This window comes from Salvia hispanica, chromosome 4, assembly GCF_023119035.1.
Source record: "Salvia hispanica cultivar TCC Black 2014 chromosome 4, UniMelb_Shisp_WGS_1.0, whole genome shotgun sequence".
NCBI lineage: Eukaryota > Viridiplantae > Streptophyta > Magnoliopsida > Lamiales > Lamiaceae > Salvia > Salvia hispanica.
Genome location: NC_062968.1, coordinates 25,305,309 through 25,406,308, shown reverse-complemented (window position 1 = coordinate 25,406,308; position 101,000 = coordinate 25,305,309). Strand labels below are relative to the sequence as shown.

The following is a 101,000-nucleotide window of genomic DNA, read 5'->3' as shown; positions in this document are numbered from 1 at the left end:
GTTCTTGCCGGAATCATGAAGGTTCGCATTATTTATCCTCTTCCACCAACACACACACACACTTTCATTTGTCTTTTCCAATTTTATGAATACATAGTAAAAACTTGACAACATGCAACACATTGCAGGATGCTCCAGAGTTCTGGATTAGCAGGCAAGACTATTTGGAAGAGGGAGTTGCTTGTCTGAGCAAACTAGGCCAGGCATGAGATTCACGCCATCAGTTTCCCGATTCGCTGTTTCGAATTTTCTAATGGAAGCCATAGATAGCCAAGAATCCATATATTCAGCTAGAAGTTGAGGTATTTTCATGTATGTATCCTTCACTGTGTTTTGGCTTCAACCAAATACTAGTACTATTAAAAATGAAAGATGTGCTTATTTTGGATGTCCATTTTACAACATTAATATTACTCTCTTCATCCCAAAAAATTGTCTAGTAATGTTTTGTTCCGCCTACCAAAATTAATCAATTTAAATTTTCTCACCACGCATCACAGTACTAATGATATAGGTCCCACTATAATATTCAACTATTTTTCTCTCCTAGCCAATTTTGCATTAAAATTCAGGTCGTCCTCAAAATCTCTATTTTTAGGGAAACAGAGTTTGTATCAAACTCTATCTTGTGTATTGGTGAACAAATTTGCGATGTACATTAGTTTAGTGCAAAATTGGACATCAAGAGAAACCCTTAAACAGATGTACATTTTACTGGATATCTAAACAAACCAAACACTACATATAAAGATTGCACCAAACAGGAAATTCTAAAAATCATCCCTTTATCACATTATAATGTTCAAGTAGAGATATAAATGATAACCAAATTATTGATTCATTTCCCACACAGAGCAGTGTCTCTCTTGGATGGCCTATAACTCAATGCATTGAGGCTGTAAATGCACATATTGGCTCGTTTCGATTTGATCGAGATCTGGTCGGAAGTCGACTGAAACCCTGGGATGGCGCAGGCCTTAGACGACGTGGAGAGCAGAGTTGCTCGGCAAGTGCTTTTCACAGCTTTATCTCTAGCGCATTGAACTCCATCAACAGAAGGCACCTCAAGCCTATAAATACCATATTTATTTGTTGTTCTGTTCACTGAAAATGATATTTGCTCAGCAGTTCTTGGAGCAATTGCATTGAACATGCAATCTATTCTAACCTCAACTCCTGTCACATAACAAAATCAAATGTGAGTTGATTTATCACAAATCTCGCAAGTTCTAACCTAAATAATTCACATTAAAACTAAATACAAAACCAAATGAATCCTAGATTCAAGAAAGGTAAGAAAATATTATACCTATAACTCAAAAGAAACAAGAAATTCAAAAGTTGAGGTTGCAAGAACTTGCAGTTCCTACTTCTTTTTACTTTCCAAACAAACCTAACTCATTCACATCAAAACTAAGGCAAAACCAAACACACCTAAAACTCAAAGAAGGTAGGCATATTATACAGGTCAAGAAAAACAAGTAAGAGTGTTCAAAGTCTCTCTCATCTATCAGAAAACTTGCTAAATCCAGCTTAACATCATAACTAGTACAAAACCAAATGTAAGCATATTATATAACTACACAAGAATAAAACACTTTCTTTCTCATCACCCAAAAATCGTTTTTCCTTTCCAGAAAACAGAACCTAACTCATTCACATCAAAACCAAACACCTATTCAATTGGAAAAAAGGGGGAAAATAAAGATGAAACCTGGTAAGAAGTAGCTATGTCTGGAGAAGGAGTTGTTGGAGCAGATGTCACAATAAACAATGCCCATCACAGTGATTTGGGGATTATTAATAGTATTTGAGTGAGATTTTGCAGCTTCGAGTTGCAGGAGGAATGAGAAGAAACAAAATGCAAAGACTAATGTTGAGGCCATTGCAGCAGTGTTAAGTGATGATTTGGTTTGAGGTTTTATTAGGAGCCTATGGCTACATTGTTATGAATTTCTCATGTTTGTGTGTGTAGATAATGAATGACAGATGTGTTGGAGTAGTAAGGTTGAGGAGTTGCAGCACCTTTTTTTTCTTTCCTCTATGCATATAAAACAAGTGCATGTGAACTTCCTTTGGCTTCTTATGGAGCAGTTGTGTAGGAGAGAGAGACAAGTGTGTGTTTTATTGCAAAATCATGATTCTTTTTTTATCAATAATTGTAATTACAATGCTTCTTCTTTCTTTTGTTTTATAAATTAAGAGCTCCAATCGATAAAAAATTGCTAAATCTGACTATTCTTTAGGGTAGAGAGGAGGGGGCAATTTATTTGGAACTAGACATTTGATGGATCTATTACTATTACATTCAAAGGTGATCATGATTGCGGCAAATTATCAAATTATAGTACTACTACATTACATGTATAGTATTTGTCTTATTTAGCTATACGCGGATATAAAAGTCGCCCCTATTATTATTTGATAATATTACACAAAATGTTACTATTATCTACAATAAAAATACTTTAACTGTGTAAAATCTATATTACACTATCACATTATAATTACTCCATAATCAAACAATTTTTTAAAACTAGAGGTTCCAAAAAGTAAGACGTGTAATTACGGGAAGGATATTATCATTCTATCTACCAAATAATGTGTGTGTATATGTATATGTATATGTATATGTATATGGCGTATATGCTTGGGTGTATCCGTGTATATCTATAGGTTGGTGCACACTGCAAATACTTATCTCAAAATTCAATGCTTCTTCTCAGAAAATTTATTACACTGAAATTAAGGAGCTTCATTCAGCATCACCTGTCCCTATTTATGTCTCCCACTCTCACCCACATACTACTGTTGTAAAACAGAGAGATTCATATTTTTCCATTACAGAGAGATTCATATTTTTCCATTACAGAGAGATTCATATTTTTCCATTACAACTATTCATTATGATCCTACAAATTAGTTCCCCTTTAATATTATCATACAAATTTAGAAAAATGCATTTAATATTATGGAGTATTTAACAATCATAATTGAAATTTAAATGTTATATTTTGTCATTTATTTAGAAACCATAATCATATGTAATTTTATTTTAGTAAAAAATATTGCTATGCAATTTTGATTATGAAACTAAGCTAAGTTATGGGACATCTCAAATAAATAAAGAATTAATTTCACATAAGTGGGGGATTATGATTGTAAATTGTTATACTTATATTTTAGAATGTGACAAAAATGGGAGCCCAACAGTTTCAATAAATAATGAATATCATCGAATATCATAAATAAAATGGATTATTGGTTGCATTGCGAATATCCATCGCAAAAGTCTTTTTCGAAATTATGAATATCTATACAAATGGACATTCAATGCAGTCCACCCAATAATTCCACTATCCAATTTACAAAAAAGTCATGAAACAGATAGTTGCTAGTAGTATAATTCTTTAGGTATTCAGATCAAACCAAATGTACAAAACAAAACAAATAGTGGTAACAATCAAATGTATAGTAACAACAAAAGAAATATTGAACCAAGTGGAGAAATTTCACTCTGATCAAGAACTTCAAGATCAAAATAAGTATTGGAGGGAAGAGCCCAAGGATGTTGTATTCTCATAGTATGTAAAAGTTCTGCACCTACACATGTACAAGCAGCAAATTTTTTATAGAAACAAGCATACATGACAAACAACTCTTACACATAAATGCTCTCAAACACACACACACTCAGTTATGGCATTGTACTGTTTACAAATTATTGTGTGGCTGAATCAAACTTCCACTCTCACAAGATGGAACACGAACATACATTCTTCTTTGAGGTCTCGTCGACCTTCTTCTCTGTTAACACAATGGGAACTTTCAGCAATTATTTTGGGGAAAGAGGATATTGAGGATTAAATGATAGTATCACTGAGAAATGAGATTAATTTGAAGCACAATCCAGAATTTTCACAGGAAAATAGTATAGGAAATCCAGACAATTCAGGAAATGATGATTTATAAAGAAACGCAGGTGGAAAATAGATGAATAAAAGGAGAAAATTCCCCGGCTTAATAGCATATTTTATGCACAAATATGCATAGAAGGGATATAAATGTTATATCATAAAAATGTACTCACTACTGTAATAGATTGGAATGGGTTGAGCACTGCAATTTGTGTAGCAACTAGCAATGATAATCACCATATGTGGCCGAATGAGGGTATGAGTTCGAGTTGGTTGGTCTTTTAAAATAGGAATAGTGTATTTTCATTGTAAGGATCCTTCAAATCCACCAGTTTCGCAAGATAAAAAATTTTGCTAAAATCTTTTCAGGTGATAAAAATAATTCAGGCTTTGAGGCATCCTTAGTTTTTATCCAACAAAGTAAACACTGGATCAGACTGGATTTTTTGTTCATTTTTTTTATCCAGGTTAATCACGCAAAGTAAACACAGGGCCTAATTGGCTAAATTCTTCTATACTAGTACACGGCATTATCTTTAATGACTTAACTTACACAATATTATCTATAACTATCATTATCCTACACCAAGACCAGGATATATTCATATTATTGAACCTTCAAACATGCCAAAAATTTCAAAATCCACATTGACCGTATGCTTCTTTTCTCAGGTGTCCAAGTATTCCCTAGATCCAACCATCCCCTGTCCTCAACTTCCATTTTTAGGAGTTTTAGTCAATGTCATAGCTATATTTGTAATGTGATCATCATAACATCATTCCAACTTGTGTGATAAGCAAAGTACTGAACGCATACAAATTTATGCTGAAACCATAGATTTACTTTCGAGCATAGTATCTTATTCAAGAAACCTATGTGCAAAAGTTAACAGCTCCACATGACTAAAAGCTCCAAATCTACAAGTTAAAACATTGTAGGCAAAATTAAGTATGCAGGAAATATGAAAACACAATTACAGCATCTGAACTTATGAATTATGACTAACAATCAGATTTGCATCATTACAAATAAGTAAAAAAGTTACCTGTCTTAGCTTTTGCTACCGATGGCTGTACAACAGCGTGCATGGTGATAACTCCATTAGGCAGCTCTCCGAATGGCGTCTTGCACTGTGCAACGGTCTTGTTATTCTCCAAAATTTTCCCGGCACTTATTAATTTCACATCATTTGCTGCTTTTGGGGTAACTTTCTTATCTGATAATAAGCAAAACTGCTCCAATTACATTACATTTATGGTTAACGTATGCATTAAACTAATACAAGTCTATGAAACCATGCGCTCGAAAACCACAACTTCATTCATTCACACAAATTCTGGAGCTACTAATACATTCTTACGATCACGTGAATCCTGGAGCTACTCCCTAATAACATTTCAAATATTTTTACCACATTTTAGCATAAAAATCAAAGGGCATTTACAATACTTAATCAAATGGCATAAACTTATACAAGTCTTTGAAAGTTGAAACTCAATTCCTCATGTGCTCGAAAACCACAACTTCATTTAAAATTTCCCTGCTTTAGATTCTTTATAATCACACGAATTCTTAACATTTCAATAATTTTTACCATTTACGCATAAAAATCACAGAGCGTTTAACCATAAGTTATTTAATCAATGGGCATAAACTCAAACATATTTTTTATAACTACTAAAATGATTAGAGATAAACTTTCTTAAACGTTTACTATGTTCCCTCAAAAAAACGCACAAAAGGAAAATTGAACATAGAAGACAACAAAATCAAATGAAAGAGGCTCATGTTCTAGCTCCAAAATCCAAAAAGAGCATAAAAATTGAAGATTTAAGCTAACCTTTAGGCCACTCTGCGACAACTCTTTCCTTCAGCATAGCAACAGTCGACGCCGGCGAATATCGGAACGGACCGATGTCTGATCCATCGTACAATCTGAATTTCAGCTCTACCAGATCCTCCTCCGGCATTTGCTTTCTCCAATATCCTCACAATTCTCGAAAACCAAACCCAATTCTTTCCCAAGCAAATCAAAACCCTCAAATTCCAAATCCTTCCCCCTCCAACCGCAAAAAAGGGGGAAAAAGAAAGCCTGTTCAAATTGGAGGTGGCAACCGAAAATGATCGAATTTTTCAAAGTTAATGCGTCAATTACACTTCGAAATTGAGGAACCCTAGAACAGATCTTGAGGAATTATGCAGTGGATTCTCCACTTCCTTTTTTTCGGTTTTTTAGTTCTATCCTGTAGGGCTTTATCAGTTTTCATTTCCTTTTTTCTTTTTAAGTTTTATTTTATTATATTATAATTTCCTTTTCCAATAATTAGATCATCGGCAACGTGCTCAAAACATGCATGTCGTCGTGTGCTTAGCTACAAAGCACGGTGCTACACTGAGCAAAATATGTGTCGCATCTGCAAAGATGCGTATGAAAAGATATGTTAATCATAACTTATCTCAAACTATCATAAAGATCTACCTACGATTTATAGTTTTTATATTTTTATTCCTTTTCTCCTATAAAGATACCATTCTACACACATTCATCCACACTTCTTTCATCATTTATCCGTACATTTTCTCCTTCAAATAGGAGTATACTTTGAATGAATTGATTTGTCTTCGGAGTCTTGAAAATATACAAAAGCTACGCTCATTCGATTTATTTTATTTTATTTTAATTTAATATTATGTGAGTGTATATAATAGTCCGCATAATGAATTGATGAAATCATACTCGGCCAAGATATATATGGATGGATACATGACGATTAATTCAAATACTAACGCAGACTCTAAATAGAAGCTTCCCTAACTCCTAAAAGTCCAAAAAAATTATAGTGGAAATTAAGTTACAAACAACCTAAATTACAATTTGCAAATCACTATACACCCAATCCAAATCTCTCCACATTGCTACTGTATAATAGAAACGAGGCTTAACTAGTTTATCTTAAACTCCATGGTCATATTCAGACACAAGCCACGGTCGGGGCCGTCGTTCTACTGCCGGCTCATCGGGGCCATCGGTAGAGACGACGGCTGGCCATAGAAACCCCCTTCCGGTGGAAAATTTTGATAGCCATTCGACGGAGGAGTAAATGGAGAAACTCCAGTTGCCGGAGGGGCGGCTGGGGTGTAACCAGGTGGAGGTAGCGGCGGCTGCAGGCTCGGGCTGTAGGTGTATTGGCAACTGAGCATTGGCATCGCGGTTTGCATGTATTGGGGCACCGGAAAAGACTGCATAGGTGGTGGTGGCAAAGGCGGCATGGGAGGCGGAGACGATGGCGGTGGTGGGGGCTCGTTGGAGTTCATCTCCTGGGAAGTGACCGGCAGATTTTGCTCAAAGGCTGGAGCAGGGGAGTTCTGAGGAACGTATGAAGGGTGTTCGTTCTCGAGCTTAGCCTTCTTCTCGGGGGGCTCGTTGATGGAGCTTCTGATCACTCCTTCTGACGCAAGAGACGAGAGCATAAAGGTCAGCATCTGGGCAGAAGACGACGATGCTGCGAGCTTTGCTGCCATTGCAGCTGCTGCGGATTTCGGTTCTTCTTTGATGTGGCTTGAATTTCCAGGAGCGGGCGCCTGCAGGGTGTAGGTCACTGAGGCTGTCTGCTCCCCGGCTGCAGGTATCAATTTCTGCGGCATCTGTGACACTGGCACTGCGTTTCTACTCTGCTCGACAATAATCTGTCCATTACCATTGCCGCCAAGAAGTTGCTTGCAGATGTTACCGGCCTGCTCTGAACGAGTCTGAGCTGCCTGAGAATGCAAGGGCTGTATGGTCAGAATCAGCTATCTATAATCGTGTGTACACGTAGATAACGAAATCAGTAATGATAACAGTCCGGAAGTTTCTTAATCACTCCAAAAAGTGGAATCATTGAGTAAAACGAGATTCAATTCAATAGTGATGATCCAGTTCTAAGCATCCTTAATAAGTACTCCATTAACTATGCAAAGTTCAGCAACAATAAATGAGCATCGTATACCTGAAGTTGATCTCGGACTTGATCCAGCTTATAGACCTATTAACAATATGAGCACAGTTCAAAGTTATGTAAGAAAAAATTAAAACAAGACAACCAATTCTTATTCCAAGAAATATACCTGTTCCTGCAGAGCCTCCCGTAAGAGAGATACGAGGTTTCCTCTAGCAGATTCAACAACAGCAAGTTGCGTGATGCAGTCCCTGAGAACGGCATGCTGCTCCTTGAGCTCATCACCTATACCACCCTTGACATGCCCTGCTCAATATTTGCCATAGATACAGGCTCAGTTGTCAACACCATTGCAAGATGATGATGATGATGATGATGATGGTTAATATTATTATTTTTATTATTATTATTTCAAACTCTAAAGTTGAGGCATAATCTTCCCCTTAAAAGGTGATTCCACTATATTTCTGGCTGGGGACAGCTCTGAAAAGACACAAGTTCCATATCTTTTCTTTCATCAATGGGAAGAAGCTAATTCAAACAAGATGGACAAAGTACATGCAAGGCAAGAAAAAGAAGATGATAAACTATATATATTAACGGTATCGTGTATATTATAACTGAAAGATGTTCGGGGTTTTGTCAGATATGATAAACAATGGCGCATGAGAATGAAAATATACGTACCTAATTGAGAATCACCCTCAACATCTTTCTCCACTTTTTCAACAAAGGTGATGGCATTTCTACATTTGGTAAAAATGGCATCCTCATCCACCCGACTGCTAGAGACAGCTTCAAAACCAGAAACTAGTTTTTCCAATGAATTACCACCAACCGGCTGCTGTATATAAAGGAAAGAACAAGCAATTATTGGAAACTAAAGTCGTGAAAGCATTTGCCATTTTAAGACGTACCAGTTTAGGTCCGGTAAGCTTCCGAGTTTTATTGCCATTGTCCAATTCCTTTTTTACAAACTCTTCCTTAAGAATTTGGCCTCTCGAGCCAAATACTTTTCTCTCGTCCCATATACTAATCTGCAGATGATAAGTAAATAGAGTTGGACTTTTCAAGTAAATTGTTGTAAATAATTCTGAGAAATGAATACCACCAAGAAAAAAAATTAAACCCATTTCTCCCTCTGTTTGCAACACGACGAACAGACATGCATAAAGATTTATAAACACTGGGCTTAAATTTATTTTCATAAAATTGAAATTGCATTTGAGTTATTGTAGGTAAGAGAATCATACATGAAATGAGTTCTAGAAGATAACAAGAGTAGAGAGTTCCAAAACGTTTGATAAAGATAAACTACTAAACTATCTCTTTTTTAGGTGATAACTAAAATTTTAAGTGAATAAACCTATGAAGCATAATAACTTCGAATTAAATATGAGATTATTCCAAAAATTATATGGAAGTAAATACTCCATTAAAGAGGAAGAATTTGGAAAGTGCCTTCAAATCATTTTTCGTTCATGCAATCAATGTACATCGCATGCATGATAACACCAACAAACAAGAATAGACACACCGAATAAGGAGATGCAAGAATACCCATGCAATTTTCTATAGGCCTTCCTGAACTTTTACTTGTACTGTTTGTTAGCAGAAATTATGCATTTAGTTTTACAATTTCTTTCTCTCAAAGATTCAATATATTGTGGTTAAACCTTCATAACTCACAATCATTTCATTTCTTGACACCCATAAATAGAAAACGGCATCCACAAAACAAGATATCTTCTCCCCTGATCCATATATGCGCGTATAAAATGGACAAAGATACACATACCAGGCGCAAAGCAGATCTCTTTGCGAATTCATCTCCATGTTCAATTACATCGCGAAGAGAATCTGGTAAAACCTTCCAAAACTCTGCAACAAACTCTGCACCCTTTCGTCTACTGTTCTGGAGAATGTCATTCGCAAGATATAGAAAAGCCAGGCGCTGCTCACGAGGAGCACTATGGAACTGTCTATCCCATGTTTCTACGACTTGTTTTGCTTTGTTCATGTGAAAAATGCACCAGTGTGACAGAGCTCGACAATGTCAAGGAAAAAGTTAGCAATCATTCACAACTTTACCATACATAACAAGACAGCACCAATGGGTATTTTTTGGAGGAGACGGAAACCATCATAGATAATAAGACATCAAAGCTACTAAAATGCCAATTAAAATCTATCAAAAGATCTCGAATAAGTAGTAATTAATAGCATTGCAGGATACTCTCAATACTTTGCTGTGAGCTGTTAAGCTTTGATAGCTTGTCAACCAGTATCTGAGGATTAAAAGTGCTTCCCATGGTGTCGTGCTCAAAGTTTGCCCGGCCAGTGAGTATCTAGCCGACCACTACACAAAGCAAATTGGGTACTGCAATTTTGAAAGGAATAAGAAACACATAAGCTACATAAGACAACTCACACACGCGCAAACATGGTGAGAAATTGAGAGAGAGGTGGTAACAAGTCAGCACCTTGGCGACAACCCCGCACAAAAACATGGAAAGATAGAGGTAGTAGGTGAAATAGTAACTACGCATTGATAGTTACAAGACCCACTTAAGTAAGGAAAATAGTTGGACGTTAATGCATGACGTAAGGAACATAATCCCACCTGAACTAAAAGTAAAATTTATAAAAATCAAGAACTCCTAAAGTTTTAAACGGAAAAATAATAGTACTGAGTTCTGCAGACATCGGTCATTCCACTATGCCAAGGTTTACAACGATACTAGTGAATCTTCGAAGATATTATCAGTATTGCATGCATTCGCACAAACACGTACATAGAAAAGCTTAGTCAGATATTCTGGATACAGAAACTTGTTCTTGAGTTATATCAAAGGCGAGCCTGCCTCATCTTAACCACCGCACGGTGTAAGGAGACATCCGACCCCAATTTGTATCGTACAAGACTGAATTTTTTTCATCGCGACTACATTGTCCATACTAGGATAACTTGACAAAATTGGAACACCCATCTAAACCCGCATATAGTAAATTCTAGCTGAAGAGTAAGGAGTGGTGTGAACAGCTATTTATACCAAAAAATTGTTCAATTCACCCCTCGAATTAACGGCCATGATTCTAAGGCGTAGCCACATAAGCAAAATGAGCTCAAATAATTACCAAAAACAGAGAATTCGGACATTAAAATCTCGCACATATTCTCCATTGATCAAATATGGATATAAAAACACGTGAAACGGCATGAATTTTGCCAAATAAAACCGAATAAGCAAGGTGCGAGCAGAAAATGGAAACATGAGCTTTAAAATACAAACCTTTAGAAGAAACACGAGCCTCTGATGGTAAAAGACTAATTTTCTTCAAACTTCATTCTCAATTTTCATGTTCAATGGAGGACTCGTCAAACTTTTGGGTTATCAGGCGGAATTTAGTACGCAGAAGCGATGATTTCGTAGTTAAGTGCGAATTGCAGGAATTTGAAGATGGAGAATTGAAATTAGGGTTCGCAATTACAAATTGGATTTGAGGATTGATATCATGCGGCAGTGGGAAAGAAGGAGACTTGACTTCATCTCTCCACCGTGTGATGATTTTATAATTTATAGATATGTGTTTTTTATTTAATTTTTGAGTGAATTTAATAGGATATCTATTCATTCTCTGTTTCACTTTCTTTTTTTGAGTGGTCTAAAAAAATATATTCAAATTTAGAGCATCCATCCTAATCCTATAGTTAATTTACTAGCTTATTTTGTCCAATACAATGCAAAAACTTGTAAGCATTAAAAAAAACTAATAAGAACACTATAGATCGTTACCCCTTAAAAAAGGGAATTTAATATCAATATCTTGTGCCCATCAAAGGGAATTTAGAGTATTTTTCAGTGTTCCATTTATTAAAATACTCCAATAAGTACGGTCCATTGCATATTTATTTTGTTTTTTTAATTGAAATATATATATAAACTTGTTCTTGATTTAAATGATCACGCACGTAAAAATCGAAATTCCCTTGCATGATTCAAGTCAATAAACGAATACAATAACACGTGTACAATAATTTTATATTAAAATACATTTAATATTAACGAAATGGTGTTGAAGCCATTTAAATTACTAGTAAATACTTGGAAAAGGCCAATTAATGTTATAAAATGAAAATTAATAACACAACATGTGTGATTTTTTATCCATCGTCGAGAGAGGCGAAGTAGGCGGAAAATTACATCAAGCATTAGTCTAATGATGTTAAAATCATTTAAACAATAAAGATTAAAAAGTCCATTTAATGCAACAAAATGGAAGCATATATCACAACGTGTGTGAGTTAGCGAGACAATCAGAAAAGTACCTCAAACATAAAGATAAAACATTTAAAATGGAATCAAATAATAAAGATAAAAGGAAAATTGGTCCCTAATATCATGAACTTTGTCCAGATTTTGATTTTTCCCATAAACTTTTAAATTAATACCATAAATCATGAACTTTCATATTAGTTTGGTGATTTCCACGGCAGATCAAGAGTAAAATCTGGCTAGCTTATATGACATTTTGAATCCTATTTAGCAGAATTCTTATAAGTGACATGTCATGTTGGTATATTTATTTGGAATATTAAGCACAATACTACTTTTATTTAACAAAATAAACCTCTAAAAATAAAGAAAACAAAATAAATTTAATAAAAACATAAAGAATTCAATTAGAAACACACACTTGTGAACTTGTGATGCTACGCTACAAAAATTAAAACATAAAACCTTGTTTCTCTCTTTCACAAACGCTAGGAAGACATTTTAGAGAATTTCTTAAATAAAATTTAAATTATTGAGAAAATATCAAACTAATCTAAAAGTTCATAATTTGTGGTACTAATTTAAAAGTTCACGGGAAAAACCAAAATCTTTGCAAAGTTCACGATATTGTGACCAATTTCCCAAGATAAAACATATTAAATGGAATCAAATAATATTATACATGTGATTTTCTATTTATAAGGACTTAAAAAACAAGTAAAATGAGAAGGTCCTACCGGGAGTCGAACCCAGGTCGCTGGATTCAAAGTCCAGAGTGCTAACCACTACACCATAGAACCGCTTTTGAAATTATTATTCACATGTATTTAGTATTATTAGGTGTACAAAATATAGACATGTCAAAAGTTTATTGGGCTTACGTCTTGGACTTTGAAATAGGAGTACACCTAATCATGACCATCTCCTTCTCTTCAAATCCACATCAACCATAAGGTCCAAAATCAATTTGAATATGTAAAATCTACCTAACATTTCTCATAAAAGAAATTGTCTATTTTGTTTAATCATGTAGGAGTATAATAAAGGAGAGACAGATGCAAAGAAAACTTGAGCTAAATAAGACGATTACATTACATACGTGATAAACCCACAAAGTGCGATCACCGAAAAGCTATGCAATGGTTTATGGAAAATGTTCCATCTAACTAGAAGGATCACAAGCACAAACACAAATGAAAATATACATTGATATGAAAATAGACGTTGAGATGTGAATTGTGATGCTCTTTAATTACGAGAGCTAACTTGTTACTACATGGGAGTAGTACGTATGATGTATTTATAGTTTGATAAAGATGTTTTTTTATATATGAAATCAATTTGTTCAGGTAACTTAGCTTTATAGCAGTATATATTACTACTATTATTTTTTAATGAGATTTTTTTAGTTGACGGTCTCCCTCACATTAACATTCTATCACAAGTTACACAAATCAAACTAAATTTCAACATGGAAAATAGTAACAACAAACTTCCAATAACTAATTAGCATAACACCAATTATTTTGGATAAATTACCAGAAAGCTACAAAATTTGGTCAATTCATATTCATTCGGTCATTCTTGCAACTTTTAAATATAATCAATGAGTATATTTGATATTTTTTCTGAATTTTCCCATCGATTTAGATTTGAAGAAAATTGTGTATGATTTGAATTTTGAAGTCAAAATACATTAGCCTATTTATTAGTCTTGATCATTTGCCCAATTATTTTTATTACTGAGGAACCTAAATTCAAAAGGTAGTGAAATTGGAGTTGAATTTCTAGCAATGAAGCACGCTGTATTTCAAGTGGGCATTTTAAATGCCCCCTCATAAAATCTGTCATTATAAGAATGCAGTATGGTAGATGAATACATTTACATGTCTTATCAAATTAATTTACAGAAAAAACATGTTCTTTATGGTCAACGATATACAACAGAATTCAAAATCGTTATAAATGTCTTAATTTAATACGGAGTAAGTACTTTTGAAATACTACTACATAAAATCAATCCGCCAAACCAAGGCAAAAAGGTGTAACAAACACCTCTTCGTTTACTAATAAGCCAAAAATGATTATAACGAGGGATAATTGGTCTAATAAATTAAAATTTTTGAGTGTGATTTTTAATTCTTCACAAATTATTTTATAAAAATTCAAAATATTTTCGATAAATGAGTATCATTTTAATCACCATTCATAATAAATGACGCTATTATTTATTACAAAAAAAATGTCGTTTTGTTACACCATTTTAACTTTTCGATTTTGACCATTATAGCACAACTGTGAAACATAAAAAATTACTAGTAGTAGTATTTTAGTTTCAGTTTAAAAAATTATTGAACCGATTAAAAGTGAATAAAAAATTACTACTCGTAACAGCAAACTGCTTTATAATAATTTTTTAGTAGTGTTATTTCATCATTTGATTAATCCATTTATATTTTAAAAATGATTTACACAAATAATAATGTGAGTATATGATATAGTAGTATTAACGCAATGAAGTTTTGTGAAACCGAAGATTTCCACATCAACAAACATTCACCTCCTCGTCTCAGTATGTATAGATAAAAGCCCCCTCAAATCGGTACTCCTAAAACTCAAAGAGAGAGAAATGAAGTGAAGTAGGTGAGATTAAATCTTGATTCCATCCAAATTCCACCACTATGCAATTGTTGTCTTAAAAAAACCAAAAAAAAAAATGTTCAAAAACCAACTTCAAGAACTAGCTCAAAGAAGCTGCTTCAACCTGCCGTCATACGCGTGCGTGAGAGAAGGACCCGATCACGCCCCCAGATTCAAAGCCTCCGTCAACTTTAACGGCGAGCTCTTCGAGGGCGCCACCTACTCCTCCACCCTCCGCCACGCTGAGCACGCCGCCGCCGAGGCCGCCCTCAACTCCCTCTCCGCCCGCGGCCCCTCCAAATCCCTCACGGCCCGCGTTCTCGTAAGTTATGTTTCGCCAATGTCTCAAATTAGTAGTACGACTACTAAAAAAGTTTTATTAATATTTTATGTTAACATAATCTTTCTCAATTTCTACTAGTAACTTCAAATATTGATCAACTTTTTTTACCAATTCAAAATGTTGTCGTTATTTTGTATTTGAATGTGTGTAGGATGAGACCGGAGTTTACAAGAATCTGCTTCAAGAAACGGCGCACAGAGCCGGTTTGAAGCTGCCGGTTTACACGACGGTCCGGTCGGGCCCCGGGCATGTGCCGGTCTTCACCAGCACGGTGGAGATCGCCGGAATGAGCTTCTCCGGCGACGCTGCCAAGAGCAAGAAGCAAGCGGAGAAGAATGCTGCGATTGCTGCTTGGTCCCAATTGAAACAAAGTATGCTTTTTTTGTTTTTACTATTCCATTGCTGTGTAAATTGAGAATGAACTTGAATTTGTTTTTTCTAGTGCCTTTGTCGGAACAAGAAAATGTGTCAAATTCCGGCAGAGTGATGAGACGAAGAGATAATCATCATCAACAGCAGCAAAGTAGAGCGAGAATGCAGAGGCCTAGTATTATCCAAAGAGACAACAACGACCTTAATAAACGGCTGTGGAAGTTTCCGGAAGCTTCGGCTCAGAAACAAAGCAGCTTTCTCTCTCTTCTCCCTCCGCCGCCGCCGCGGACGGCTTCCAAAATCCTGCCGCCGCCGTTCTTGGAGGAGGATCACGAATGGATTAACAAGATTTGCGCCGCCATCAAAAAAGAGCCCGGCAGCCCGAGTTCGATCGGAGGAATCTACAGTCAATTTGGGGCAGAAATTGAGAGAAGAACAAACTTGTCGATTCCATCAACATGCCATGATCTGGAAATTGGATCGATCCCCAAATTCTCCGGAGCTCACAGATTCGCGCCTGCGGTTCAAATTAGGTCTATGATTCCGGTGTGTGCGGCTCCACCGGTCAGCCTGCTGCCACTGAAACAAGCAGTTCCAGCTCCGCCGCCGCCATCAGTATTAGCTTCATCTTTGAGTAAGCTAGAGTTATGAAAAAAAAAAAAATACTCCATGATGAATTTTCAAATCAAGTCTTGTAAGTTGAAGTGATTAAGACTTTAATCCCTCCTCTTTTTCGTGTTAATCAAGTAGATCGATCCAGTGGTTGCAAAATACATACTCATAACAATGTGGCATCCGATTGGAAATGCTATGGCCATGTTAGAAATGTTAAAAGCTTATAAACCTAATTGCCTAGCTATCGATTACTCCTATATTTCAAAGAAGAGTTTGCGGATTTACTAGTATACGATTAAGGATGGACTAGTGATTAGTGATTAGGGAGAGGGAAAAGATGGAAACAATAAATGAGGGCAATAAATGGGGCAGATGAGAAATTGAAGGGGGGCTGGGACTGAGGCTCAGACAAATGCAGCGATAAACGCAACCCCATTAAATATTGCACGTCACCGCAATTAATATCAAAGCAGCCAGCATTTCAGTTAGCTCTCTCCTCTTTAAATGCTGCTGCAATATAGTTCTTGTCTCCTTTTTTTTACCTCACTTGTTTTTCTACAGAGTATGTTTTCATCTGATTTTTTTAGTGTTGACCTTTTTCTATACTTTAGTTGGTGGACCAACGGTTTACTCTAATTTCATTAAGTGATAGAGTCGATAAGGTAAAAGATCTTGAGTTTGAATCTATCTGAGTACTATGATTTTTATATTTTTATTTATTTGTCAATTGAAAAAAGGAGCCTCCCTCGTCCATGTCTCCTCCATCACCACCGTTGTCGCACTGCCCTCTCCACCATTGTTGCGGACGCCTCCTCACCCACACCCAAATGCTTTCCATGCAAGGGTGCCCAAAAGACTTGTTCACCAACAATTAAATATTTCCTCCGTTCACCGTTACTTGACACAAGTTGATTCAATGCGAGTTTTAATAAATATACTCCCTTCCCTTCTTCCCAATCAAGTTTGGTAAAAACTTTGGAACACGAAAATTAAGAAATACTGGAGTACTACTTACTAATGTTGAATGGATTAAATTCAAATAAAGTAAAATAAGAGAGATGAAAAAAGTAGGAGAGATAAAGTGAAAGTAAACTAGATGATTAAATAAAATAATAATGATTATATGTTTTAAATTATTGTTTATCAAAAAATTAGATGATTCAATTTTATTTGGACATTCCAAAAAGGAATATGACTCTACGTAATTGGAACGGATGAATAACATGAAGCGAGTTCAAAAAGTTAAAATGTTATTAGAACAGATGAACGAGTATTTTTTTCCCACTTATTGTACTAATTTTATATTCCCATTTATTTGTATTTGGAGTTTTAGTTACTAGCTATTTATGGAGGGAACTGCCATTATAAATAGACAGAGTACCTCAACTTTGAATGTCTCTCACTTTTATGATTAGTGTGCAGATTTTGTTTGCTGTGGATGCACACAGGCTATTACAATTTTTTATTTAGTACTAGGAGTATTAATTTTTGGAGATAAAAATTGTAAACTTTGAGATGGGTGCACGAGATAATGAATTGTTGGTAAAATAATATCTAAACACGTTCCATTTATAATACTGTATTTAATCTAATGTATTTAGTTTGTGAGATTGAATCTTATGACTCAATCCAAGATTGATAATTTTATGATAATTAATCATGGTCAATCTCTGATTAAAATAATCTACAATTTAATCTTAAATTATATCTTAATATTATTTTATCAGAAAAACGAACACCGTCTAAAGATATTAGTGATACGAATTTTTTCTTAGACATAGAATCCACAAATTCTTGACAAAAATTTTACATGAGATATTTCCGTGTGTTTATAAAACTTGCTAATATCTCAAAGTTGAACTTTGTATCAAAGTACTGGTTGCAAAGTTGTATTAAAAAAAGGCATGAAGGGGCCTTCAACATATTAAGGTCAAAATTCTTATTTTCAGGAAAAAAATTATCTTATCTGAATTTATCCATTAATTTTAACATGCATTTGATGATTGTTTAGAGCATTCATAATGGAGGGCCGATGGGAGGGCCTTCTCCATCAGCCTCTATAGCCTCACCATTGCGGCGGAAGGGCCTTCCGGCGGCCTCCCCCCCCCCCCCCCTCTCTCCAAATGGGCCGATGTATCGGCCTTGGCCGTTGATAAGGGCTCGTCGATCAGCCATCCATTGTGGAGCAAGGACCTATCGACGGCCCTTCCATTTTTTTTTTGTTTTTTTTAATATTTTTTTATTTCATTTTTTCTGCTATAAATACCATATCCCATTATTTATATTTTCCACACCAACATCTTATCTTCTCTCATTTTATCTCAATACACTTTCTCTCTCTAGTACATTATTAAATGTCTTCCGGTAGCGATTCCGACGACGAAGTCATAAACCGAGTGGTGCAGCGCGTGCTTGCCGGGGCGGCACGATGTAGTGAAGAAGCGAACCAATGAAGATTTGCGTATTAATATTTTTGGTTCTAATAAAAAATTAAAATAAAATAGTGATGATGTGGAAATGAAATGGAATGGGAGGGCCCTATGGGAGGGTTCTTCCATTGCAGGGAAATAAGCCCTTTGGCCAAATGCTGATGTGGAATGGTAGAGCCCTATGGGAAGGCATTCTATTTCCATCGTGAATGCTCTTAGTTACTATAAAAATTTCCCAAACACCATTGCCAAATTCTGTCACATCAAGATTAAACATAGCCTGAATGGAAAAGTCCAGCAAATAAATTCTCAATAAATAGGATTTAATAGCCCATCATCGGCCTAACTAGCGGAGTAATTGTAATATTTCAATTTCCTTTTACTCTTCCATTTATATATATCGTTAGCAAAGTAATCTTACTGTGTTTTTTACGAAGAAAACTTTGTCGGTTCTATTTATTGTTGTATTCAATTTTTTTTTAAAAAAAATACCATTTTGTGCAATAATATGCAAATTATGGACAAAAACCAAGCACTTTAATTTATTGAAATTAATACTACCTTGTTTATCATAAAATGACTTGTTTCACCAACTAAGATACTTTATCTAATCAAGCAAATCTCATTTTTATTGAATGAGATTATTCGAGAATCAAAAACTTGTGTTATTGCTTCAAGATGTTACTACTATTTGTAGAGATGTGTGAGAAATGAGATTTTGGTTTGGGCCTTTTTGGGCTGGGCCAACTCTTTAAACCTAATGGTTTTAAAGCATGGGATGTGCTTATAGGGTCAATTTTATTTCATTTGCTTTTGAATTCACGTGCAGTGTAAAACTACATAGTTTAAAGCTTGAAAATAAATTTATCTAATAAAATGACTTAACGTAACTACGCCCGTTGAAAATGAAACCTTTGGTGGTAGTCTCCTCAGTGATTTAAAGAATTATTTTGACTCCATGCAACATGTTTTAAGAAATTATTTGATATTATAAAAATATAATGAAAAGATAATAAAGTGTAAATTTTATTTTTATATATTAATATGAGTGTAATAATTTAATATAATGATAAAAACAAACAAATAGATTTTAAATTTTAGATACTTAACATAGCAAAATAAATCATTATTTTGTGGATGAATATTTCTTTACTCCGCAAAATAAAATACTAGTACTATCTTCGTCTTATAATAAAATTTCACTTTTTTTCATTTTAGTTCGTCCTATAACAAGAGTCCACATTAGCTTTTTTTCACATCCCACTACCTATTTTATTTATTATTTTATTATAAAATTAATATATAAAAATAAAACTAATAAGACTATACTAATTTTGCCTACCTATATATATATATTTTTTAAATGCATGGTAAGTCAAATATAGACTTGTATCATTTTTTCTGTTTTTAGTTACTAGAGATTCCGAATTCCAGTTGTGCCTATTCCACCCAAAATTTAAGGGTTGTGATTTACCTAACCAAACCTTCATTTTCTTTGGATATAATCTTTTCCAACTTTTTTTATTTTTTAAAATGCATGGTGAGTCAAATATAGACTTCTATTATAAGGAGGTAGCATCATTTTTTCTGTTTTTTATTACTAGAGATTCCGTATTCCAATTGTGCCTATTCCACCCAAAATTTAAAGGTGGTGATTTACTTAACCAAACCTTCATTTTCTTTGGATATAATCCTTTCAATTTTAAGAATAAACTTTACTTCACCTTTATCCAATAACCGCCAAAAAAAAAAAAACGTCATGATGCAATGTGGCTCGAGAAGATTGAACTTATTGATGACTCATTTATTTTCAACTCATAATTTTGCCAAACATACACTCCCTTCTCCCTCCGTTCAATAAATATAAAATATAGTATTTAATTTCTGGTATAAAATTTTTATATAGTATTATTTTAAAGTTAATAAAAACAGTAAAAATAAATAAAAAATAAAATTAAGTAGTGTTCGATTTCATACATAAATAGTACCAAGATATATCTAAGATTGAATTGCAAGATTAATTTAGTTGGAGAGGATTAGTTTTGACTAACTATCCCATAATTATTAATATGAGGTGTTCGGTTAGCAGATTGTATCCTTGGTATAAAAATGTTACAATTAGACCGAGGAAGTATTATATACAAATGCTTGTATTTTATGTATCTACTTGTCGCATGATATACTTGAAATTTCAGCATGATACTTAGAGAAAAATAAATGGAGTATATAATAAGTTGGAGAACAATTTAAAATAAATATAAACCTTTAATTAAGCAATGCGATTTCAAAGGAGCAGAGAGTTTTCTATAACTGGAAATTTGGTTTTAACAACGAGGGATGCCGGATGAGTATTAAAAAAGAATATCCAAATGCATAAAGCGGATTTTTAGGAATGAGAAATGGAATATTCGTGGAAGCCGACTCCCGCCTTAAATAGCCCTCGTTCAACCGCTTCCCCAACACAACAAATTCGACAATACCGATTGTGTCCTCTCCTCCTCTCTCGCTCTCCCTTTCTCTCTCTACATCCACAATGGCCCTCAAAGCCGTTCACGTCTCCGACGTTCCCAACCTCGATTGTGTCCACGACAATGCATCTCTCTCTCTCTGCACTTCGCGGTTCTCGAAAGGTATCGCCTCCAATTTCAATTTTGTTTTTCGTTTCACCTGGATTTTGATCGATGCGCTGTGTTTGGAATTGCAGGTGTGGACATTGAGAGGGCTAAGGTGCCGAAATTCCTCGTCATCGGGCACAGGGGGAACGGGATGAACATGTTGCAATCATCGGATTTGAGGATGAAGGCAGTGAAAGAGAATACGATCCTTTCCTTCAATACTGCCGGAAAACACGCCATTGATTTCATCGAGTTTGATGTTCAGGTACACATTCATCTCTCCGTTTTTTTTTTTTTTTTTTTTTCTGAATGAAGCTTGCGTTTGTGATTTTTTTTTCTTGTTTCCACCGCCGTCGCCGTTTAACGCGGTTATTTTAACACGTTTATTTGTTTATCTCCAAGCTGAATTCGTCGATTTGCGGTGTTGTTTACGTAATTTTCGCCATTTTCGTGAAAATTTGTCTTTCCCCCCCTTTTTCTATCCCTACTGTTCAAAGCGGTGGTGCGTTGTCGCCGCATAGGGACGACGTCGTTTTGCCTTCCATTTTTTTTTCTTGTTCAGCTCAATTTTATTTTCGGAAAACAAACAATATCACATTTGATCAATCTCATATTTAATCTCGAAAAGAGGCTTTAACCGTCAGCTCAATTTTTCGCCTATTAATTTGGTCAATTTGAGGTGCTAGATTTGATCAATTTGAAATTAACAATTTCGCCTATTAATTTGGTCAAGATACTGATTGGTTTGTTTTTGTGGTTTTTCCTTGATTTTCTTCGTTATGCGTGGATGGAATTCTATGTTTATGGTCTTTGCTCTTGAATAGAAAAAGTACTCGATTCTAGTACTTTTGAAGCAAGAGTGTTGGACAGGGGAGTAAAGAATACGACTCTGGTTTTTGTAGGTGACAAAGGATGGCTGCCCCATCGTTTTTCATGACAACTTCATCTACTCTGAGGAAAATGTAAGACCTTCTTCCCCCTTTTCTTGTTTCAGCCTAATTTTGGGTCATTTTAGATGTTATTCATAGCCTTGAATCATATCAGAAGTTGGTAATTGTTGTCAGTCTTTTCATAGCCTTGATTATATATGGTGAATCGTTTCAATGTAAGACCTTCGCCTTTTTCTTGTTTTCAACCTAATTTTGGGTCATTTTAGATGTTATGATTACATATTGTGAATCTTTTCCACCTAATATTGGTAATATTAGATGCTAGTAGCCCTGAATCATATAAGAAGTTGATAACTGTTCCCAATCTTTTGATAGCCATGATTGTAGTATATTGTGAATCTTGTCAATGTAAAAATGATTTGAAGAGACATTAATGTATGTTTCAGGGATCAATTTTTGAGAAGAGAGTCACAGAATTGTCACTCTCTGAGTTCCTTACCTACGGTCCTCAGAGGGAGCTTGGTTTGGATGGGAAAACATTGTTGAGGAAAACAAAAGAAGGAAATTTTATAAATTGGGCCGTTGAATCCGATGAACACGCATGCACTCTGCAGGAGGCATTCGAGAAAGTTAACCCTTCTTTGGGGTTCAACATTGAGTTAAAATTCGATGACTACATTGTATATCAGCAGCAGCAGATAACCGATGTGTTGCAAGCTATATTGCAAGTGGTTTTCAATCATGCAAACGAACGGCCAATTATATTTTCCACCTTCCAGCCAGATGCTGCTCTTGTTGTCAGGCAACTCCAGAACACCTACCCTGTAAGCTAGCTGAATGAACTCGATTCTTGAAAATTGTTGCAAGAATTGAACTCTGATTTGTAATGGTTGTCAATGTTTGTTGTGTGCAGGTGTTTTTCCTCACTAATGGAGGAAACGAGATCTATGGTGATGTAAGGAGAAATTCCTTGGAGGAAGCCCTCAAACTATGTTTGGAGGGTGACTTGCAAGGAATTGTTTCCGAGGTGAGGGGCGTCTTTAGACAACCGGGAGCAGTTAAGAAAATCAAAGATCTTCAACTCTCTTTGCTCACATACGGCAAACTGAAGTGAGTATATCGATTAATAGATGCATACATGCTGCATTCTGATTTACACCTCTGTAGTTTAACAACACGAATATATAGGGTCAGGATCGTATGAACTTAAACTCTCTTTGCTCACATACGGAAATATGAAGTGGATGCATACCCGCTACATTATGATTGACACTGTAGTTTAACAACACGAACGTATTGAGTCATAATCATGATTGTTTGGTGCTGTTGATTTCAGTAATATGACTGAGGCCGTGTATATGCAACATTTGATGGGGGTGGACGGGGTGATCGTGGATCTGGTGAGGGAGATATCGGAAGCCGTGTCAAAGATGGCGAGGCTGAGGGGCGACGTCGAGGAGAAGATTGTAATGGAGGGAGAGGAGCAAGTTATAGTAGAAGGGAGCAGGCCCCAGTTCTCACAAATGGAGCTGGAATTCTTGTTGAAGCTCATTCCTGAGTTAATACAGCAATAATGATGATACAATACACACCACAACTATTGTATAATTAGTTGAATTTGAGGGATTAATCTTGTGTGTGTGTGTGTGTGTGTGTTTAGGGGGTCTGTAGTTTCTTACACTGCACATATTTCTTTTTTCTTTCACTCCTTTTTCAAAACTTAGGATGATTAGCAATTGGAAATAGGTTAATGTCTAGTCATTTTCCAATTAGATGTCCTAAGTCTTACTCTCTTTATCGGAGGATTGTATGTCAAAGCACCTTTGTACTGTAATGTATGTAGGGGTGGTTAATTTTAATGACATTTTCACTCTAATTTGTCAATCCTGTATTTTTTAATAATTTTTTTGTTCCCATTACCCATAATAAACACATGCAAAACCAAATCTGTTAAAGAAAGTTCAAATTTTTATTAAATAGTAGTAGTAATGAACAATACTAATATACCATTTACAACACACTCATTTCTAGTAGAATTCATGGAAATACTACTAATGTACAAAGAAACGTCGTTATTGCCTTTAAACACATTTGTTTGAAGTCAAGAGATTGAAACCAAATTGAGGGTCGAGTCCGAGGAGGAATAGGATTTCCACGTGGACAATTAAAACTTTACTAATAAAAGTCAATATTTACAACTTTTACCTTTTTAATATTGGTTTACCAATTAAATAGTCAATGGAAACGTCGAATTCGAGAAGGATTAGGGTTGATTAGGATTAGTAGGAAATTAGGGTTTCTCAAATTAAATTCATAAAAACAGGACAAAAAGGCAACCCAAACCTCAATTTGGGTTGAAAACTTTCCATTTTTCTTTTCTAAAATATTAAAAAATTCTCTGAATTCTTCTTATATAAAGATGAACTCCCTTGTCTCAAGATATCCCACAAGAAAAATTCCCTCTCTCTCTCAAACCAACCTTCAAAATCTTCCCCTCTTTCTAGGCTGAAAATGGAGATTGCGAACCTTCCAATTGGCTTCAGATTCAACCCCACCGATGCAGAGCTTCTGTATTACTTAAAGAAAAAGGTTTTGTCTTTGCCATTGCCAGCAAATGTCATTCCTGAATTGGAAGCTTTCCAATTCAATCCATGGGATTTGCCTGGTTAGTTCTTGTTTTCTCTTTGCTGATTTCAAGAATATCTAAGATTGAACTGAAATGAAAAATGATAGAGCAGATTGTTTGTTGGGCTTGTTCAAAATTGCATCTTTTTTATTCCCTTTTTCTGAGTTTGGAAGAAATTTCATAATTAAGGTCTGATTTTTGGTGAAGGTGGGCTGAATGAGAATAGGTTTTTCTTCTGCAAAAGGAAGAAGAATTTGATGAGCAAATGCAGCAGTTTCAGCACTGATTGTGGGTACTGGAAATCAAGTGGCAAGGAAAAGCAGATTGTGGCTGGAGAGAGCAATCATGTGATTGGAATGATGAAAACATTTGTTTTTTATCAGGGTAGGAACATGAAGACTCAATGGATTATGCAAGAATTCACTATTGTTGGCCATCTCAAGACACCATTCTTGGATCAGGTAATTCACACTTTGTACTAACATTTGATTTGATTTTTTTTGAAAATGTTGTTGTCTGAATTGGACTAAGATTTTATGGTATTTATGTTTTGCAGAGGCTGATGATGAAAGTGGGGAATTGGGTTGTTTGCCGTTTGTACCAAAGGAGGATGAGAGCAAGAAATCATGGGGCAGCAGAGTTAGGACATTCCATTGCTCAAACGACGCCGTTTCTGCCTTCGTCTTCGTCATCATCTTCAAGTGACATCTCTTCTAGTGATTTAGATGAGTAGTAGTAGTAGTAGTAGAGGGCCTAATGACATGTAGTCTCATTTTGTAATGCAATTTCAATTTGGCAAATGGCAATTTCTTGTTTATTTCTTTCACAAATAAATCTAATTTTAATTCTTTAATTCGGTGCTTAATGTTGACTTAGTAATGAATGGAAAAAGAAGTACTATCATAAATAAGCAAAGGCATCATGATGTTGAAGCCAAAAGGTGTTGATTGACTTAGTAATGCATGGACAGAGAAGTACCACACCAAACGACGTAACTTGATAATACTAAACTCGAATTATAGTACGAATTGTTGGAATAATAGTTGAGAATGTTTTGGAAGATGTTGTTTTTTTCCTAGGGTGAAATTATGGCTTGTTAAGGTGATTGTCTTGCAATAAAAGGGATTGCTTACTTAGGCTGCAACCCACAATAAAACATTCGATTTTTTTGCAATTAATGATGGTTTAGTGGGCATGTGACCGAACATGTTGTGGGGACGCCTACGACCTCGTTTCTGCCACTATCTCGGGCTTTTGCACATCGATTTCATATAACGCCAGATCTATGGGGCAAGAGGGGTGGTTGACCCCCTAGACTTGAACAAGAGCCTATTTTTGCCATGATCTTTTTTTGAGCGGCAGAGATAACAAGATATAGAGAGTCATGCAAGAGAAATCGTGGTCTAGGAACCAATAAAGACCTAAGTGAATAGTATTGGGCTGTGATTAGTTAAATTGAGACCATAATTTATTTAAATTAAAATGGGCTTTAATTTCGAATCATTAGTTGGACCTATGTTAATGGTTTTAGTCTTTTTTTTCTGAAGTAGGCTTTGTATAGAGTTTGATTATTCAAATGTTGAAATTCAATTAGCACAAGGAGTTTAGGTACGCAAAGTAAGTACTATATTCTGACACTAATCAGTTTATAAATTTGTAGAGTTTTTTTTTGTTGATAAAAGAAGGATGATTTATACGGAGTATTAATTATTTAAAAAATTATTAATCACCCAACTTGTCAATGAGAAAACACTAAAGCGTCTAGATTTATTTCAAATTAAATTTAAACTTAGTGTCACAAGTCATTTGAATTTTTTTTCAATTCAAGTGTATCAATTGATCTAATATATATGTGATCTAATATAGTGTTGATATGGTGTAGTAGTCTTCCTCATTTTCAATTTGAATTTGAATAGTGGGCTCAAAGTAAACGCATTAATACGACATTGTATGAATTAATTTAATGACCTTAATTTCCCCTAATTGCCAGTCTTTCATCTCAGCTGCTTTTGTAGAATTCTTTACCTCATTTAATAATTAATATGTGCACTATACTTGTCTCCACATTGCTAAATCAAGGCGAAAATGCTTACAAATTGCGTTTCAAACTTATTAAGTCTAACCTTTTATATTTAGTGATTACTTAAATATAAGATGCATCATTAAACACTAATTTATTAATAATCACCATTGATTTTGAACGTTTGAATAGTATAGTTGGTCTTGATTATGTATCTTAAAATACTCTCTAAAACCTTGATACTCTAGAAAAGTAAAAAAAAAAGGTCTTGATTTATGAGTTTATCCAAATGTTTGATACTCCATATTAGAAAAACCAATAAATCTCTTCTTTAACTCCATTTGATTTTTCATCATTTTTTATTTAAGTATCAAACAGACCTAAAGATATTGATAAAATTCAAACTCAAATATCCAGTTATAGTTTTGATAATCACCACTGATTAAACCATATTGGTCGGATATGACAAATTTAAAATTCAATTACAAAAATGTTCTCTCTAAGTATGAGAGTGTAAATAAAAAAGACAGTCAATAAAATAGTACACATCTTTGACATTTGACTATTGAATCTAGACATCTAATTTTATTGCCCACTTCATTTTATGATCTTAGCTCATAATGTAATGACAAATGTATACAGTATACCTATGTATATTTTTTAATATTCTTATAACTTTTATGCTGGATATCTCATGATTTCCCTTTTTTTACACAAAAACACATTTTTTTCTATTTCATTATAATACGGTTTAAAAATATTTATTATGAATTTTAAAATTAAAAGAATATAAAATCATTGAATGATCTTTGATTATACATATAGTATTCAAAATATATACTCCATTTGTAGATAATTTAAAGATTGGTCGTATCGATTAAATTTGTGGAGTATATGTTAGTAGTTTTTTTCATTTCGTTCTTTTATTTTTCCCACATTTTACACAAAATATATACATCTATTAATTTTCATGTATTTGATATAAACAAGTTATGTTAATTTACAGTAAATGATTTAATTAATTATAATTTGTTTAGTGCCTAATTAACCACCACTAAATTGATAAGGAGTATTTTTTTTGATAACATGTAATTAAAATAACTTTTATTGTAAAATTTTCACAACGAACAAATTGTTATATTTTAAATTAAATGTAATGTGTCATATTCAAATTCAATGCTATTTAATTGACCATTAATAACATTTTACTCTAAAATTGTCTTTGAAATTAAAACTCCATCTTCAATAATGCTATAGATAAAATAGAGTAGTATCGAATTTCAAAGTCTCTCTCATACGTAAGATATAATCTAACGTTTGTGACAGGGGATGGTAAAATAAATATAGTCACTAGTCAGATTATGTTAATCACGTCATTATCATTTTAACTAAGCAACGACAGCGAATATTTGACTGAGAATGCACCATTTGATTCTAATAATTTTATCCTTATTTGTTTTCCCAAAACTATTATTATTATTATTGGAATGTGATAAAATGAAAACTCTAAATATTGTACAAACTCAATACTATAATCTGGACCATTGAAAAATGTCAAGAGATCACTAAAAAGCATCAATAGGAAAATGTCAACAGAATTTCAACGGTAGTCAATGATTGATGTTGTGTTGATATTATGTTGATACTATGTTGACATTAAAATCTTGAAATTTTACACTGTGTTGATATTGTATTGAAACAGTGTTGAAGCTGTGTTGAGGAGTTTTGAGTTTGTACCATATATAAGTTTGCATTTTATCACTACTCTATTATTATTATTTATCATCTTGATAATTATTATTATTTGGTAATTACCAAGAGTATATCCATCGGCACTGTAACTATTTCTCGCGCTGATTCATATGTATCTAAATGAGTGAGACAGCTGACCAAAGAGAGGAATCGATCCCTGATCATTTCATACGTATAAAGCTGCTCCATATCTAAAGGCAGGAATGGATCCCTGATCGTTTTATAATTATTAATTCAGCTTATTCAAATCAATTTGAGAAAGTTACAAAAAAACTAAGCACGTGTATTCACACGAATACTTTTTGAAATTTTATAAATACCACATTAATTTACATAACAAATACTCCATCACAGTCCTATGTTTTTTTTTGTTTTTTTAAAATCTTTATCCAATAATAATTGTAGTTATTGCACAGAAATAAATACATGTCCCGATTTTAATTACGTGTCGTTTTAGATTATCATTTTTCTGACTTGTAATATCATCTATATTGATAAACTCAATAAAGAAACAAATAGATTGTACATAAAAATAGGAGGAATTATGAAGTGAGAAATGAGGCCATATACCATGAGAGTTGGACGACGACTTAAAAGTCTAAATAATAAATTAAGATCATACAATACCCGCAAATCTTGATTAAATGTTAACTGAAATTTATAAAATTTTTTTATTAAGGTTCAACATTTTTTAAGTAGATTTATTAATAAGTAGTACTACATAAATCACAACCAACGTTAAACATAATAGTGTAAATTGACAAAAAAATCACCAAAATTCAATCAGTTCGTAGCTACTTAGGGCATCCACGATGGGACACCCTACGCGACGCCCTAAGCCCCGTCTTATGCACCGCCACATTAGCATTTTATCCTCCGCCCCTTCCACCTGCAGTGGGGCGGACTATACCCCGCCCTAAGCATTTTACTTCTATTTTGTATTTATATTTTTATGTTTGCAAATGTAAATAAAAATAAACAAATAAAAACAACACAATTAAAGGGAAATTCTAAATTTACTTAATTAAAAAAAAATTACAAAATTAGAAATAAAAAAAAAGCACTAAATACAATAAAAGGAGGCTAGTCTAGAGTAGTCCCAACTTGCGGCTGAGTCCATCGATCATCCGCTGGATGCCTTCGATTTGAGCCGGGTTGGTCGCCTGCATGAGGGCGGTGTGCGCGTCCAACAACGTCCTGTAGTCGGAGGAGGCCGCCAAATCCGCGTAGGCATGGGCCGCAGATCGAAGTCGCGTTTGTACCCGACCATCGTGCACCACCGAACACCGGACTATTCGGATAATCTCCGGAATCCATTTTGCTTGAAATGTAGAAAATGTAGTGTGAAGTGTAAATTTGAGAGTGAAGTGAGTGAACAATGAAGTGAAAAGGAATATATTGGTTTTGAAAATTTAATAAAATTAAGAAAAAATGGAAACACGTCGCATCGTCCGTTACCCATCGTCCGCGTCGTCCACAGTGGCGGACGATGCGACGGACGATGTATCGGGCGCGGAGGATGCATCGTACAGACGATGGGTAATCCATCGTCCGCGATGCTGTAGTGGCGGACGATGCATCGTCCGTCGCATCGTCTGCTCCATTGCGGATGCCCTTATAAAATGACTAATTATATACGCCATATAATTATAAGAATTTCTCAATTGTCCTATTGTGAAAATTCTAGCATGCTACATGTCTGAATTTATTGACGTGACGTGTACATGGGTGAAAATAAAAAACGTGATTGACTAAGGAATAAACAACAATAATCGAACATTTTTCGCATGCCACATCATACATAATTTCATCCAAATATCAAATTATGCGACAATTAAGAATATAATCGGTCATTTTTTAAAACGGTAGAATTGACTTAAAAAAAAGGATCAAACTTTATGATTTTTGGGCAATTTACCTTTCATTACTTTATAAGCGCGCTTTGTTGTTGAAATGCACGAAACCGGAGGAAACAGAATAAGCAGAGGAAATTTGACGAAATTACCTGGCAGTAAGAATTGATGGCCACAACAGTAGAGTTGCTTTCCAATTTCGGCTCACAACGTTAGAATTTTCTGTTCTACTGTTTCTTTCTCTCTCAATTCTTCTTCTTTCCCACACTTTTTTCCAACTGCTTTCTCATCTTTGCTTCAATTCTCAGAATAAATAGACTTGTGCGTGTTGATTTTCCGAGTCAATTGTATTTCCCCAATTTCTGGGAGGGCAGAGCTAATTTTGAGATGAAATCGTCGTTGCTAAGGATGCGGATTATCGGCCAGAAGAAGACCGACCCCAACGGAAAATGGGATCACAATTTTTCGCTGCCTATCAATGGATTAACGCAAGCAGCAGAGGTGGATCTTTTTTTTAGTTTTTTAATTTAATCTATTGTTGTGGTTTCTCGTTTTCATCGCAATTGAATATGCCAATGCTGAAAGCTCAGCAGTTTTGTGTGACTTGTTAGAGGTGAATTCTGACTTCTATTTGTGTTCCACAGTTCTAATTTTGGCACACAGTTTAGATATATATTTGTGGAGATCTTTAGGCCTAGTTTATGTCTGGTTGGATTACGGATTGTCAACAACAATTGATTTCTTGTTGATTTTTTTTGCCTTTTTATATTGTTATTGCTATAGTTATCTCTGCTTCTAATTTTGGTTGTTTTTGTATAATTTTCAGTAACTTGTTTGTATATTCCCTGATTTCATTAGTTACTTGGTTTTTGACACGTGTCATCGGATGCATTTGTTTGCAGGATATGAAAGACATGAGATCATGCTACGATAGTCTACTTTTGGCCGCTGCAGCTACATCAAATAGTGCTTATGGTACTCGTTGAGTTTGTTAAAACGGTTGATGTTACATTTCTAGAAGTGACATGGTTACAGAGGATAAGATTTGATTCTGTTTTGCCAAGCTAATACCAGTCTTCTTTGCTAGAAAGTGTTCTCTTTATCGATTTGATTTTGGTGGAAACATACCATGTTGCTTTGATCTATGGGTTTCTAAATTCTAATGCTAGCAATATCAGTTTAGAGAAGCAGTTTGAGATAACTCTCAATGATTTTAACTTGATTGGTCTGATTGCTATACATACAATTTAATATTTACAACTTCTTGTTATTCTTTCAGAGTTTTCAGAGTCGTTGCTGGAGATGGCAAATTCTCTACTAGAAAAAACTACCATGCATGATGGTGGAGAAAGTAGTAAGTCAGTCAGCTCTCTTGCTATATGTACTTGTTGGTTAGTGGCAGCATTGTTGCAGTACTTCTTCTTCTTATTATTTTTTTACTTTCATTTTTTAAGATCATTTTTGCCAAATTTAACATGTATCTCCTGTTGGTCTGCTTGTAATTGGAATGGTTTGTTTTTAATGCTAAATATTTTTATATGGCTGTTTAGGAGGAGCATTATCTATGCTTGGAAAAGTACAGCTTGAACTTCAGAAACTGGTTGATAGCTACGTGAGTAATTATAATCGGGCTAATATTAGTTTTAACATATACTCTATTACAAAATTTATACTAACTTCCTTTTACTTTCCAGCGGTCCCAAATTATCATGACAATTACAAACCCATCGGAGTGTCTCCTTAGCGAGCTACGGAAAGTGGAGGTTCGACTACTAAGTAATTGCCTATTGGTTATTTTGAGTGAAATCTGTATCTCAACCTCAAATTGTATAGTCTATTTTAATGAATTGCTGGGGTGGATTACTTTGTGAATTATATAAGGTGCACTGTTATGATACTATTTTTTTCACTGGTGCAGGAGATGAAGTTGCAATGTGATGAGAAAAGGTGTGCCTTTTTTTCTTTTTTTTGAACTGGAGTATTCTTTTATTGTTGTTACCCTTTTTATTGATTGAATAATTTGCATTCTAATTTTTAGGGAGATCTTTGAATACATGGTAGAACAAATTAAGGAAAAGGGTAAGTCAAGACATGGAAAAGGGGAGACATTTAGCTTGCAACAATTGAAAGTTGTTCGTGACGAATATGATGATGCTGCAAAGCTCTGCGCTTTCCGTGTGGAATCATTGAAGCAAGGGCAGAGCAGGAGCTTGTTTACCCAAGCAGCTCGTCACCATGCTGCACAGGTTTCTTTTCGACTCTATTATTCAAATTAATAAATTATACTACTATATATCATTCAAGTTTTCATGATTTTGCACTTATTTTCTCGAAGCAGTTGAACTTTTTTCGGAAAGGACTTCAGTCTCTCGAAGCGGTTGAACCATATATTAAAAATGTTGCAGAAAAGCAACATATTGACTATGAGCTATCTGAATTAAATGATGGGGAAAAAGACGATGGAGACAACGGTTCTGAGAGTAATGACTATGGAGAGTTAAGTTTTGACTACAGACCAAATGAACAGGAACTAGGTAGTGCCTACACATTGAGGAACTCAATGGAGGTGAGTTCTGTTTTGCTTGTTTTTTCTACTCAAACTACGAATTTTATATTGTATCTTCACAGCACGTCTGTAGTTGAAATAGGGATTTTAAAGATCATAGCTTTATCTTCGTCTAGTATCTTACTTTCTCCACACTTGCATCTGAGACCTCCCATTCAGATTCTGCTTGAAGTGTCCGTTTTTTTTTCTTCTTCTTTTCTCTGCAGTTGGACCATCATCTAGACAAATGTTTCAGCCTTACATGTCCTATAACTATGAACTTGCGCGCACAATTTTCCACATTATACTATCGTTTATTCGATTAGGCAATGCATCAGGCTCTTTCTCAGTTCCACAGAAGTTAACTTGTTCTATCTCATGGACTATGCAGTTAAATAAGTTGGATGCTCCGAGTGCACAAACATCTCAGGTAAAAGATGTTGAGTTGCAGAGAGGCAGCAGTAGAAACCAATGGGATCAATTACCAAGCCTAAGCCAACGGCCTCGAGCAGGCAGCCATTCTGCTCCACTCTATCCAGAGAAGTTTGATGCTGCTGAGAGACTTAGAGAGATCAGGCATACTCTCCCAGAGCTTACTACTACTACTACTACTACTACCTATGCGCTGCCCACTCCAGCTGATGCAAAAGTTCCAACGACAAGTACTTCCATACCGCTATCTAGCCCCAAACTACCTGCTGGGAGTTCCAAAAACTTGTGGCACTCATCGCCATTGGATATGGGGAGGCCAAAAAAAATCACCGATGACCAGTTTTCTGCACGCAAGCCTCAAACAGTTGGTGAAGAAAGCAGCATCTATAAGCACTCTCTTCCGCTGCCGCCTCTGGCTGAGGGATCTGCTATCCCACAGGTTGATTCACAGACAGGATTAGATGCTAAAAAACATACAAGACAAGCTTTCTCTGGTCCAATCACAAGCAAACCTTCTTTCAACATGCCCATTAGCTCCAATGACATGCCTCAATCATTTTCTGGATTGCTGTCCCGTCCATCTGGTTCTCAATCTCCCTTACTCGTAAATGTGACTCACAATGCCTCACCCGCCCTAGAAACTTCACCTAAAATTACTGAGCTACACGAACTCCCTAGGCCTCCTGATACGTTCGGTTCCAAACCAATTCAATCAATAGGGGCTCTTGGACACTCCGCTCCCCTAGTCAATAGAAAACAAGAAGTATCCCCAACGAATAGGAATCCCTTTAGACGACCGAGGGAAGGATCTCCACTTCCTCTCCCACAGTTGACAGTGTCTCGAAGTTTCTCCATACCTTCTAGTGGTCAGAGAGTTGCTTCTCCTCCGCTCACACCGATCTCCCTATTACATTTGAAGTCACCAAACTCTGGACAGATAAGAGGTAAGTCAAAACTATTGGCAGCTATTTTCCATTTACAAGTAAAATTTGATGAGATAATGATGGTATCAAACAATGAACTCACTTTCTTGTAAAGATACACAAGTTCTGATTATATATATCACATCTTCAGTGAATGCAGGTGGAAACTGACTGCTTTCGCCTTGATGTAAAGTCTGCATTCTTCAGCTGTGGAAACCTGCATCTAATATCATTCTGCCAGTGTCTTGCTGGGTAAATCTTTGTAAATATGTCTGTTTATTTGCATTTATTTGTATTTACTTAGTTAAGCTCAGTCAATTCTTCTTACTATATTTTGGGAGATGCATCACAATTTTGCCCTTCTGTTTGAGTTTGGTTAGTATACTTCTTTACAATGATTTTTTGTATGGTGGATTGTATCATTTGTATAGGAGTATGTATTATTTAGGGTTCAATAATACATAGTACTTTGTTATATTTCTCTTTATCGAGTTACGTGTTGCTCTCTCCGTTCCAACAAAGATTACCCGTTTTTTGGACGACATGAAACTTTATTTTTTGAATAAATAGAGGAATCCAATATAAAAGTATCAACAGCCATGAACTAGATTCATTGGAACAAAGATAATTCAAGAAAATAATATACTCCCCTCGGTAGAAATTTTGGTGTGACATATAAGCACATTTATTTGTCATCGTGTGGTTTTATCATAAAATTTCCTTGTTTGTGCCTAAATAATTGGAGCTTCATTCATTGACACCTCAGTTGGAACATATATCATTTTAAGTAAGTCTGGCTTATGCTTGCAGAGCTGCAGCTTCCTCACTCTGCTATAGACTGTAGTGCTGTGTGAGAGAGAGAGAGAGAGATGGGTCTGGCGTAGTAGTCTGACATAACAACCACTGCGGCAAAAGAGGAGCCGACATGGCAACATTACCATTTGCTGTCACAGACATATACACACACACACACACACACACACCTCTTCACAATTTTGACCATTTTGCCCCTCGTAGAAATACTTTTTTCAACAAAAAGAAAGAGGTATTGGCTTTCAAAAATTCCTAAAACTTTTTTTTTAATTTTGGTTTTGCATTGTCAATTCTGATTTTGCATGTAAGTTTCATAAATAAATTATTAAATCATTGATTTGTTCTTATATTGCAACCAATCTGGTTTCCACCGTAACATGGTTTGGTGATTTATTTATGCGGTACGATCAGACGTCACATTATAGGCAACGAAATGACTTCTTTTTATACCAAAAAAGTAAGTAACTAATTTCATTTGTTGTATTATCTTCCATCTCGTTTCTCATTTCTGTGTCTCGTTTTCTTTCCTCCATTTCGTTCTCTCTTTTTTGTAATCTTTAGTTCAACAAATTATATTATCTGATTTAATGTTATACAATGCCATTTTACTGATGTTTGAAAGTGTCAAGTAAATAAGTCAGCAATCTATGTATGTTGGTGTTGAAATTTTGGTTGAATTTAATTATAAAATCAGAATAAATGAATAGTTCAATAATCCGTTCAAGAATTTACAACGACCAAAATGATATTCCAAACACAAATCACTTTGCCTAGATCATTTTTGAGCCACCCTTCATGGTTGGTCAATAATACTTCTCCCAAAAGTATAAGTGCTCTATTTATTAAATTACCATATTGGGTCTGTGAATTGTTAGCACACTAGGTGACCTTACCTCGGCTATAAAGGCTGAGTCATTTATAGGGTTAGTTTTGGTTGAAATGCAAAAAAATGATGACAAATTTAATTTCCATCGGATTGGACAATCACCTCTTTCCTTTGTGTATCAAAATTCTCATCGTACACGTCTCCTCACATCACAAACAATATATATTCATTCATATTTTTGTACAAATGTATACTTTGGATGTGAAGCCCATACTGACAATGTCTTGTCAATTTCAGTATGCTTGTGTTTGTATATAGGCCCCTTTTATTTTCATGAAAGCTTTGCTATATTGTACCACCCATGCACCTATGATTCAAATTGAGATATTATTTTTGTTACCTGTCAAAAAAAATAGTCTTGATAATACTTGTCATGAGATTTAATGTAGATAGAGATGGAAAAAAAATTAAAATATTATCATTGAACAATCTCGCGGCATTAGAGAGAAAAATTTGTTATAGATAATTAGATACTTAGCCACTAATTTTAGACAACCAAAAAAAAAAAAAAGAAATATAGTAGTATAACTTTTTTTTCGTGGAGAGACAGTATTAGGGCATCCGCATCGCTGCGCAATGTTGTCTCGGTCTCGTCTCGACGAGACGAGACAGCGTTGCGATGCTCGTCTCGTCGCGCGACGCGTGCCGGCGAGGCTGGCCTCGAGATGGCTAGACGCGCGCGCGGGCCACGTGGTGCGCGCTGGCGGATGGCGTGACACCCACTCGCCGGCCCGCGAGTGGGCGTCGGAATTATGACGTAATAATTTTTTTTTAAATTCGAAAAAAATAAAAATAAAAATAAAAATAAAAATAAAAATTCAAACGGTCAAATGACCGTTGCCAAACGGTCGATTTTTCAAATTTTTTTCTTATTTTATTATTCTATAAATACTCTATTCCTCTTCCATTCTCTTCCTCTTCCATTCTCCATTTCACACACACACACTACATTCATCTATTATTTTCTCTCCAATTGTTGAAAAAATGTCCGTCGATGGAAACTCCAGCGGCGGCTCCGGCAGGCGGCGCTCCGACGGGCTCGACTTGAACTCGTTCGATGATTGGGCGAGCATGTACAACTTTTTGGGTACTCCCGGTTGGTCACCGGACACCCAAGCCTCGACGACTCCGCCGGCGTACCAAACACCACATTTTGATGTGGATGCATACTATCGTCCTCCCCCCCAGAGGTACGGGCAATCGCCGGGATTATCCCAAATTCCGGAGAATTTTTTGCCGCCTGAACGCACTTTGCCCGACTGGCCAATAGCAATAGGTGGAGGCTCCGGCAGGATCGGTGTCAATGCCGAGGAGGAAGAGGAGGAAGAGGGCGACCACGGGGTTGTGGGGGACGGCAGCCGTCATCCATACAGCCAAAAGGAGACGTTGGCTCTGTACGACGCTTGGATCAGCGTCTTGTACGATTCTGTCGTTGGGAATCAACAAACCCACAAGTGTTTTTGGAAAAAAGTCACCGAAGTTTACAACGCACGAAGGCCGAAGAACACCTTTGCCCGCAACGTGAAGATGCTCCGCGGTCATTGGGACCGATGCGACAAAGATGTCAAAATTTTTTGCGCGATATACAGGGTAGAAGAGGCGAATTATCAAAGCGGAGCCAGTGGAGCCGACATTCTGAGAGCGGCGTTGCGGGTCTTCAAAGACGACGTCGGTAAAGATTTCAAGCATGTCGATGTTTGGTCGCAAGTCCACCACCTTGAAAGGTGGGCTGGCGGTGTCGAGTTGGGCTCAAAACGCACGAAGCACACGGCGCGTGGCCACTACTCGTCTAGTGATGGCGGTGAAGACAACACCTCACGAGAGGGCACACCAACAGATGATGCAGGGAGGTCTTCCGGTTCACGACGTCGGCCCCAAGGGACCAAGGCGGCGAAGGCGGCTAGAGCGAGGGGGAAAGGGAAGGGGAGGGGCCGTGGCGAATCAAGCCAGGCGGGCTTGGGCTCGGGCTCCGGCACGGGTTCGAACACTCTAATGTCCATGTACCTGGTCGCCACAATGGCTGACACTTCAAAAATGAATCCTCGCTAATTTGAAGCCCATATGGACGGAATTGAGCATCTGAAAGCTCAACTTGGTATTCGGGATCGATCTAACTTGGGTGCACCGCCGACTTCGGGGGATGATTCGCCGGCGGAGTAGTTTTTATAGTTTAATTTAGAGTATTTTAATTATGTATTTTTTTTATTTTTTAGGATTTTAAATTATGTATTTTTTTTATTTTTTAGGCTTTTAAATTGTAATTTGTATTTTATTTAATGAAGTTTGTTTTTATTAATTGAATTTGTTGGAATTAAAAATAAAAAATGAAATTGAATGAATAGTTAAGGGATGAGATGGTTAAGAGATAGTTAAGAGATGGAGGGATGCGGATGCTGTCTCTTAGTTAAGAGATGAGCTGAAAAGTACAATGGGGTCCATGAATAATGAAGAGATAAGATGGTTAAGAGACGGATAAGAGACATGGATGTGGATGGCCTTAATTTGCAAGAAAATGAAAGGATGATTCTCATTGACAATCGAAAAAATATGACAAAATCAATCATGATTGGACAACAAAATAATGTTATTTTAGAAAATATGATGTCATTTTGTTTTGAAGATAACATCAATTTATAGGACGATTGTGAAATATTGAAAAGTTATGGAATTGATAAAAATTTCAATTAAAAGTTGTGTTTTAAACGATAATTTTATCAACTAAAAATAACCAAGTCCCAACATATGGCTGAAATAAAGATTGAATATTATTCAAAATTGGAGGATTCCATTAGCTAGGCCATTCTAAAATCAATTATCAATCTTGATGCAATATTTGTGTAAATTCATGTTGAAGTGTTAATATGTGACAAGTGAGTTCAAAGTGAAGCAATCACATAAAGTACAAGGTCTCATTTCTATGTTTGGAGAAACAAAAATATGCAATGGGGATAGTGGAATTATTCTTATTAAAAGTAAGACAATTCTTATGCTACTTGTTGTATAGAGACTTACTCATTTCGAGATGGATAAAAGAATTGGTTGTCAGTTGAGGATAATGAGAGATTTTGGGTACAATTCTTGTTTTTATGTCTCCTTTTTCTAATGCAAGCAAAAACTTACTCACCTGATTCTTTTCTAATTGCACCCTACAATGGAAAATATTTTATTGATTCACATATTTTTACTCTTAAATACTCCCTCAGTCTATCATTAGAAATTTCATTAATTGTAAAAAATGAAACTAGATTCTTATTGATGGCAAAATCAAAATGGAAAAATAAGATTATGTTATGACTTGATCAATTTCAAAAATATATACATCAATGCATGGACTGGGCTGTGAGGAAATGATAACAAAAGCTTGTCATAATTTAAAAGAAAAATACAAGAATTATTTATCTTGTTCGATAAGATGTATATTTATGCCTAAACAACATCAAACCAAAGATTTCACTGTATAATTGTTGAATATAATTACAGTAAGAGGACATATATACGTAGGCAAAAGCAGTAAATCGTAGACTAATTTACTATATACGAAGTCCATGCTCCTAGGCTTCATACTCCAACACAATCGAATGAGATATCATGATCGTGAACTAATTTACTTTCTTTGAAACTCCATACTCTGACATGTCCAAACCAAAGATTTCACTGTATAATTTTTGAATATAATTACAGTAAGAGGACATATATACGTAGGCAAAAGCAGTAAATCGTAGACTAATTTACTATATACGAAGTCCATGCTCCTAGGCTTCATACTCCAACACAATCGAATGAGATATCATGATCGTGAACTAATTTACTTTCTTTGAAACTCCATACTCTGACATGTCCAACTCGTGGCATCTTGCCAAAAATTTTTTACCTTCTTCGCCTAAAATAATTACCTCAATACTCCCTCCGTCCCATAAAAGTTGAGTCGTATTCCTTTTTAGTCCGTCCCAACAAAGTTGAGTCATTTCCTTTTTTAACTAAAGACAAAACATCTAATCACTCTTATTTTATTCTATCATTTACTTTACTCTCTCTTATCTTTCCTACTTTTTTTCATCTCTCCTATTTATTTAATATAAATTCTTAATCTCCATGCCCAAAAGTTTTGTCTCAACTTTTATGGGACGGAGGGAGTACAATTTTAGGTTATTAAATACTCCCTCCGTCCCGCTTTAGCAGTCCCATTGGTTTTTTTGCCCTTTTTTTTGTATAAATGATAAAAAATAGTTAAAGAGGAGAAATGTTAAATTAAGAGAGAATATAATATAGAGAATAGTCTTATCTACATTATTGTCTCTTTTACTTTACTATTTCTCCACTTTAACTATTTTTTATTATTTTTATAAAAAGATGGCACAAAAGTCAATGGGACTGCTAAAGCGGGATGGAGGCATGCTTACTGTATTTATCAAATGAATAGAATAAGTAATTTGAGAAACGAAGGTAAAAACAATATGATGGGGAGAAAGAGACAAAAACAAGGAGTAACAAACTTTAACTCAATCGCATATATAAAAAGCCTACAGCAGCTTTAGGTTCATTCCCACTACTTCTGCTTCTGCACTCTCTTCTTCGCAGAAACGCTCAAAATAACTAACTCTCTCTCTCTCTCAACAATGGCGGATCCTAGTACCTACGATTTCTTCAAGCTCAGCGCTCATTCCTCAAACAAGCTTAATTCTCCGTCAAATTCGTGCTCCAGTTCGCGATTGTTCTCCTGCCTCTACTGCAACCGCAAATTCTGCACTTCTCAGGCCCTAGGCGGCCATCAGAATGCGCACAAGCGCGAGAGAGCCGCCACTAGGCGAAATCTCGCCACCGGAGATGCGATCTCCCGCCTCCACAGCCATCAGCCCGGCGGCGTCGAGCTCAGCTCGCCTCCGGCCGCGGCGTTGTACAGTCACTGGTTGCAGCACGACGGATCGAGCACCGTCGCGCCTCTGGAGATGTTCGGCGGCGGTAGATCGGTTTCCGATCGGCTCTCGGTAGGTGATTCCGGCGAAAACGTAAACCTCGATCTCACGCTTCGCTTGTGATGATGATTCTGTTGTTGTTCAATTTTTTTTAAGTGGATCGGTTAATTAGGGTTTGAGCAAAAGGTTATGTGAGGGAGAAACTGGAGATGAACTGATTTTTAGGGGTGATTAATGGAAATATTAATGAGATTTATGTGCATGGTGTTAAAATATTTGATTTCACATTATATTTGAATCGTTGATCTGAGATAAGGAGGGCGTGGTGGTAGGGGTGGAGCCGCCGTTTAGATGGCGGCAGCCGGCGGTTTTAACAGAATCGTGACGTACGGTGATGAGCTCATCGCATTTGCATGCACACTTTTACTGTTAGCTTTCGTTTACAAATTTTAGACGTTTAATGTCCATTCATTATAGTATATTAAAATTACTACTCATAAGTCATAACACGCTTTTTAGTTGGATACATTTGTGTTTAAACTAACAGTAGTACTAAATGAAATTTGAGGTAGGAGTATAGTTTATAAGTGGAGACAAAGTGTAGAGGCGAGTCACTTGTTACAGTCAAATCTGCTCCTTTTCTTATGTTGATTTACATACATACTACTACATTCTATCTCATACAATACTATTCAATCTACTATTAGTATTTTATTGTTGGACAAATAGTGAAGTAAACAGTGTAATGTAATCAAATTTTCGTCTTTTCTCCACATTTTAAAAATAGAATTATATATTACTACCACAAATTTTGCAATTTTCGTAATTACCATATCTGTATCATTTCCGTCAAAATACACGATAATATGGCAGCCGATTTTAAATATATCATCCACCACATAAACATGTACTCCTATCTCTAAGAAAGAAAGTTAAGATTTCTAACATTGTCATAGCATTTTCACATACTTAAAAAATCAGTTGCTATCACATAAATGAGATAATTGTAAAATTGCAAATTTTGTTATTCGAAATCCAGTTTTAAGAAAGTGTAGAACGGCCGTGTTCAAAATTTTGTAGGAAGATGATATGTAAGAATCATTATTTTAGTTTTTATTAATTAACTTTTGCCACACTAAAATTAATTGGACCAGATCCTATGTTCATAGTAGTAGTAAGTGGAGTATTATTTAATTTATTTTTGTTCATATTGAGACTGCCACCAGCCTACTAATAAAGTCATAGTTTTATGATTTAAACTGTCACACTAATAATGTCTTTTGTGGTAAAATGAAAGGTAAAATCATCAATTATGGATTGATGAAATAGTTGTACTATTTATTTTGGTATGGTAAATTAGATCACTCAAGATACATTTATATAATACTTTGGCTTTTATAGTTTTGAAAAGGCAAAACAACATGCTATGATTGGAAAGCTGCGCACTAGTGTTAACTTATAGGTCCACGGAACAGTCTCCTTTCTAGAAAAAAAGAGAGCGAGCAAATTATAATGTACTCCTTCAAAGTAAGAGAATAAGAAATGTGATACTATGCAGATTAAATATTACTACTACTTATCATGTAGTAGTACAATATAATGTAGTAGGAGTATTTCTTTCTTAAGATAGCACAAATGGCAAAAGCCACTAAATAACTAAAACCATGGTATTATTTTGGTATACAGATACATCCAATAGCCTAAAAAAAGTATGTTAATGCCACTAGAAATGAATCAAATGATGTCATCTATATATAAAAAAAATGTAATGTTTGATTGAAATTCGTGGCTGATTATGATGAATTGTGTATAAAAAGTCATATTTATTAATCTTATAATGAATTGGGTATAAAATATTGTTTTTGTTATTCTCTTAAAAATGATTTTTCTCCAATATAGATCTAATTATTTTAATCTCTCGAATATTTGTATCAAGCGTTAAAGTCTAAAAAGTTTATTGAAAACAAAGTGTCACGCACCATATAGTAATAATTAGGAGTCAATATTGGTAAAATCGAATGTGGGTACCTCGGAATAAAATCCATGGATTGCTTGGTAAGATAGACGAGCAACAATGTGCCTATAAGGATCACTCTCTCTCTTCTTCTTCAAATAAGCAAGACATTCCTCCACTTCTCTCTTCACTTCCAAATACAATTCTTGAGCTTTTTCTCTGCCTTTCACTTCCTGCTTCCTTCCTACACAAACACACTCACACACACGACCATTCAACGATCATATCGAAACACGTTTTATCGCGCAGGAAACAGACCTTCGGTTTCTATAGGCTTCCCCAACAAGAAGTAGAAGCGGCCTGGGATTTTGGGTGCAATGACTGGAAGGTGAACATCTTCGTTCGAGACCTCTCCTGCAGCGTCCCTCCTGTGATCAGACACGTCCATGTGCATAAATAAGTGTTTCGTTTAAGGTAAGTAGTGACTAGTGCATGATGTAGAGATACAATGATACATACCTCAACTTCACCACCTCCTGTGTTAGCCCTTCTATAGCATTTTTTATGTATGGGATGTGCGTCAGATCGTTGTAATCCAAGAGTAACTGATAGAAAGATTCACAGAAAGTTAAAGAGTGTTCGTGTTTTCGGGTTGAAGAATGAGAAATCAGTGAAACAGGCTTACATGGCCTATATCATCTTCTCCGACAACACCAAATGGCACGATTTTGGCCCCAAACTTAGCTGCCACCCTAAAACTCAGGTTGTTCTGGCCAGAATAGTTTGAATTCCTCACCCTGACATTGAATGATAGCTGAGACAGATTTCATAATAAAATAGTACTGGTATGCATCGTAGGATATGTCAGGCCACTTAATATCACCTTGCGATGAAGGGACTCGCGCATTCCTCCAGGATAGAGTAGAACATGAGAATTTGAAGAGAGGAGCCTGTAGAAATTAGTTGCTGAGACCGGAACTGCTCCCATGATCCTCATATTATCGAAGGCCGAAAAAGGTGGTGGTATTCTTCCTTCTCTTAACTTGGTGAACACAGTCGGATGTGTCATTCCTCGTAAGGCAACGTCTCTTTCAATCCAAAAATGGGCCAAAAGTGGCACGACTTCAAGGCCAAACATCATATGATTACCGACATAAAGTACTGGTCCTTCAGAAGGAATTCCATCCAGACTTCTAACGATGTCTCCATTTTCCATTGTCGACAAGACCACAGGATTGAGGGCAGTTTCAGTCCATCTGATTGAAAAATAGATACAGTCAGTGATGACGCAAATACAATTATGTGCTGGAGATAGATAAGAGAGCTGAGATGGTGCATATTGTGAATGCAATTTCACCTATGTAAATCGTAGATTCTTTGAAATTCAGAACGGGTTGGTGGCAAGTAATCTGAGACATAATTGTGGTGTTCTCCACGTCTGTAGAAACTGGCACCAGTTAAAATCGAGACCAAACTGAAGCCATGCTCCTGCATCTCCTGAGATCAGCATGTGCAAAATGTACCATGAAGTGAGAGCATAATGTAATAGATCTATGTTCAAATAACCACTAAATAGTCTAATGATTCACAGGTAACAGAACTGTCTCATACAATAAAGCGGGGCATTTATGTACCAAGAAGAGGGTGTGGCCACTGCCTGCGAATACACGAACTTGACACTTTTGCAACACCTGACGAAGTCTATCAGCCTCTTCTCTACTTGGAAACAACTTATCTAGTCCGCTGCGTGATGAACAGTGAACCTCTGAATATAACATGGGTTTCCTTGATGAGGAAGAATAAAAACAAGAAACTGAATACTGACGACAAGATGAACTAATGAGTGGGAAGTAGAATATATCAATATAATGGATCTGTATTAAAATTAATATTCTAGAATTCTCTATAACTCTATTGATAGTTGATACTATCAAATCCAGAGAGATGGGAATAGGTTGACAAACCTTGCAAGTATCAACGTTTTAGCTTTCACTGCATGAAGTCGTGAATTGGAAAATGCAGCAGCTGATTTGAGCAAATTAAGCTTCCAGCGAAGTATTTCCACAGTGAATAGCTATGAAATAATAGTACATGAGAAAATACACAGCTTAGTCGGTGAGAACTAAGTTGACCAGATATAATTCTACAGAAACTTTCTCCAAATCGCCAGTTGTTTCAGAAAGGAAAATGACAAATTTGAAAAAGCAAAGTAATAGTTATATCAGCAAAACACTATTCTGTATGAGTGAACAACTACTCTAGGCAAATGACCCACCCGGCTACAGATAACACTGAATTTGTAGAATAAAACCGAGGCATGTTCATCACTGCTTTTATATGTTTATGCTACAAATAGGGATCTTACAGAAAGATATGAGGAGATTGCTATACTTTCCTGAGATAACACCTCAATCATTTGATCCAAGGGAAGACATTTACTCACTGCTGTTGTCACCATCTTTAAAGGGCTTCCTAATCAAGAAAAAACTCATGTGAATACAAATACTTATAGCTCACAAAACATAGTCATTTTCTTTACTTCAAAGTTCTTATCATCTAAAAGAATGTCGACCTAACAGTAAAGCTACGAAATAAGGCATGCTGAAACCGAGCTGCTCGGGCATCATCGTGGACAATGGCAACAGACTTAGTGGTTCCAACAGAGATTTTCCAAAAGAAGTGGCTGCACATAACAGATTGAGCAGACAAAAGATCCAGTTGCTTGGTTCTCCTCTCACAATGATCTGTACCAGTATCAGTACTACCTGGATTAGCCAAGATCAAGGCAAGATCAATCTCAGGATTACAAGCAGCAACAGCAAGCGCGATACATGCCCCCAAAGATTCTCCAACAAGATATATAGGTCTATTTGGAGCACGCAAATGCTCCGTCTTAACAGTACTTGCAACAAACCTCACCAGGTCTGAAAGATATACACCGTCTTTTAGTTACCATAAGGGGGCATTTCATTTTGTACATTGCTAATTATTTATAATGAATTTCATAGCCCTAAAAAGTAAATTAAATATGTAATCAGAAGTTTGTTGTCATCAGTCATGAGAAAACAAACAACCTGTCAATGGTGTTCTGTCTGCGAGGGGGATGTGCATACACCATATATCAAAAATCCTTTAGTGACACAAAAACAATCAAATTACATATATGGAATTCATTTATGATACTAGTACTCCATATAATGTAGAAGAGAACTCACTTTCCAAGCCTTTCATGCTCCATCATAAGCCCTAATCCCACTCCATCTACTCCTGCAAACTGGAACAAATTTAATCACAACTAATTCGATTTTTCAGTAATTTCCTTAACTGAAAATTCCAACCTCAGATAAAAAGCAGTCACAATTCGCAATAAAATAAGCTAACCAGGTAAATAGAGCAAATGAGGAGAATCCTTCAGCCTCGATCGGCACTCTAGAGGTGAAAACCACCTTGGAGGACCGTCGTCCGATCTACTAATCAACTCTCGACACTGATCAAAATAATTTCTCAAACTAGACGATCCTTCTTCCGTGTCCGTATCCGTCGCCGGATTCCTCCCCACAGCGTTGTTAACGGCTAGCTCTCGCGGCTGTTTCTCCTTCCGAACCGCTGAAGCATAAAGCGAGAGCTCAGACTTTGAAATTAGCCTAATATTTGCGGTGGCGGTGGATTCGTATCTTTGGCGGAGGATCGACGGCCATTTACCGGCGGCGATTGCTGCGGTTACGGCCATGAAGTATTTCAAAGTGGTGCGAAATTTTTCCGCATTGTGAAAGCGCGGGTGCGACTGTTTGAATATGATTTGATTATTTTGATAGAAAATGAAAATCATTTAACGAGTTAAATGAAATTCAAATTAAGAGCCTCCATCTTATAAGAATATGCACTTTTTTTTTTTAGTCTAAAATTTATTGATTGACATCATACGCAAGGTAACCTACGCCTTGCCACTCTTTTCTTTTTAGTCGTCCCACAAGGATATGCACTTTCCAATTTTGTAAACTTTTTTCTCTCTAAGAGCATCTCCAATGGGACGGATGTCCCGCCGCCCTTCCCGACGGACATCCCAAAAACACCTCCTGCCACGTCATAAGGACCTCCCACAACACTGCCACGTCATAAGGACATCCATTTGCACAGTGGCAGACATCCCCAAGGACATCCCGACGGATTTCCACAATAATAAAAATTCACAAATTTATCAAATTAAACAATTTATGGAATTAAACAATTTACACAATTAAAATTTCGACACAAATACGGGAAAAATGCAACGATTTTATTTAAAAAAAACATACATATGCGTTGAATCTATATAGTTTGCCGCTAGCCGAACGAAGGTCTCGCTGCCGGGGGTCCGGGGGCGCGGAGTGCCCCAGGCCCGACGGTATGATATGTTTTTTGTTTTAGTCCTTCATTTTCAATGATAATACACGCGTTAGAGTTTTTACAAAAATCATATATATAGAGTTTGCAACGAGCCGTATATATAGGGTTTGCAATGAGCCGTATATATAGAGTTTGAAAAAAAAAAAAAAACAATGAAAAATCGCATCGGGCGTCCCCCGCGGACGTCCGTCAGTATGTCACAATGGCGGACGTCCCGCGAACGCCGCGGATATCCCTTGTCCGCATCAGACATTCGTGTCCGTCTCCCTCACCCGTAATGGCGGACGTTGCCGACAGACGTCCGACACGCTGGTCCGACGCCCGCCGGGACGTCCGCCATTGACGATGCTCTAATATGGTAGAACTCATTTCCCACTAACAATACTTTAATCACTTGTTCTCTCCTACTTTAACGATTTTGATTAAAATTTGTGTCGAATCCAAAGTGCATATTCTTTGAGGACGGAAGGAGTATTTCTTAATTTTTCTTTGGTATTTTTACTTTTTTATTAGAATGCTTATCTACTTGGAGTTGCATGAGTAATTATCTGTTTACTTTATTAGTCATTGTGTTTGGGACTTATTCTACTTATATTAGTGGATTGTGGGGTCTACTTCATAAAATAAAAAGTTTAGAATGTTCATATTCAAGGGATGGACTAAAATGAAAAGAGTTTATAATTTTAAGGAATGAAGGTAGTTGTGTTTTAAGTTGGGATGTTCAGTGCCGCGACGATGGAAATCAAGTTTAGGAGCGGTTCGGTTAGACTCAAACGGGATGGGTGATATTTGTGATCGGGTTTAGAGATTTTGTGACAAGATTATGACTTCCATCCATGCATATCATTAGGAGTGAACAAAATATCCCAAAACCAAACATATACTCCACTCGTCTCTACATTATTTTCTCTCCTACTTTATCATTTTCTCACTTTAACTATTTATTACTACTATCGTTTTTACAAAACGAGTGTTCAAAAGTAACTGAGACTGCTAAAGTGGGACGGAGGGAGTATTATACTCCAACAGCGACGAAGCCACACTGCGGCCTGGGGGGCCACTGGGCCCCCCAGCCATCGTTCCTATTATTATATATATATGCTTTATTACAACACAAAATCAGTGCTAACGCAGTTGGTCATTGGGGACTTCTTTCATCTGTGTGGCGTGGTGTTCGAACTCCATGAACCACAATTGCTTTTTTTATTTGTGCAGAGCACTGATATACTTTCTTCACTTGTTATTTATACACACCACTTAAGTTAATTTCTATTCATGTTTTCAATTTATATATTCTTTTTTTTCTATTTATATATTCTATTCATTTTATAAATTTCCATGGTGATTGGTGGTCCCTTTGCAAAACCTTTTTACTTACAATTTTATCATCGTACAATTCTTACTTTCACACATCCACATCCTCTGATTAATTTTAATTTTAATTTTAATGCTTATTATTTGTGTCAGTTAACTTTGCAACATTTGATTATTTTAAACAGTAAATATTTGCATAGTTGATAAAATAAATAGTTTTAGACTTCAATAATACTCATTAAGTATGTAAATATTTTATAGTACTAATAAATTTTAAGTTTTAAAATCTACTGGTTAGTCTAAAAAAATACTATAATCTTTATTCATTTATTTATAATCATCATTGAATTTCATCTTAAAGAGTTCTTATTAAAGATTCATTGAAAACTAATCAAACTTCTCTTATTAAAGATTCATAGATAATTAACCAGTAAATATATATTGTAAAATATCATCATTAAATAAATGAAATAAATAATTTATTCTTGTGATATTTAGTCGCCGATAAAAAGTATTTGGACCCCCCAACAAAAGTTTTCTGGCTTCGTCACTGTACTCCAATGTATGATCCGAACCAAATCCAAATTAAAATTTGGTTCGGTTTTTTCAGATTCAGCTAATGTATTAAGATTGATATTTGGTGAGCCGTTGCAATATCTCAAAAAATGTCAGGATGAATACTGGGAAATTTGGAGAAAATGTGGCCATTTTTCCTACATAAGTTGATCATTATATTCATATGTTGCAGAATCAAGAATTACAGTTACATAAAGATTAAAGCAAGAAAAGAAGACATAATTTCCAGCATAGCTAGAAAACAGAAACCTTACTTACAAGCTGCATTGTTTTAAAATCAGTTTCCCTCCAACAGTGTTGAAGATTTCGTTTCTTTGTGGTCGTGGTTGAGGTGTTTCTTTAGCGTTTGTTGGGGAAACTCAAACTTTCCACAGCCCCAAACCGGATCAGCCTCTGGCAATTCATATTCATCAGGCTTCAGTGACAGCTGAAACTCTGGAAGCTCTGGCAAACTCTTGAGGCCTCTGCGTGTAAGATAACGAATATACATTAGTAACGTTTATTTGCCACATGAATATGAAGACGGAGAGGGTTAAAGTCGAGTACTTCTCTTGGTCTAGAAGGTAGGTGTACATCTGAGTCTTCTTGGCCGCGGTTTCTGGTATTTTCTTCTGCAAGTGCTTCATCGCGCCCCAAGGCGGAGGGCACCTAAACGAACACGAAAAATTTAATGTTTTTAGTTTTTATATTGTTGAGAGTGAAGGAAGAGTTTGTTATTGAATTGATGAATCAATCAAATCACCTTGTGATTGGTTCTGCAAGGCAGAAGGTCAAGCAGGCCTTCTTGCTCTCGACTAGCAGTTCCTCTGCGGCTAGAATGCAGCAGACAGCGCTGAGGTGGCAGGACGGCTCCGTGCCCTTGTCTAGGATCAGGCTGTGATAGTAGTAAGCTGCAGCCTGTGTGAGCATCAGAATGTGTTAGCCTCAAAAGGAAGGATGTGATTGGTTCAAGAAAAGGGACGGGGATTCGAGCACCTTAGCTTCTAGATGCTTCCACTTGAGGAAGAACAGTTGCTTCTTCAACACTGCGTTGCTCTCGTTCTTTTCGGATATGCAGCAGTGGGCCTAGCAAATTGCACGAACACACGCTTAGTCGTGCATTGCAAGAGTCTAACATCATTAATCAAATTTTGTCTCTTGGAATATAGCTAAAACTGATTCTAACATGTTTCAAACTGAGACGCGCCTTTACCTGAGCGTAGAAACTCAGCTGTTCGCAGGCTAGTCTCCGCTTCACAGACAAAGTTGCATTTTTGCTGTGGACAGCAAGTCCAAGCTGAAGCTCAGTTCCCTAACACAATAAAATGTGAGTTCAACTTCATCAAGATTATGATCATGTTTCAAGTTGTGATGAAACTAAATCCACCTGCGCCAAAGCTTGATGTGAAATCGCCTCTAGCACGTTGTCCTGCATATCCGAAGGCAGCTTGCTTCTACACATACAAGGATATCAAGAATCTGAGCAACACAGCAATCATACTATACAGCAACGATGATTTGTAGGATAAACGAACTCACTTTAAGTCATGTGGCAGCCGCGGGAGAACATCAAGAACACAGAAGTTCAAATATCCGGCTGCCTTGAGCAGCAAATCAACAGCATCTCTCATACAATCTAACACACAAATCACATTCATATAATCATCATTCATTACACAACACTCTGAAAAATTCTAAACATTCATAGATATAAACCTGCAGACACAAGCCTCTCAGACAGACTACTTTCTTTAGGAATCAGCTTCTCATTTGCCTCCATCAATGTCAGCATTGCCATCATGTGCACAACACACAGCAATTCGAACCACGAATTCGTCCCACAAATCTCCTGCTCACCATCATTATCATCAAAACAATTCAAGAATTTGACTAAATAAAATGCTTATCAATTTTTTACATTCTTGAAATCCTCACCTCTCTCTCCTCTCCCAATTCTCTCCATCTGAACTCCACCAGCTCTTGAAGCCCACATTCTATTCAAACACATCAAATCATCACACTTCCACAAAACCATGATTCAAACAGAAAACACAAAAATAAAGTAAAAAACCTTTCTTTGTAAGACCAAGAAGGAGAGGCAAGTATTCCTCCAATGCCCTTATTAGTTCACTGACAGCAGACCCTCCTGCACAAATCACTCAAATATTAGTATTTCACAAAATTACTAGTACTAAAAAAAGATTGGATCAAGAACAAGACCAGTATCCTCCCCAACTAAAGCAATCTGATTTCTGATAGCTGCAATTCTATCAGCAAGATCGTTGGGGACGAATCCTCGGAGAACTCTCTGCAAATCAGAGTGAACTGGGATTCGTAAAATCGGGGCAAAAATGGAGATTTCTGGGACGATCTTCTTCTTCTTCTTTTTGTAAACAGAATTGGTGCACCCCATTGCTATTTTCTTGATTCTTGCTCAAAATGTAGCTTCCTACACATTAATAGTAGCAAAAGTTGATAATGCGAAAGTCAAATGTTATAACATTGTATGTATACATGTGCAGACTATAATGTGCAAAAAAGACAACTAGTTTCTTACGAAGGGAAGATGGAAGGAGAGAAGGCAGAAGTTTCCTTGATGATTGTATAATTGTGCATGACTACTTTTATAGCATGAAAATTGGAAGTATGCATATTTAATAGTAATACTACTAAGCCAAGATAGAATCTTGAGATAGTTGCAAATAATATACTATGACGCAGAGGATCAGAGGAGTGAGAAAGCTCAGAGATCGAAAAATATGTCACATGGCGAGGGCGGAGGAGGAGAAATTAGTCAATACATTCAAAAACTAGAAAGAAGAGATGATGGTTGAGTTAGTTAAACTCAATAGTTCAAGACTCTTTTTTTGTGATACTATGCATGCACACAAAATCACACACATTTTTAATCTCAAACTTAAAATGTGTATTTATTTCATTTTCCTATGAAATTGTGAGTGTGTATATGATAAGAAATTATTAAACAATTAAGTGGGATTTTGCTAGTAGTCAGTCCTGACCTAGTGTCATGTTTTGGTCTAGTTCTTTTTTTGTTTTAAAGAACAATTTTGCCCATATGGAAATGTAGATAAGATATGTATATAAGTAGATTATGTTTTACTCGAAATGATATTTTTTTAACAAAACAAATAAGATAAAAATTGGTATGAAATTTGACTTTTGTAAAGGGAGAAAGAAGTGATGATTGAGTTCGTTACACTCAAAATGTCAAAATCCTTTTTTTGTGTGATATGCATGCACAAAAATCACACACGCAATTTCATCTGAAAATTGATGATCTAGATCTGATACCACTGGTGGGGATTTTGCTACTCATGTCAGTCATGTCCCAGTGTCATGTTTGTTGGTCTAATTCTTTTTTTTGTAAGAACAAATTTATCTACATGAAATTGTATGTGCACAAGACATATCGAAATAATGATTCACTATTAGTATTGGTAATTAATATACAAATGATAAAACAAGATATTTTCTGTAACTCAGAAAAAGTGATGAAGGTAATAAGAGTTTCGTGAGAAATACAAATAAAATAGTAGTACTCTCTACCGTCATTTAGGAGTCTAATTTCTTGACGCCACAAGTTTTAAGAAATATTAAGAAAAATTGGTGGAAAAAATTACTTGAATATGAGTCTCACTTATATATATCAGTTTTAAATAAAATATGAGTGGAGTGTGAGACTTCTATTCACGGACGAACTAAAATAGAAAAATGGAACTTTTATTCGCAGAAGGAGGAAGTACTAAAATTTTAATGCTTAATGACGCCGGTTCTGCTACACCCATGCCCATTGCTCCACCCGCCATAATGAGACAAAAAGACAAAATAAGAAATTTTACAAGTTATGGGACTATTTATGGGCCCATGCTTGACACATGGCATTATACTAATTTAGTTATAATATTTCACTAATTATCTGATAGAAAACAAACTTTTTAAATGCCGGTAATTTTGTTATTAAGTAATATGAATATACTCAATTAATCAATTAATGCCGTGTGTGATTACTGCTTAGTAAGTAATACTATACGAGTAGTAAGTTGGTGGACTATTCATATTTCATACTAACAATTAATGACCGCAAAACCCCAAAATTCATGGATTATTTTGTAATTCCTCTTTTTAAAGAGTCGTTTCCACAAGAAATCGCCATGTAATCATCTTTGTTACTTAGAAGGAAATCAACGCAACCTCAATCCTAAATCACACTAACTTTTTAAGCTGCACTCCACACATTATTATCAACTCCCTCGTTTCTCACATTATTATATGTCTATTTGTCAACACTTAAACATTTTACGAGGTCCAAAATTTGCTTGATTTTAAGTGTTAATCAAAGACTTTGAGCGTAAGATGGCACAGAGTCACATACTAATTGGATTTTGATATTATAAACACGGCACTGTTTATATTTTCCATATTACTACTCAAATTGCACTTACCAATTGGATTTCAATAAACACGGCACTATTTAAATTACACGATTAACTATGAAATATGCTCTTTTGTATTATTAGAGAAAAAGGGCAGGAGGGATTATCATTATATATTAATTTATTCATCGAAAATGGTAAACCAAGAAAGAAAACATGGTCTGAAATAGCGAATCTAATGAGATGAGATTTGAGCTACCAACATGCAATCTGGAGTGTAATAAATATTCACAGAAATCATCCAAATGTAGTATTATTTGATATGGATGTATTAACTAATGTTTATGTGTGCAGGTTTATTTCCAGAATTAGTATTAAATTATAATTTACCAGATGATGTAAGAAGGATAATGATCATTAATAGATATCATCGTCACCACTGAGATTATTTCTCAAAAATTTACCATTTTCTAGCTGGGATCTGAATCTTTGTTTGGAATCGTAAATTTTTGCCATAAAATACTCTAAAGTGGTAGCTGGAATATAATTTTGGTTGATATCTAAGAGCATTCTTAACCCCGTCCCGGATTTGGGCCACAAGTTCCCTCCACGTCATCATTCCCTCAAATTAGGGGTTCCAGGCCACAACTCCATTAACCCCGCGGGCCACAACTCGTGCCACAACTCAGGCCACAACTATTCATTTGCACTATTCACAACATATTTTAATCGTAAAATAGAATACGTTGAACAATTAAAACCGGAAAAATTCATTGTTCAGTCAGAAAATAGGAAAAGAAAATTACAAATCCTAGAAAAAGAAAATTACAAATCCTAGAAAAAAGAACTACTTTTTCTTCATTTGTGCGCGAAGGTATTCGATCATCTCACGGTGCAATTCGAGCTCGTACTCCGACATTCTCGAGGTATCCCTCGATGTCAACTCCATCAGTTGGCCCATCCGCAACATAATACTCATATCCGACATAGAGTCTGATATCTTGTCCAAGGAAGGATTGGGTGGCGGCGGCGGCATAGCGGAGTAGCTCGCAGTTGCCTTCCCCTTTGCTTTCCTCTTTGCCGCCTTTGTGCCCATCGGACGGCTTTCAGTACCAGGAGATGAGAGGAAGAAGTCCTCGTCTGTCACGTTGAGGTCGATTGGCGGACCTCCTTCGCTCGAAGTGTAGTGTCCGGCGGCGACTTTGGTTCTCTTCGCCGCCGCTTCAGCCCCACCGGTGTACTTCGGGCTCTTCTCGACAAGCTTCCAAACGTCGAAATACTTGAAGTGCTTCTTCCCGTCAGCGAAGTAATCTGCCTTGGCCTTGTCCACAAGGTCCATCTCGTTGTGCCCGCTCGGCCACATCCGGACTACGTTAGTCCACTTGCTATTCCACTTGTTAATCTCCTTCTGCACCCGACCCCAATGCTTGCGTAGCTTCACATAGGTACACTCGAACGAGCCTTCGGGTTGACCAGCGTTGTACTTGTCTGCAATCCGCTGCCATAACACTTTGCCGCTTTGCTGGTTGCCGACCATAGCGTCCTCGGAGACGTCGACATAGTTCTTGGCCGGCCACATTGTCTCCTGCGGACTATACTTCTTCGGCCCATCCTCATCGGCAACCTTGCCCTTGCCCTTGCCCCTCCGTTGAGCGGGCTCCATATCGCTGATATCGTACTCATCAGTGCTAACTGGCGATTCCATGTCCATATTGGTAGGCAGCCCGGGACTAGGCGTTGCATCTGGATCGGGTGTCGGCGGCACTTGCCAGTTCTGGGAGTTCACGAAATCGTCCATCTGGCGTTGGTCGCTGTTAAACCAATCCATAGAACTCAAAAAGTGTTGAAATGCTAGAGGATTGAGAGTGAGAATTTGTGTGTAAGAGTATTAACAATGGAGCAAATATAGTGTATAAATAGAAAAATAAAAAAAAACAAAAAAAAAATGAAAATTCGTGGGGACTTGCGGCCCGATCCGAACGCAATTAACGCCGTGATGGGCCGCATGGGCTGCGGCACGGGCACGCATAACGCCGACCGGGACCGGACTCGGGAGCGGCCCCGGGCCGGGGCACAAGTGGCTCGAACGTTGATTTCGGGCCAGGACTCGCGAGTTGCGGCCCGGCCCCGTCGCGTTAAGGATGGCCTAACACAGTTCACAATAAAAGATTCCGAACTTTCTAGATGTGAATTAATTATGGGCTTTTGGGTCCATTTATACGGCAGTTCTTGAACTTCAGATTCTGGGCCTTGGCCCATAGAAAAACAAGGATGAGAATTTCTCTTTTTCTATAATTTCTTCCTTTTTATAACATTTTATTTTATACCATTAGGATAAATTACATAAAAAACTAATCTATTAAGAGAGAGAACTCATTTGGTCTGTAAATACCCATATAATTGATGTGGAGCATGTATCGTACGACAATGATAATTGTTCGTTACATGCAGTTATGACCGATAATTCAATCTAAAATCCATGAGGTAGGCTGAGTAAACCGGAAAATAGAGTTAGGATATTATTTTGTAACCCGAATCATATTCCGACAATTTGGGTCAGTAATGAAGAAAGATTAGGGCTGTTTAAAATTTATTTATATAAATTACTTGTTTTTTTAATTGTTAATGTTTAAATTAATTAATATGGAGTATATGTTTATCTATTTATTTATTTCAGTTTTCTATTTGGAGATCGTTTGAGTGCCCTAAGTTTCAATACCAATACTATAATTAATTTAACATCTTCATCCACGTATAAATATATTACTCTTTAATTATATTAACAATTATAGTGTAAGGATATAAATACATCCCTATATATATAATACGAAAAATTATTGTGGATAAACTAAAATTTCATAAGTGGAAAGAGCCATTGGTTGAAAAAATTAAGTGGGGATCAGAGAATTAATTCCAATACATTAGAATGAGACACGAGTTGCGACTTTTGGCACACAATCAAATTGATTCTATAGGATCAAATAATTGTAGTCAAATTTGAATGCTACTTTACAATAGATGTTATTCTATATATACGTTCCAAATAAAATGTCAACCCAATTCCACGAGTTAGTTTAATAAGAAAATTACGAATTGAAGTGGTCAATGGAATTACTATGCAGTCCACATAACAAAAAAATGATGTGACCACTCAAGGTCAAATCTAAAATCCGGAAAATATAAGTATTTTGTATTTTTGTATCATTAATTAAGTATTAAAGTATTCACACTGACGATTGTTGTAATTTACAATAGACAATATCAACTTGTTATAAAATAAAATAATATAAGCTAGTATAAAATAAAATACTGTTGTTTTGGCAACTTCAAAAATTACATATTATAATAATGTATTCCTGTTGAAGTATCATGACAAGTTGCATGGATTGTTGGCTAAGAATGCTCTTACTTCAAGTATCAATATTTTCTATTTGACATCTTTTTTCAAAACCAAATTATGAAAGTGCAAATTAAACTAATACTTAGTACTTATTATTATAATGATTCACAATTACAGTTTTTAGTCATAAAATGACCCTATAACTCAAGAAGTAATGCTAATTCACGTTTGAAGTAAAGGAAAAATAATATTTTAAGCCAAATGATTAATTTTTTAGTAGTGTTTGTTAATCTTTGTGACTATTTTTAAACCAATCTTTACAATAGCAAAATAAATACTTTGAGTTTGATATAATAATTAACTCTTTATAAAATTTGACTAATAGACATGTAACCATCTTTGAACTTATAAAATTTGAAGGATTAGTTTATATGATCGATATGCATAATATATAAGGTCTATAAACTAGTATATGTATATGGTATTTTTTATTTTCTTGAAAATAAATAAATTGGTGAGCAATAATTTCAGGTAATCATATACATGCATGGTGCAGAAAGAGGAGACACTGGGGCCATGCAGAATATATTCTTTATATGGGCAGTGGGATAATGTTGCAGAAAGGAATGGACAAAAATAGAATAAATTTGAGACAGTTACAAAAAAAGAAAAAGGTAGTCAATCATGCATGGGTGTCACCCCTCAGCTATAAATAGGAATGCAGAGTAATGATCATAAGCAGGAAAATCAATGGAGTGTGTGTGTATCTCAGTATGTGAGGAGAGGGAGTTCTTGCATGAGGGCAAGAGTTGAAGTTTGATAGCCAAGGATGACTTGCCTGTGCTAAATTCATCAAATGTTGAATTTAATTAATCTTTGATGGTTGGGATTTAGGCAGTCTTCTTGGCTAATCTCACTTGCTCTTCTCATTTCATGCTAGGCCTACTTTTCTATCAATACGACTTTAAATGAGGAAATGAGTTCTTGCATGATGATAAGAGTTGAAGTTTGATAGCCAAGGATGACTTGCCTGCGCCAAATTACTCATCAAAAATTAAATTAATTTGTTTTTGATGTGTTTGGAAGTAGGGAGTCTCCTTGGCTAGTCTCACTTGCTCTTTTCATTCATGCTAGGCCTCTTTTTCCATCAATGGAACTTCTCCACCTAGAGAGAGAGAGAGATGGAGAGGGTAGTATATGAGGAAATGAGTTCTTGCATGAAGATAAGAGTTAGAGTTTGATAGCCAAGGATGACTTGCCTGTGCCAAATTACTCATCAAAAAGTAGGTTTAATTAGTTTTTGATGTAGTAATTGGATAGGCAGTCTCCTTGGCTAATCTCACTTGCTCTTTTTCATCATGCTAGGCCTACTTTTCCATCTACACAGCTTCTTCACCTAGAGAGAGAGATGTGAGGAAATGCATGGGTTCTGTTTAATTGGTTTTGATGTTGTTGAGTATATTTGGCTAATCTCACTTGCTCTTCTCCTTCAGTAAGGCCTCATTTTCCCATCAATGCAACTAAAAGTACCTTAACAGTTGGCGTGCGAATAAATGGAGACTCCTGTGGACTGGATTTCCGAGATGGGATGCTTGTTTACATCGGTGGGATGGCTGGAAAGATATCACGAGCAACAAATAACACTGGAGCGGCTTCTTCAGGCAGCAGCTGGAAAGGTCGCGCACAGAAATTGAGGTGAATGATATAAGTCGATAAACTGTTTTTTTTTTCGTATAAGCATTATGCTACGAGTAATCAAAATAGGAAATTAAAGATACTGAAATTTTAATTAGATTGAACCAAATATAATAACTTTACACTTCAATGCAATATTCTTATATTTGCTCAAGGATTTAGATAATACTAGCATTCTAATTGGACGAAATCCAATAATATGCGTATGTTGGCATAGTAGCGCTAGCTGTGGGAGTAGTTGATATAGTGGTCGAAGGAAAAACATGCTTCGACACGCATCATGGGCGGAGCTAAGAATTTTTGGAAAATTGTGACAAATTTACATATGAAGGAATTTTAAAATTTTTGAGTAAGGCATATAATAGAAGATTAAAAGAAATAAATTTTAAAATAGGTATATATATACATGGAATCGCTAACTTTAGAGGATGAGCAGTCTACAGTGTCAAATCGCTAACTTTGGGAAATTTAGCAAAGAGAAACGGGAAGTAACGAGAAAAGAAATTCGAGTAAAGGTGGGAAACGGGGCACAAGCGAGATTCTGGGTGGACTTTTGGGTCGGGGAAGATAGTCTTATGGTCATGTTTCCTAGACTATTTGGTTTATCTACCCTTAAGGAGGAGGTTATCGCGAACTTTGGAGATGGGAGCGAGGAGAATGGACATGAAAGTTCCAATGGAGAGAAAAGTTTTTTACCTGGGAAGAGGACTTAGTTAGAGATCTTTTGTATGTCGTGAATTGTTGGAGGATGAGAGAATGCTCAAGGGATGTGAAGGTGTACGTAGGCTTTTGACAATGCACTTTCCTTTATGGTCTCTAAATTATTTTGCGGGTTAATCACCAAATAGAGTCAAGAGACCTTTCTTTGGAAGATGGAAAATTGGTTTGGAGGAAAATTGCTCTGTCACGAGCGCAACTGCATATGTGGTTTTTGCTCCATGGAAGAATCAACACAAAGGAAAGATTATTCAGGCATGGAGCACAATGGATTAGTGATGACAGGTGTGCGATATGCAAGGATGAAAGTGAAATCATCGATCATCTTTTTTTTTTTAATGTAGATTCTCCAGCTACTTGTGGTACTACTGCTCTCATTAATGGAACTTTTCTTACTACCCCCCAAACAAAGCAACTGCAAGTCTTATCTCTTGGAATGGGGCGTCTTTTGTAAAGTTTGGCAAGCAGATTTTTGGTTGTCTCTGTTCTTTGTCATTACATGGTCTATTTGAAATATCCGGAATAAGGTGGTCTTTCAAGGCTTGAATCTGAATTGGAATTTTGAAAAAAAGATAACTTTTATGTCAGATTGGATTGTGGGCTACGGGGTTGGTGCCATGATTTTCTATTCTGAACAATAAAAAACCTTTCTAAATTGAAAAACAGAAATAACATTAATATAACCAAAAATTTGAAATTAAAACATATAGAATAATTTCCCAATAATAACTAATAATATATCATATCCAAATTCAAACATTAAATTAATATATTTTTGCAATAATTTCAGATCTTTTGCTCATCCTGGCATCGAGTTGAAATGAGCTCAATCAAGACGAAATTTGTCAATTAAAATACTGTACATTTGTCGCGAGGAAGAAATAAGGCTTAGACGTGGCACTCAAATTATTGAATAGTGGTCGGAAATTACGATAAAGGTAAACCCTAGCTCTGAAATTGAATCCCAATTCTCTTCTGATCTCCAGCTCCACTCCTCTCCTTCAAAGCAGTGATGGCGAATTCGAATTTCGGCTTCCCGATCTTCATTCTCGCCGCTCTGTTGCTGGCCGCCTCGACGATCGCCACCTCCCAAGCTCCATTCATCGTCGCCCACAAGAAGGCCTCTCTCACTAGGCTCAAATCCGGCTCTGAACGCGTCTCCGTCTCCATCGATGTCTACAATCAAGGATCCGCGTATGTTATACTTCGTTTTACTTCCCCTTTCCTTTCAGATCTGTGTTTATTGATGGTAATTTTGTTAGATTGCTGTGATCTGGTTTTTGGGTTCTGTTTTTGTTAGTACAATTTTCACACTTGTAGCATTAGACACTAGACGTGAGATAGCATGATAGTACGTCGGCCTCTCTTGATATTTAACTATCCATAAAAAGTCTCATATTGATGTTTTGCTTTTGTTGAGAGCTCTCTAAAGTTAAAAGGTGGAATGCATCTGCGTCATGTCCTAATTTACACGAGTTTCATGTTTGAATTGTGCAAAATTATTATTTTTTTTAGTGTAGTTAATTATGCAGTGGTGACTTTATAAGTTCATTGCAATGATTTTAGTGATTTTAGTTTTCACGATTTAATAAAAAAATGTAGGAATTATTTTCAGTCCTTAGATCATGAAGATTAGCAGTGAATTTACAGTTGTGTTGTAGTGTGAATTTGTGATCATTAGCTCATTCACATGGTTTATAGTTTGTTGTTTAGTAAAAATAGCTACCATAATTAAGGGGAATGTATGAATCTTTCATTCATTTAATACTCCATTATGTATTTCTTATGTGTGTTGCATTTTCTATAACATAAGTAGATGAACAGTCTGTAAGGCATATATTTTTTCTTATGTAAATCCCAAATCATTAATATTGTCACACATCAATAGTATATATGATGTTATATTATAAGAAAATAGAGTAGCCAATAGAAACGAAAGTAATGAAAATCAAAGGAATGATAATCTGAAACTGTAAAAATGAAGTAACAAATGTTGTATGGAACTCAATGTTCAATACAGGCCATATAAGGCGTTGCTCTAACCATACTTTGGCCCACTGGCCGGAGGAGGTTGAGACACAGGAACTCCGGCTGCTGCGAATTTAGAAATGCCATCGAAGAGATGATTGGTGGCTTTTTCGTAGTTGACAAATCCCATAAACCAGAAATCGTGGCCGTCCGTTGACACCAACTGTATGTATCTCTCCGTTGGATTCTCCCTCATCTCCACTGGATTCACGCTCCCTATCTTTGCTAATGCTATCAAAATCTGCACCATTTTTATCACTTACTCATTGCTTAATTATGAAAATTCCTATGCATATCCATTTTGAAAATTCACCCCAACTAAAATTCCTATGAAAATTTGCAAGACAGACTAGAAGTCGATTACATTTTCAAAATTTACCCCAACTAAAATTTTGTACCTTGTAATAACTCCAAGTCTCTTGACCGGAGGGTGCGGTGAAGGACAAGGGGCGGTCGCTGCAAAATGCCACGTGGATGTCGGAGAGATAGAGGGTTCCGGCGACCGGACCGGTGGAAGTGGACAGGTAACATGCAAAGGTCTTTTTGAGCGTCTCGTTTGGATAAGTAGCAAAAGATTGTTTGTAAAGACTCTCAAATCCACCCCCTGTGATTGCTTTGGCGCCCAAGTTCATCTTCCCCCACGCTGCTCCCGACACAGATGATCCCGTCTTCACTACACACGTGCCAAACATATAAATGTCATCCACACATGAAAATGTAACGAAGAAATGGAAACACCGATCTCTCTACTTCATGGCTTTCTTCGGTTTTAGGAGCATTATCTTTTCCTTAATGCACAAAATAATATACTAACTCCGTACCATAAAAGTAAGAACTTTTGAGGGAACACGTGTTTAAATGCATAATTGATAAAGTAATATAGAGATAAAAAGCAAAAAAAAATAATTGAAATATTATTAATGGAAAATTAGTCTCCTATCGAAAGTAGTAAGTACTGTTTAAAATCCCATGTCGAAAAAGAAAAGTTCCTTACGGTTTTTCCAAATGTTGTTAGCCGTGACCTCAGCCTTGGTGCTCCACGCGTTGAATTTGTGGAGAACTGAATTGAATGGAGTTGAGTTGTTTTTGTCAATAGGGGTATATTGGATATAGGGTTGATGATGGTTTTGGTAGTCCTTTTGATCGGCTACACCCCACATAGCTGCCTTTTGGTTGTTTGGATGACACGTCGGCACTGCCGGAGTGCCCATCACGTGGGTCCCCCATTTCTCTGCGTCAGGCAGAGCAGGGGAGGACGGCTCCGGAGCCATCTCAGGTTGGAATTCTTGATTTACCCACTTCTCGGCATCGGCAGGAGCAGGGGAAGATGGCCCCGGAGCTGAGAAAGACGGTTCCGGAGCCGTGTTGGAGGGAGAGATGTGAGGGTAATGGATGGGTTGGGATTCTTGATTTTTGCCGCTCATTGTTGGTTGAGTTTGGTTTGGAAGTTGGATTAGTGTTGATTTTTTGAATGATGATGAATAAGGTGGATGAATTGTGGAAGATTTGAAGAGGATATTGGTATTTATATAGGTTGATGGAGTGAATTAAATGAGAAGCTACGACGCATTTGCTGACCTTTGAATATTCATATCATAGCTATTTACTTGTTGCTTAGCCGTGTGATTTTTGGGGGGGTCACATATTTCTTGATTTAATCAATCTTCTAGATGAAAGATTGAGACGTCAATGCTTCACATTAAACAAGTCACATGATGTGGATTCGATAAACGAGCAACTTCCTTGGTACTGGACTACTAGGTAAAAAATTAGGATTAATTTATTGATGAGATATATTTTTAAATATTCCTAATTTTACAAAATTTATTACTTTAACACTTGATCATGATTTGATAAACAATTAGCAATACTTTAATGGCGAGATATATTGTTTGAAGATTTTTTGAGGTGTGTGCACACCTGAGAACGATCTTTGCTTAGTAATCAATTTACAATTTAGAGACATTTTGTTGGGATAATTGCATTATACGCAAAATATATCACTAACATTTTAAATTAACATTCAAAAACTTTAATTTACATAAATCTTAGCAAATATTCCATTTTTATTAATACAAAAATTGTCAAGTGGGGACTAAGAAATTGAGATGGAATGACCAACTTAAATTTTGTGAATACTTGTTAGAGCATCTCCAAGAGGAGAGATAAATGGAGAGATAAACTAATTATAATTATTATATTTTTTGTTTTCATGAAAAATCATTCTCCAAGGAGAGAGGTATTTGAGAAGATATTATTAGGGCTGACAATTTTTGACACGACACGATAACACGACACAAACCGACACGAAATTAATGGGTTTGGGTCAGAGCTTATTGGGTTCGTGTCCTTATCGGGTCGACCCATTAAGGACACGAAAATTTCGTGTCGGGTTCGTGTTATCCGTTAACAATGCGTATCCGTGTCGTGTTCGTGTTATCCGTTAACAAATAATATTTTAATATTATTAATTCTTATTATTTTCATTTTTCAATACTTATTAAATGACTCTTAAAATCTCATTTTTCAATACGTGTTGTTATCGTGTCGTGTTGACCCGAAGTGCTTCGTGTCATTAATGAGTTCGTGTCGTGTTCGTATCTGAGGATAGCGGATCGTGTTCGTGTTCGTGTTTGAGGTTTTCTTAACGGGTCGTGTTCGTGTTTGTTATTATCGTGTTCGTGTCATTATCGTGTCGACACGATAACGACCCGACACGCACGATTTGCCAGCCCTAGATATTATACTTTTTTTCCATTTTAAAGAGGTATCTTTACCTCTCCATCAATGGAAAGATAAAATCTTATAATTACCATATTTGTCTTCTTTTCATGAAAACCCCTTCTCCAAGGGGAAAGGTAAATACATAATATACCTTTTTTATATACCTTCTCCCCTTGAAGATGCTCGTAGAGCAATGCTGCACATAGTGAGTGCAGGACAAACCTGACCCAAGTTTGACTCAGGTCAGAAAGTGTTCTCTATGTTGCATTTTCTACGCTCGTTTTAAAAATATGATAATAAATAGTTAAATGAATAGAGGGTAAAGTAAGAGAGAAAATAATGTAGATAAGACTTTTATTTATATTTTTTTTTCTTTACTCTTTATTGACTTTAAATATTTATTACTCTCTCCGTATCTGAATAGAGTCATATTTAGTTATGACACGAATTTTAAGAAATATAAAGAAAAAGTGAGTTGAATATATGTCTCATTTATATATATTAGTTTTAAAATAAAATGTGAGTGGAATGAGTTGGTAGAATGTGGCTATTTATAATTTATGCTAAAAGTGAAATAAGACTTTTATTGTTGGACGGACCGAAATGGTAAAATAAGATTTATTATGGAACGAAGGGAGTATTATTTTTTTTAAAATTAATAAAAATATTATATGTTAATCTCACTACATAGTATATTCAGGTTTGGCCCATATTTATAGCCAAGGTGGGCCCAAATTTTCAGCCCAGAGACATTTTACACAGATTCTTTTAATATTAAAATTTATTTGATTGAATTTCACTTACTAGAAGTATCCAATGCTGTAAATTTACGTCTTCATCAGCTGTTGATCGAAGTCGACTGGAGAGAATTAGGCGTTTGGATCGGAGATGAGTTATCAGAAAGTGCCGCACGAAGATTACCCTCCTCCAGGTCAATTTTCTTCAATTCCATAAAAAATTGATGTTTTGATTTCAATTTCTGTTTCAATTTCAATTTTAATTTCAACCAACAATGCGTTTCGCTCGAAATTGATTGATTGAAAGTTGCACAATTGATCGAAATTGTGTTGCTCGATTATTCAGGGTACGGGACGGTGTACCCTCCGCCGTCGGCGTATCCGTCCGCGCCACCCCAGCCACCGCCAGCGGGGTATCCGTATCCTCCTCCGTCACCGCACGAGGGTTATCCATATCCGCCTCCGTCACCGCACGAGGGATTTCCGTACCCGCCTCCGCCTCCGCCGCACCAGCACGGTGGTGGATATCAAGGATATTTCAATCATGGATCTCCGCCTCCTCCGCCTTCCTACCACGTTCACCATTGTGATCACGATGATGGTTCCTCCTTTTTCCGAGGCTGGTATGTTGATTCTGAATTTTCTATCTACTTTTGTGTCTAAGATTTAGGGTTGGATCAATTTGTGATTGTGATTGTATGTTCATGTTGTATGAGTGAACTGTTCCAGCTAAGTTAATCTAGGTTATTGGAATTTATTTGAGCCTCAGAATGTGCAAAAAAAAGATGAAAGGTAGTGTTATACAGTGTACAATATTTGGTTGAGGGACTCTTGATATTTTCAGATGAACTTAGTATGACCTTGGGATAATTGTTTAATGGCCTTTGAAATACTTTTAAACTCATCGAGCATTGTGATTCTTTCCTGTATAGTTTAGTATGAACTAGCTTTCTGAGCTTTGTTTGATGGCCATTATCTAGTAGATAACTAAGTGAACTGATTTTGGTTGGATACAATTCATTGATAATAATCTGGTTCATGGTTTAATGCTGGTGGTACTAAATTCTCTGAGTATTTATTCTTGAGGATGATGTGGCACTATAGAGAACTAGTAATAATCTGGTTCATGGTTTAATGCTTGATGTACTAAATTCTTCAAGTATTTATTCTTGGGGATGATGGGGCTGTAGAGAACTGATAATCTGGTTCATGAGTCAATGCTGGTAGTACTAATTCTTAGGGATGATGGGGTACTCTAGAGAACTAATGCGAGTGGCTTGTGAAGGATTCAATCATGAGGATATACCGATATAGTGTGTTTTATGAACCGTTTGATCACATTGTCTTGGAGAAGAGTAAACCTCATCGAGATTCAAACTGTTACTTTCATCACATTGCCTTTTGTGCTCAAATGTTTTCAAGAATATAATTCTGTTCAGCCATGCTACTCTTTAATACAATCCTTGCTTGGAAATTAATCAAATAAGGTTATGAATATTGCTTGATATGTGAAATGTTGCTACCACCAGTTTACAATCTTAGTCATCTGACTAGTTACTAGTAGCTTTTTTTTAATCTTTATTTTGTGTAATTAGTCTACCCTTTCTTAGCCACTCAAAAGCACCTTAAGCAAATCTTAATTGTGAAGGTGATTCGTTTAATGTGCAGTCTTGCTGCCCTTTGTTGCTGTTGCGTACTGGAAGAATGCTGCTTCTGAGTGATGGACTTAACTGTGCAAGACGAGGACCTCATGAAAATACTATTATTTGTTTTATGACAATGTCTACTCGTATAATTCTTGTCATTAAGTTAACTAAGCTGTATTTGTAATCTTGGCAATATGCAAGTACTGTTGAATTGGATTCTGGACGTATAGAACCTCGTGGAATTACAATTGGATTGTCTTCTCGTGTAGTTCTTGGTTTGTGGATGTTTCACTTACCATTTTTTCTTACCACTTTTTCTGTTTATTCATCCATAAAAAAGATAAGAAATTAAGAGTTAGAAAAAAATTAGGCGTGCTTATAATTGCAGTGCACTAGGCACATCAGGATACAAGCAAGTGTATAAATAGAGAGAGAGATATTGAGGTGAGAAGTAGTGGATATAAGCGAAAGCAAGATACATAGTTTGAAGTCAAATGAATATCCCCCTCCATATATAACAACAATAAGCCATCAGTGAACTAGCAAATGCATAAACAGGTGGGGTCTAAATTAACAACCTAGAGCTAAATAATACATACGAGCCAACAGCTCCGGCTGCTGCATTTACAACGTCCAAACAAAATCCGGGGCATCCTTCCGAGGCCCGACAAGCGTCCGGTACAAGTACATCTTCTCGACTCTATGCCTATCATCATAGGTGGCCTCACCGTCCCCCTCACCAGCCTCGTTGATTATCTCAACATTGAGCCGCGGCATCTTCTCAGCCAGAGTCTTGCATCCTCCGAGGGTCACTTCGCATGAGGACATCCAAAGGGATCGCATTGTTTCATACTTCCCCATGTCCGATAAAAGTGCCATGTTACCAAACGGGCTGTCTCTGATCTCTAGCTTCTTCAGTTTCTTGCACCCGTTGAGCACGTAGAGCATCCCTTTATCGCTGTCACCAGCAAACGCGATAGAGAGCATTTCAAGCTGCTCAGCATACATGCCTATGTAAAGAAAGACTTGATCCGTCAGAAGGCCTGAGACTGATAGCCGTGTCAGGCGCTTGCATGACTGGACAATCGCCCCAAAACCTTCATCGAGTGGTTGGTTGGTTGCAGCATCTGGTACAATTGGGTTAAGGGTGCACAACCGGAAACGTATGAAGTTAGGGCAGTTTTTGGCTACTGTGATGAGGGCAGCATTGGTCATCTGCTGACAGAAGTACAAGATTGAGTTCAGTTTCGGGCATCCAGCTGATATAGCAACGAGCCCTTCTTCCGTTACAGCTGTATTTCCCACGCCATAGAGGTCAGATGGGAAGACTCTCAACTCCTGTAGCTCCTTGCATGTGTTGGCCACGACACCAAGTCCTTTATCTCCAATGGTATCTAAAATCTGTGTAGTTAAAGTCCAACCTCAATTAATCACAGGGAAAGAAAAGAGAAACAAGTAGCTACAACGAAACAAGCTCAACAGGAATTGGAAAACAAACCCAGAGCCGCTCTATTTTCTTGCAGTGACAGATTAGCTTTATAAGCTCATTACTGAAGATTCCAGGGGCGTAACTCAAGTTCAACGAGGTCAAATTGGTGCAGATTGGGTAGATGGCAGGCAAGCAGCGTCCATTAACATCCAGAAACCCTGACAAGCTTCTAATTGAATGACAATTCTTCATAGCATTTGTCAGTTTGACATAAGTCTCCGAGTCCGGATCATGGGTGAAGGAGCCAGTGCCCAAATCACTCAACTGAGGAGCTCGCACCAAAATCTTCGGCAGAACCTCCAGAGGCACTGTGTGGTTCAGTCTTAGACTCCTAAGGTTGGGACATCTTGCAACCAGTCTCTCGAGAGCAGCAACGTTAACCTCTCCCTTGAGGCATGCAAAATTTAACGAGACCAAAGAGGTACAGCTCTCGGGAAAACACTTGAGCCACTGGCCCTTGCGATCATCAACTTCATTTTCCTGCAGATCGAGCTCCCTGAGAAACCTGTCGTGAAAGATTGAGTCATCAACAACCGAGAAGCAATATCCTCGAACTAACAGAGGAACAACTTGAGTGTATAAACAACTAAAAACCTGACTCCACATATTACACGAGGTGTTAGTTTAGTGTGATAAGATCGAGTTTTTGAAGGATTAAACAAGTCCAAAACTAACCATACCATAAATGTAAATGGACATTACGATTTTATGGATTGGACCACTCAAAGCAAACACTCCTATGACCACAAATCTAATCCACCACAAACCTTCAATTGACAAAATTGTGATTCTTATTAAGAAAGAGATTCAAACTCGTACCATCCACAATCGTCACAAAATTTATTCCATGCCAAAATCACCAACAGCATAACAGATCAACTACAAAGTTCAGCATAAAAAAACTCAGGCCCACAAATTCCAATTGCTCAAAGCAGCAAGAAAAATACTCCAGAGCATAAAAACCAAGAACTTGATTGAAATCATACTAACTATCCACAATCATGACCATATTTATATTCCACACTAAACAAGTACAGTAACTTATACCATAAAAGCCAAGAACTTGATTGTAATTATACTAGTACCATGATCATGACCATATTCATATTCCACACCAAACCAAAATCACCATAAGCATAACAGAACAACTAACTACAAGTTCAGCATGAAAAGAAATAACTCAAGCCCAGCTTGTTCCAATTGCTCAAACCAGCAAGAAAACAACTGTATACCATGAAAGCTCACAATTTAATTTAATCCAAAAAATACCAAATTTCCCCCGATAGCACAAAATAGCAAGTCAACTACCACACAGCCGAAAGGGAATAAAGAAGTTAATCGAATTCATGAAAACCAAAAATCACACCTGCAATTAGATGCAATGGCAGCAAGACCATCGGTAGTGAACCCTTCACAGCTGACCAAAACCAAAGACTTGAAATTGGGGAAAGATTTCGCAAGCAGCTCGAGGCTCTCATCCGACACCACCATCCTCTTCAACCTCAGCTCCTCTAGATTGATTCCGCTCTTGGCCATCGCCTCGATCCAAGGGTACACGTGGCCGCCCCAGCCCTCAGGCACCAGATTGAAATCCGCGAAATGAGGCTTCCCTTTCAGTGTCAACGATCGGAGCCGCGGAAACCTAGCAATCAACCGCTCCGGATTCACGGCGTAGCAGTTGCCGATGAACACCTTCTCGCGGCTGAATCGCTCCACGCTGTACCACGATTTGCACACCAGCGACACCGCATTCCGGTCGCGGTGGGAGGTCAGGAAATCGAACACGTGTTCGAGCACTTCCTCCGGGAAGTAATTCATCACGCTCTGAAACTGAAACAGACACATCCTCTGATTTTTTCGATGAAGAACCCTAATTTTTCGGATCTGAAATTGGCGGTGATTCGGCGGATAGGAAGGTGGAATCTCACAGCAACAAACAGATCTGAGAAGCTGAGAAAGAGGAAATTGAAGAAATCAACTGTTTTGGGAGGTTGAAAAGGGGAATAGAGTTGAAAAACTATAAGATAATGGAAAGAGAGATTATTCTGAGCTCACTTATCACCATCATCATCCAAAAATCAAAAGGTGATGATTACTAAGTTGAACAGAGAGAAAAAAAAAAATCAAAAGGTAAAAAATCTCGATAGAGCAAGATCTTCAACACCAAATCCAACTGCCGATTGGAAAAAAAACTTCCCCAATTAATCGATTTATGTAACAAAAGGATCCAAAATGAATTGGAACTGAAAAAAGGAAAACCTAGATCCAGCAATTAATTGAGTTTGTAGAGCAAAAAAAATCTATCCTCATCTCCATCTCTCTCTCTCTAACCCCATTCAGTCATGTTGAAGGGGTAAAGCTGAAACAACACTCTCTCAGCTCATCATCAGACAAAAGAAAGGGAGAAGGGGGGAGCTTAACTATGGTTAGGTAGATGAACGGCTGGCATGGAAGGAAGATGGAATCTTGACCGTAGAAAGGGCATGTGTCTTCTTTTCTCTGGTTTCGATGTGCAATCCCCTCTGCCAAAACGTCCTCATGGAATTGGGAACTCCATTTTCCACTTTGGCGATAACGTTGTTGTTTCGCACGCGCCCAGACACTCCCATGTGGGGGATCTCCTTCAATCGCCGCGCGAGTGCCGATATTTTTCGTACGCGAGCGCGTGTCGTGTGGTGTATGCTTTTTTCTTCTGATTTTTTTTTTGTGTGTCACCCATTTTTTCCGAGGTCTCAGTATTGTTTTGTTTGTTTAATACTCCCTCCGTCCCACATTAGGAGTCATTTATTATTATGGCTCGGATTTTAAGAAAGAGTTGAAGTGTGTAATAAATAAAGTGAGATGGTAGAGTGTATAATAAATGAAGTGGGATGGTAGAGTGGATTGAAGGTGGGTCTCTTTTGACTTTTGATTTTTATTTTGATTTATTTTAATGTAGATAATGACATTTTTATGTAATTTTGATGAAGAATGGGGTAAAATTCTATGACCAAATATGTAAAATTCTAAAAGTGACTCTTAAACTGGGACGGACTTTTATAACAAAAAGTGACTATTAATCTGGAACGGAGGGAGTATTTTTTTTTGGGCAGGGTCGAAATATTGAATGATTGAATAAGCATTTATTATTGATTTGAAGGATTTTGAGATCTATTATTCGAAATAAAAATCAATTATTGGCAAAAATTTTAAGTTTTGATCAATATTAGAATTTTTAAAAATATTAGTTACTCCATATTATAATTTTAATTGTAGTATATTTAATTGCCTCAGTGGCATAAAATTCTAGCTAGATACATATATAAAAACAAACGATTTGACTAAGTAGATGTATTAAAATTATCTAAATGTTTTGTTTCTATCAGTCACATCAGCACAATTTTTTCTAAATTTGAGATTATGCGACAATTGAAAAAAAATGTAATTGGCAAATAACTAATTTAACTATGTAATGCGGCAAGATAATTAAGTAGCTGCCATGTTGGAAATAATAAAGGTGCTGGACGTTGGAATCATATGAATTTTACAACCTAATCGTAGTAATGCTTTATTTAATTTAATTGGGACGAAATATGGTGCGAAAATTGTCAAACAAAATGAAATTTAGGAGTTATTTAAGCATAATTATACACGTGTATGCAACAAATAAGAGTTTGAAGTCTACACGAAATACAATTATGGGGCCATTATTTTAAACGAACAAAGAAACTGGGGAGGTGCATGACACTTTTCATACAAAATACGAGTATATTATTAGCAGTACTTGATTTAAAATAGAGAAAAAAGGTGAGTGGGAGGTTTATGGGCTGGCAAAACTTGTCTAGCATGGGAATTAAAAATAAGAAAATCATTAATCCATAATTTGATGTATTTGACTTGGATTAGTTGGTTTAAGTTTCCATCAATGTTTTTTTAGTTATTACCTAATATTTATTTTATAATCTATTTCTATTGTGTGATTTTACCAACAGTGACCATGGATCTTTTTCACATTATCAATTCATATTGTGAATGACACTAATGAGGGTAAAAGTTTAAATCCGTACTTTTAATGCGTAATTGTATACAGTTCAAAAAATATGAAATACAACTAGTAAGTATTAGACTATACTTAAATCCAAATCAATAAGACAAATGAAAAAAACACCAAAATTAGGAGTAACTAAATTAACTATAAATCGACCAAACTTTGAATTATTTTGGCAATTTATTCAAAATAAAAGACTAAATTAGTGGTGCATGTGATTACAAGAAGAAAATAATTGAGAAAAGAAAGGCATCTAAAAATAATGATGATAAATAGAGGCCATCATTTGCGAGAATTGCTCCCCACATGTGACCAACCAACCGTATAGTGTCGCAATCTGAGCTCACAGCCAAGAACCTAAATGCCAAACCATTTCGATGTAGTACGTTCATTCTACTAGGCTACATATTCAAATCATTTATCTAAATTTTCAATTTGTATTTCTTATAAAATCATCTTCATATTTTTGCGATGAGGAACATGACAAATTCATATATATAGCATTACTCACCAGGACCAAAAGGAGAATTCAGCCGAGGTTAATTTGACGCATTCAATTTAGGGACTGGTTGCATTATAGCATCCTCATCTGTGCTCTTAGCTAAGAGCACGGAGGTAGACTCGGACCCACTTTTACTCCTTGTCCTTAGCTAAGAGCACAACACCCACATCCGTGCTTTTAGCTAAGGACAAGCTCAAGGGTCTCACCATTCTATTATTCAATTTAAATACTCCAATTACTAAAAACATTTTTACATTATAAAAAATACACTAAAAAAAATTACATAATTAAAATCCTAAAAAATAAAATTTACGAAAAAAAATTGAAAAATAAATTAAAAGTGGGTAGAAAACGGATATAATTTTTTGGGAAGTGGGAAAATATTTTTTTATTATTTAAAAATATTTTTTTAATTAATTTTGATTTTTTTAAAAATAAAAAATAAAAAAATTGAATATAAGCCATTGGCCAATCAGAGAGCGTCACGTAAGGGTGCTCAGCGGCATGGACGGACAGCTCCCATCAGCGGACAACCTCGTCCTTGCCGCTGGCCAGGACGGACGGACGAGTTTTTTTCAACCGCTGCGGATGCTCTTAGAACTGTGTGGCCTGAAACCGGGCTCACGGGCTGAGCTGAAATCAGCATACTGGCTCTACTGGTTCGGTTCTGGAATTGACGGCTTCCCTGCTCCAATTTTGAGCATAGAATGTCACATAAACAACTGCATATATAATCTTTAGGATCACAAACTACAATAATTCCAACCGTTACTCCCCCTAATACTAGAAAATCAAACTCTATATAATTCAAATAAATCCTATCCTCACTGCAATTCATGCCCTCCTAGCGAATGATCAAGAAAGAGCATCACATTGAACAACAAAGTTCGATATAATTGGCATAAAACGATTATAGCCTGTGCGCTGCAACATGTCCAAGACACTAAAGCCACATAGGTTGAGGACCATCCAACCATGGATTTTGTGCAATGGTCCATCCGTAGCAGCCACCCCCAACCTACGTATCTAACGCACAGCCTCAACTAAAACTACATATAGAGTTGCGCGCAAGAAAAACTCCATGTCGAGGTGATGGAGAAAACACATAGACATAAAAAAAATGGAATATTACCAAATAGCACTAGAAACACAATACAAGCTGAAGATATGATATGTAGTTTGTTCCTGCGATTATCAGCAGCTAATGAGTAATGAGTAAATTTAAGGATTCAATTTTTGCCTCCATCACCAAGAAGAGTTCTGCAGAGGTAAAGCAGTAGCAATTAGTGTTCAAAGATAGTTTGCAGGCAAATAAATGCAGAACTATTGCAATAGCACAGCCCATATGGGTAATCAAGTGTCAACATAATGGGAAATTGCTCCTATACTGTCTACATCCATGCTGCAAAGAAATTTAATTTTGTCAAAGAGAGCTTTCATCCAATCTATTGGAAAAACATGATCTTAACGCAATAGTTACAAAGAACAACAGATCATGTCATGTCAATTGCATTAGAAACATCATGTTTTATGAAGAAAACCCATCCTAAAGTAATTAGCTCAAAAACTACTTTATATCTATGGCTCAACATAAGGAACCCACCCTTATATCATACTGATGAGGCCACACCTAAACAAAACTTCTGATTTAATATAAATATTGATACCACAACATACTTGAGCATCGTGAGAACCCCCTTAAGTAGCTAATGCATGGCCAGACACAAGCGCGCTGCGGCCCCCCAAAATTAAGCTGTGTGGCCAGGCGATGACAAATGAATTACAATTTGCACTGCAAAACCTACACATCTTCATTTAAATCCATGATATCAATAATCCCTGCAAACAATAACATCAAGTTCCATTTCGCTGCCAACCCACTTTTGACAACATTTAAAAACTAATCATCTTGGCCTTCATATTCAAGTATTCTGGATGCCTCAAACAAGAAGTCAAAGCTGATCTTGTAAGTGAACTGGAAGAAGAAGTAGTGTATTGGCACACCATAGAGTTGTTGGAGCCATTTCTGGGCATGGGCAATCAGCCATCAATTATCATAAAAGCTCACTCCAAAGACGCATAACATCAAAACTGGAGCGTGACAGATACCCCTGTGCAGCTTGCTTAATTGCTTGGCCAACTGCAGGGTGTCTAAAATATTTGAAGCATTGTTGAAACAAATATGCACATGAATATCATCACACAACCCATTAAAAAACAAACCTTAGCATCAGGCACCTGTAATATCAAATACCAACAAAATTCATCAACACAGTCATCAAATGGTTGCATCCAGCAAGACACCACCACCAACTCAAAACAGGTTGGAGATGTTGTCACTCCCACCCCCTCTCCCAATATTTTCTTTGTAAGACAAATTTGAACCATGTTATAGCATCAAGGACAACTCAACCATGGTAAAATTCAAGGCAATTCTAACAGAGGGATTAACAAAACGACAGAGGAAAGGATGAAATGCAATGCTAGTAATGAAGGAGGAAAGTAGATTTGATAGTGATTGGCAGACTCAATAGCCATCATCATTGAGTGTGTTCTTCTTTGGTCAAGAGACATACCAATAACCCAATCACAATTCACTAGAGCATAAAGGATTCCAGAAACTATTACTGAATAGAAAAAAAGGAGTTGATACAAGAACACTACATCTGTTTACTTTCCACAAAGAGCTAGCAGCCACAGCAAAAGAGCAGGTGTGTGAAGTTACTGTAAACTACTGCCCTATGATCTTCTAGTACTAGTATCCTATAATTCCATTTCCCATAACTTCATCTCAAAGTCTTATAAGGTCACCAGAATTTGATCTCTTCTTAAGATATCAAATGACACCATTATATTTCCAACATAAAATAAGAAAAGTAAAACTACTACTACTACTACTACTACTTTTCATTCTAATCAGCACACCACATACGATTTTAGGGTGATTTCTTTCATGTTTACTATACTAGCATTTAATGTAGTGGAGTATCTCATAACCTTCATAGACTGCATCATAAAACTAGGATATATCCTCAACCTGATGCCTTCAATCTATTAACACATGCCACAGCATTGCAAGGTATCAAAAGATAATATGAAGTAGCGCACAAAATAATCAACTTAACCGGAAAATTGCTAAAATTCTGAACAAATTATATACAGCTAAATAACGAGTGATACGAATCCTGCAAATAACGACTGAAAATTGAGCATTTACGAATAACTTCCATGAAATTGAGCGAATCTCATAGTAAATTACAAATACACAAATCACGAGTGATACGAATCCTGCAAATGATAGCATTTACTGATGGAAGCTAACGATCATAAGCTCCAAACTCAGAGCCTATCATCATTCATCACACGCAACACAAATGGTTTCATAAATCGTAATACAGACTCAAATCAATACAACATTACCTCGAATTCCCGCTCGTGAGCACAGCAACTCCAACAGTAGCTCAACAAATATAGCGGATTGAATGCGAGAGTGTTAGCTTGTTTCGCAATAATCGAATGAAAAAAGTAGTACTAACAGAAATTTATGGGCTTAGATTAGTTCTCAGCTCATCAATTGAGTTGGGCCTATTGTATTGCGCAGCCCAACAATTCACATATTCAGACTCTAACTTTCTTCTACTATACTCATAACTATGGAAATGCTATACTCATTTTTACTTTAATATTCCTATATAATAACCATGATTACGACAGATTAAAATATAACATCAACCTACAGTAATTCTTATAAAATCATCGTTTATATCGTTATAGTATGAATTTATAATTTCGTGCAAATCATGTAATGTACGGGCATAGTAGTTAAAATTAATTACTACTATTTCCACATTTTTATATAAAAAGTGCAATTTCGTGCAAATCATAGGAGTAGTAATTAAAAGTGGACCAATATTAACCCTACACATCATTCTAAATGTGGATTTCATAATCCATTAACACTCATTTTACTACATTTTCCTTCACTCTCTCTTACTTTTCCCATCTCTTACTTTACCAATTATACATTAAAATAAAATCTGTATCATTCACAATCTTATCTATTTTTTGTGGACGGAGAGAGTATAAGAAAGGTGTCATACTTAAAAATGCCTATTTTCCACATTTTTTTATATAGTATTTCCATAGCTATACCAAAATGCTAAAATGGAGAATTAACTATTAAATCTAAATAAACCCTGTCCTGCACTGTGCAGTAGCTCACTACCACTAGTAACTGTCAAGATTATGAATCACTCCATTAGAATAAAGTAATGTACACACATGTTTGTTGAATACTTTGGGTGACATCACTTTCTTAGTACTTTGACTTTAGAGTTGTAGCAGTACTAAGTAGTAGTATTTTAATAATTTGTGTAAGAAGATGTGAGTGAAAAAAGAATAAAATAATATTCAGGTGATGTATGGTGTAGAGGTGTTGTGGACGTGGCAACCACACAGCTGACGGTGGTGCATGCCCGAGAGAAATGCAGTGATGATGCTATATCAACAAGAGAGAAAGAGCTCTAATGTCTAATCTTCAATCTTTTTGTGTCTCAATTATAACCAGAGAGAAGCAAAGTAACGCCATTGAATTCATCAGAGCTTTATCAACACCTGGACCTCCTCCTCTCCCCCCACCCCATTTCCATTCGTCACTCTCTTTAATAACTCCAACTCTCAACTGTGGTTAAAAATCAAATCTTGAAATTTCACCATGAATGAAGCTTGCACAAGTGTCATCCTTGCTAAATTTAGAACATTTCCTGCCTTTATAAGATCCCCACCTCCCCAACTCTCCTTCACCATTCCCTCTCTCTCTCTCTCTCTCTCTCTACAAAGGCAAAAAAGGAGATTTTCATGGAGAGAAACGGCAATGCGGCTGAGGGAGGAAGCAGGAGGGGCCGGGGCCGAGGCCGAGGCCGCCGGGCTGATCTTTTGGCGGGCCCGGTGCAGAGAGGGCCCAGAATGGTGCGGGCCAGGCGGGCCAGCCTCCAGGGCCTCGCCATGCCCGGAGTGCACGTGCCGCCTCTGCCTGTCGCACGTGTGAGTTTTTTTAAACCCTTTTTTTTTTTTTTTACCATTATGGGGTGATTTTTTCTTGGTTTACTAATGTTCATCTTTACAGACTCAATTCTCCATAACAGGAAATGAAAAACAAAACGCAGCCAATTTTCTCCCGTATTTTTATGTGATTTAAACAATAACAATAACATCAACATGGATCGTTGAAACCACAATTTTGCACCCAAATTTTAACAACTGTTTTAAAAAAATATAAAGAATGAATAAGGGATGATTTTCAATTGATCTACAAATTTACCCGTCGCGTTCAACTTTGGAATAAATTAGCTTTGAATTAAATTATGAGACAAAAAAGTGAATTTAATTTTTCAAAATTTACAAATTTTGGATCTATTTTGGTTGGGAGCACAGAAATTTGTAAATGTTTTCGTTTGTTAGCTAACCACTTTTTTTGCACTTTGTCTACACAAGACGGTGAAGGCTGGACTTTTCCTAATTTATTTATGGCTGATTTTGTAACTGAAAAATTATAAAACAAATGGATTAAAAGTTATTGGTTTTGAAAATTTAAATTATGTATAGACTATAGTACATGTGTATACTATTTTAAAATTATATATTACATCGATGTCCTGCCTTGATAAAAACATGTTAATTTGAATAGCTGAGTCATTTTATTTAATGCAGGTATAGATAAAAACAAATGGCCAGCTAGTCAAGAACAAAGCATGCTATGTAATTCAGTAGACACATAAAATTACTATGTTTATGTGTATGTTTCTAATTAATGTGTTAATCTGAGTTACTATTAGTGCATGTTAATTCAAGCATGAAGGGTAAAGTTTCCAGATATTGATTAGCTTAAGAAGAACGTGATAATTTATGTAGAATGTTAATAGCATGCCATGGATGTGATAATAGTCGGGTGTTTTAATTATGTCTTTATTGTGTATGTGTGTCTAAACATAATTTTTATTATAACGAACTCTGGTGGTTAATAACGAACGACCGTTGGAGTAACTGGATTCATGCTACAATGGACATTATCCAATTATGTACGCCTCTAGCTAGGTCTAGTCAATGTTTGCGGATTTGCCAGCCTTGTAGTTTGTGTATGACACATCAACAGATAAAATGCACTATATGTTTGTAGAATAACAATATGTAAACTTATATATGCATCCCTAAATCTAGTAGAAGTTCGAATATTTGGTGGCTCACGTCATCAAATCTAGCATATGATTGTTTGGTCTCTGAAAGCAAATCTATATATGCATCACTAGATCTAATAAAAAAGTGTTCAAATGTGTCGGCATTGACATTCGTGCGCGAAACGGCAGTAGATCTAGCGTATGATTGTATTTGTACATTAGTTAAAAGTTGACTGTATATATGTCACTAGATGTAGTAAATGTTCGTTAGTGTTTTGGCCTTGTTGTTTGTGGATCACATGACTTAAGAAAATCTAGGGTATGCTTGTACATTAGTTTAGAATTACTTATATCAACGTCATGTTTTTGTAAATGATTGTGGATTTGTCGGCCTGGTTGTTTGTGCATCACATGTCGGTGGATCTAGATCTAATCATCCTATGCGTTTACATAGTTAACCAGTATATACGTCAATACACGTAATAAATTTTTGTAGATTTGTCGGTCTTGTTGTTTGTAGATCACAAGTCAGTAGATCTTATGTACGCTCGTACATTAGCTATATATACACCAATAGATATAGTAAATTTTCTAGATTTGTCGGCCTTGTTTGTAGATCACACGTCAATAGATCTTATTTGCGTGTACAATATTATCCTAGATCTTATATATGTGTACAATATTATCCTTTATATCCCTACACCTAGTAGGCGCTTGCAGATTCATTTGCCTTGATGACATGTTAATAGATTTAACGTATGCGTGTACATTAATTAAAGGTGAACCTACATATGCATTGCTAAATATCTATTCTAATTATTATCATGAAAATGTGTATATTTCAATTTTTTTTATAGGTCTAAAATATCATTACTTATAATTTAATAATTTGATACTATATATATATTCATATTTAGATACTATCTAGACATGTTTGTTTTGGTAAAAAAAAATAAGAATCCTTTGTATCTAAAGTTCCTTAAAATTATGATTTCTTTTATCAATTATTGACATATATTATTGAACATGCGCCATACGTACCATTTATCTAGTTTATAAAAGTCGAATATTCGCCGGTCTATATATTCAAGCATAACATCTCAGCATACCTAACATACACTTGTACATTAGTTAAAATTTATGTGTATATATGCCACTAAAATACATGTAAATTTTAACTGACGGTTCGAACTAATGCTTATATATATGCGTCACTAGAACTAGTAAATGCTTGCGGGAAGGTCTCACATGGTCTGGACTGGTTTTTGTCGAGTTTTCCATGATTTTATAGGCCTATTTCTATGCCTCTTTGTCCAATATCTTTACTATATATGGTATAACTTAGGTTAACAAGATCTTGATTAATACAATAATATGTTTGTATGTGTATATATGCAATCATCGAATCTTTCTGTTAACAAGTAATAGATGCATCTATTTTCCGATCCTGGAGTAATGATGCATCTGTTTTTCGATCCTCATTACAACGGTTGTTAACCTATCTATACGCACTTAATTATATGTAGTTAGTTAATTCTTGTAGATTTGTTACATTAAGACAGTTTGGATTGTTTTCTAATGTTTTCAGGAAATTGATGTCTCAAAACTTGCGTATCTTTTCAATAAGCAGCTAAGGAACAGCGACGTAGGCGTCCTGAGAAGGATGATCCTTCCAAAGGTCCGTAGCTTTAATCTTGCTCGTTGTTACGTTATGCGCACTAATCGATTAAATCCTAGTCGTCTCACAGTGTAACGGCTTCATGCATTGTTTCTCCTCTAATTTGTATTGTTACATTATCCAAGTAAATGTTATTCGACATTTGATTAACTAGTTCACAAATTTCAGAAAGAAGCTGAGAAATATCTTCCTATCCTTCAATCCAAAGAAGGAATTGCGATTAGCATGCTTGACATGGATGGAATTCACGAGTGGTGGTTCAAGTACAGGTTAGAATCGAACATATTCTCGTAAACAACTTATTTTCTCATCCAACATATATACTTGTAAGGCTGTAGTTCTTTAAATTCTTGTTGAGATCCTAGATGTTTGAAGAACATAGGAAAAGAAAATGAATCAAACAGGAAACTGGTGTTTTCATGGTTTGTATAAGTAGGCTGCCAAAATTGCCTAATTATTCCACTGTATTTGCTTTCTCTCAAGAAAAAGATCCCTATTAGCTTAAAGCATAGTCATTAAATCTTACACAATATCTTAACTTGTCATATCAAGTCAAGCAAACCATTTTCGCGTGATTTATGGCATTGAAACACAAAGGATTGTCTCATTTTCAAGTTTATTTGCGTCTTTTTTTCACTTGGTTTATGACATCATCCGACACAGATTCTGGCCGAACAACAGCAGTCGGATGTATGTGCTCGAGTACACCGGTATGAACACCTCTAACCAACTTGCATCATTTGCTTCCTTCAAGTTTGTTTGCTCCTTAAATCTATATAATGTGGTGGCAAATCTTCTTAGGGGAATTTGTGCACGCGCATGGTTTGGTAACCAACGACTTCATTCTCGTCTACCAGAACGTCGAAGACGGAAGATATGTAAGCAAAGATTTGCATATGCATGGATGATTCACATTCATGTTCGATATAAAAAATGGTAACTTTGCATAATATTGCAGATCATTGAGGCAAGAAAGAAAGGGCAAGATCTTGCACCGAGGATGTCCGACAATCTCGCGATGACTGGAGCAGCACCCGAGCTGGACCTCCTCGAACTCCCTGATCTAGATTACACCGAGATGGTGTATGCGTATGACAACGAGTTCTTGGACGACTCTCCCCTCGACTACACGGGGGACTCTATCAACTTACCAAACCTCGGATCGGACTCCTCTTCCGAAGCCAAAAATGATGAAGACTTCGACTCCGACTTCGGATTGTGAAAGATATTGAAACTTTTGGTTTGGAAAGAAGTATGTGGGATGGGGTAAGTATTGGTTACGTACACATAAATAAATACATAAAGGTAGAAGGAAAAGTAAGGTACCATCATATTCCTGTGTTTTCTATTGAATGAACTTAAATTGTCTTTATACATATCTATCTGAACTTTGTTGTTACTTGGCCTTCTAGTCGAATTTAGGAAAAAAGTTTGCCAATGGGAATCACGCAAAATCAAATGGCATGTTCAATAGATTGATCACGCCAATCCAATTGGGTGTTTCAAACACGGAACGTCTTAATCCATCCCAAAAATCAACAATCAATCCATCTCTGATTCATGCCATTTTCGAAGGCGCTGTTGCACGCCAATCCAATTGGCATTGCCATTATTCATTTTTCCTTGTAAAGGAATGAAAAAGGAAAAAAAAAAAAAGGATTTTTCAAATTGAAATTTTACTATTGATCCTCACTATTATGTGAGTAGGCGGTTTAGCCAACAGCTTTAATCATTTTTAAATAATGACTTGAAATTCGCAAATCGTTTTAAATGAGAACTACCGTAAAAAATGCCCAATAATCAAATAAAAAGGCTGTAACTATGATAACTATAAAATGCCCAAAAATGCCCACCAATTATGAAATCACAAATAACAAACAAAATAAAACAATCAAAAACTCGTATTCTCAGTGATGAGGATCATCTTATAGTTATTTGTCTCAGGAAAAAATATAAGGTTGCAGTGGCTAAGTTTGAACCCTCCATACATTTTGCCGATTATTTTAAATTTTGCAGGGAGGCACTTTCACAAATCCTATTGCGGCATCTAGTTCTACAAGTTTGCAAATATGCAAAGTACTCCAATCAGCCAAAAGCATTAGAAAAAAAAAAACCGTCGAAAGTTCAATAAACCCGAAAGAATACTCCCGATGTCTTGATGGCGAGCAAAGTTCAATTTTATGATGAATTTATGTAACTTGTTCTACGCCTTAATAGGCTCGGCTGCAGGAGCAGCCCCACCGGTCGTTGGCCTGAAAGTTTTGAAAAACAAATGTCAGCGACGAATGTGGGGAGTTAGTTGGGTCATAATGTAACAGCACCGAAAATATACTTACAGGCCAACAAAAACTTTGAAAGCATCATAGATACCCCACTGGGCTCCGGTGAGAGTTCCAATCATGACAATACGAAGAGGAAGTCCTCGGGTGAATAGACCCACGACCCCTATCTTCTTTACAGCCTTTAGAAACAAAATAACAAACAAGAATATAAGGGAATGAAACACATAAATGACAGCTTAAATGTTTTGTTGAGTGGAAAAATCACAGGAAACAAGAACACTTACATCACCAACAGTTGCACCCTTGGCATTGTTGAGGAAAGAGACGAGGTTGTCAGCTGGATGTGATACAATGGCACATAACACACCAGCAATGTATCCACCACCGAAACTCACACCAAGCTGGAGGGGCTTGCTGCATTCGTTTTTAGGTGTGGGGATAGCATGCTTGTAGATCATCTCCACAATAGTCTCGAAGGACGCAAACTTCATCATTGTGTCTGCAGGTTAAAACATTAGCTGTCAGGTGAGATGAAATTTCTTACACGAAGCAGAATAGGGATGAAGATGACACGAACTGGTATATGTATAGACCAAATCAGTTGACAGGCAACAAATCCAGTCTATGATGGTCAACAAGAACATGTTTTTTTCCTTCAATTTAAGGACATCCAGCCTGGGATGCACAAAGTGAGTGTGTCACCCTAATACCAATCACCACTTACACACAAAGCACATAATAAAGGGTGAATGATCACACTGTTCTTGTAGAAAGCAGTTTACCATCTTTACGAAAGACTTACTTATTCCTAGTAGCACCCTATCAAACAATGTTTATAATAACAGATAAAGTACCAGCAGAAGAAATAAATAAGAGGTCCAGAACTTACATGGAATTTGACGCCCCCAGAGAGGAACCAGGCCCTTGTACAGTCTGCAAGGGTTGACAAATTATGACTAACATAACTTCATATCAAGCTATAGGTCAAAACAAAAGCATAAGTTATCTAACATACCCTAGAGCTCCTTCGGATCTCACAAACTTGGGAAATCCATCAGACAGACCTCTAGCAAATCCAGGCTGAGTCTGAACCCGAACCTTCACAGCTTCCATAGGGCAAAGGGCAACATCGGCAATCAACTCAGCAGATGCAGAGCCAGCAAGATAGATGAGAGTCTTGTACTTAGCTGCATTTTCTGGTCCAGCAAGGTCGGAATAGTACTTCTTAAAGAATTCATAGAATCCAAACTTGCATGCACCCTGAGCGCTGTAACCTAGGAGAGTAGGTACCCAGCCCCTGAAGAAACCTTTAACTCCCTGCTCCTTTAGTAGCACTCCAAAACCTGATGAGATGCTCTTGTACTTGGCGGGATCAATCTGGCAACATAAACAACATAGACTTAGTTTAGACTTGAGTTCGGGCTGCCTAATGCCCCATCACCAACCTATCAGCAGACACTTTTCCTGTTATTTATTTTGCAAGATCAATCACTTTCCTTCCATCATACTCAAACACAAAATTCTGTATGATATATCTTCATCAAAATATCAGAGAATATTCTTCATTAAATAAAATGATGAAAAACAAATGAGCTACTCGTGTTTCTGATTTCAGAATTCATCATATTTGGTAAACATCCACAAAATTCCGGAGTGTCTGACACTCAAATCTTCACGAAGATACCATAGAATGTGGTTTGCTATAAATGGATCAGAAATCAAATGAGTTATTAACATGTCTGATTTCAATAAACATCACATGTTTCTGATCTAACAAAATCAACTTATATAGTTCAATTATCATCATGATTCAGATGAGAAAACACAGAGTCGAACATAGTAACATCAATAGATAAGAAGCGGGTTCTAGATCATGAAACTAGGCGTGGTTGATTCATCAACAGTTTCAACAAACCTTGAATTTAGATTACAACAACAGCAACGATCATAAATAAAAACAGAGAGCACATAGATCTAATCAACAAACTAGTCAACACAAGTAAATGGCAAAAGGATTCGTCAGCAACGAGAATACACATAGTCAAATACATCTTCTGCAAGATATACGACACAATCGGAACAACAATGAAGTAAAACGAAGCTAGGAAGAACAGATCTATACCTGCATATTACATTTGACGAGATCGAGAGGAGTGACAGCCATGTGAGTAAGGCCGCAGCTGAGAATTCCACCAACCGTACAGGCGGCGTAGAACTGAGAAGAATACATCTCGATCTTCCCTGGCTCGCTCGGCGCCTGAATCATGAATCCGCCGCTGGGAGAGGAAGCCGCCGCCGCCGGCGTAGAGGAAGGCGATGCCATTTTATGGAGATTTAGGGGTTTGGAGGTGAAAGAGGAGCTGTAGAGATAGGACGGGATGAGAGACTGGCGGTCGGAGGAGAAAGCCATGGGCGGCGGTTCTAAGGCGGCTCCTCCGGGAAGGGTAGTAGAGTTTTTTCCGATTGAAGAAAACCAAAAGCAGAAAGCGCAGCAGTGTTATTGGGAAAAGGAAATCATGCGTAATTTATATACGAGCTAGGAATGTGAGATTTGCCCTATATCCGCGTTTACTATAATGCACCGGTCGTTTTGACTTGCCTAAAGCTAAATACGGAGATTATGATGGGTAGTATAGTCATTATACCTTGTCCATACACTTTTAATTTTAAATCATAATTTTTAGTTATATTTAGCCTATCAAATAAGTTTTGATACTCCCCCCATGATGGAGGAGTTTCTTTTCAGCACGGGAATTAAGAAAAATTGTATTAGGTGAATTAAGCAAAGGGAGAATAAAGTGAAAAATGAAAAAGGTAGAAGGATGAAGATAGAAAAAAGTAGAAGAGCATCCACTATAGGAGAGTCGCGGCTCGTGGCTCGGGCGTGGCCCGGCCGCGGCTCCCTATTAGTGCGAAACATGGGCGTTTGTGGCGGGGGGGGGGGTGCCCACGAGAGCGCCACTCGCGTGGCCCGGCCGCGGCTCTCCTATTGCAGCGGCCACGAGCTGCGGCTCTCCCTATTTTCAATTTTTTTTTCTTAATTCTCTAAATATACTCATTTTTTTACCCCATTCCTACACAAATTCTTTAAATATGCCTATTTTTAATTAAAATATACACAAATAAAAAAATAAATTATTTGATGGCTTAGGCATGTCCACCATAGTGTAAAACATGGGCGTTGGTGACCCCGCCACGATTTTGTGGCTTGGCCCGGCCAACTATAGTGGACACCCTAAAGTAGGTGTGGAAAAATGTGTTGACTTTTACTAAAAAGAGAAATGACTCTATTACTATGGAACGTACCAAAATGATAAAATGACTTTATTACTACGTATGGAGGGAATATTTAATAACATCACAATTTTTCTTATAATGTTAACATCGAAATTAATATAATATGACAACAAAATCATATATTGACATATATAACAACAAATATGATACTATATTGTATTGTTATTATGTCATGTGATTTTGTCATATTAGTTTCAGTTTTGATCCGCACGGGACGAAATATTAACTAAATTTTTATGATTCAAATGGTAAGTATCTCCAATTAATAATCTATATTTTCAATAGTATTTTTTTCTTTCAGTAAGTGAATATTATTAAAATTTTAAGTAAATGTCCTCTATTTGAAATTGCATTAACAATAACAAAATTTGCCAAAACACATTCCCTCAAAAAATACCAGAACACATGTAAATATAGCTTAATTAATTTGCCAAGAAATACTTTCATTAAATTAGTAAAATAGAAAAAGGTCAAACTAATTGGTTTATTATCAGTTAAAGATGAATAAATACGAGAGACAGATAAAAGAATGACATTTGACGAGTGCATTAAAAACAAACCTGGATAAATCCTCCGAAACACGAAAAAATTTACTCATGATTGATGTTTCAATTCCAATATCAACTTACATTGACTAGAAATGCAACCACTAACAATGGAAAATCAATTTAATGAATACATCCACGTGTTACCAACAATACAAATAGGGAAACAGCCAACATTCTTGGTGTTATTACCATCAAAGAAGCTGAAAATGCAATGTATCGTTGAATCTCAGTCGGTTTTTCACTAGCGTTGCAGCACCGTGATTGAAGAATCTTCGACACAAAACTTTTGTGCAATCGTAGAGCTGCACCCCAGAAGGCCCGTCAGGAGGCATATGATAGGCATGGAATGGCTGAACACTCCAACAAACGAAGAAGACACGAGAGAAGTGGGGGTGATTCTCGCATTCATGTCTCGTGTCACGCCTTGACTATCGGGTGCTACTACTACTACTCGGAGATACATCTCATCATTGGCCTCATTGTCTCCCGTCGTCACTATCTGGAGCCTGCTCCTACCGGACTTCTTCCTGTGAAGGCCTTGTCGGTGTCTGCGTGGTGCCAGAGAAGACACATCTCGTTCAGGGCTTCGGGCATCATGTTTAACTAGACTGCTACGCACGAACAAGCACAGCGGACCGTTGGGAAAGTTTTCGAGCTCTCCTCCAACTTCCAGATTTCGACATTTTTCTGTCCTTTTTGGGCTATATTTTGCACATTTCTCACTGAACACGTCAAAATATCAAAATAAATAACATATGCAAAAAATGGACATGCAATGCAACTTTGATACTCAAAACGGACCAAACAATGATATTAAAACAGTGCAAATTTCGAGCGTATCACTTATCTTAGAAGGTAATTATATAATTAAAAAAAAAAAAAAACTAATGAACTCTAAGAGAAGAAGATAAATTTAAAAGGACAAATAAAATAACTAACTCTCTATTTTCTTAGAAAATGATGAATAAAAGTCTTGAACAACAATATATATTAATAGAATAAATCAAAGTCTAAGTCAATTTTAACTATATATTTTAATAATTTAAACATTTTATATAGCTTGAATATCAAATATAATTAAAAATTTATATTAAATATAATCTAAAAATAATTGCAATAAACTAAAGAGGAATAAAAAAATATTTAATAAATTAATATATTTAATTTATTGAATTAAAAGTATTTAATTATTAAAATATATACTACAAATACCAATAAATTAGAAGGATTAGTATATGAGCCATATGACCCTCTTTCATTTTTAGCCCAAATAATTAAATAAATTTTTATTGGGCCTTCCTTTTAATTATTTACTGCAGCCCGTATAATTTAAAATGGAGTTGGGTAAAAATAATGCTTCTGCTTTTTAGCCCAAAAGAATTAATACTGAGTATTATTATAGCCCAAACCAGAACTTGACCCAATTATAAATATTTCTCATCTTCTTCTTCTCCATTCTAACCTACTCTCTCCGTTCCACAGTAATCGAGTCATTCTATTTTCTACACTCATTTTACAAAAATGATAATAAATAGTTAAAGTAGGGAAAAAGTAAAATAAGGGAGTGAATAATGTAGATAAGATTTTTATCTACCTTATTCTGCCACTTACTTTACTATTTTATTGAGACATTTCTTTTCGCCATAAAATTTAAGAATAGTGTGTTAAATGAATGGTGAATAAAGTAAGAAAATGTAGAGAGAATAATGTAAATGAGAGAGTTACTATTTATCAAAAATATAAATGACTCAATTATTTTAGAACTTTCTAACATAAAAAAAATATTAAATTAATATTCTTCATAGAATTTGTAATGGTATTTATAGAGATTTCAATCTTGATTTGGGAAGCTATTGTCTCTTAGTAGACAGCCATCTTGTCCTAAAATTTTGTCTTCGTTTTCTTTCGCCCAATAGACATATTTACCATATACTTTCAAGTTTTCTGCCTAAACCACTTCGGATGGTACTCCTAAAAATTTCCCATTCTTTTTATATATATATATGTGTGGATATAGATTATGATTGATATTCCGTGGGTAGTAGGCAAACTTAACTGCGAACATTGATATGCTCAAGTTGAGAGTAACTAAATCGAAATTGATTTGGCCTACAAGAGAGAGAGGTTCTGAATCAGTTCCCTAACCATCACTACATATCTTATTTTATGTTTACTATATAAGGACCTAAAAATATACCTTTACGTATTTTATTTAATACGCACTAAATATGTCTTAAAGAGTACTTCACTCGTTTAATTAAATTCACATATAAAATTAGAATCCACAATTTACTAAAGTTTTGCACTCACGTAGGTGATTAATAGAGAGAGGAGTCACGAGGAACTTGAGGTTTCAATTCAACAAATTTATTCCACTCAACTAGCTTGCTACTCATTTCATTTGAATTTAAATTTGGTTTCAAATTGGCTGGAATTTGGACTTCTTCCATCATCACACTAAAGAAACATCAAAATTAAAAATTTACATTTGAATTCAAACTTTTTTACCCGAAGCTACCGTATGTTACATAAACAATAGCATTAAATGTTAAGATCGAGGTAAATGAAAACTGAAATCAAAGAGTCAAAAAGAATTCCAATTTACATTTTCAGAGACATTTTTATGTGACATAATAATTTGATTTTAGAAAATACCCATCGATTAAAAATGTCAAGTGTTAAACTTCGTGTATATGATTTATTTTATTTTTTGAAATGTAATTTGTTTTATCGGCTGGTTTTTAATTAATCACCGGAACAAATCATGGTCATTTGCTCTCTAGAGTTTTCTTCGTCTTCTTCTTCTTTTTAAGTAAGGTACGTGATTTTTCACCAAGCGTACACCATGGTAAAAATGGACTTGGTGGGCAACCTAATTATTATGATTTTGACAAGAATGGATTATAGTGAAATAATAAAACAATGAAAAAGTATTAATCGTCCTACTCTTAGACATTATAGGGAGCCTATTACATGCAATAAAAAGGTAGAGTAATACTAGGTTTGGTACTATGTAATTTTCCTACTAAACCTCCATAGTAACATATTTGTTCCTCTTTCCTAGGATAAATGTTACCCAAATTCAGTATAGCTATGATACGTACTTCATAGATTATCTTGAATCTTAAAATAAAATCAACCCAAATATAGTATGTGTGTCAAATGAAGGTTACAAGAAGTATGAATCGGAAGAGGTGAGGGTATTGGCATACACCAACATCAATGTTGGCCAGTTTTTCGAGAAAAGGGGCTAGAAAATATATAAAAAATAAACGCAAAGTGCAGAAATATGACCAATTTGTAGAAGGTGAATGAGAGACATAAAATTCTTTGATGGTTCATAATCCGGTGCATGAAATGAATCTTCTACCACCAATACTCAAATAGTGTGAAATATGAGATTGATTTGAATTCCAGTACTCCCCCATTTGCATGAACTATTTTTCTATTAGTTTATTTATGAAATTTATTAACTTTTTAATTTAAGCATGTTATTCTATACATCATTTTATTTATAATTTATATTAATATTATGCTATTAATACTGTATAATTCACTCTTCACTAACATTACTTACACTATCATTTATCTCTTTCTTTTTTACTTTACCAATTACTCCCTTCGTTCCATTGTAATAGAGGCGTTTCGTTTTGAGAACTCATTTTGGAAAAATAATAATAAATAGTTAAAGTGGAGAAGGAGTAAAGTGAGAGAAAGACTATTGTAGATAAGACTCTTCACTACATTATTCTCTTTCTTATTTTACTCTCTCTCCACTTTAACCATTTATTATCATTTTTTCAAAACGAGAGCTTAAAACGAAACGCCTCTATTACTGTGGAACGGAGGGAGTATATATTAAAATCTATACAACTATTTATACTTTTTAAGAGCATCCCCAGTGGGGGCGGACATCCCATAGCCTTTCCGACGGACTTCCCAAAAACACCTCCTGCCACGTCATAATGAACTCCCATAGTCTTCCCAGCACTGCCACGTCATAAGGACTTCCCACTGTACAGTGGCAGACATCCCATAGCCTTCCCGCGCGGACTTCCCCCAATAAAAAAAATTCACAAATTCACCAAATTAAACAATTTACGGAATTAAAATTTCACCACGAATACGGGGAAAATATGAGCCTATATATAGATTTAAAATAATAAAAAATAAAAAAATGGGAAGTCCGCGCGTCGCCGCAATGGCGGACGTCCGCACGCCCTTCCCGTGTCCGCACGGGACATCCGTATCCGCCCTCCGTCGCCCCAATGCTAGACTTCCCGCACGCCCTTCTCCGAAGGCTCTCCGAAGTTCGCCAGGGACATCCAGCGTTGAGGATGCTCCAATTAGGGACGGAGTATCCATTCTTTCACTTTTAAAATACAAACCCATTTTAAGTACTACTACTATTAATTTCTCTTATTGTTGGGCTTTTCTTTCAAGTACAATAAAAACACATACACAATAGTCAATAGCAATGAAGATTGAAGACGATAACTAATGCAATATCCCAAGCCCACGACAATATCTAGAATTTTCTAACCGTTAATGTGTTTTAGGTAAATTTTGGTGGATTCGATTGATGATTATACTCATTTATGGTTGTTTATACAAAATATTTTTTTAGTAGATATACATGAATTATTGTCTACACAAATTGAGTTGTATTCAATACACATTTTTCTATTTCTAGAGTGCCATTTTTTCTTTTAGCAAAATTATCTAGTATCCTATAATTTCTTTATTTTATCTACCCTTCAGTTTTATTATGTATATTTTATTTAATATATGTAATTATCCACTCTATACTCGTTTGATTGACTCACTTATATTTTATCTTTTGTTTTATTTGCTATCTATTTAATAATTAAACACTAATAATTTAAAGAGTGAACTACGTAAATGGTACCTGATATTTCAATTATGCGCATAAACAGTACCTGATCTTTGTTTTATATCGTTTTTGGTACTCCATGACAAAAATAACACTAGGTACTAAACATGTGATTTTTTTGTCATGGAGGATATTTCTGAAAATTTCAATTAAATAGAACCAAATATGTAATTTTTTTTTTAGTTTCTTATTTCTTTTTTTCTTCTTTACTTTATTCTTTTCTCTTCATTTTCTTCTTTCTTTTTTCTTCTTAGTTTATGTTTCATCTTTTGTTTTTCTCTTCTTTTTCTTCTTTCTTTTTATGTTTTATACATACATCTAATTGCATTCATAATATAGATCAATAACAAAATATCTAATTAAATTAATTATTTAAAGTAATTAAATTAATTGAATATTTTTAATTAAATTATTTATACTCATTTTAGGATAGAAACACCTAACTAAAAATATTCAACTCTTTATCATTATGAATACAATTCATAATTTTAAATTTTGATTAAGAATATATTAATTAGTTATTAATTTAATATAAAATATTAATTATTATTTATTAATCACTGCTGGTTTTTACTATTATAACAATAATATTATTATAATAATTAAATATAATTATAACTATAATTATGATTAAGTATATTTAAATAATATTAAAAATAAATTAATTATTAATTTATAACATCAAAATAATAATATTAATATTGATTAATAATAATAATGAGAAAATATATTATAATATCACTTTTGGTACTAATTTTGTCAATACCCATTATATTCTTTATGACACAAATGGAAAAATAAATTTGTTTAGAGGGCATTTTGGGATGAAAATTGCATCAGGTACCAAAAATGTGATTTATAGATACTAAAAATGATATAAAACAAAGATTAGGTATCATTTATGTGCGAAAGCGAAAGATCAGATACCATTTATATAGTTCACTCTAATTTAAATATTATGATAAAACTTGTCTTAGTTAACTTCAAAAGAAATGAGTCATTAAATAAATGACTTTATGATAAAATTTTAATTTATTCCCCCTCTCTCATAAATTACTGAAAGCTAGTTACCTTTTCTGCATACGTCTGTGCATTCTGCAGCTCTCTTTTACAGATAAAACACACACACACCACAATGCCGAGGTCGAACGGCGGCGTTTGGATGGACGGAGAAGAAGACGAAGCCATCTCATGGCCCCACAACGACAACGCCGCCGATTGCTTCATCAACAATGCCATGTACGCCCCCAATCCATTCCACCACCCTCAATTCACCTCCCTCTTGTTCAACCCTCTGGATTCCTCTCCCTCCCAACTCGACCCCTTTTTACCCCCAAAATCTATGCTGCCCTCTCTCTTCGATTTGAGTTTCGACCAGACCTACTCCCCCGCTCCCGACGCGCCTATGTTTAATGGATTTAATCCCCAATTTCAATTTTCCGACGATTGCGTCGCCGCCATTGGAGGTGCTGCTTTCGAGGGTTTCGACAGGTCTAAGCTGCTGAGGCCGCTCGAAGTCCAGCCGTCGGTGGGAGCGCAGCCGACTCTGTTTCAGAAGAGGGCGGCGCTGCGGCAGAATTTGAGCGACGAGGGTTTGACAAGCGTTGATGATACAGGGGGAATGAGTATGGGGAGGAAGAGGAAGGCGGAATTTGAGGATGAAATGGAGAATTACGATTCCGATGACGCCGCGGAGAAATTCGGCAATAATTCCAACGCCAACAGCGGCGTGACCCACAAGGGGAAGAAGAAGGGGATGCCGGCGAAGAATTTGATGGCGGAGCGGCGGCGGAGGAAGAAGCTCAACGACAGACTTTACATGCTCAGATCCATTGTGCCTAAAATCAGCAAGGTAGGTCTCGATTCCCCCAATCCACTAACAATTTTGTGCAATTTGTTTGGGGGTTTCTCGGATTTCAGTACTACTACTAAAATTTATGCTACTGAGTTTTTGTAAATGTAAATTCTCTCCTGCATTTAATGAATCAGAAATATAAGAGTGCATGTTTCTGTGCTGTTAATATTGGGAGTAAATGCTCCATTTCTGGTTTTGATTTATCATTTTCTGTTTTCTTTTCGGTGAAATGATTGATTTGCAGATGGATAGAGCTTCAATTCTCGGCGATGCAATAGATTATTTGAAGGAGCTTTTACAACGGATTAATGAAATTCACAGTGAACTTGAAGCTACCCCAGCTGGATCTTCTCTTATGCATCCATCACCGAGCTTCCATCCTTTGACGGCCACCGCGCCTCTCGCCCTCCCTTATCGCGTCAAGGAGGAAATCTGCGCAAGCTCAGCTCCCAGCCCCAAAAATCAACCTGCAAGGGTACATTTATATGCATATTTTCTCGTGTTTGATTGTTCGATTGCATGTTTATTCGGATAATAAGCTTTAGAAGATCAAAACTCTTATGGTGTACAACTCAAATTTCATACGTGCGAAATGGTTTGACATGCTTCTGAGCGTTGTGTGCTTAAATTTTCTTATAGGTCGAAGTAAGGTTGAGAGAAGGGAGGGCTGTGAATATACACATGTTCTGCGCCCGTAGACCAGGTCTCCTGTTGTCGGCTATGAGGGCTATGGACAACCTTGGTCTGGACATTCAGCAAGCTGTGATAAGCTGTTTCAACGGCTTTTCCTTGGATGTGTTCCGAGCAGAGGTAGATTTCTAAAGTAAATGTAGTTTTCTTGGTGGTATGCATCTCATGACATATAGATTTACCCTACAGATTACCAGCATGCAGTAATCTACGTGTTTTGATTTGTTTATGGTTTCTGGAAGTAATGAAATGAAGCACTTGTTCAAGAGGCTCTTGGAATGAAGCCAGAAAGATAATAAAGTAAAATGACACTCTGATGAATTGATAGGCAGTACAAATTTGAAAGAAGAAAATAGCAAAGTATGTAAAACTAGAAAAGATTTTTGTTGAACATCAAGAACATGGATAGCTAAAAGGCTGACTGACACTGTCTGAATCTTACTAGTTGAATAAGATGTAGAAGTAGTAACAATGTGATACTACTATGAGAAATTGATAATTTATCGTCTTGTTAGTTTCAATTTCTCACCTTGCACTGCATCATCCTTCCCTTTTATGGGAGTGTCTTTCTCGATGATCTGTAGGCGTTCGTTGTTCATGCATCTAAATGACATCCTTTGCTCACTCTCGGTTGATGTGTCCTAAACTAAGCTAGTACACTGTCTCTCCTCTCTATATCAGCAATTCAGGGAAGGGCAGGACGTGTTGCCGGAGCAGATCAAAGCGGTGCTCTTGAATTCTGCTGGATTTCATGGTGTTATGTAGGTTTGAATCTGTCTTAGCAAGCAGAGTCTAATTGCTGGATTATGAGTAGGTATGACTGCATCTGTTAACAATGAATTCAAGAATCAAGCTAGTGTTGTTAGATACAATCTGATTTGTATTGAAAATTTCCAATCTATTTAATCATAAATTTTGTGATTTACATTCCAAAGCAAATACAAATAATGTTATTATGCTTGTTTGTATGAAGTTAGATCATTCATAATTTTTTTTTATCTGAATCTTTAAAAATTAAGCAAACGGTTTGGACTTTGGAGAGAGATGCAGTTTAATTTGTCTACTAGTACATGTTAGTGGGACCATCAATTCACATGTGTTGCTCTATCTATTAATTGACCAAATTGTGTAGTCCCTTTCTCAATAAACAAGAGAGTTCCCAATCTATTAAGTTTGCTTCCCATATATTTCTTCAATAATTTTAAGCGGAATATTCCTAAATAATGAGTAATTATTTTTTAATACTACTAATTTAACAGCTCCACTTTTAAACCTTTAAGACAGATACACTTTTTTTGGTACTAATATTTATAGATATTTTTTAGATTTACGGAATCTGTTGGTATCCTTAATTAATCATAACTTCAAAAAAAATATTAAAACTAGATACTATATTAATTCAGTTTAACTTGAATATTAGTATTGGGCTCGTTAAATATAATAATTAATTACAATAAAAATATATCCAAATATTTAACTGTAAAATCTATTGGACCTCATGAACAAGCCCAAAAATAACGTATTTGTATCGTTTTTAATTGGGCCCGCGCTCACTACAATTCCTTACGAGTTTATATTTCTTGGTCCATTTCACACAAAAGATGGAGTACCATAATTTGCAATATTTTATAGTAGTAAATAATACTATTACTATAAAATTTGAAAATCTTAGATCATTCAAATATTTTATATAAAAATCTCATATCATACAATATTTATTGAAATCTATACAATAAATCTTATTCAGATTAATATTTTAAAATTTAAATTGGATAAAACTTGCCTTATGGAATTTTACTACCACTTCCAATGTTATGATGATTACTTTATTTACCAAAAATATCCGTTTTCCTTTTCATCTTCAACACAATTCCAGTTTTATTTTCCGATTTCTAAGTTTTTGTTAATAATGTATTGATAAATACGACCAAGCGAATCCATACTTGATAGTTGTATTTAATAAAATGGCTATTTTTGAAACAATATATATAGTAGTAGTAGTATCTAAATGGATATGACGATATTCAAATCACGAAATTATGATGTCAGCCACTAAACCATGATATGAAAAAAAATGAGGCATTATACAATTTTATAATGTAGCGCGTGACAGATCTGGACCCCAATCTACTTAGGTTGGTCCACCATCACTACAATAAATCGGTATATATGCTACTTCCATTTCATTTCCTACCTAATTAATACTTATGTATATATATATCGTTTCTTCACACATATAAACACAATCGTAAACCAAACGTTATAGGAGTAGTATAGAGAGAGAGAGAGAGAGAGAGGGGTCGAAATGCTAAGATCACTAACAAGGTATGGCTCTCTAAAAATAAAGCGTGTTTCATTTTCTAATTATTTATTCCCTTTGCCTTTTCATCATTATCCCGAAAAAAGCAGATTGCTAATGTCGTTTTTGTTTGCATGCGCCACTCAGATCACACCCTAAAACGCAGATTGCTGATGTCGTTTCGGCTTCGATTACAACGAGGTTTTCCTCCGCCGCCGCCGCTGCTGCTTCTGCTTCTGCGCATGGACGCCGGTAATTACTTCCTTCTCTCTCTTTCTACATGTATATATGTGTGTTTAATTAATAGAGGGAAAAAAACGATGCGGTCCCTTGTTTGGTGCCGGCTTTTAAGGCTTTGATGCCGACGCTTTGCATTTCTTTTTTTCTCAGTGTTTAATGTTTTTTCTTTTGCATGCTGCCTTCATGAATCATCAATCGCCATCTTTTTTTTTGTTTTTTTCTATTAAATTAATTTGGTTTCCAATTTCGTTAAGAATAAATATTGGTCAACGCTTGGCAGCCTGGCGATGCCTCTTTTTACCTGTTAATTTATTAGTAACTCTTTTTGTTTTGTTTTGTTTTGTTTTATTTTGTTAATAGTTAATTAATCCCCAGTAAAGTGATATAAAACGTAGTTCTACTAGTAATAATCTTTTCTGCACAGGGATCACCACTCAGCAGGAATCATTGTATTTAATCTTGTTGCTGGGTGATAATTATTAAAGTCAACGGGTGATTGCATTAAAATTAATCTGCGGCTGAAGTTTGAAAATCCTAGATTAATTTAATGCGTTCATGTCCTACTTATTTATAAATAGTTATATTTAGATATAGATCTTGATCCTTCTCGTATATTTTGAGACTACCTAAAAATTAACATATACTGTATACTTTATTTTGACCAAACTGTCAACATATATACAAAGAGTGTAGTTTTGTAGTATAATATGCCAAATAATTAATTCCTAAAACTTAGTATAACTGGCAAAAACAATACTATTAAAGTGTGGTCGACAAACTACACTTCAAGAAAGTGATACATCACTAGCTCAAAATTAGTACTCCAACATATGAATAGACACTAGTAATGCATTATTGAAAGACATTCTAAAACATACATGATGAGCATTTGTCCAATAATTCCACCCATATGCACACTTGTTACATCAATTTTTGTTTTGTTTGTAATTTACAAGGCTCAAGCTCATCTCGTTTACTAATCTCGTCACATGCAGTCTCGAAGGCAAGGTAGCCCTCGTAACTGGTGGTGCTAGAGGCCTCGGGAAGGCCACCGCACGTGCATTCATCCAACAAGGAGCTCGTGTCGTGATTGCTGATGTCAATACCCAATTGGGCCCACAGGCGTCCCTAGAGTTGGGCCCACATGCCCAATTCTTACAATGTGATGTCTCGGTGGAGGCCCAGGTCTCGGATGCAGTCGACCTTGCCGTGGCCAGCCATGGCAAGCTCGACATCATGTGCAACATAGCCGGGATTGCGGGGTCGCCCTTCCCGCCAAGTATCGTCGATCTCGACCTGGACGAGTTTGACCGGGTCATGGCGGTCAATGTGCGAGGCACCATGGCCGGGATCAAGCACGCGGCCAGGGTGATGATCCCCGTGGGGTCGGGCTCGATCCTATGCACCGCAAGTATAAGCGGGCTGATGGGTGGGCTGGGCCCGCATCCGTACACCGTGTCAAAGTTTGCTATACCAGGGATAGTGAAGTCCCTGGCAAGTGAACTGTGTGGACACGGGGTTCGGATAAACTGTATTTCACCGTCTCCGATTCCGACACCATTGGTTATCGAACAATTTAATAAAATAATGCCGAATGCGAGGAGGGAGGAGATAGTAGGGTTGATCAATGGGTTAGGGGAACTAAAGGGTGCGATTTGTGAAGAGGAGGATGTGGCTAAGGCCGCATTGTATTTGGCTTCGGATGAGGCCAAATTTGTGTCGGGCCATAACCTTGTTGTGGATGGAGGATTCACTAGCTTCAAGAATCTTAATTTTCCTAAATTAAGTTGATTCATGTTTCCTACTTAAAAAGTTGTTTTTTTTTTCACATTGTCGTAGAGACAAAGTATATTTTGATGTTTGTTTGAATGTTTTAATATATTATTTTATAGGGATGTGATTCGTTGCTAATTTTTTAAGTTGGTAACTCATCATGCGGTGTATTAAGTTGGTAACTCACAAGATGGCATTGAGATGTGAACATAAACTTAGTTGACATATTAATACATTGTGTTGACATTGATATTTAAAATGTCCACATAGTATATTAAAATATTAATACAAATTTATATTGACATTTTAATAGTAATTTAAAAAGAGTGAGCGTCATAATGAACCTCTTTTTTTATATATTACTCATTTGTTTCAAATTAATCGATTCGCATTCATATTCTTTTTTTGACAGTTGTAACTTGCAAGCTAAATGAGTTAATTCCACTTGGTTCTCGGCACCTCTTTTAAAGTGGAGATAGAAAACATTCGATATTCGTCGGCACCTCTTTTAAAGTGGAAATAGAAAACATTCGATATTCGTGCGTTTAGGTTTGAAATTCGCAACTCAATTTTTAATCCAAAGCCCACGGTTCGAGGAGGCCTACACCGTCAAAATCGACCAAAATTGAATGTATTGTGGTCCAATGGGCTTAGAAGGTAGTAGTTGACAATAAGATTTTTTTTCTATGAAATCTTTAGACTTTAGATTAAAATAAATTTATAAAATTAATCACCAATGACATTAGCAAATTGTATTTATGAGAATGAATTTTATTTAATTTTATGAGGTTATTAGAAATGGCGGGAAAAAAATAATATCCAAACGAATGTAATACTCTATCAAAAGAAATTTGGTTTGTCCATATTGGAGAATAAGCTTGAGATTACGTGAAAGTGATCACTTAAGAGGATGAGCGTGGAGTTAACTTGTTGAAAAAAATCATGAAAAAATGGCAACCGTTGCCCACGTTGCCGAAAAGAGATCATGGTGTGATATGGTGAAAGGAAAAGGATAGAGCAGTGCTATTTGATTTCATCATAATCGTTGTATAATTGAAAAGGATATTACAAAATCAGGCATTGTCGATTGTACACATTGTTGGGTTACAAACCCATCCCACATCGGATGAAGAAGAGAAGTTGAAAGGTGTATATAATTCATGTCCAACCTCAATTAGCTTGAGGCCTTTTGAGAGTGATCCAAAAACAAATCCGGTCAGATTTGACCCAAAGCGTTCTGAATCCATCAATTACCGCAATCTACTCTCTTGCTTTCATTCTCTTAATATCTTTCAACATTTTATTTTAGTTTAAATACTATAGATATATACTTTTCTGTCTCTAAAAATATTCTACTTTTAATATTTTTATTAGTCTTATTATTTTTTAATAATATTTTAATTATATTTTTTAACATTTTTTTATTAATTTGTATTTAAACATGCATCATTTTTAACTTACGATTTCTCGTAAATGAAGTAAAAAAATGCTACTAGTATGTTTCGGAAGTCGGCTATGAATGTACATGAATAGTTTTTGGTGAGGTGGCCCAAAATAAATGGTGCCGACATATATATAAATATTCAAACGGCCTAACTGCGAGTACAGTCACACTATTAATAAAATTAAATACTACCTCCGTCCCTAAAATTTGTCCTATTTTTCTATTTCCGTCCGTCCTCCAAAATATGTCTCATTTCACTTTTTACCATTTTTGATAGTGAACCTTTTATTCCACTAATTTATTTGTATTTATATTTTATTATAAAATTAATAAATAAAAATAGGATTCACGCTCTACTAAAATTTTCAACTTATTTTTTATCCACTAAAATTTTCAATTCTTTTTTGTTATCTTTCTTAAAGGTGGTGTGGGGTTAGAGTGAGACAAATTTAGGGGAGGGAGGCAGTATATAAATTTATTAATACTATATGCATATGATTATCAGTTATCATACAGTCACAGTGTTGGTTACGAGAGTGGCACCAATTTCAAATGCAAAATGAGCTTCCAAGATGTTGGCATTGGCAGCAAGCCTACATCTGGCGCCAAAAATCAATCGGAATCCGCCTTGTTTCAGGCCAACACCGCCCTCGCCGCTTTCCGTCGCCTTGTTGATGCCATCGGAACCTCCAAGGACACCCCCGATCACCGTCTCAAATTGTTCGTTTTCCCTAATTTCATTTCCCCCCCTTTTCTTCTCTTATCCTACTACTATCACTATGCAGGCGAAGTACAAGGCAACGTATACTGGACTTGCTCAGGGACGCCTCTGCTAAGCTCAACTCCCTCACTGAATCCGATCTCCCACACGACCTCGATGTATGCTGCTCTACTCTCTCGCTAACTATTTCAACCATCGAATTTTACCCTAGACCTGTTCTAATTCAATTCCAGCTTCGATCATGATTTTAGGTTGACTTTTGGTACTAGTTAGTTGGTATTGTTCAATTACGACCTGAAACTATGCTCACAGCAGCAAATTTCATTTGTGGGCAAATTATTAGTGGAGTAGTTGAATGACTGTTTTTTTATTCAGCCAAATAGGAAAGTTCAACATTCCAAGCTTGCTAAAGACTTGCAAATTACTTTGCAAGAATTTCAAAAACTGCAGCACCTAGCTTCTGAACGTGAGTCTAAATTCTCTCCTGTACTTCCTCTTCCATCCTCTATAACTATGTAAGAAGCTCAACTTTCTATTCACATGCGTTGCTCGTTATATACTCTTATCATTGACATTCTAAATCCCCCGTTTGCTGCAAGTTCTACCCCTGATGACCAATATGCAGAATCCAGCTTTGAAAGGGAAAATGATGACTCGTTTCTCATGGAACAAAAGAGGTGATCATGATCCTTTCATTCCTAAAACTACATTCTTCTTGTATATTGTTTTCAGTGCTAAATTATGTGTTCGAAGAACTTAAAAATCTCTATTGCCAGCAATAATGTTCAACTAGCAAAC

The 101,000-nt window shown here is 36.1% G+C and overlaps 18 protein-coding genes, 1 long non-coding RNA gene, 1 other non-coding gene and 1 pseudogene across 27 annotated transcripts; 10 read left to right on the top strand and 11 right to left on the bottom strand.

The window, feature by feature from the left end:
• Positions 1-689: 689 nt before the first annotated feature.
• On the bottom strand, positions 690-2,055 carry LOC125223811. The gene is made up of 2 exons (XM_048127106.1): positions 1,715-2,055; positions 690-1,176 (listed from the first exon to the last, which is right to left on the bottom strand). Exons 1-2 carry the CDS (start codon positions 1,884-1,886, stop codon positions 839-841), a joined length of 510 nt encoding a protein of 169 aa, XP_047983063.1. The 5' UTR covers positions 1,887-2,055; the 3' UTR covers positions 690-838.
• Positions 2,056-3,395: 1,340 nt separating this feature from the next.
• Positions 3,396-6,173, bottom strand: LOC125219178 (membrane-anchored ubiquitin-fold protein 3-like). 3 transcript variants are annotated; one of them, XM_048121083.1, is made up of 3 exons: positions 5,759-6,173; positions 4,964-5,134; positions 3,396-3,603 (listed from the first exon to the last, which is right to left on the bottom strand). In XM_048121083.1, the coding sequence occupies exons 1-3, from the start codon at positions 5,886-5,888 to the stop codon at positions 3,464-3,466; spliced, it is 441 nt and encodes a 146-aa protein (XP_047977040.1). In that variant the 5' UTR covers positions 5,889-6,173; the 3' UTR covers positions 3,396-3,463. The 3 variants fall into 3 exon arrangements, with proteins under 3 accessions (XP_047977040.1, XP_047977041.1, XP_047977042.1); XM_048121084.1 differs by having other exon boundaries at positions 3,549-3,807; positions 5,759-6,166; XM_048121085.1 differs by lacking the exon at positions 3,396-3,603 and adding an exon at positions 4,517-4,835 and having other exon boundaries at positions 5,759-6,170.
• Positions 6,174-6,689: 516 nt separating this feature from the next.
• Positions 6,690-11,405, bottom strand: LOC125219177 (regulation of nuclear pre-mRNA domain-containing protein 1B-like). 2 transcript variants are annotated; one of them, XM_048121081.1, is made up of 8 exons: positions 11,150-11,405; positions 10,093-10,236; positions 9,655-9,902; positions 8,774-8,893; positions 8,544-8,700; positions 8,026-8,162; positions 7,908-7,943; positions 6,690-7,677 (listed from the first exon to the last, which is right to left on the bottom strand). In XM_048121081.1, the coding sequence occupies exons 2-8, from the start codon at positions 10,166-10,168 to the stop codon at positions 6,922-6,924; spliced, it is 1,530 nt and encodes a 509-aa protein (XP_047977038.1). In that variant the 5' UTR covers positions 10,169-10,236; positions 11,150-11,405; the 3' UTR covers positions 6,690-6,921. The 2 variants fall into 2 exon arrangements, with proteins under 2 accessions (XP_047977038.1, XP_047977039.1); XM_048121082.1 differs by having other exon boundaries at positions 8,544-8,697.
• Positions 11,406-12,861: 1,456 nt separating this feature from the next.
• TRNAQ-UUG lies at positions 12,862-12,933 on the bottom strand. Its single transcript has one exon. It is a non-coding gene; the product is annotated as a tRNA-Gln (tRNA).
• A 1,743-nt stretch (positions 12,934-14,676) lies between these two features.
• On the top strand, positions 14,677-16,230 carry LOC125218862 (double-stranded RNA-binding protein 5-like). Its single transcript, XM_048120641.1, has 3 exons — positions 14,677-15,095; positions 15,268-15,487; positions 15,559-16,230. The coding sequence occupies exons 1-3, from the start codon at positions 14,850-14,852 to the stop codon at positions 16,137-16,139; spliced, it is 1,047 nt and encodes a 348-aa protein (XP_047976598.1). The 5' UTR covers positions 14,677-14,849; the 3' UTR covers positions 16,140-16,230.
• A 4,758-nt stretch (positions 16,231-20,988) lies between these two features.
• On the top strand, positions 20,989-23,921 carry LOC125222714 (glycerophosphodiester phosphodiesterase GDPD1, chloroplastic-like). Its single transcript, XM_048125479.1, has 6 exons — positions 20,989-21,162; positions 21,237-21,412; positions 22,050-22,109; positions 22,484-22,861; positions 22,951-23,147; positions 23,374-23,921. Exons 1-6 carry the CDS (start codon positions 21,066-21,068, stop codon positions 23,609-23,611), a joined length of 1,146 nt encoding a protein of 381 aa, XP_047981436.1. The 5' UTR covers positions 20,989-21,065; the 3' UTR covers positions 23,612-23,921.
• A 468-nt stretch (positions 23,922-24,389) lies between these two features.
• LOC125222715 (NAC domain-containing protein 83) lies at positions 24,390-25,516 on the top strand. The gene is made up of 3 exons (XM_048125480.1): positions 24,390-24,702; positions 24,871-25,124; positions 25,220-25,516. The coding sequence occupies exons 1-3, from the start codon at positions 24,549-24,551 to the stop codon at positions 25,394-25,396; spliced, it is 585 nt and encodes a 194-aa protein (XP_047981437.1). The 5' UTR covers positions 24,390-24,548; the 3' UTR covers positions 25,397-25,516.
• A 4,886-nt stretch (positions 25,517-30,402) lies between these two features.
• LOC125217772 (uncharacterized protein At2g33490-like) lies at positions 30,403-34,665 on the top strand. 3 transcript variants are annotated; one of them, XM_048119304.1, is made up of 11 exons: positions 30,403-30,499; positions 30,597-30,789; positions 31,191-31,263; positions 31,568-31,642; positions 31,839-31,900; positions 31,983-32,051; positions 32,207-32,235; positions 32,327-32,534; positions 32,627-32,854; positions 33,225-34,209; positions 34,340-34,665. In XM_048119304.1, the coding sequence occupies exons 2-11, from the start codon at positions 30,676-30,678 to the stop codon at positions 34,357-34,359; spliced, it is 1,863 nt and encodes a 620-aa protein (XP_047975261.1). In that variant the 5' UTR covers positions 30,403-30,499; positions 30,597-30,675; the 3' UTR covers positions 34,360-34,665. The 3 variants fall into 3 exon arrangements, with proteins under 3 accessions (XP_047975261.1, XP_047975262.1, XP_047975260.1); XM_048119305.1 differs by lacking the exon at positions 30,403-30,499 and having other exon boundaries at positions 30,506-30,789; positions 34,349-34,665; XM_048119303.1 differs by lacking the exon at positions 30,403-30,499 and having other exon boundaries at positions 30,506-30,789.
• Positions 34,666-40,458: 5,793 nt separating this feature from the next.
• On the top strand, positions 40,459-41,024 carry LOC125218707 (protein LATE FLOWERING). Its single transcript, XM_048120446.1, has one exon. The coding sequence runs from the start codon at positions 40,504-40,506 to the stop codon at positions 40,921-40,923; it is 420 nt and encodes a 139-aa protein (XP_047976403.1). The 5' UTR covers positions 40,459-40,503; the 3' UTR covers positions 40,924-41,024.
• A 1,768-nt stretch (positions 41,025-42,792) lies between these two features.
• Positions 42,793-46,484, bottom strand: LOC125220769 (annotated as a pseudogene).
• Positions 46,485-49,150: 2,666 nt separating this feature from the next.
• Positions 49,151-51,673, bottom strand: LOC125224416. Its single transcript, XM_048127816.1, has 12 exons — positions 51,567-51,673; positions 51,230-51,458; positions 51,081-51,155; positions 50,945-51,003; positions 50,726-50,858; positions 50,549-50,645; positions 50,397-50,463; positions 50,223-50,321; positions 50,006-50,095; positions 49,773-49,927; positions 49,577-49,678; positions 49,151-49,494 (listed from the first exon to the last, which is right to left on the bottom strand). Exons 2-12 carry the CDS (start codon positions 51,420-51,422, stop codon positions 49,308-49,310), a joined length of 1,257 nt encoding a protein of 418 aa, XP_047983773.1. The 5' UTR covers positions 51,423-51,458; positions 51,567-51,673; the 3' UTR covers positions 49,151-49,307.
• Positions 51,674-54,250: 2,577 nt separating this feature from the next.
• On the bottom strand, positions 54,251-55,231 carry LOC125220768. Its single transcript, XM_048122911.1, has one exon. It carries the CDS (start codon positions 55,229-55,231, stop codon positions 54,251-54,253), a length of 981 nt encoding a protein of 326 aa, XP_047978868.1.
• A 5,866-nt stretch (positions 55,232-61,097) lies between these two features.
• On the bottom strand, positions 61,098-62,695 carry LOC125223252 (GEM-like protein 5). Its single transcript, XM_048126312.1, has 3 exons — positions 62,178-62,695; positions 61,582-61,856; positions 61,098-61,424 (listed from the first exon to the last, which is right to left on the bottom strand). Exons 1-3 carry the CDS (start codon positions 62,605-62,607, stop codon positions 61,194-61,196), a joined length of 936 nt encoding a protein of 311 aa, XP_047982269.1. The 5' UTR covers positions 62,608-62,695; the 3' UTR covers positions 61,098-61,193.
• A 1,986-nt stretch (positions 62,696-64,681) lies between these two features.
• Positions 64,682-66,558, top strand: LOC125218228 (protein CYSTEINE-RICH TRANSMEMBRANE MODULE 10). The gene is made up of 3 exons (XM_048119862.1): positions 64,682-64,838; positions 64,991-65,267; positions 66,313-66,558. Exons 1-3 carry the CDS (start codon positions 64,796-64,798, stop codon positions 66,359-66,361), a joined length of 369 nt encoding a protein of 122 aa, XP_047975819.1. The 5' UTR covers positions 64,682-64,795; the 3' UTR covers positions 66,362-66,558.
• Positions 66,559-66,729: 171 nt separating this feature from the next.
• On the bottom strand, positions 66,730-70,275 carry LOC125218227 (protein AUXIN SIGNALING F-BOX 2-like). The gene is made up of 3 exons (XM_048119861.1): positions 69,146-70,275; positions 67,789-68,284; positions 66,730-67,691 (listed from the first exon to the last, which is right to left on the bottom strand). Exons 1-3 carry the CDS (start codon positions 69,622-69,624, stop codon positions 66,915-66,917), a joined length of 1,752 nt encoding a protein of 583 aa, XP_047975818.1. The 5' UTR covers positions 69,625-70,275; the 3' UTR covers positions 66,730-66,914.
• Positions 70,276-72,737: 2,462 nt separating this feature from the next.
• On the bottom strand, positions 72,738-75,819 carry LOC125185420. 2 transcript variants are annotated; one of them, XR_007170131.1, is made up of 3 exons: positions 75,729-75,819; positions 73,441-74,546; positions 72,738-72,993 (listed from the first exon to the last, which is right to left on the bottom strand). It is a non-coding gene; the product is annotated as an uncharacterized LOC125185420 (long non-coding RNA). The 2 variants fall into 2 exon arrangements; XR_007170132.1 differs by lacking the exon at positions 75,729-75,819 and having other exon boundaries at positions 73,441-73,493; positions 73,986-74,948.
• A 1,240-nt stretch (positions 75,820-77,059) lies between these two features.
• LOC125222690 (B3 domain-containing transcription factor FUS3-like) lies at positions 77,060-82,291 on the top strand. Its single transcript, XM_048125445.1, has 6 exons — positions 77,060-77,351; positions 80,070-80,159; positions 80,328-80,428; positions 80,823-80,869; positions 80,961-81,037; positions 81,118-82,291. The coding sequence occupies exons 1-6, from the start codon at positions 77,166-77,168 to the stop codon at positions 81,379-81,381; spliced, it is 765 nt and encodes a 254-aa protein (XP_047981402.1). The 5' UTR covers positions 77,060-77,165; the 3' UTR covers positions 81,382-82,291.
• LOC125222689 (mitochondrial phosphate carrier protein 3, mitochondrial) lies at positions 82,043-84,945 on the bottom strand. Its single transcript, XM_048125444.1, has 6 exons — positions 84,564-84,945; positions 83,457-83,818; positions 83,331-83,374; positions 82,726-82,940; positions 82,496-82,620; positions 82,043-82,411 (listed from the first exon to the last, which is right to left on the bottom strand). Exons 1-6 carry the CDS (start codon positions 84,849-84,851, stop codon positions 82,363-82,365), a joined length of 1,083 nt encoding a protein of 360 aa, XP_047981401.1. The 5' UTR covers positions 84,852-84,945; the 3' UTR covers positions 82,043-82,362.
• Positions 84,946-92,245: 7,300 nt separating this feature from the next.
• On the top strand, positions 92,246-94,650 carry LOC125217866 (transcription factor ICE1). Its single transcript, XM_048119429.1, has 4 exons — positions 92,246-93,032; positions 93,280-93,510; positions 93,675-93,845; positions 94,407-94,650. The coding sequence occupies exons 1-4, from the start codon at positions 92,316-92,318 to the stop codon at positions 94,488-94,490; spliced, it is 1,203 nt and encodes a 400-aa protein (XP_047975386.1). The 5' UTR covers positions 92,246-92,315; the 3' UTR covers positions 94,491-94,650.
• A 1,283-nt stretch (positions 94,651-95,933) lies between these two features.
• Positions 95,934-98,177, top strand: LOC125219137 (zerumbone synthase-like). Its single transcript, XM_048121019.1, has 3 exons — positions 95,934-96,050; positions 96,172-96,276; positions 97,260-98,177. The coding sequence occupies exons 1-3, from the start codon at positions 96,031-96,033 to the stop codon at positions 98,053-98,055; spliced, it is 921 nt and encodes a 306-aa protein (XP_047976976.1). The 5' UTR covers positions 95,934-96,030; the 3' UTR covers positions 98,056-98,177.
• A 1,748-nt stretch (positions 98,178-99,925) lies between these two features.
• Positions 99,926-100,994, top strand: LOC125185641 (syntaxin-22-like). Of its 2 annotated transcripts, none has more exons than XM_048082199.1 (4): positions 99,926-100,201; positions 100,267-100,360; positions 100,578-100,668; positions 100,802-100,994. In XM_048082199.1, the coding sequence occupies exons 1-4, from the start codon at positions 100,041-100,043 to the stop codon at positions 100,960-100,962; spliced, it is 507 nt and encodes a 168-aa protein (XP_047938156.1). In that variant the 5' UTR covers positions 99,926-100,040; the 3' UTR covers positions 100,963-100,994. The 2 variants fall into 2 exon arrangements, with proteins under 2 accessions (XP_047938156.1, XP_047938157.1); XM_048082200.1 differs by having other exon boundaries at positions 99,937-100,201; positions 100,578-100,717.
• Positions 100,995-101,000: the final 6 nt, after the last annotated feature.

What these genes read in the sequence shown, in the direction of transcription:
- LOC125223811 (XM_048127106.1), bottom strand. Translation starts at nt 1,886, where the DNA reads ATGGCCTCAACATTAGTCTTTGCATTTTGTTTCTTCTCATTCCTCCTG. An exon ending in ACATAGCTACTTCTTACCAG is followed by an intron (nt 1,177 to 1,714) that starts GTTTCATCTTTA and finishes GTTATGTGACAG; the next exon opens with GAGTTGAGGTTAGAATAGAT.
- LOC125219178 (XM_048121083.1), bottom strand. Translation starts at nt 5,888, where the DNA reads ATGCCGGAGGAGGATCTGGTAGAGCTGAAATTCAGATTGTACGATGGA. An exon ending in TGTCGCAGAGTGGCCTAAAG is followed by an intron (nt 5,135 to 5,758) that starts GTTAGCTTAAAT and finishes GCTTATTATCAG; the next exon opens with ATAAGAAAGTTACCCCAAAA. An exon ending in GGTAGCAAAAGCTAAGACAG is followed by an intron (nt 3,604 to 4,963) that starts GTAACTTTTTTA and finishes GTACATGTGTAG; the next exon opens with GTGCAGAACTTTTACATACT.
- LOC125219177 (XM_048121081.1), bottom strand. Translation starts at nt 10,168, where the DNA reads ATGGGAAGCACTTTTAATCCTCAGATACTGGTTGACAAGCTATCAAAG. An exon ending in AGAGATCTGCTTTGCGCCTG is followed by an intron (nt 8,894 to 9,654) that starts GTATGTGTATCT and finishes TATCATCTGCAG; the next exon opens with ATTAGTATATGGGACGAGAG. An exon ending in TGAGGGTGATTCTCAATTAG is followed by an intron (nt 8,163 to 8,543) that starts GTACGTATATTT and finishes AATATTGAGCAG; the next exon opens with GGCATGTCAAGGGTGGTATA.
- LOC125218862 (XM_048120641.1), top strand. Translation starts at nt 14,850, where the DNA reads ATGTTCAAAAACCAACTTCAAGAACTAGCTCAAAGAAGCTGCTTCAAC. An exon ending in CCCTCACGGCCCGCGTTCTC is followed by an intron (nt 15,096 to 15,267) that starts GTAAGTTATGTT and finishes GAATGTGTGTAG; the next exon opens with GATGAGACCGGAGTTTACAA. An exon ending in TTGGTCCCAATTGAAACAAA is followed by an intron (nt 15,488 to 15,558) that starts GTATGCTTTTTT and finishes TGTTTTTTCTAG; the next exon opens with TGCCTTTGTCGGAACAAGAA.
- LOC125222714 (XM_048125479.1), top strand. Translation starts at nt 21,066, where the DNA reads ATGGCCCTCAAAGCCGTTCACGTCTCCGACGTTCCCAACCTCGATTGT. An exon ending in CACTTCGCGGTTCTCGAAAG is followed by an intron (nt 21,163 to 21,236) that starts GTATCGCCTCCA and finishes TTGGAATTGCAG; the next exon opens with GTGTGGACATTGAGAGGGCT. An exon ending in CTCACATACGGCAAACTGAA is followed by an intron (nt 23,148 to 23,373) that starts GTGAGTATATCG and finishes TGTTGATTTCAG; the next exon opens with TAATATGACTGAGGCCGTGT.
- LOC125222715 (XM_048125480.1), top strand. Translation starts at nt 24,549, where the DNA reads ATGGAGATTGCGAACCTTCCAATTGGCTTCAGATTCAACCCCACCGAT. An exon ending in CAATCCATGGGATTTGCCTG is followed by an intron (nt 24,703 to 24,870) that starts GTTAGTTCTTGT and finishes TTTTTGGTGAAG; the next exon opens with GTGGGCTGAATGAGAATAGG. An exon ending in AGACACCATTCTTGGATCAG is followed by an intron (nt 25,125 to 25,219) that starts GTAATTCACACT and finishes TATGTTTTGCAG; the next exon opens with AGGCTGATGATGAAAGTGGG.
- LOC125217772 (XM_048119304.1), top strand. Translation starts at nt 30,676, where the DNA reads ATGAAATCGTCGTTGCTAAGGATGCGGATTATCGGCCAGAAGAAGACC. An exon ending in GCATGATGGTGGAGAAAGTA is followed by an intron (nt 31,643 to 31,838) that starts GTAAGTCAGTCA and finishes ATGGCTGTTTAG; the next exon opens with GAGGAGCATTATCTATGCTT. An exon ending in AGAAACTGGTTGATAGCTAC is followed by an intron (nt 31,901 to 31,982) that starts GTGAGTAATTAT and finishes TTTACTTTCCAG; the next exon opens with CGGTCCCAAATTATCATGAC.
- LOC125218707 (XM_048120446.1), top strand. Translation starts at nt 40,504, where the DNA reads ATGGCGGATCCTAGTACCTACGATTTCTTCAAGCTCAGCGCTCATTCC.
- LOC125224416 (XM_048127816.1), bottom strand. Translation starts at nt 51,422, where the DNA reads ATGGGGTGCACCAATTCTGTTTACAAAAAGAAGAAGAAGAAGATCGTC. An exon ending in TCTTGGTCTTACAAAGAAAG is followed by an intron (nt 51,004 to 51,080) that starts GTTTTTTACTTT and finishes GTGTTTGAATAG; the next exon opens with AATGTGGGCTTCAAGAGCTG. An exon ending in TGAGAGGCTTGTGTCTGCAG is followed by an intron (nt 50,646 to 50,725) that starts GTTTATATCTAT and finishes TTTGTGTGTTAG; the next exon opens with ATTGTATGAGAGATGCTGTT.
- LOC125220768 (XM_048122911.1), bottom strand. Translation starts at nt 55,231, where the DNA reads ATGGATTGGTTTAACAGCGACCAACGCCAGATGGACGATTTCGTGAAC.
- LOC125223252 (XM_048126312.1), bottom strand. Translation starts at nt 62,607, where the DNA reads ATGAGCGGCAAAAATCAAGAATCCCAACCCATCCATTACCCTCACATC. An exon ending in TAACAACATTTGGAAAAACC is followed by an intron (nt 61,857 to 62,177) that starts GTAAGGAACTTT and finishes GCACGTGTGTAG; the next exon opens with TGAAGACGGGATCATCTGTG. An exon ending in AGACTTGGAGTTATTACAAG is followed by an intron (nt 61,425 to 61,581) that starts GTACAAAATTTT and finishes AAAATGGTGCAG; the next exon opens with ATTTTGATAGCATTAGCAAA.
- LOC125218228 (XM_048119862.1), top strand. Translation starts at nt 64,796, where the DNA reads ATGAGTTATCAGAAAGTGCCGCACGAAGATTACCCTCCTCCAG. An exon ending in CGAAGATTACCCTCCTCCAG is followed by an intron (nt 64,839 to 64,990) that starts GTCAATTTTCTT and finishes TCGATTATTCAG; the next exon opens with GGTACGGGACGGTGTACCCT. An exon ending in TCCTCCTTTTTCCGAGGCTG is followed by an intron (nt 65,268 to 66,312) that starts GTATGTTGATTC and finishes TTTAATGTGCAG; the next exon opens with TCTTGCTGCCCTTTGTTGCT.
- LOC125218227 (XM_048119861.1), bottom strand. Translation starts at nt 69,624, where the DNA reads ATGTGTCTGTTTCAGTTTCAGAGCGTGATGAATTACTTCCCGGAGGAA. An exon ending in GCCATTGCATCTAATTGCAG is followed by an intron (nt 68,285 to 69,145) that starts GTGTGATTTTTG and finishes CTTTCACGACAG; the next exon opens with GTTTCTCAGGGAGCTCGATC. An exon ending in AGAAAATAGAGCGGCTCTGG is followed by an intron (nt 67,692 to 67,788) that starts GTTTGTTTTCCA and finishes TTAACTACACAG; the next exon opens with ATTTTAGATACCATTGGAGA.
- LOC125222690 (XM_048125445.1), top strand. Translation starts at nt 77,166, where the DNA reads ATGGAGAGAAACGGCAATGCGGCTGAGGGAGGAAGCAGGAGGGGCCGG. An exon ending in CGCCTCTGCCTGTCGCACGT is followed by an intron (nt 77,352 to 80,069) that starts GTGAGTTTTTTT and finishes TAATGTTTTCAG; the next exon opens with GAAATTGATGTCTCAAAACT. An exon ending in GAGTGGTGGTTCAAGTACAG is followed by an intron (nt 80,429 to 80,822) that starts GTTAGAATCGAA and finishes CATCCGACACAG; the next exon opens with ATTCTGGCCGAACAACAGCA.
- LOC125222689 (XM_048125444.1), bottom strand. Translation starts at nt 84,851, where the DNA reads ATGGCTTTCTCCTCCGACCGCCAGTCTCTCATCCCGTCCTATCTCTAC. An exon ending in CTGGGGGCGTCAAATTCCAT is followed by an intron (nt 82,941 to 83,330) that starts GTAAGTTCTGGA and finishes TTTAACCTGCAG; the next exon opens with ACACAATGATGAAGTTTGCG. An exon ending in AGGGTGCAACTGTTGGTGAT is followed by an intron (nt 82,621 to 82,725) that starts GTAAGTGTTCTT and finishes TTGTTTCTAAAG; the next exon opens with GCTGTAAAGAAGATAGGGGT.
- LOC125217866 (XM_048119429.1), top strand. Translation starts at nt 92,316, where the DNA reads ATGCCGAGGTCGAACGGCGGCGTTTGGATGGACGGAGAAGAAGACGAA. An exon ending in CCAAAAATCAACCTGCAAGG is followed by an intron (nt 93,511 to 93,674) that starts GTACATTTATAT and finishes ATTTTCTTATAG; the next exon opens with GTCGAAGTAAGGTTGAGAGA. An exon ending in TGGATGTGTTCCGAGCAGAG is followed by an intron (nt 93,846 to 94,406) that starts GTAGATTTCTAA and finishes TCTCTATATCAG; the next exon opens with CAATTCAGGGAAGGGCAGGA.
- LOC125219137 (XM_048121019.1), top strand. Translation starts at nt 96,031, where the DNA reads ATGCTAAGATCACTAACAAG. An exon ending in ATGCTAAGATCACTAACAAG is followed by an intron (nt 96,051 to 96,171) that starts GTATGGCTCTCT and finishes TGCGCCACTCAG; the next exon opens with ATCACACCCTAAAACGCAGA. An exon ending in GCTTCTGCGCATGGACGCCG is followed by an intron (nt 96,277 to 97,259) that starts GTAATTACTTCC and finishes CGTCACATGCAG; the next exon opens with TCTCGAAGGCAAGGTAGCCC.
- LOC125185641 (XM_048082199.1), top strand. Translation starts at nt 100,041, where the DNA reads ATGAGCTTCCAAGATGTTGGCATTGGCAGCAAGCCTACATCTGGCGCC. An exon ending in CCCGATCACCGTCTCAAATT is followed by an intron (nt 100,202 to 100,266) that starts GTTCGTTTTCCC and finishes ATCACTATGCAG; the next exon opens with GCGAAGTACAAGGCAACGTA. An exon ending in ATCTCCCACACGACCTCGAT is followed by an intron (nt 100,361 to 100,577) that starts GTATGCTGCTCT and finishes TTTTTTATTCAG; the next exon opens with CCAAATAGGAAAGTTCAACA.